We start from the raw sequence: 144,179 nt of genomic DNA on the forward strand, positions 1-144,179 counted from the left end.
CAGGGCAAGTGGCACCATGTGGGAGTGGAAATAAAGGCAAAGGAGGAAGTGACCAAAAAAGGAAAAGCCGGAGGAGAAGATCAAAACCAAACCGAACAGCCAGACTGTGACACCTAGGGACAATTTGGAGCCATCAATTCACCTAAAATGCATGTTTTTGCAATGTGGGAGGAAACCCACGCAGGCACAGGGAGAACATGCAAACTCCCACTAAAGGTTGGGGCGGCTGGAATTGAGCCCTGGGCCTCCACATTCCACCGTAGGGCTGCACGCTAACAACCCTATAAAACAATAAAAATAAAACACTCTACAAAATTGTAAATAAATATATTGGAAATAATATATTTGTGATAGTATATTCTAATGATGACAATAATCATTAAAGTATATTATTAATTTTAACAAGTTATTTTGGCTTTAAATGCAGCAAAAAGGACAATAAAATATTACATTTATGACAGAATTATAACACTAATAAATATATAAAATAAAACAAATTTAACTTACATCCATCCATCATCTGCACTTTTCATCCTCAATAGGGTCGCGGGGGTGCTCAAGCCCACCCCAGCTGTCTTCGAGCAGTGGGCAGGGGACACCCGGAACTGGGTGGCAGCCAGTTGCAGGGCATTAATGTGACTTGACTTAATAACAACTATTTTACCTGTAGATGCTACAAAGGAGAATTACACTTCATTTGTTTATTTTCCAGTTGCTTATCCTCATGAGGGTTGTGCAATTATGTTACATATATACAAATGTAACACATATTTTTGAAAAAATATGATAATTATAATTAGATTATTAAGTTATTTTAACTGTAGATGCAACAGAAAAATGATGATATAATGACAGTTGCACTCACCCACTTACTCTACTTGACCAGCTCACATCACATTACACCAAAGGTAAATAACAGTTCACTTTTCCTTTATGTTTATTTATAATCTCATTCATTCAGACACAGATACAGCACATATATGTAGAACTTACTATATACTATTTTATTATTAATGTTCAATATGTCTACTGTTTACTATTGTAATGATGTGTTGGGGGTCCAGAACACATTAGCTAATTACGATAGATTTCTGCCTCCCACCGTATGACAATTTCATCTCACCATCCCACTTCATAAAATGATTAATGTCGTATTCCGCGTACTACTGTACACCACAGCTGGAAAAGGGTTTGCATTCTACGTACATGTTTGATCTGCCCTGGATCAAGAATTTCAATAATCCCCTTGCTTTCACATTCATGTAAATCAAAATACGATACTTCTAATCCTCGCGTGGACTCCAGCAGACTGCATTTGTAACGACGTGTCCTTGAGACATCCAATGAATGGAACGCTAACACAATTAGCAAAGTGTCGCATCCTAATCCGGCTAGCGGAACAATTAGTAAGTGCTGCAATGTGTTGAGTTTCGTTTTGAAGGCAAACAGCTCTGGAGCATAAAAGCGCTTGGGCGGTCGGTCGGAATTCCAAAAAAGGCTCCAACTTTTCCTTGCCTTTTCAGTTTCTGAAAATTTATTTAACTGTATGTTAAAAGGAGTGTCACGGGATGTAAGACAGACCCAAATGCAGGACAAAAGGAGATGTGGTCAAACCCCAATAGCCGTGTCACGATTGCCAAAGTGAAGTCACCTGGGGGTAATCCTTTGGCACGCTCTCTGATTGGCTGACATTCTCCTCTTAAGTGGTCAGCGTTCAGAGGAGGACGTCAGACCGTACTTCTGTATTCCTGCGTGTTTTGCCAGATTACCAGGTACCAATGACTACTCTTGCATGATTCATGCCTGCCTTCTGATTTTGACCTGTTTCCGTTCCACGTTTTCGACCTGCTCTCCCGCCCTGGCCATCGACCTGCCCGCTAAGCTGTACCGATTCCACCTACCTGTCACGGAACTGCCATTCCGTCCGAAACGGCTGATGACCGACAGACGCCGGCGTCCAAAGCCAGTTCCGACAACTCTTGCTAATAAAGATTCCTTTGAAACAAACGCAATTGGGTCCGAGGTTCCGTCCTGGTTTATGACAAACCCGTGTTTAATTCATTAAAAAAAACAGGAATTTATCAATGATAAGGGAGAGCGGAGCCAAGACTGCCGAGGGGGGGAAACTTGAGAGGAAGACTAGAAAGGGAAACTTGAGCGTAGAACTTGGGATGGCGAGAATCTTGAAAAGGAGATTTGGGTATACATTTAAGACTTTGTCGTTTGGAGTGGCAGATCTGGGGATGAGGAGGAGACCGAAGAAGAGAGTCTAAACCATGACAAGGGGTCTCAAACTCGCAGCACGCGTGCCATTTGCCACCCTCAAGACGATAGTTTAGGGCACTTGCCATAATATGAAAGCTTAATATTAGTAAGGCCCGTGAGAGGTTGAATTGGACTTGTGTGAGCCAGAGATCAGAATTCAAATCTGAGTGTTTGAGATCAATGTGCGTCTGCACTTCACTGATTGGCTAGCTAATGCTTAGTTTGACCCATGACAGTGCGTACACATCCCAGACTATAAGCTTCAAAAAATTATCTTATTTGATTACCCCAAATTTTAGCAAACTTATGATCAAATATTGTGTTCAAATTGAAATCTTCCTTGTGCGTTGTCGCACTTGTTTTCAGTTGCTCCACCCAATCCAGCTATGTACACTCACCGGCCACTTTATTAGGTACACCTATCCAACTATTCGTTAACACTTGTTTTCTAAACGGCCAATCACATGGCAGACATTCAGTGCATTTAGGTATGCAGACATGGTCAAGACAATCTCCTGCAGTTCAAACTGAGCATCAGTATGAGGAATAAAAGTGTTTTGAGTAACTTTGAACCTGGCATGGTTTTTGGTGCCAGTAGGGCTGGTCTGAGTATCTCAGTAACTGCTGATCTAAATGGATTTTCACGTACAACCATCTTTGAGGTTTACAGAGAATGGTCTGAAAAAGAAAAAAATATCCAGTGAGCGGCAGTTCTGTGGGCGGAAATTCTTTGTTAATGCTAGATAAAGATCAGAGGAGAATGGCCAGACTAGTTTAAGCTGATAGAAAGAGAACAGTGACTCAAATATCACCTGTTACAACCAAGGTAGGTGGAAGCGTGTCCCTGAACGCGTAAGTCGTACTTTGAGGCAGACGGGCTACAGCAGCAAAAGACTTTGCTGGGTGCCACTCCTTTCAGCTAAGAACAGGAAACTGAGGCTACAATTTGCACAAGCTTATCAAAATTGGACAATAGAAAATTGGAAAAACTTTGCCTGGTCTGATGAGTCTCAAACTCTGCTGCGACATTTGGATGGTCAGGTCAGTGTTTGGTGTCAACAACATGAACCCATGGATCCATCTTGCCTTGTACCAACGCTTTGGGCTGGTGGTATAATGGTGTGGGGAATATTTTCTCGGCACGCTTTGGGCCCCTTGGTACCAACTGAGCAACGTTGCAATGCCCCAACCAACCTGAGTATTGTTGCTGAACATGTCCATCCCTTTATGACCACAATGTACCAAACTGTACAGAAATCTCTGGCGCTGTTGGACGTTTTGAGACCGTCATATAGACGAGATACAGCAGTGGTTTACTCGCGGTCGGAAATTCACACGCGGTTGGCCGCGCGAAAAAGTTTTGAGCTGCTCAAAAGTTTGAGCACGTGTTAAACCGCGTGCCGCACACGTGGTCAACACGAGGTAATGACGCGGAAATGACGCGCAACGACGTGCTCTGGCCGCGGCCAGGGCGTGGTTACACATGGGTAGGACGGGAAATTTCAGCGGGTAATCGTGGGTGGAGCATGGTAATAGCATGTGCTGCGCCTGTATCGCGGTGTTATTATGTGAAATTAGCATGTTACGCGTGTGACAGTCAAACACCCTTTCTCCGCGTATATACAGCGCGATTTGCCGGCACACGTCAGTTGTGCTCGAGACGTCAAGGGGGTGAACATGGATCCCCGTCAGCGTAGTGACCTCGTCTTAATCCATTTTTATTTCTTGACATTTCTTTTTAAGATAATAAAATAAAAAAGATGCCATAGCTTGAAATCTTGATCTTCACGGGACTGTGTCTTGAGGGGTTATGATTTCTACAGCCCGGTGTTATGCCGAGAAATCCATCCCTGCCGAGATTTGCATCCCCTCGCTACTACAACCACTTTTACCTCGCTTTATCTCACTTTTAGGGAATGTAATGCCGAACATATAACCAAAACCACTTCGTCTTGCATTTGTTGGGAATGTAATACAACTTAAACCATTCCGTCTTTGTTTTTGTTGTGAACGTAATCGAACGGTAAATCCTCTCGCCCTCGCGTGAACGCGCATTCTGCTGCGCTTCCAACAAAAGCGATCGTATTCTATATAAAACGCTTATTAAAACAATAAAGCGAGCTAATTATAACAATTGGGAGATCCTAGTCTATATAACGCGTTTATTTAAACAATAAAGTGCGATCGTATTCTACAAAATGCGTTTGTCAACGCGGATGAAAAAGTCACCAACGTCAATGCACGCTTCCAACAAAAGCGATCGCAGCAGAATGCGCGTTCACGCGAGGGGGTGGGGGGTGTTGCGTAGGAGTCGGATTTGGGCACAACACCGGCTCGGGAGCTTTTATACCCGTGGTCCACACGAGAAAATGACGCAGAAATGACGCGATGAGGAAGCGGAACAGTCGCCGGCGTCTGTTTTGCGGGCATACCACCGATGAACAGCGGGTTGGCCAATTTTGCGCATTTTCCATCGCGGGCAACCACAGGCAAAAAAAACCCGCAAAATTTTAGCCGTGATTCAGCCGCAAACGGCTGTGTGACCGGCCCCTATGCTAGGAATAATTAATGCCGTTCTGAAGGCAAAAGGGGGTCCAACCCCTTACTAGAGTGGTGTATGTAATAGAGTGGGCAGTGAATGTATAGTGGTCAAATGTTACACAGTGTCCCTTTAAAGGGCAATGGAGGCATATGTAACTTTTGGTAAGTCTCTGCCTTTGAAAACCTGACGGGCCCAAACCTCCGTCTAACACTTGTTCCAGCCACCCCCAAGTAAATTGAGTTTGAGAGTCCTGCTGTATGGAAAGATGCCATTCTGGCATCCACTATAAATGGATGGATTCAACTGTGGCATTTTCACTTTGCGAGCAAAAAAAAAAGTGGAAATGTCCTGGAAAAAACAACCAATACACATGTGGCTTTTTTAGCAAATAAATTGGAGTTAGCATGTATAATTCTTTGTTCATTAAGTCCTAGATGAGGGAAAACTGCCGAAGCAATCGGACTGTTCAGAAGAGTTAACATGCACAAGTAATTGGAAAACAAGGACTACCCCCACAATTTTTAATTTAGATATTCACAGTCAAACCTTATTTAGATTTCTGTGAATATTTACATGCCTTCAGATAATCGAGATACTGGCTATAGAACGATTCCAATTGGATTATTGCCTGAATGTAGACATAATTCTGTTTTTTTTCTTTTTAATCCAAAAGAAAAACAACATACACATTTTACCCTTTTATCCTGACAAAAACAACACTTTTGGAACTAAAAAACCCAAATTAAACACAAACAGTTTAACATGCAAGACCGAGGATTAAATCGTGCACGACGAAAGAATTTTCAATCCACAACACGTCACTTTTATTGTTGAGCGTAACCAATGAGCCATGGTTTCCACGGCAAAGGGACATTTCTTTGGTGATGTCATTGTTACTGTGATATTTCTTTAGCGGCATTTTACTTTTATAAATCTATAACACATCGAACATTTTGTTAAAAGACATGACAAAATCATCTTTAAAACATATTTTTTTTGTAACATGTTTTGACAACTCAAATGATGACAAAGATCAAATCTTTTGAAGCACTGTTGTTTTTGTGATAGTATTTGTGGTTTTGCTTATTATTGAAATGAAATTTTTTTTCAAGGAATGATAATTATTATATATTTTAATAGGGTTTTAAGGCTTCAAATTTTAATGTAAAATGTTTTAAGACAAAATGTCAAAATAAAAAAACAGTGACATGTGTTTTTTTACTTCTTTTACTAACACATATTTTTTCTCCTAATATATTTTCTTATTTTAAAATGTATAATAATCATTCGTTTTGTGAAATAATGCAAATAAATGCCATCTGCCATATTCCATAATTTTGCTACCTGTGAGGGTTAATAGTCTGAAAAAACAAGAAATGCTTATTTAATAATTACAATTATTACACAATTTTCAACTTGTTTTGGGGAAAATAATAAATAAAGTAAGCAAAAATATAGGTTATGACCTGACGTGTTTTTATCATCTTTAAGAAAAACAAATTATATTTTAAAAACAAGGAAAATTGTCTGCCACTGAAAGAAGTAAAACACACGGAAAGATAATTTATTTCTCTATATTTTTGTGACTTTATTTTTTTGCATCGTAACTAATGACTGTGTTTCTTATTTTTATCTTTATTTGTATTTTATTGTTATGTTTTTATATCATCCTTTAGAATAGTAACTATGACTTTTTATGATATTTTAATCTGTGTTATATTTTTTAATGTTTTATAGAAATTATTAAGTACTGTTTTACATAAAACAATTTCTTAAAATAATATTTTAGGTAAGAAAAAAATGATTTCAAAAGGAGAAAAAAGTAAAATGTTCTTTAAAATATGATTTGTTTTTACCACATTTCTGTCACATTATAACTTGAATTTAAAGAATGTGTGTGGTGTTTTTTTTTTTTTTTTTGTACGTCTTAAGAGAAGAATCCAGAATTCATTTAGTTACAGCAATCTAACATATCTGGCACTCAAGAACGCCCTAAAAGTGTATTAGCTCGCTACACGTCTTATTAATTTTAACGTGCGTTAGCATTGTCGTCCGCGCTTGCCATTAAAATGATATTCCTCTTAGTAAACGCTGAGGTGTGTTTTATTCAAAGGATCATAAAGCAAGACCTGCAAGAGGAAGGTAGCACATCATTACGAAGCATGCTCTCTATTGATCAGATTCTGTTCTAAGGAGAATAGACATGACAGTCCAGGCCCCACAAAAAAAAATCAGAGTTTAATCCGTTTTTATTATTTTGATAAACTTTAAATCTCTTCCATCGTCTATTTTAAACCGACCTTTAAAGGACTATGTGTATAATTCAGCACCTACTAGTGCTAAAAAACCGTCATTCATTAAAAAAAACAATAGTCATTTGAATGGTTGGTTGTTTCCCTTAACAGCTAGGGTCGTAGGGGCACCGTTTCCTGTGGTGTGTCTTGGGCAAATACAGCCTGGTGACCCCCTTCCCTCTAACAAATGAGACTAACAAATGTCCTCATAAAGGAGAAATTTGCATTTATTGTACATCACATGAGGCTCACCTAGAAGGAGCTGACATTATTTTCCGCAATCTTGCTGCTGAGGGTACTCCAAAAAAACAAAAACCTTGTTAAAGCTTGTGAAAAATTAAATTAAAAAAATTGCTGTTTGGTCATTTTGAGTATTCATAGTTTGCTTTTGTGCTTTGTAGCACTCGTTTTTTTAGTTGCACCACATGATACAGCGACATAAAGTAGTCAAATAATATGCAGTGTTCCTTTGAGGTAAACAAAAAAATGTATACATTTTATTTTTGTTTTTTATTTTTTTGATACTGCAAAAAAAACGGGCTTTATAAACTATACATTTTTATTAGCGCTTTCAAAAAATATTATGGTAAACAAAGTAGACTAGTTATTGTTTGTGTGTTTAAATTTCTTTTATGCTGACTATTTTAATCTTAAATTATCAGTTATCATTTTCTGTCTGAGTTTTACAACAATATTGTCGAAGATTAAAGCAAATACAACAATTATCAATGTTAATTTTCCTATGTGCTTTTTAGCTTTTCAGTTGCACTACACAATACAGTGACATCTAGTGGTAAAACATTACAGTGTCCCTTAAAAATGTTGGGTCAGGATCTTGTTGTTGGATTCACCATGCCAATGGTCCACCAAAGTGCGCCAACTGACAGATCACACACCTATTCCATGTCAACTTACAAGGAAATGGGTACTTAAAGGACTGTGTCAACAGCAAAAGCTGTCACATCATTGTTTGCCCTTCCTCCTGATCTCCTGACTGAGTAAACCTGGTGTCAGTCTATTCTGGACCTCCCTTGCTTTGCCAGCTGTGAGTGTTTTCCGGACTGTGTATTTTGTTACAATTTTTCCCCCTCCCATCTGTGTGACATACGGCTTGTGTGCCTGCGTTTGGTTCAGCAGAAAATAACAATGTTTGTGGAGAAAATAAGGACTTTATTAACATAATTCATAACCTTTTATTTGAGCCCTAATCAAAAATTCCTCAGGCCAAAATTCTCAGTGAAAAAAGTAGCCCTCCCCCACAGGTCTCAGTTTGCGGCAAACCCGACAACGGCTGATGATGCTTTCTCTCGAAGGACCTTTTACCGTCTGGGGCAGCGGTTTACTGGAACAACAAATAAGCCAAAACATATATGAGGTGTGAAATTTAAAATGTGACTTTGATCCTCAATCTAAGGTACCTGAACATGTCCACTTGGTTAAGGGACGCCAGCCAGTAGCTGTAGGAATCGGGGTAGTAGTTACACGTCCCCCTGCCGTGGCACTCGATGAATGGAACTTGGCGGAAATGTTCGAGGCACGAACCGGGGGACACCAGTGGCTGGGAAGAGCCGTCTGCCCCGGCACCTGTTTGCTGGTTTGCAAAAAGGAAAATTGCTTTGATACAAAAAAAAACAAAAACAAAAAAAAACAAACACTGGGGATACAGTGTATGTAGCCTACAATATTTTTACATTATGATAAGGCATTCAATGTTTTTTTGGACGCTATAGCTTTTTCTCAATATAGTACATTAACTACAAAATATTTTGCATACCCATAAAACTTGTTCGTATGTATGTAAACAGTGTTTGTGTGTATGTAGTTATTTCTATAATATGCCTGTCTGTTATTGGTCAAGGTCATAAGATGCTTGTCTTCTATTGGGTTGTGTCACGACATCATGGAAAGGCCGATATATAACTCCCTCTAACAATGCCTTACTGTTAGTGTGGTACAATACTGTATTTTTTGGTGCTCTATTCATTCCAAAGCAGTGATGCCGAAGAGAGAAGCAAATATCTGATAAGCAGTGGCAGTTCTACACTAAATTACTCTATGGGTGGGAACCTCTCCAAGAGTGGAAGTTTTATAATCAGTTCCAATTATGATCTGCAACCACTCGCTACTCCACTGTGCCAGCTCGTCACTTGACACATTAGATATAAACAATTTCATTTTTTCTTTACATGGATATCTATTTGCATTTATATTTTACATAAGTAGTATTTACTATATGTTATTTACTTTTCATTGTTTAGATATAGGATACCAGGGCTTCTGAAGGCATTAACCAACTATCATAAGTTTCTATCCCCCAGTATTCATCAATTTCACTTCAGTCCCAGAGGTCTTCTGTACCAAAAATTAGGATTTCTTACCATGACAAAGGAATAGCCTCTCCAGAGGGACTCCCAGCCACTGGGACATTCCGGAGTCCGAGTTGTTTGACTGTGTACTGCGATGATATTAGAGGTAGTTTCACACACAGAGCATCTAGGAGGAAAGTAACCATGTTAGAAAATTCCGTTTTACTTGGTCATGATGACAATAGGAAAAACACTTGCCAGAAATTGAACTCAAGACTGAGGTCATAACATAAGACACAATCCATTGACAGGAACTGGAAGATCTTTACCTAAAATGTTAAGCCAATGCTCATTCTTACCTGCTGATGTGAGAAGACAGTTTCTCCCCAGTCAAGGCAACCATCGAAGGAAGCATCGGCGCATCGGTGGAAAGCCAGTAGGAATAATCGTTACGAGAAGCGTAGCGGCAATTGGTCTCTGTGTCGCAGAAGAGGAATGGCATGGGGGAGAATCGAGGTAGGCAGCTTCCCGAGGTGCCTGAGGAGTGGTCAGCAGATGTTCGAACAAAAGATCGATCGGGATGTCGATAAAAGGCTCGAAGGGTTTTCTTACCGAGGTCCTGACCATGAGCTCTCTCATTTCCGTTGATGAAAAGGAAAGAATAGCCGTGGTAAATAAGGTTGGTGCCGGCGGGGCACTCGGGCAAACGGGTACTTTGACTGTGTCGTGCTATCATGAAACTGGACACAAAGCCATCTATACTGTCTCCTGGTAATCCCTTTTGGCCTTTGTTTCCTGGATGGCCGGGGCCACCTGGTTGACCTGAAAAACGTTTGAATAAAAAAAATTTCAGTTCACCAAGCCTTTCTTGAGCTTAATCCATAGGGGTTGTGGAGGATTCCGAAAGTTTACCCTTTAAAAGGGTGAAGGGTTAAGGATGCACAAAATGTAAAAAAAAAAAAAAAAAGAAGACTTTTCTGACAATGACTGTCCGTAGTGACAGACCACAATACTGTAATCTCTCGTTTATCTGGGTTAATTGTGAACAAAACGCAATAAGTAAAAATCCGTTAAGTAGCCCCCAATCTATTTTTAGCATTTTATTTCCCGGCAATAGTCGTATAAAGATAATGAATCGAGGCTAAAATGATGTAGTTAATATTTGGCACACTTTAGCGGCCCCCCAAAAAAGTGGGAAAATGGATTGCACCCACATGTATGCTGTTTATTTTAGGTGGAATAAGAGTAGCCACGCATGACACTTATCTGCTCTCTTAGCCACCTCTCTCAGCAAATACTGATTGGGGATAACAGATTACAGCCAAACAGTGCCTCAACTGCATCTTCTTCTCCTTCATCAGCAACCCGAATCAAAAAGAAAGGCGCACTGTCGGCCCCTGTTTTCAACAATGGTCGATCGAGCATAATGGATCACAGCCGCACGGTTTCTGTTCATTTTGGTGTAAAGAACAGAAAAAAAGTGCCACCACACAACACAAATTTCCTCTCTCAACCCACTCTCTCAGCATTAGTCGACTAGGGATGGTAGATCGTGGCCCAAAAAGGTGCCGTTTATTTTTGGTGATCTACAATGGCACACCTTAGTGAAACCAAACTGAAAATTATATATGCGCTGCCGGCCCCCTGATCTCAATAATAGTCCACCATGAAAAACGGAATGCAACCATAACAGTGCATTTCATTTTAGGTTGGCAAGATTGGCATGTGTCCCAACAAAAGTGCCTTCTGTCAGTCCTTGCTGCATATGCAGGGATAAATGGGGATAATGGATCATTGGCAAGCGAGTACAGCTTATTTTAGGCAGAAATAACGTAACAGCAATAAAAGAGCTCCCAGGTCCAACAAAAACGCGCACCGTCGGCGCTCGCTCGCAGTTATATGTGATCAGGGATATGGGATCTCGGAATGTATTTCAAACCGCGATGCACTAAGGCTGGTGTGTCCAAATCTTTGAGAAAGCGGGTCTGATTTGGTAAGGTAAAAATGAGTGAGGGCCAACTATTCAGTCTGGCATTCTTTAAACAGTCTTGAATAATTTCAACCTCCGTGAAAGGTTTCCAGTGCTTTGCGATTAGCGTCGTGACCTCGTAGCTCGCCTTTGAAGCATTTTTATTTGACTTTCAGGGTCTTGTGAAAAAGCGCTGATTTGCCGATAAAAAACTGCACCTTTTCAGTGTTCGTTTCTAGTTAGCTTTTTGTAGTCTGGCAGTGCCTCTTGATAGTATATTCTTTGAAAGAGCCACAGTCTCTTGGCAAATTATTCAGAATCAGTTGTTTTGGATTTTGGTGGAAAATATACTTTCAACATGTCCTGGAAGCGGCAGCCCTCACAATCAAATTTCCTTTTATTTATTTACAGTCGCAATGACGGAAATAGGGTGTGTTGAAATTCTTACAGAAAGCCAAGGGTAAAAAACCAAAGGGCTACTGCCATCATCCAATAAAATGGTGATTTTTTTTTTTTTTTTAATTGTACAAATGAATTCTATATTGCGGTCAACATTACTGGCGGGTTGCATATTTTTATTTTTATGACAAAGGCCAGGGGCAGTAAAACTTCGATCTCGGGTCGTTACTGGCACCCGGGCCGGACTTTGGCCATACCTGAACTAAAGCCACAAAGTACCAAGCAACAAGTAACGAGGGATTACAGTAATGCAACCACTGATTTAAACTTGCACTCCACCTGTACCGAATCCCAAGAAGTAAACCTATAGTCAAAACTGTACAATCAAAATCAAAGTACCGTATTTTCCCAACTACAAGAAACTCTCGGATTTTTGTGCGGGTGCGCCTCCAGTAGTGTTAAATTCTAAAATACAACCATCTACGGAGACTGTGTACTTTCACACGGTGCGCCCTATGGTCACGAAAATACGGTATGATTACAAACCTGGAAACCCTGGTCCTCCTTTATCTCCCTTGGGACCGGTAAATCCAGGTGGTCCCACAGGGCTGGGGCCTATGTCTCCTTTTTTACCTGGGGTACCTTTGAAACACACAAGTGTACAAAAATATTTTACACAGTAGTATGCATTCTGTAGTTGACAGTGTGATTAAACTCCGAACCTGATCTGCCTTGCGGTCCTGGTGGTCCAGTGTTGCCAGGGGGCCCGGGGTTGCCAGGGAGTCCACGGTAGCCTGGGGGTCCTGGTTCATAGATTACTTTGCCGTATCCTGCCTCACCCTTGGCACCTGAAGCAAAAAAGACAATAGTCATGCCGGAAATCTATGTTTAAAATATTGTACTCACCTGGTCGACCTGGAAAACCCTTGACCCCAGGTAAACCAGTTGGGCCGGGTCTATATTCAGGCTCCCCCTTTTCACCTGCACGTACAAAAATACAATTAAAAGAAAGCCAATACGGCCCATTCCTCCAGTGCTTTTTCGAATAACACATAGTTCAAAATCTTACCGGGGTACCCGTTGTTTCCTGGGAAACCAATATCACCTTCTAGTCCTGGCTCTCCGGGTGGGCCTCTTGGACCCTGGGAAAAAAATCGGTAGGGAATTGCTTAGTTATCATGAGTCTAAATCGATGAATGAGCCAACATACAGGTGGACCAGGAGGGCCTTGATCTCCTTGTGGTCCAGGAAAACCTGAGCTCCCATCAGGGCCTGGGTCCCCCCTCTCCCCTTTCAGTCCAGGTCCAGGAGGACCAGGAGGTCCAGGTGGACCAGGATAACCTTTGACCAACACGTTTAAAATTATTGTCTGTGCCATGTGCCACTTCATTTGGGAAGAAGTGTTACCTACCTGGCCTACCGGGATCACCATCATATCCCCGGGATCCCTTTTCCCCGGGTAAACATGTCCCATCTTTTCCCGGTGGTCCTCGTCGACCAGGATCCCCGTTTGGTCCGGGGGGTCCACTGTCTCCTATTTGACCAGGTCTTCCAAAACTGGGCGAGCCAGGCACACCAGGATCACCAAGAGAACCTACAAAGCAGCAACACATTCTGTGAATTCAATAGTCATAGAAAGAAATGAGGGACAGTAAAGTTAAAGATTCACCTGGACGACCAGGGTCACCACGAAGACCAGGTGGTCCCACTTCCCCGGCTGTATATAAATAGGAACATTTCAATTAGATTGCAAATTGACATTCATGTATCTTAAATATTGTCATCGTAACGTCAGGGGTGCTTTGATCAGAAACTGTCCAGGCATTTGGATCGTTGCAAGCCTTCAGGCCACTTTACCAGACCTAGGCTGGTTCTAGGCCCTTGTTCTAGATCCGCACCACTGTCAGCCCCCCCTTTAAGATCTGCACTACCTGCAGCCCCCTTTACTGGACCTGTGCCGCCTCCAGGCCACCGTGATAGATCTTTGCTGCCTCCAGGCCCCTTTACCTGGCCAGCGCTACCTCCAGATCCCTGTTCCAGCTTCCTGTTTTTTAAACGAGGCACCCTGGCAGACACCTGCTCTGCTCCAATGGTGAAGGACCTCTGGCCGTTTAATGTTGTGGTTACTTGTCTGCCGGCAAGACAGGTCCCTGTTCCAGCTTCCTATTTGGCCATGAGGCATCCTGGCAGATTCCTGCTCTGTTCCGGAGATGAGGGTCCTCTCATGTTTTTGTTCCTTGTCCAGCGGCATTGCACCCTCTGCTTCCCTCTCTTCCAGCACCCCCTTTGTTGGGAGACCAAAAGCTAGCTCCTGTTTCTGCTCCCTGTCCATTGGCTAACCCTTGGTCGCTTCCTTATTCCGTGATAATAGACTCTGGACTGCATTCTTTTCTGGCTTTTTCTCACATATGCCATGTTATCAGCATGTCAAGACCTCTTAGCAATTCAGGCACGCCAGCTCTAGATCTTTCGCGGTGTCGGTACCCTGGTTCTGTCTCACTCTAAGAAGTCTCTCATGACATGATTTGCTGTATCCTACTTGTTTCTCCTTTTGGTCCTGGTGGTCCAGGGAAGCCATCTCGTCCTTGATCGCCTTTGGGACCTGGAGGACCCAAAGTTCCTGGCGGGCCTTGCGGACCTATAGCCAATTAAAAACAATAGATAATCATAATAATGTTAACAAAAATAATTAACATAATGTAGACGTAATCAGCTGCCTACTCCGGTATTACAAATTCTCTGAAAATTTACCTAGTGGTCCATTTGGTCCTGGTCGTCCTTTGCCTCCAGGAGGTCCATCTGAACCACTTGGTCCTTGATTTCCAGGTCGACCTTAAACAAAAAGATTGGAATACATCAAACCTTATTAGCCAGAAGAGGACATAAGCCATTTATAAATGGTTACTAATTGACACCGTTTGGTCCAGGGTTTCCTGGTTCTCCTTTGATTCCATAAAATCCTGGTAAACCCAGTCCTCCAGGAACACCAGGCTCGCCTTTTTCACCCTTTCTTGTTCGTCTGTCAGTAAAGCCTGGTTCCCCCTGCGGACATTGAGTATCCATTCTTGCTTATTGACACTTGGTGAGTCATTTCATCCTAGCCTAAGTCAGACTAGTGTCTTTTATGTTTCACCTTTTGTCCAATTGGTCCAGGTGGGCCATATCCATCATAGTCTGGTTCTCCCTTTTGTCCTTTGTACCCGTTTGGACCTGGTCCCCCATTTGGACCGTGTCTTCCTGGGCCTCCTTGATCCCCTTTGAGTCCTTTGGGTCCTATTTAACCATTATATTAATATTAATACAGATTTATGAATTGCATTGACAATGTATTTTATTCTCTCTGATCATACAAATAAATACAAGGTTACAATAAATTTTAAATCAACAACTTTAGGAAATTGAGAAAAACAGAAAAAAAGCCGAAGCTTATCTCAGTTCCGTTCCCTTGACACTTTAAGGGCTATACAAATAATGATGGCTGGAAAGCAAATGTGTAATCTCATCACTGTTGGCAAACATACTCGTATTATATTCACCCTAATACAGCCACTCAACATATTTTAAAGAAAGAAAAACGCAACATAAACAATGATAAGCCTCAACCTTGATTCTCCAACTCGAACGATAACATCTTGTGTATGCTGGTCAATATGACTGAGCGCATATAGTCTGTTCCATGAACGTCTCTTCTAATCATTTTTGCTTTGTGATTGATTTACAAACAAAATAAATACAATGAATGACAAACTATATATATATATATATATATATATATATATATATATATATATATATATATATATATATATATATATATATATATATATATATATATATATATATTAATTAACATAAAAAGCTGACAAAAATTCAAATCTCACCAGGGTTGCCTTCATGTCCCCGATCTCCTGGATTTCCAGGAGGTCCAGGGCTTCCTTTTAAGAATGAAGTGATACCTGGATCTCCTGGGGGACCTGGGCAGAACAAATACCATTTTTAAATATTAAAATTCCGGTTATGTTTATATGCAATAGGAAAGGGAAAGAATAGGTACCTCTCCCACCAGGTCTTCCTGGTACTCCAGTATTTCCCCTTGGTCCTTTCCCCCCAATGTTCCCTGCATCTCCCCATGGACCTTCTAGTCCGGGTTCACCTGATATAATTCAGTTAGCAAAGGATTAGTCAACATGTATGGCAAATGTAGAACAAAGAGAGATTATTTTCAGAAAAACTTTTTTTCAAAATAAAAATAAGGAATAGGATAAGGTTCCTATTTCTTAAGCGGATTATACCTTTGGTAAATGACTTTTATTGGAGATGAATTTGTTCGGAATACGTATTTCTTATTATACCGTGGACCCTCGCGATACAGTGACTCTGCCTTACAATGTTGTCAGTTTACGTGTGGAATACGTTTTTTTTCTGCCCCTCTTTACGGCATCTTACCTGCAATACGACATCAACAACGAATTATTGTGGTGTTCATGCGTTTATAGTTAAATCTTTGATGCCTGTCTACTATTGGTTGATGTGAAAATGCTGGTTTGCTATTGGTTCGTGTCATGGCATCATGAAAATTCTGATACTCCAAAAAAAAGTGAAGGATGTTGCCCTCTATTGAAGAAAAAAAGGAAAATAAAATGCATTTTTCCAGATGTGTAAAAACACTTCTGGTATTTATACATTACCTCTACCGTTTCCTCGATTATCTGCAAATACATTTACTAAGGAAAACACCCAATGTTCTCTGATCTTGCTCAATTCTAATTATTAACAATTTTCAGTAAATAGTAATCAATGACATCAAAGACAATTCCAAATGTAGCTAATGTCTTTTCCGAATCTCCAATTTAAACTAATCGCTTTAAGACATTTTATTTCAACTGTGCCAATTAATAAGACAAGCTTTTTTGTTTTATTGTCACTGTCATGATGACTGATTAGTTTCACCTGTGCCCGCACGTTTGGCGCCAGCCGCTGCGGGCTTCCTGATTGGCTCCCCGTCCTACTTAAGCTCAGTCCTTTCACTCGTCTGTTGTCAGTCCGTCAGCGAACCTCTGTTTCTACAAGTCAAGCACTTTGACTCTGACTCCCGTCGGTCCCGCTTTTTGCACCCGTTTTCCACCCGGCCGTTCCTGATTTCCCCGTTTGTCTCCGGCTACAACCTGTTTTTTGACCCCAACCACGTTTTGCTCTCCCTTCCCGGCTTACGACCCATTTTTGATCCCGACCACGTTTTGCTCTCCTTTCCCGGCAATCGACCTGTTTTTTCTGTCTTCGACACCACGATCTCCCTCTCCGGAAGATCCACTTCCGCATTCGGAACACGATCCGATTCTGTGAGCAGCTTGCTTCCCGCATCCAGCGAGCACTGGATCGCGGGCGCTGCCCTTCCTTTTTCTCTCAATAAACTTGTGGTTAACGTTATGCATCTGGGTCCTAATTCTGTTCTGGTCGTGACAGTCACCAAATTAATATATTGTAGCACAAATCACTTTCAAGCAAGTCACTACGCAAACAAAGGCAAGTATTTCAGTCAGTCATCAATAAAGTGTAACTTTAAGTCGTTGTTGTATGTTGAAACTTAATATAGATTACAGTATAAAATATTAGAAGGCCTTTCTCACAAGGTAATCTACTTCACGGTGCCTTACCTATTTTGTCTTTCCCAATTTAGAATTCAATCAAAGCCAATAATAACAATTCCTCACCTACTCTTAATTAATTTCAGAATCTTGCGTGCTTTGTGAGGAATTTGCAAATTAATATGACACAATACTATATTTTTGTACTGTATTTACCTGCTGTGGATCAAAAATGTTTAGTGTTGCTAAAATGAACAGCAAGAATACAATAACCATTTAAAGGAAATTTGCAAGAAAATACGAAGGAGACACACAAATCGTTGCACTTGCTAAGAAATATGGCCATAACAAATTGACGATCAGGACAACTATAAAGTAATTAGAGGTGATTAAAATAATTAAGTCTTCTAAGGGCATAGCTTTCCATCATCCACTTCACGGTGATTTAAGTTTGCGATCCCTAGAACGGAGTAATGTTGTAATGTTGTATCCCAGGGGTCAACTGGAGTAGAAACCAAGCAATCTTATGGCCAATTTTGTGCCATCCCTTTAAATAATGCGTGACAGCCAATGGTGTTGAATGCTGAGCAAAGGCTGTGAAAGGTTTTCTTTCGCACGGTTAATGAATTAAAATATTGGTTAAGTACGTAACCTGGTGGGCCAGGATCTCCTGGAGGTCCTTTTTCGTCAAGAGGATTTGGAGATGGAGGTCCTCGGGGACCCCTGGGTCCTGGTTCCCCAGGAATTCCTGGAAGACCCCGGGACCCTTTGCTTCCTGGATGACCAGGATCACCTAAAAACAATCCATTAAACTTTGTTTAATTATGAAGCTTACGACACTTCCTGTGAACAAGAAAAGGAAATCAAAATCAGGGTGCATTAGTACCGATTGGGCCTGGTGCTCCTATATGCCCAGGCGGTCCAGGTGGTCCAAATCCTGGTAACCCAGCTGGTCCAGGGTCTCCTCTCTCTCCTGTCGAAGCCAAAAGGAAAAAAATAGTCTGAACGAAGTTCTCACACCATTTTGCATGAAATACAATTTACCTGGTTGTCCCGGTCGTCCATTTTCTCCTTTAAATCCTTTTTGGCCAGCCACCCCTGGAGGACCTGGGAGTGTTTCCCCTGGAGGACCAGGATCACCTCGACGACCACGTTCACCAAACCCAGGTATTCCTCTGTCTCCCGTTTCACCTTTGGACCCGTCGGGTCCTAGGACAAGATATAGAAGTAAAAGGTTAGTCATCAGGTGAACAGAGAAAGATTTTAAAATGGAAGCTAAATTAAGTGCCACATCAATTTGTGAGATGTATATTTTGTAGTACTCTAACCTCTTGGTCCAGGGTCGCCATCTGGTCCTGGTGGCCCCGGTAGTCCAGGAAAAGAGTCACATGAACCTTTAAAACCTGGGGGACCTGGGGGCCCATATTGCCCTTTGGTTCCTAAAAAAATGTAAGCGACACATAACATGTTGTTTATCTATGGATTCACATATTTCCTTTGAATGTGTAACAGTCTAAGAGAACCTTTTTGTCCTGGTGTACCAGGATTTCCTGGCGATCCTGGGATCCCTTGTGATCCGGGGATTCCGGGACCTCCATGAGGCCCTTCATTTCCATCATTTCCTGGCAGGCCTTTTTGGCCTTTTGATCCCGGTTTTCCAAAACCACCATCACCCTTAAAAGACGAAAAAATATATACCTTCTATTTCTATACAATGTTTTCGGTATTTGATCATACAGTATACCCCCGGAAAACGGTGTCCACAACATTTTCACATTAGAGTGTGGAAAAAGATGGGGGATTTTGCTCCTCTTTATGGCATTTTCCTTACTACATGACTCAAATGATTTCATCCACCCCAAAATTTATAAAATTTCTACTTTGAGGCGTTCTTCCATATGAGGTTGACACTCTAAGATGCTTGTCTACCATTGGTTGACATCATATAAATTGCAGATCTGCTGTTGGTTTGTGCCAGGGCATCATGAAAATGCTAATACGCTATAGGCTGAACCTCTTCCCACAATGCCTTTTTCTTCATTGAGTTCAGAATCGTGTGTGCTCTGTAAATAATTTCTGAGTTAGTGATTTTTTCTTGTACTGTAATTATTAATTCTGGATACTAGGCTTGCGAGGATACTAAAGGGAGAAACAAAAATATGCTAACCATGAAAATGAAGATTATGCTTATGAAGAAATACGAAGAGGGCACACGAATTGTAACCCTCACTAAGTTGCATTGCTATAACCAATCGACAATCAGGGCTATCATTAAAAATAATGGAGGTGATCTTCTAAAGGCATAACAATTTTCGAAAGATTAAGTTTTTATCAGTTTCAATTATAATCCGCCATCCTCCCTTCTGCATTCACCCACTAACTCCACTGAACCAGCTTTAGTCACATCACACCAAAGGTAAATACAATCTTATTTTGTATATTATGAGATATTTCAATCATATCTACGTACATTACACATAAGTAATACTTACCATCTCTTATTTTGATAGTTTATTGTTTTTTCTGGATTACCCTGTGGGTTTAATACTAATTACCATAGGTTTATATACCCCACCATACAGCAAAATACTTTCATGAACTCCACCTCAGAATGTTTTAATGTCGTAACCCGGGGGTCTACTGTTTTTGAAATGGGTTCTTATTGACCTTTATCCCAGGAGGACCGGGAGGGCCTTGTGGACCTGGGCGACCGGGGGGACCAATAGATGGACGGCCCGGGGTACCTGGTAAGCCTTTATCACCTGTATGAGACACTTTAGTTCAGTCCTGCTTCATGATTGTAGGGCTGTTGGTAGATTCAAAATGTAAAAGCAACCTTTCTCTCCTGGGAGCCCTGGTCGTCCGGGATACAATTGAGCACCTTTTTCACCTTTTGGCCCATCAAAGCCTGGACGGCCTGCGTAACCTGGACGGCCTGAAATACCTGAAATTTTGTTTGTTTTAGTGAGAATGAACAGCACTCCCATCAGTTAGTAGGTCCACACTTGCAGTTTACCTGGCCTTCCTGGATCTCCTGGTTGACCTTTAAACCCAGGTAGTCCAGGCGAACCTTTTTCTGTTTGTCCCGCTTCTCCTTTCTGGCCTAACAGGGTAGGAATGGACGGAATATGGGATAATATTTACTGTTTCATAAAATATTTTAAATGTATATCCGAAAGTCTACACACCTGGATATCCAGGTTCCCCTGGAAACCCAGGTACCCCCAAATTTCCCTTCATTCCCGGAGGTCCAACAGGCCCATATCCCGCTGTTCCAGGGTATCCGTCTGGTCCCGGTCTTCCCGAATCTCCAGGTGGGCCTGGAAAGCCTTTCTCCCCATCTCTACTAAACTAAAGGGCCGAATAAAGAAAGTTGTGATTGAATTCCCCTAGTTTTCAAATATTTTCATTCCATTCTTACTGAATCCCCGGGTGGGCCTGGGTCCCCTTTGCGCCCTTGCAATCCCGGAGGCCCAGAGAGTCCATCATTTCCATGTCTACCAGGAAACCCTGTGTCTCCTTTCTCCCCCTTTTCCCCTGGTCGGAAATCGGAATATGGCTCTCCCTTTCTCCCCAGGAATCCTGGAACACCTGGTCTACCGAATGGACCCTTGGCACAGGAAGTTCAATGAGATTTACAAACGAGATTCATTTTTTTTAATTTTCCTGGTTAATAGAATCTTTTTTTACCGGTCTTCCTGGCAAGCCTGGGCGTCCTGGGAAACCTGGGTCACCTTTAGGCCCTGGTCCTTGGTCAGCACCTGAGGGAAAAATAGTACAGTGTAAAGAGAAATAAATATGCAGTACTCCAAGATACATGTACTGCAGGTCTATTCTCTTGGACCTCTGGCTGAGACATAGTGACTAGACATATTTACCTGGTAGTCCAGGCGGACCAGGTGGTCCTGGTTGTCCTGGTTCTCCTTTTCCCCCACAGTCTCTACAGACCTCACCCTTATCACCTGCGGGAATCAGCCATCACATCAGTTTTTTTTTCCTTTCACAGTTCTAATTTTTTTTTACCTACCTTTACTTCCATACCGCCCATTATATCCCTTTGGCCCTGGTAGACCCTTGCGACCTTTCTGGCCCGGTGGAGCTTTTATTAAATGCTTTTCTACAAACAAAGATGATCAGTTTTAACTCATGAACATAAGAACATTCAGTTTTAATTACATCAATGCCTAATTTGTAATGTGTGCCATTCGGATTGCAGAATATGGCGATAAGAAACAACATTTTTACTTAAGTACCATTTTTTTTTTATTCACTACATTCAGTTTAGAGAATGCCAGAACCCAAATAAAATAAAGTAGACTCCTGGATATGACATTAATCTCTGGTGCTGTATAGCAGGAGAATGGGAACCTACGGTAATGAATAACCGATGAGTTCCGAACCCCACCGTACTCTAGATTAAAACATGATGATGGTCTGGTCGAGACACAGGTGGATGCAGAGGAGGGGTTCTTTTTTGTAGATGTGTATACTTGCCATGGAATTTTAGCGAGGATAGTGATCCGTGTACTTTCTTTATATTTTTGGATAAATGCAAGGTTCAGCTCAATGGTTATCATGGTTTGGCTTCTCCCATAAGCATCACTGCAATCCTTGGGACCTTTAGCGAATAAATACTGTACAAAAATAATTTGCAAAGTTTTTACAAAGCACATTAGATTCTTAACTGAATCAATAGATATACATTGTGGGTGGTAGTTCAGCCAATAGCGTATCATTTTTTTCACTACACTGTGATGCAAACTAATTGTTGCATTGTTTATGACCAACAATAGAAGCTTGGCATCTTGGAGATGGAACTTGAACAAACTTAAATTTGGTAGATAATTGGCAAAGCGAAATAATTTGTTGTTATTGTCACATGGTGGGGGAAATACCTTTAAGAACGGCTGAAAAGACATAGTATTCCACGTCGTAACGTAAAACCAATCTAAGCTGGGGACGCCGTAACCTGGGAGTTTAGTGTATTACATTTTTAGCGCATACTGGTACTTCTGTGGACACCTTACTGACTTTGCATGCAGTGTAACAGTTCTTGACTACACAGTTCACCGTAGTGTGACAACATGCTAAGGCAGGACTGCTGTATCCCTACTATCGAATGATCCCAATAGATGATACAACAATGTACAATTGACGATACAACAATATACAATATCACAAGTGAAGCACAAGATTTACATTACAGTACCTGACGTATCTGCAGGATCTCCTGGTAAGCCTTGATCTCCTTTGGGTCCTTGATCACCAGTATCCCCATCTGGACCTACTGGTCCTGGAAAACCTTCACCTGGTTCACCCTGATCCCCTTTGAAACCTGGAGGACCGTCAGGACCTCGTGGCCCTTCTTCACCAGACGAATCTCCTAAAATTCATTAGCTGTGATTAGGAACATACAATTAAACACACGCAAGCATTACAAAATTCTTGGAACACATCAGCCTTCGTGAATGACGTTTATAACCGTCATAATTTCTTGAATTAATACTTTCAGGTAGCCATGCATCCCAAATACTTTTAGTTGAACATTGAGCACCTGGAGGACCATCAGGTCCAGGTGGTCCAATTGGGCCTGCAAAAAAACAAAACAAAAAAAAAAAACAGAAATATGTTTGGTTTGCGTTTCATTGTGGTAAACCGCAGCATCTTAGATGGTTCACCTCTGGGTCCAGGTGTTCCATGGCGGCCTGGATCACCTGGATCTCCCATGATTCCTTTTATCAGTCTAACTGGTCCATCAATCTGCACACACAAAAGTTGCAAAGCTCGAATTAGTTCCTGATCAATCTTCTAACAACTCATATACAGTGAACCCTCGCAGGAACGTGATTCTCTCTGTCTCTTTACTTTACTCAAAAGCGCTGTTACGTCTCTGCGACACATGGCTGCCATTGGTCGACGTCATATTAAATGCTGGTCTGCTATTGGCTGAACTCCTTCCCACAATGCTTTGATCTTTATTGAGTTCAAAATCCCGTGTGTCGTATGTCGTTTTCACTTCTCCGTATGTAATAATACGTTTTTTTACACCCCTCTTTACCGCACTTCACCAACAAATTATTTAGCATGGCAAAGAATTTATGAAATTAAGTTTGTGCGAGTTACGTCTCTAGTATGCCTCTCTGGTCTCTCCTGAAAATGCCAGTATGACATTGACTGAAATACCTCCCTCGATGCCTTTCTTTTCAATTAGTTCAGAATTTCGTGTGTTTCGAGATTACTGTGCATATATAGATACTGTATTTTTATTCAATCACTCATGGGTCCAAGGCTTGCCATGATGCTAAAGGGAGAATCAGAAACATGATGACCATGGAAACCAAGCATGCGATTATCAAGAAATATGATGAAGGCACAAAATCAGTTGACAGTCTTGAATACTGTAGAAAATAAGGAGGCATTTAAAGCCAATATGTTTTCTTGGGGCATGACAACTCTCGCTTGTGGAAGATTTAAAATAAGTTTTAATTTCAATCAGCCTTCTCCTCTGCCTTCTACATTCACCTGCTATTCCACTATACCAGCTCAAGGCACGGCACACCAAAGATACATACATTGGAATTGTTTCTATAAAATATTTCTTTATTTTTCATTATTATTGTTATTTAACAATATACATCATTTGCTAGCAGTACCGGGGTTCAGAAGACATTGGCTGATAACCATAGATTTCTATGCCCACAATACAGCAATTTCAAGTCGTTTATTTCACTCCGCAATCCCCACCCCAGAACGAATTAATGTTGTATCCCGGGGATAAAAATGTTTTTCACCTGTCACAGGCTCCTTTTGGAACATAACCTGGTGATACGTAAAGGTTCACTGCGTTTAAAAAGAGAATACATTACTATTATTTTCCCAGGTAGACCCGGTGGACCTGGATCCCCTTTCAGGCCCTATTAAAACAGAGCACAGTCATACATTTCAATAAAAATGGCAACCCTTTAAAAAAACAATTACATGAGGATTATAAGTAACTACTGACCGTCTGTCCTGTTGTTCCTGGGTATCCTGGATCACCTCGAGGACCAGGCCGTCCCTAAACACCACGATAAATTATCATCAAGCTGTTAAGTCTATGCAAACAATAGCAGTGGGCAATGCTGGGAATTTTAGTATAGATCTGATTAAAGTAAAAGCATAGTCGTATCAATCGATACCGAACCAAAACCGATACTGTCACGATGTTTGAACTATGCACCCTTGACCCCTTGAGTTACTTTATAATTGTGATAAAAACGATAAAAAAGGTCATTTTTTAAATTAAATAACTACAATAAAAACTTTACAATATAGAAACTGTATTACAACTGTTTCAGAACAAAAGTCAAGAAAGTGAAAACAAAAAGCAGCAATGTAACATAATAGAGATATAACAAGGTCAACATGACAAGTAAAATACCTTCCATGTAATAATATTTGGAAAATGAAGTCAAAGTGCAAATAAAGTAAACCAGCGTTCCTCAACTGGTGGAGTTCAGGGCCCAAAAGTGGGTCAGGGATCCGTTTTTGGGTTTTGGGCCTTTACCTTGGAAAATAATGCTAAGATGAAGAAAAAAACAAAAGGTCAGTTTAATTCCTTAACATTAGATCACGATGATGGTCTGCTCAATCTCTTCTTTCCTTGCGTTTGAGAGGGACCATATCTAACTTTTTTAGGATTTTGTTGGTTTTATTTGCCTTTTCTCCTCACAGCATTGGGTCCCAAAAATGAGTGATAAGGGGAAGAAAAAGTCAAAAACGATCGAGATGAAGAAGGAAATGATTGCGAAATACAAAAATGATGTACAAGTGTCTGCAGCTAAAGTGCTGCTAGGACGCACAATAAATGGTTTAAAAATGTTACAATTACATTAGAGACCCAAAGTGTAATATTTGTCCACTGGATTGCACTGTGTTGTCTGGTGCGAGCTGGGGCCAGTGCCACAGAGCAGAGCGTGGCGGCAGGATGCTGGACAAAAATGGCGGCGTCCTAAGTGGACAATCCACTGTGTAAAAGAAATACAAATATCTCAACCTGCTTTTTAAAATTATTTTTATAAAAATTAAGATCGGTATGATGGTTCATGTATTCTTGCTTAATATTGAGATCGATTTTTTTCTCATTACTGAATTAAAGTTTTTTTGTACCACTAGCAGGTACTTAATTTTACACTCTTGCCCTTTAAAGTTTATCAACTACATAATTAATTCATTAATGTTTAGGTACAGGCTTTATTCATATTTTCAATGTATTTAGGTATGCAGCTATTGAAACCGTTTTAGAGGGTCGCTTATATGGGATGTAGTTTTATATTCAAGTATATACCAGACTTAAATTTGTTTTGGTTTTGCTAGTCATTCTATTTTGGAAAAAAGGTCAATATATTATACTATCTCTCCTTTAATCTGCACAATCCTTTAATTGACTAAATTTAAGTGCAATTTCTTTCCTTGTCCGGGTCGCAGCTTGTCATTAGGGTGGAATGATGGGTCCTGAAAGACCAGTTGAGTACCACTGATATATGCAATATGATGTACAAACCATTAACAGTATCTCATCTCATCTCATTAGCCGTACCGCTTATCCTCATTAGGGTCGCGGGGGGGCTGGAGCCCATCCCAGCCATCAGTGGGCAGGGGTCACCCTGAACTGGTTGCCAGCCAATCGCAGGGCACACAGGGACAGACAATTCGCTCGCTCATTCACACCTAGGGACAATTTGGACCGGCCAATTCACCTGAAATGCATGTTTTTGGGAACGTGGGAGGAAACCGGAGTGCCCGGAGGAAACCCACGCAAGCACGGGGAGAACATACAAACTCCGCACAGGAAGTCTGGAGCTGGATTTGAACCCACGACAGGTTCCCATGACATGAACCGTGCCGCACAAGCGCTAACCACTGCGCCGCCGTGCTGCCATTAACAGTATTAACAGTTTAAATCTATGAGGACAACTGTTTCAGAGCAAAAGTCAAAAGAGTCATACCCAAAAACCAGCAATGTACCAAAAAATGCAAATACTGTACAATAATCTTAACAAGACAACTCAAATATCACATTTTCTGGACTTTTAGGCATTCCCAAAAAACCCAAATTTACCAAAGATTTGAAAGTGTGCATTACACTGTAGTGTGCCTTTATCAAGCATGATACACGGTAAATACATTAGGAAATGCATCACTTCAACGAAATGCTCATATGCTGCTCATATATGCAGTAACCATTTATGAATTAATCAACTCATTTTACTCGGGAAACCAGATTCTTTAAAACTCATGTTCCATGAAATGCGTTTTTATTTTCTGTTTTAACCTCTTGTGCCTTATAGTTTGATGCACTTTATATACGAACATAATCTTTCACAAGGGGGTATTTCTTATAATCAGGTGCGCCTTATAGTCTGCGATATATGGTACCTTTCATTGCACAATATTTTGAATATAAAATCAGGAATACAAATAAAGTGAAACCACAACTGGATCGATATTGAAAGTTATAATGTATGCATAATCTCACGACACACTAACAACAGTACAATAGTGCTAGTCAAAATGGGAGGCCAGTATCAATTTTAATACAATACTATCGATCCGAGCCAAGTACTCGCTCGGTATTGATAATATCGATATTTGGATCGATCAGCCCACCTTTAGCAGGCAGCATACCTACCGTAAATCCAGCTTGTCCGGGATCGCCATCCTTGCCCGTCTTTCCCTGCAAGGACAATTAGGTGCAGTGAGAACATCGGGCCATGCATTCAATCAGTAGCTCGTGTTTGCCGGAAAGCAAAAGCTCTACCGGCGGCTATTCGTTTATTTTCTCATTAGAGTTTGTTTTACTGCGGATACATTGCACATCAGTCATCATAAATGCAAGAACCGCTTGCGACTGGCCAGGGCAGAACCTCTGTTGCATTATTCACAGGATTTGTCTTGAACGGGCTCGGAAAACAAATGACAAAAACAATCGGCGAAGGTGATACCCTTCAGAGACGTTTAATTCTCAATGAGAATATTTCAGTTTGACGTTCATTCAATGTCATGGGAAATGTTCTGTTAAAGAGATTATTTACTTTTGTGATGCTCATTACTGCCCTCTTCTGTCCACACACGTACACTCGCAGCAATAGTCGACGGGAAATAATGGATCGCAACTTCACGCGTGACTTCATTTTAGCCGCAAAAGAGTGAAAGAGCCACCACGCATGACAAGAATATGCTTTCTTGGACCCCACTCTCAACAATAGTCGACGGGAGATAATGGATTGTGGCCAAACCACTGCAGTTCATTTTAGGCAGGCCACAATGACACGCTTCAACGGCTCAAAAATGTGGTCTGCTGGCTCATGATTCCAGACTTTCGATTGAGGGTAATGGATCGCGACCGCACAGATGCTGTTCATTTTAGGTATGAAAATGGACAAAAAGAGTTGCCATACTTGCACAAATTTGCAGTCATGGCCCTTGCTCTCTGGAATAGTTGCCCAGGGATAGTGCAACAATGCCACACTTTGAGGCCCAAACCCCCCAAAAATGCTGTCTTGCCGGCCCCTGCTCTCTGAAGTGGTCGACCAGGATGATGGTTTATGGCCAAAACTGTGCATTCAATTTTATGTGGGCCAGAATGGCACGCTTCATTACAAAAGTGCCTAATATTAGTCCCTGAACGCAGCAATATGGGATTGGAGATAATGGATGGCGGTAGCATGAATACAGTTGGTTTTAGGGTGAAAATGGTTATGGGAAACAAAGAGCCGCAAGGTGTTTTGCCAGTCCCCACTCTCAGCAATATTCAATTGGGGAGAATGGATCGCTTCTAAACAAGTGCAGTTTACTTTTTGGTGTGCAGAACAGCAAAGAAGAACTGTTATACTGGTAACATCCGAGTCACGACTGGGATTGGACCAACTGGTTGGAAATCCATTACAATGGCGCTATCTACTGCCAAAACGGTATCTGACTATAGAGTTTAGTGGTAGACTTCTGTGCTGGCTAGCTGCTAAAAGTTGTTGAATGTGTTGCCGGGCTGGTCTGTGCTGCAATCCAGATATTGAATTTTAAAAAATGAATATTTGCTTTAAAAAAATGACTGTGGTCGCAATTGTGAGATCAGTCAAGAAGGTCGCTCGCCGGATGTTACTTTATATATAAAAATAAAAATAAAAATACATCCATATACAGTATATGTCACTTACTTCCGGACCGATTTGGCCTTTGTCTCCCTTCTGTCCACTGCCGCCAGGGTCTCCCTGAGATTGATACATTAAACACATACATTTGTTGGTTAAAATAACTCAAGTAATGTCAAACCTGGAAAAAAAGAAGCACAGAAAATAAAGTAGAAACACTTTATTTTGTTTCTGTAAATATAATTTAGTATTATTTTTGTAATTTTTGACTGATTGTTGACTGTTGATTTGCATGATGGTGAAATCACTCTCCTACCCCACATTCCCCCAGGCTCCGTTTTTATAAAGGCTATTGGAACTCGGTTGGGAATTGTTAACACATACTTAGTAGAGAAAATATTCTAATTCCAACTTTTTTAGGAAAAAACAATTGAGGTATTCAAATCTTTTAATAAATAAAAAAATGTATTTTTTGTAAAACTGGAAGGTGTCTATATTTTGTTGACATTAAAGTCACTATGGCATTTTGGTTTTCTACGATTCACAGTTTAGCATATGTGAAACAAAAATTGTCCGATGAAGCAAGTTATTGTCAGGAAGGACCAGAACAGAGCAGGGGACCCCAGAGCGTTCGTTACAAGTCTTTATTTGGGGAAGCATAAGGGTTAGCGGGAAACACGATGACCGTCGAACGTCAGCAGCAACGTCTTGAGGACAACTTCGGAAGACGTAGCTAATCGTAGCGTGGGACGGAAGCAGGTCGAGTTTACCAGGACTGGACAGAAGATCGTAGCGTGGGACGGAAGCAGGTCGGATCGGAGGCAGGCAGGCAGAATCAGGTAAACAAGAAGGCACAGGTAATCGGGAGAGTCTTACGGGGTACAGAAGTAATCCTCCGACAAAGAGTTCTCCGCGTAACGCGTTTAAAAAGGGAGCATTAACCAATCAGGAAGCACATTCCAGCGCGCCACATGATTACCCCAGGTGGCTCCACTTGGGTAATCATGACAGTTATGGGCTTTTTTGCAATTCAACTACGATTTTTGAGCACGTAAAAAAAAAATGTTCACGACCAGAACAGAAGTAGGACCCAGATGCGTAACGTTAATCACAAGTTTATCGAAATAAAGAGGAAGGGCAGCGCCCGCGATCCGATGCTCGCTGGACGCAGGAAGCAAGCCGCTCATGAGATCGGAACGTGTTCCGAATACGGAAGTGGATCTTCTGTAGCGGAAGATACTAGCGTAGTAGATGGAAAAAAAGGGCGTTAGCCGGGAAGGGAGATCAGAACGTGGTCGGGGTCAAAAAACGGGTCGTATCAGGGGACAAACGAGTAAATCAGTAACGGACGAGTGAAAAACGGCTGACAAAACGGGACCGACGGGAGTCAGAGTCAAAAATGCTTGCCTTGTGAGAACAGAGGTTCGCTGACGGACTGACAACAACCGAGTGAAAGGACTGGACTTAAGTAGGATGGGGAACCAATCAGGTAGCCAGCAGCAGCTGGGGCCAAACAAGCGGGCACAGGTGAATGTAACGAGTCATCGTGACTATATATCCAATCAAACATGTTATAGCCTTATTACCCTTCAACTAAGATTTCCTGTATAGCCTATTTAAAGAAAAAAAAGAAAAACTCGATTGAGCGTGTTATAGGGCCATGCCCCTTCTTCTACCATTTACGGAATAGCGTACATTAAAAAAAAAAAAAGCCTGATCAAATAAGTTTTAGGCTTATTTCTCTTCAACTACAATTTCCCATATAATACATTTTAAAATAGTCCGATCATACGTGTTTATATATAAACTCACATACAAAATTTCATATTCAATGAGAACAGCAGTACAATTTTTAGAACCCTCCTCTGATTGAAAAACTGATGTGAACTCCGATTTGTAGACGGTGGAACTTACCTGGTCTCCCTTGCAACCTTTGTCCCCGGTATCCCCTTGGTCCCCTTTGGCACCCTGGAACCCAATTCATTCTCTCACATCAGCAAAAAATATGCCATTGGTGCAGTTTTTTTGTATTTTTTTGTTTTTACGTTTCTCACCTTCAAGGCACTGAACTCAGAGAAATAGTCCCTAATCCGACCCGGAGGTCCGGGTGGTCCTGGTTGGCCTTGTCTTCCCTAAATTGAAAGCAGTTATATTCATTTCTATTTAAGTTATTTTATATGCCTATAAATAAATAACCTTTGGTCCCGCTGGTCCTGGGGTACCCACACCACCTTGACCCTAAAGATGAAACAAATATATTTAAGGGTATCAGGGGTCAAAAACTTTTTTGAAACTGAGAGCTAATTTTTTTTTTTTTGCTACTTAGTAGCAGGGGCTAAAACATGTTGTCATGATGTAACAATGTTATTGTTATCTTATTACCACGTAATTGCTATGTTATTATCAGGTTGTAAGTATAAGAAGCATTGATAAAACAGGCTCTGCCGACCACTAAAAAGATGACATTTGCAGAAATATTGTGCAAAAATAAGAATAGCAAATACAAGGGTATATATTATTTTATAGTATTTTTTTGAGTGATACTATTTAAAAAATGTGTGGCAATTTAGGGTTTCACAACCTTTATTGAGATCAAAGCTACTTTTTTGTTGCTGGTTAGCACGTAGGGTTACCAGTTTGTTATGCATTTCTAAAATAACAACGTATCATGTTACTACTCTGTTATGACTATGTTATTACCATGTTGTAATTATTAAAAGTAGGCTTAAAATAGACCAGATCAACCACTAAACAATGACATTAGCAGCTACATCGATGGTAAATTGCTATGGTTAAATGAAATACTGAATGAAGCATCATTTTGGCATTTATATGCATTCATTTTTTACAGTATCTGGAAAACAGTGTGTTATTAAACATCATTAATATTGGGTACCAAGAATGTCTACTATGATGTTATTAGTATGTTTTAACCATATTATTACCAAACTACATAGGCAACCAGTAAAACATCCTGCCAGTTGGAAATCGAGTTTCCTGGAAAATTACAATGCCCCACTCACTGGTGAGCTATTTATAGGACCAGTCTTCGAGCTACTCAGGTGTTCTGAAAGAATTACATGGTGCCTACGGGCACCACGTGGGCGACACTTGATCGTTTAAAAAGTACTGGGTCTAAAAAAGCCATAGAGGTTCTGTGACAAAAATATATAGTCCCACCTTTGATCCCTGAATACCCCTTGATCCTGGTTGTCCCTGTTAATAAAATAATTATTAATACAGATTTAAATTATGTTTTAACCGCAACATGCGACTACACACATCTTGACCACGTATTCCCGCATCTCCTCGTGGTCCAGGTCTCCCCCTGAAACCTGGGTCCCCCTAAAACGACAGGAGATTAAAACCTATCAGGAGAAATATGGGATGTACGTTTATACCCTTAAACAATTTGTGGGCCATTTACCTGTTTACCGTCTCTTCCTGGAAGTCCTTGCTGTCCTGGAGTTGATCCAACTGATTTTGCAGGCTGACCCTACAGGAGGTCAAAGATTTAAATTATGTTTGGAAAAAAAGGTAAAATTGTATATAATGTACAAGAGAGCGACGGGTCACGGTGTCCCTACTTTTTTTATCTACAGTATATTGTTTTTTTATCATGACTTAAGTGAAGATATTTCAAAGTTCCTCATAGGTGGTAGTGAAAAAAATGGAGCTCAAGTTGACTAGAATAAAAAATACAGTCGACCCCCAGGTTGCAGCGTCCCTATCTTACAATGTTTTTCCGTCCCTTGTTACGGCATTTTCCCCACTATACAACATCAACAACAAATTATTTCGCATACTCATAAACAGATTTTTTTAAATTTGGTGCTTATGACAGTCTGAGTTACCAGAATACACGATAACCATGGAAACAAAGCTTGCAATTATAAAGAAATACAAAGAAGGTACACACATCATTGCCCTCGACAATCCGGACAATTATTAAGAATAGGAAGGTGGTTAAATTATCATGAGGGTTTTGATGTCCTTTTCGCTGAATCGCCTCCCACAATGCTCTCTTTATCTCCGTTCAGTCTAGAATCTTGTATCTTTGTACTGTATGTTTTTTACTAGGGGTCCCAAGACTTCGTAAGTGAGGGGCAAACCATTATAATAGTTGAAATTGAAGCTTGCAGTTATCAAGAAATATGAAAAAATGTCATGATTGCCCTATTTGGAACACCTGTGGCAGCTTGATTGGCGCCAACAGTCCGGACAAGCTGATTCGTGGCCACACCTTTCTTAAGCCCCGACTTCAGTTGAAACTTTGTCAGATCGTTGCGAGCTGTTGTGTTTCACTCAGTAAGCGTTCCCGTCCAACTCCGCCCCTGTTAAAACTTGTTTCCTGCCTGATTCCCGTTTTTTGAACCGTTTCTGAACCTGACTGTTTTGCCTGCCGCCAGCCTGCGACCACTTTCACGAACTTGACATCGCCTCTGATCTCCCACACTGGTCAAACAACTTGCTATTCCCGCCTGTCTTCTTTCGACACGGAAGTGTCAATCCCGCCTTGCTCGTTCCCGCTCTCCGCCAGTCCTCGGATCAAGCAATCAAGCAAGCCTACTCTCACTCTCTTTGAATAAAATCTGAGAAACGCATGTAATTGAGTCCTGTGTCCGTTCTGGTCTGTGACAAAAACTACACCCATCATTTGCCTCGCTAAGGAATATGGGCTTGATCAATCGATGATTGAGACAATTGTTACAAATAGGGGGTAGATTAAAGCAACACAGTCTTCCAGGGCATGACCAAACTCGCAAGTCGAAATTTTATAAACGGTTTTCATCTTAATCTATTGCCTCTTCCTCCATGTGCGCCAACCCTATTTAGCATGCATTTAAAATAAACGATATCTGTCTTCAGAGGCATGATTTCATCGGTTATCTGTATTGTTTAAAAAAAAAAAAAAAACGAAGCGGAAGATCGGGGCATGGTCGATGGGCAAAAACGGGTCAATAGACAAACGGGAAATCAGGAACAGACGAGTAAGATACGGATGAAGACGGGACAGACGGTAGTCAAAGTGCTTGCTTTGCGTATGCGGAGGTTTGCTGACGGTTTGACAAGGAGTGACTGGAGTACTGAGTTTTAGTAGGAGGGGAATCAATCAGGCAATAAGCAGCAACTGGTGCCAAACGAGGGGGCAAATGGGAGGGCAATGAGTAATCATGACAAACAGTGGAGAAAGCTGTTCAGAGTTGCGTCCTCATTGGTGCCCCCACGACCCATGAGCTTAAGGGATCCGTGAACCTTAAATTGTGAAAATGTGTATAAAATTTCAATGTTTGAGGTTCAGAACACATTAGCTAATTACCATTGGTTTCATTCCACAGCTATACGACAATTTCACAGTCCCCACCTCAAGATTGATTAATGTTGTATACTGGCATCTACTGTATCTATATAATATTTTTCTTCAGCATCAGAGTGCAATTGAGTTATAGTATTTGTATCTCATACTGAAGCAAGCTATCGGTCCCTCTTGAATGTGTTCCAAAATGAGCTCGGGGATCTCGGGAATTTTAGCTCGTCATGTTATTATAATTTCCATCTTTTTCTTTTTTTTTTACAGCTCCTGCCAACAAACTTCCAAAAGGGCAGTCTTGAGCACTTTTGCACTTTTGGTTATGCAAACACCCGAATCCCAAAAAGTGCTTAGCAAAGTGACCTCCTCTGGCGCAGCATGTATTTTATTACCTTTTGTCCAGCAGGACCCGGGAGACCCTGTGAATAAAAAATGGGGAGAGCGCTTTAAATATTGAAAACAGGCTGTCGCAGTTGTGTTTAAGGAAATGTAGTGTCATGAAAAATTCAAAATACAGTCAAACCTCTGAAGTAGATTGAACTTGATCGTAATAATTTTTAGGACTGGCCAATACCACTGTTGGCCACTAGAAGCCAATAAACTACAATAAGGTTCTGTCTATTCGAAAGAAAAAAGTGCCAACATTTTACATATAAAAACGTCCTTTTAAAATAAAAATTGAAAAATATATACATATGTATATATATCCATCGATCCATCCATTATCTGCACCGCTTATCCTCAGTAGGGTCGCAGGGGTGCTGAAGCCTCATCCCAGCTATCTTTGGGCAGTGGGCAGGGGACACCCTGAACTGGTTGCCAGCCAGTCGCAGGGCACACAGGGAGAGACAATTCGCTTGCTCATTCACACCTAGGGACAATTTGAACCGGCCAATTAACCTGATATGCATGTTTAATTAACCTGACATGCATGTTTTTGGAATGTGGGAGAAAACCGGAGTCCCCCACGCAAGCAAGGGGAGAACATGCAAACTCCACACAGGAAGTTCGATCTAATGACCTCAGAACTGTGCCGCACACATGCTAACCACTGCCACACCGTGCTGCCCCTATATATATATATATATATATATATATATATATATATATATATATATATATATATATATATATATATATATATATTTATATAAAATCCTTCTAATCTTTAAGAAATGTTTTTATAGATGTAGTATGTATGTAGTATAATATATTTCCCCCATTTAAAAAAAAGTTTTTTTTTATTGTTTAACTTAAAAAACAAAATATTGGGGCGGCAGTAGCTCAGGAGTTAGAGCGATCATTTTAGGATTAAGGGATCCCAGTTCGAATCCCGGCTTGTCCGTGTTACATGTCGAAGTGTCCTTGGGTAAGACATTGAACCCCCAATTACCCCCAATAAGCAGGTTAGCGCCTTACATGGCTGCACAGATCACGTGAAGCACAATGTAAAGCGCTTTGGGAAGTCATTGACTTGAAAAGCGCTATATAAATGCGGATCATTTCATTTCATTTCCTATACGATTCTAAGGGTGTTTTTTTTTGTTGTTGTCATCTTCTGTTTCCAATATTTTGTATCAATTCTTCATTTATTTACTATTTAATATTGTGTTTTCGATTTTTTGTAAAACACTCTTAGGCTTCCGTAGGTTATACGGAAATAGAGCGAAATAATTGAATGCCAGAACGAAACATAATAAATCCTTTATGATCTCGCTTTTTATGTCCACAGACATTTAGACCTGGAGACGAATTTTATAATGTACGTTTTGGGATATTTCATGTATATTGTAAGATTATATGTTAAATTTGTTCCTAAAAATGAAAAGTTACTGTAGATTCGGAATAGTACACTGTTTAGCTATTTTAATACTCTTTATTTTGGTAAATAACGTTTTTAAAGTGTCCAAAATATTGTATTTGCAAAAACATTATTTGTTAATTTAATCATTTTAATTGACCTGAAACAGCAACCTTAAAACAGATTATTCAAGTGTCGTCAGGTTGATATAATATCGCGATGTGAACCTCACGATACGAATGTAATAATTTCACAATAGGAAAATGTAGAACAGAATTAGGTTCTAAAATAAATAATTGAAAGCAGTTTTATGAGACATCCGTTCTCATCCTCGAACCTCCTGTGTGGAGTTTGCATCCCCGTGCTTGCGCGGGTTTCCTCCGTGCACTCCGGTTTCTTCCCACTTTCCAAAAATATGCATGTCAGGTTGATTGGCCGGTCCAAATCGTCCCTAGGTGTGAATGATCGAGTGAGTTGTCTGTCTTTGTGTGCCCTGCGACTGGCTGGCAACCAGTTCAGGGTGTCCCCTGCCCACTGCCCGAAGATAGCTGGGATGGGCTCCAGCGCCCCCGCGACCCTACTGAGGACTGAGGATAAGCAGTGCAGATAATGGATGAATGGATGGACGTTCTCATCCATATTGAAACTGCAAGTAAATTAGCCACTGGAGGGTGCTAAAATACAAACCAGAGTTAAATATTGCCTTTATGGCAACTCTAAATTGTAATTGTAATTTTGTCATCAATTATACATCTGTAATTACTGTTCAGCAGTAGTGGTTTTAGGCACGGTGAAGCGAGCAGCGGCATTATTACTATGACGGGGGCGGCATGAAAACTTCCCAAAAGATGATAAAAATAAATGTGCGCCATAAAGCTGTTTTGTATTATCTAACAACATATGACTTTGTCTCTTGTAAAGTGGGCGAGGGAAGGCGTCTCGCCCAAAGAGTAGTTTAGTGTAGAACCACCACTGCTGTTAGGTAAAAAAATATTTATCAAATTCCACTTCAGAGGTTTCCATCCATCCATTATCCATGCCGCTTATCCTCACTAGGGTCAAGGGGGTGCTGGAGCCCATCCCAGCTATTTTAAGGCAGTGGGCAGAGGACACCCTGAACCGGTTGCAAGCCAGTCGCAGGACACATAGAGACAGACAACTCACCCGCTCATTCACACTTAAGGGACATTTTGGACCGGCCAACGTGGGAGGAAACCGGAGTGCCCGGGGGAAACCCATGCAAACACGGGGAGGATGCGGTAGCAAGAATTTAACCTTCAGAGGTTTCATGACCGTATAAATTCCATTTTTTATCTTACAGGAAGTCCAACAAATCCAGGAAGACCATTAGCACCAGGAAGTCCATCTTCTCCCTAAAACAAAAAACATTTTTAATTTTTTTAAATCCTTTGAAGCCACACGGCGGTCCATACTCAAACATTTAAAAAAACTTTTCTCAAACTCATTTGAGTTTGATTTTCATAGAAACCACTCCATATTGTACTATCCAAACATAAAATCCAATCTTACTTGTGTTCCGTTGCAGCCTGGAGTTCCCGTCGGCCCAGGCGGACCCTGCAGACCCGGAACGCCCTGAGAACCGAAAAGTTCATAAACACACTATCAATTTAGAGAGCAGCAACCAATGAGGTAAATAAACAAAAAAATAAAGTGCACCGGAGCTCCGTGAGCGCCTGCGAATCCTTCTTTGCCTTCGGGACCCTGTTCCACACAAACACAAATTAATGGGACTTATAACTGGTAAACAGACACAATGCTGTGATTTTTTTGATACCAGATCTCCAGGGGGGCCTGTGGGTCCTTCAGGTCCAAGTTGGCCCTAGAAAATTCAGAACACTATCATTCTAAGCGATGATCATAACAGATGATCACAGTATATACTTATTTATTAGCGTGACTCGATTAAGGCTCATGTGTACCTCGGGTCCGATTTGACCAGGTTGACCTTCACTTCCTCTTCGACCTTCTGGCCCGATATAACCAGGTTCTCCTGGAGTACCCCTGTCTCCCTGTGGGAAACATTTTCAGAATAAATCGATGTGTAATCAAATGTATTTGAATGTTTTAGGACTAGCGTGTATTGAAAAGAGGGAATGGATCCACCTGTTAACTCGTATATAAAAATAGAAAACATCAAATATTGTACTTAAATGTTTTGTTTATGGGTACCAGAATCCACCACATTAAGAGTAAATAAATGAATTACCCCCTTCTACATTTTACAATGCACTCTGCCAGTGCCGCTAGCAGCTGTGGTTATCTGGGGATAATGGATCTCTGCTGCATGGGTGCTGTTCAAAAAGCTGCTATAAGACAAATTTGATCTTTTGGCCCTTTGACTGCTGGTAATGGATGCTAATGGATTACAGCCACAAATTTTTAGGTGGACCACAATGCCATGCTTCAGCGGCCCAAACCGTAAAAAATGGTGCTCTGCCTGCTCTAATGGGTATAATGGATTTCGGTGGGCCAGAACGAAATGCCTTCTGACAATAGTCCCCTTGGCCGGTGTCAGCTTGCAGCAATATAGAATAAGGGATCATTGATTGTGGCGACCGGAGTGCAGTTCATTTTGGGCGGAAATAAAGTCACAGCCACTCGGCCCAACAAAAGTGCCCTCTGCTGGTCCATGGTCGCAGCAGTATGCGATTGGGGATTGCAAAATATATTTCAACCAGTTTTGCGCTGTGGCTGCAAATTACAAAGTAGCGAGGGATTACAGTACTTGTACAAGACACACCACAGAAAATGGTGCCCCTACAACTCTAGTGGTTGAGGGAACCAACCAACCAATATGCAGCTACTCAAACACACCATTTCATCATTTCAATGTTTATGCGTGCTTCATTTCAATTAAAAAATATGAAAATTTTACAATGCTATAGTCCATTCGGAAAAGTTGAAAACAGAACAATAAGCAAGTACTTCAATATAATTTAGTATTTTTAGAAACATCAAAATTATATCATAGAAAGTACCTAAAAAATAAGTATTTAAACTGTTTTCTTAATGGTTGGCCAAATGTTATTAATTATTTTTATATAAATATTGTTGCTTTTACATTTTTTTTTCAAGTTTTTAGTTTTATTTTGTAAACCTGCGATAAGGCCATCTTTTACGTAATCATAAAAAGCTGGGGGCAAAAACAGCCAAGCTTTTTCTTTCATATTTTTTTTCGCATGTTGTCATTTTTCTTTTTATACTTAACCAAAGTATCATTATTCATTTAATTGCTTAACTTGTTTGGGTGTTTGTTTTTGTATGTGTTTGTCTTGCTGTTGGTCACCCCTCTCGAGGGATATGACCAAGATAGATAGATAGATAGATAGATAGATAGATAGATAGATAGATAGATAGATAGATAGATAGATAGATAGATAGATAGATAGATAGATAGATAGATAGATAGATAGATAGATAGATAGATAGATAGATAGATGGATGGATGGATGGATGGATGGATGGATGGATGGATGGATGGATGGATGGATGGATGGATGGATGGATAGATAGATAGATAGATAGATAGATAGATAGATAGATAGATAGATAGATAGATAGATAGATAGATAGATAGATAGATAGATAGATAGATAGATAGGCAGGCTTAACGCTATAGCTGGCTGCAATTGTTATTATTATCTGATCCATGTGAAAAGAAGTCTTTCAGGGTGACTCTCCTTCCACAGTTGGTCATCCGTGCAAATGTCGCTAAGTCCCGTAATGCTGGCGTCTGGCGCTTATCATCTTCCACTGTTACTTTCTCTTGTTACTTTCTCCTTGATTCTGGGTCATAACTTATTCTGGTTCGCTCTTGCAATCCTTTTCTAGCCTGCTTAATAGCTTCTCCTTCTAGTTACCACTAGCCCTGGAACTGACCAACTCTAGATATTTTCTCTTTTCAGCCACTTTGGCGTATCGGTCTTTAACAGCTATTTTCATGCCCTTTCAATGACTAAAATTTATATATATCATATATAATATATATATATAATATATATAATATATATTATATATATGGGGCGGCAGTAGCTCAGGAGGTAGAGTGCTCGTCTTGGGATCAAGGGATCCCAGTTCGAATCCCGGCTCGTCTAGGTTACATGTCGAAGTGTCCTTGGGTAAGACACTGAACCCCTAACACCCCCAATAAGCAGGTTAGCGCCTTAGATGGCTGCAAGGCCGCTATTGGGAAATGTGGAGCACATTGTAAAGCGCTTTGGGAAGTCATTGACTTGAAAAGCGCTATATAAAATGCAGATCATTTCATTTCATTCTTGCTCACTCGAGAAAATATGTAAGTAGGCTTCAAAATGTATGCCAATTAGTATCATTTAGGCTTTTGGAGTTTGCATCATTCAAATGCACACTCTTCAGATACATTCTAAACTACAACGACAAATAGTAAAGATTGTTTTTACACACAGTCACTTTAAAAAAAAATGGAACAAAGTTTAGTCTGTACGTGTCCCCATCTGGTCCCTCTTATTTAGGGAAGAAGCAAAAATGTTGAGAAGCAAATTCCTGTTTGCATCTCTGTATATTGCGTCGGATTAAACAAACTTAAAGGAAGATAAAAAAATGCTAAATTGTTATAACAGGTGGCAAAACAGTTGCGTTGACCCAATAGAGAGTAAACAAACAGAATACACTTTTTTAGAATAAATAGACACCCTTAGATTTTCCCCAATGGAAACATTTTCAGAGAGGTTATATACGTCAATGAGTTTATTACCTTATTGCCCCCTTACTTGTTAGGATAAGCACCATGGAAAACAGGTGGCTGGATAAATTGTATATTTGTCCAGATTTCTCTTTCCTTTTCAACCCAAATTGGTTACATCTTCATCAAGCAAGACCCCACGTGTGAGGTCTGAAGTCAATGACTGAGCTCCAGGAAAACATGGTGCAGCAGCTTCACTCAAATTTAATTAGATGCTAAGAGAAATGTAGTAAGCCTAAATTATGAATGTTCTGGAATCCATCTTGTAATTTTAGGTTTTGGCCAATCAATTTGAACTAATTTAATCATTTTCTATTTTAGTTTGTTAATTATTATTCTAGTAATCTCATTGAAGTCATTATTATTCATCAACAGTAGACCCTAGCGATACGGCGGCCTTACACAGTTTTCACTTTACAGTGTGGGATAAATTAGTTGTCCTGCTCCTTTTTTACGGCATTTTTCCCTGTAATGTAATGTTTGTTTTTGTTTACAAGAACTTGAAAGAATTCAAAATTTGTGGGGTTCGCGCGTTCGACTGTGCGTGATATGTTCTTAAAATGCCTGTCTGCTATTAGTCGACATAATATAAGATGCAAGTGTGCTATTGGTTTGCGTCACTGCTTTATGAAGACATGCTATTGGTTGAACTACCTACCACAATGTAAATTTCTTTTTTAATTTAGTTCAGAGTTTGATTCGTAAAGACATTTTGAGTTAGTGCTCAAAGTGTTGTAGTTTCGGTATTGTTTTTATTCGCTATGGGTCAAAGGCTCGTAGTGATACTAAATTGAGAAAAAAAAATCATTGTTTCATTCTTAGAGGAAAATAATGGACCTCAAGTTGACTATGACAAAAATACACTAGACCCCAGGGCTATGGCGTCTTTACGATTCTTTAACTTTACAATGTTAAAAAGGAAGTTTTTTTGGCCCCTTATAAGAGCATTTTCCCCACTATACTACATCAACAACAAATGCCGATTATGCTATTGGCGGTACCACCTCACACAATGCCTTCCTCTCTATTTTTTCAACTCAGAATTTCTTGTAACAAACTTAAAATTGTTTCCTAATATGTCTTAAGACTTGTGTAGCTAAAGGGAGAAGCAATAAGATGATACCCATGGAAACAAAGTTTGAGATGATGAAAAAAGATGAAGAAGGCACACACATTGTTACCCTTGCTAAGGAGTATGGTCGTTGCCAATCGATCATGGGGACTATTATTATGACTATTATTATCTATATGCTACTAACTCAAGTCATGTCATACCAAAAGCAAAAAAAATGTATCCTTCACTTTTCAATATTTTTTTAAAATGTCACCTTATGATCCCCTCCTCACAACAGATCAACACTGTATCCTGAAATCTACTGCGAAGACCCCCAAAACACACACGATCCCTTACTCACCCTGGTCCCTTTGACGCCATCACAGTGACATGGTGACTTTCCTTTGCAGATGCACTGAAACACATCAATCAGTCAAGCATTATTCGCTTTTTTCTCCGAAAAAGCAATCATCATCAATGCATTCGATGGTCTTTTCTTTTTTTGTTTGTGTGGAAGCAGATGTAGGATTTATGCCAACAATATCTTCCAATAAGAGCCAGCCATCAAATTACACAGTGCACTCAATGTTACGAGTCAGAGATGAAAACTGAACGGCACATAATAGAGGCCAGCGAGAAACTATGATGCCGTTTATGATTTTTATTACCATGGGGTAAAAAAGCTCCTGTAGATTTTAAAAACATAGGCATACGCTTCGTTCCATATTTTAAGAACAAAAAAGGAAGAGGAACTATCCAACTAATATTCTTTTCAATATAATTCAAATTTATTTAAAATTGATTACTGTGTGCATATATATACGGTACATACATAAATGGCTTATGGCTTCGGTATATATATATATATATATATATATATATATATATATATATATATATATATATATATATATATATATATATATATATATATATATATATATATACCGAAGCCATAAGCCCCCTAGTGGAGGTGGTCAGTGTCAAGAACACACTTACATTCACCAAATATTTATTCCCTTTCACTCTTCCCAACCTGACACTGAACATTGAGCCAAAAGCACAACAAGGGGTGAGTTGTTGTGCCATGCAAACCATCATTAGCAGAGAGGCCAGACAGCATACACTGGTTCGCCCCCTCTGCATCATATGCGTTGATATCAGCCATTCGTAACTACCCTTCGCCATTCACATCTATCTCTAACCTCTGATCCAGAGCATGTTTCACCCTGTCCATCCAACCATATTTAGGCCTTTCCCTCATTCTAATTCCCACTACTTCTGCTCTACAAACGCCTTCAGCCATTCTTTCCATATGTCCAAACCATTTCAGAACATTTCCATCTATCTTCTCACCAAGCTCTTTCACCACACCAGTTCGTCTCCTTTTTTCATTCCTCAACGTATCCAGTCGTGTCGTTCCACACCGACTACGCAAACATCTAATTTCAAAGACATTTAACCTATTACGCTCATTTACTCTTAAATAATTGTATTTTATAAAATAGAATATCAAAATTAATTTGAACATGATATTTCAATCTTGATTTCAATCTATAAATAAAAAATCCTGAACATATATTCATATTATTTCTATATTTGTATATATTCTTATAATTAACAGCGTTTACATTCTAAAAGACTATAACATTCATAATTTTTAAACTCATAGTAAAATAATATTCAAAAATATTTATAATATATATTCACAATGTACTATATACTTCCATAAATGCACAAGAAAAACATGAATACATATCCCTTTTTCATATGACAGGGTTGATGTATTTGAATATATTTATACTGTACCTGAAAATATGAAAATTATGGAATGTTTAAAATGTAAACACTCCATGAATGCAAAAAACTTCAATTCTAAAATAATCAAATTTATCTACTGGTAGTATCACTGTTTTACTCTTTATTTGCATTGTGTATCAAGTAGTTACATTTTCTGATGCACCTGAACACACCTCATTAATGGGTACATGAGAAGACAAAGACAAACACTCAATATATTTCCAAGTTATTAATCATTCCACATGGCAGTTTATTTTTGTTTTTTTGAATCTGAGAAGTTGATGCAGCACATCTGGCCTTGCGGGCCTCACAGAATGATGCGAGGGGCCAGATTCGGCTCGGCTGCCTCTCGTTTCACACAGTAGCTTTTAAAGTCCTACTCGAAAGTATTTTGTTTAATGGAGCCAAGCGATCTCACACAAAGGCCCACCAACATTGTCCGCCTAACAGTTTTTCTTGCTAGCTACAGTCGCACTAACATACTCTTTGCAAGATGTTGGCCGGCACTTTGATTTACAAACACGGAAAAAGCCCAAATCTTTTCCGCCCGTATAAGGTAAGAAACTTTCAAAACTTTCTTCTCGAGTCATCTCACAAATCTCACCTTTTTCTTGGCAGCCGTGTCCGTCAGCATGGCAGCCATCAAAAGGAGAGGGATCAGCCATCCTCTGCCCTTCATTTTTCCCCCCTATTTCTCGTTCCACCTCCAGTACCTCTCCAGAGGTCAGGAGCGCATCCATGCACGTTCAGCCGGATGCTGCGACTGAGAGGATGCTCGTGTGACACTCAGACGTTCAATTTCACGATCTTCGATGGCGTGACAATCCCGACAAGGGGGCGGGGCTAACGTAAAGTCCCAGCCCCTAATTGACACGCCCACACTCGTCCAACTACAAGACTTTTTTACTTTGGGAACTCACGTCGCATCTTGGTGGACAACTCCACACTCGCAATGACTTTGAGCGTCTGAATTTAGGTAAGATAACGTTTTTTTGTGACTAATGTTAAAGATTGAATAAAAACTCAGAGGATTTTATGAATTTAGTTTGTAATTAGACATTTGTTGAACAGGTGACCTGTTCAAATGGGAGCTAAGATGACCTTTTGTGCAGCTCTGTCATGGTAAGTCATTCATTTAATGGTTGATAAAAGGTACTTTTTAGTATTAAAATGTATAAAGTCCAGTTACAAAAAATCACATTCATAAAACTCATAAAATATTTTTACTCAGTTTTTCCTTTTTTATTTGAAATATTGTATTTTTTGCAAAAAATGTACATATATAAATATATATATATATATATATATATATATATATATATATATATATATCTGTATGTATATACACACCCATTTTTAACTATATTTTCCAGCGTGTTTGCAGAGGTCTGTTCGAAAACTAGGTTGGAAAAAAAATAACAAAATATCAAATAAAATTGTAATTTTTTGTAGTGTGCTTACTTACTTCTTACTTCTTGACCTGTAAAAAGAATATGAGAAATAATACAAATAAATAATACTTAAAATAGGGAGAATTATCGTAGATGCATATATTTTACTTATTTATTAGATTGTTTTCATATGTTTCTTTAAAAAAAATTCTTGATGCTTAATTTTATTTTTTGCCATTTATAATTCTATATCAAAACAGAAATATATTGGTGCGAGTACTGTTATATGCTATGGGTAATAAAAAAAAAAATCTTGATTAGAATTAGACTTTATGTTGGCAGGTACTTATGGCACCACGCTATAATTTACCAAAAAATAAAAAATTAAGCTTATAATTACCGTTATAATCGATAAAATAAATAATAGAAAGTATGATTTCGTGTTTTTATTCTCTGTAGTATTTATTTTTTCCCCATTATTTGGATGTTCTGCAGTATTGTGTACTCGTGTTATGAAAAGAAATAAATATTATTTTGAAATATAAAATAACACTTAAAATGAGGAAGAATATCTGAACATGTAAATCATTTACTAATATTATTTTATTGCTACAATTTTAATCACTTTTTAAATTTGATTATTTGCCGTCTATGCTTACTACAAAATCCTATAATGTCAAAACCCATTTTTTTGCATTTTACTGTGTCACATATCAAAAAATGTAAGCAGTAACAATCAAGTAGCTGTGTAAATGCTGCATCATAACAATTCTAAACACACTTCTTGATTGTTTAGGCTGGACAACAAGACATCTGCACACTTAAAACGTGCAGACTGTATAATTCTGACTTTGACCTACAGCAGTGTTAATACTTTGCCCAAAGGCTAGGAGTCCATTCAGATTTTTCCCGACTTCACTCACCGTACAGGTGACAATGGGAAAGGTGTCCATGTACACGTCCAACAAAACACAAAGTAAAAAAATGTAATTTTTCCTATTTGGGAAAATACCTACAGTTGTCTCAAAGTCTCTGTACACTAATATGCACATTTACTTTAAAAACAACACCGTATTATCTTTTCAGGTGGATCCTCATCCTGTTCGTCACAACACAGCAGCTTCATGCAGTAAGAACTCATTGACTAAGTCATGACTGTTTAATTACGCAACTGAAATGTGAATGCAGTCACTTCACCGAAAAACGGACGGATGAAAAAGCCTGACGGTCCATGTGTAGACCGCAGGCTGTAGTTTGCCCACCCCTGATCTAGCATTTCTGAACACGTGTTTTTAGCCTCTTAACGCTTAAAGTAAACTTGATTGCTTTTCTATGGCTTGATATGACAAACCGTGCAAGGAAGCCGGGGGCAGCTTGTAGGATTAGAGCAAGTATAAACAATGTGAACTAGCCGGAAGTTTATCAACAATGTCTGGCTACTCAGTACAGTGACAGTAGTTCAATGCGTTCATGGCTGCTTACATGCACTCTACAATTGTCAAACAGCTCAAATGGGAACTTTTGAAGTGACCTATTGGCAACATTATGTATTTGTACATTTCTATCACAATGTAAAATATATTGTTTTCTCATTTTATGGGAATTTGTTTTTAACTTTTTCTAGAAAATAAAAAATGCCACAGTAAATGTGAAACCAAATGCTCAACATAACACTTAAAATCAGATAAGAAACATGTTTTAAATATTTTAAGTAAATAAAATAACACATTAAATACTTTAAAAATGCAAATATAGTAAAATTTGAAAATAATACTTCAAATATTACTTAAAATAATAAAAGTAAAAATTGAAATATTTTAAATAAAAATCCTAATACAGTGAAATTTGTAAAATAATGGTTACAATAATAATAAAAATAATAAAAAATGATATTTTTAACATTTTAAAATAGAATCTTCATATAATTAAATGTGAAAAATAATATTTTTAATAATACTTAAAATTGAAAAAATATTTAAAATAATAAAATAAATATAATATTACATAAAAATGTTTTAGGCAAAAATTAAAAATTACTGTAATGTAAAACATAATGCTTTAAATAATACTTGGATAAAATAACACGTAAAAACATTCACAATAAAAAAAATATTTTGTGGGGAAATTTGATAAATTATACGTCAATGATTCATACAAAATATTTCAAAGAGGTTTTAAGATTAATTCAAAAAAATATAATACAAGAAAAAATGTGATACTCCAAGTAAGCAAAACTGTCAAATATGGCAGATTTAAAACACATGTTGCTCCATTTATTTTGTGTGACTTTAATAATCACGTTTAAGCATATTAAACTAACTTTTTAAACAGAATGTTTTTTTAACTGTGCAAAATTATTGTCCAACGGGCTAAGACATCTTTCACATTGTAGTAGGACATAGAAGAGTCAAGTAATGTTCATTTGTATTGCCCTTAATCATAAAGTCTCAAAGGGCTGCACAAACCACAGATTATTGCAAACTTCGAACTATCATTACACTATCTCCTGATCTAAAACCTACACGAATGCAAAGAAAAACTTATTATGTATTCATCTGCTGCTACGATGACTTCGGATCTAAATTGAGTGTATTTTACAAAATATATAGTTTATTTTCTTATTTCTCATTTTTTCAATCCTTTTTTGTTCATTTTAATTATACGCACAATTTTTTAAATGCAAAACATATTTTAAAAAATCCAGTAAAATATATCATTGATCTATCCAAAAATCAAGTAGTTGCTGATTAGTCTAGGAAATATTCTTATATCTATAAGCGTGTCCTTGACCCCAAAGGGAAGACTTGCTTTCAGTTTCATTTTCTCATTTATAAACTCCTTCGAATGTTCTTGTCATGTTTGCAAAAACATCTTTCGATATTAGTAGAAAGATAAAACTCCTGCAGCTCTCTTCCTTATTTGGCCGTTGGAAGGTTTTTTTTTTGCATAAGCTGTTTCTATTCAAGCCTAAACATGACTTGATGTGAGGTCCTGACTTGAGTGGCTGCCACCATGTTGTTTGTCTCACATGCACACAAATATTTCCTCTTTCCTAATCTTGCCAATTTTCAGCCTTTTTGTTAAGATGCGTTTGTGGTTTGCGTTCGCAGGGCTATGTGGACGAACCATGTAACGGCAGAAACTGCTCTTCGTGTCAATGTAATCCTGCTAAAGGCGCTAGGGTAAGATGAATGAAACACAATCAATGAAAATTAGACCAAAAAAATACATATATATTTAATCTGTTCCATACCCAATTGGGAATTTCTGTGTAGTACAAGCTATACATATTTATATATCATAGCATAACACAATCTGATCACAGTAATCCCTTGTTTTTCTCGGGGTTTACGTTCCGAAAAAGTCAAAGCCGGCAAAGTTAAAACTTGTATTTATGTTAAATAAGTTTTTATACATTGAAACCTTAGAACAAATCCAATTTACAAACTCAAATATTTGTTCAACAAATAAAACTACTGTACAGTATGTTTTCTTTTTGTGATAATTTCTGTACTCTCAAATTATAATTTGAAAAATAATCTTGTCGCCCTATTGCACAACAGTATCGATCAAGGACACAATCCACTTTACTTCACATGTGCCGTCTTTTGGACGTTAGGGAAAACTGCATTTACTTTCCGATTGCCATATTGGACCAAAAAAAGAAAAATGTCTGGAGTGGCAAAAAAGAAAAAGGCAAAAAACTAAAAGCCTAACGAAGGAGGAAACACATAGTGTATTTGAACTCAATTATAGAAAAAAAAAAAAAAAGCGTCAGGAAATTTAGCGGGTCGAAATGTCCAACAATAAGAAGCATATTCCTCTGCCTTTTTGCTCCTGCCGAACATTTTGTTGTCATGATGACTCTGAGAGAAACTTGAGGTCGATAAAGATTTGCGCATTCGTAATGTAGCTCGTCGAGGTGTTTATGTACAAAGCAAAATTGAAAGGAACATTGTGTATTCATGTAACTTTTTATAAATCATTTATTTTTTTTAAGAATTTAAAGTCCTTTACGGCACAAATTGACCTTTAATCAGTCACAAAATTTCGGAACGAAATGTTTTCTTTTGGTGACTTAGGATCTCGTATCAGTATTGTCAAACGCCACCGGCCATCAATGCCCTAAGTCTGTCTCATCTCTGAAGAGTGGGATGACACTTTACTCTGAAAAACAATGGTGACCAGATGATCAAGGTGCTGTATTGTGAGTCAAATCAGGAGGCCTTTACTGCTACTTGAAACCATGGAAAATAGTACTATTGTGTCTTATCTGGTGCCACCAGGCTGTATTTGCCCAAGACACACCACAGGAAGTTGTACCCCCTAGAACCCTAGCGGTTGAGAGATTCGTGAATCGAGAACAGCTCAGACTCCAACGCCATTGACGTGCAGGAGGACACAGGCAGAAATGGGGAGCGCCGACTTTTTAGCTAATCAAAATGCAGAACACAACGCACAAGAAAAATCCGCGAAGAAGCGAAACCACGGTTAGTAAACTCCGATACAGCAAGGGATTCCTGTAAGACATTTCCGTTCTAACGCATAATATCCCTGAAATGTTACCCAATAAAGTGATGTACACACTGCACAATGGTATAAAATGTGAAAGACAAAGCAACATATCATTTTGCCATTTTTTTCATTTTTCATTGAACAAAACCGAACCACACTCCTTAACCTTCCACAATTTTGACCCATTCCCCGTTTAGGACCTTCACTGAAGGCTTCACTGTGACAAGTCATTTATTTCTGTGCCATAAAATAATTAGCTGGGATTTTCATCCCCCTTTAAAGGCCAAATAGGTAGTAAGCCCGAGGTAAATGGCAAGCCAGATGGAGATAGACGACGGCCCTGCCAACTGACATGGCAATGGACAATTCTTGGGACACTTCCAAGAACTTTTGTAATTAGAAATAGAGTATTTCCTTTATTTTTGCATTGTGGATTTGCAGGATAGAGACATATGAGCCAAACAAACTGCAGTTTACTCGCAAAAAACCCCAATATGTACTGTAAATTGTTTGATGTTTCCAGGACATTTCCAATGTATTTTTATACCCCATTGCTAAAATGCCATGGTTGTATCCATTTATATATACTGTAAGTCTATGCATGGTACTTCGCTGATTTTGGTATGTGCCAAAAAGGAAATCAAAGTTTAATGTCAAATTTTAAACACAAAAAAAGAATTCTATTTGCGTAATGGCGTATCTTGTGCTGACTTCTCTTTGAGTTTGCGTGCAGTTTAACAAAGCTTGGCCTCCATGTTTGCTTTGAAATCTGTGCTCCATAATTCGACCCACTGCTACAGATATAAGAGCTATTTTAGTTTGCTAATTTAATTAGAATTCTCAAAAATGTCGGCAGTTTCCTTAATAATCTATTCACTTTGATGCTGTGCACTGTACATTTCCTCAAAGAATGAGATGCAAAATTAGCGATCTTTGGTGTCCTCTGCTGGAAGAAACGAGGGCTCATGTGCTTCTTACTCTGAGACCTGATATTTTAATGTTATTTACTTATTTTTGCTTGAATCCCATCATGTTTGAGGTTTGGTAGTTTGTTTATTTAGTTTATTAAATAGAATAGAATAAAAACTATATAGTTATTAAAAAAGTGACAATGGAATCATAATGCCGCACCTGTCAGTGCTGAAGGAAAACTTTTCAAGTCATATATATATATATATATATATATATATATATATACATTGCATCTAAAATAAATAGGTAAAATAACCACTTCATTAACAATTGCACAATTCTCAATGTTAACTGTTTAATTAGTTTAGTTTTTGCCATTGGGGGAAAAAAAAAATCCTGAAATGTTTCTGTTTTATTTTTAATTCATATACTTTTTTATTAGGGGTAAAAAAACATTGTTACAGACTCAATATTTTAAATGCAACATAATGAGGAAAGCAATTGTGTCATGTAACCTGCCTGATGTTTTGAATTTTTTTCATTATATCTATTTTTCGATACCGCTCAGTGTAAATGTGGTCCAATTAGAAGATAAATTGGTTGCATTAGCCGAGATCTTCCTTTTTTTCATTAAAAAAAATAATACAGTACAGTTATAATCCTTGTTTCCAAAAGTCCTCATCAGTAAGTGGTGCACACTTAAAACCCTGATGTGTAATATTTGACCACTAAATGGCACTGTATCGTACTATGCGAACGAAAACTAGTGCCAAGAGCACAGCGTATCAGCAAGATGTCGGACAAACATGGCGGCTACTTCTAAGTAGAGATTCCACTATGTAAAAGAAATACACATTTCTCGACCGATTTTTTAAAAATAAAATTAATATTGGTATGATAGCAGATGTATTTCTGCCTAGTATTCAAATCAATGACAGTTTTTTGTTCCACTAGGACGCACCAAATATTACACACTGTCCCTTGAACTTAACAAACCAGAAAAATATTTACAAAATAACATAAACTGAATGTGCTAACAGGGCAGCACGGCGGCGCAGTGGTTAGCGAATGTGCGGCACAGTTCTGAGGTCATGAGATCAAACCTCTTGTGTGGAGTTTGCATGTTCTTCCTGTGCTTGCGTGGGTTTCCTCCGGGCACTCCGGTTTCCTCCCACATTAATTAATTGGCGGGCCCTAGTTGTCCCTAGGTGTGAATGAGCGAGTGAGTCTTCTGTCTCTGTGTGCCCTGCGACTGGCTGGCCACCAGTTCAGGGTGTCCCCTGCCCACTGCCTGATGATTGCTGGGATGGGCTCCAGCACCCCCGCGACCCTACTGAGGATAAGCGGTGCAGATGATGGATGAATATGGTAACAAAAAATATGCTCATTTTCATTGTAGGGTCAACCAGGTAAAAGAGGCAAGCAAGGACCTCGTGGGCCCCTGGGAACTTGGGGCAGTCAGGGGACACCTGGTGAGAAAGGCAGGCCGGGCTCACAGGGATCACCTGGCCCAGAAGGGCCTAAAGGAGCTCAGGTAAACTCTGCAGCATCTTTATGAATAAAATCGGGATTTTAATACCAAATAAATCCTCACCACATGGACTTTTTAGGGAAATTTGGGCCTCCCTGGTTTCCCCGGTCATGATGGGTCATTTGTAAGTCTAGTTTGTTTCTGGTCTCACTTCTGTAAACTAAATTTGGAACACATTTCTATATATCTAAATGTAAATCTATACGTGTGCGTTTTAGGGTCACCCGGGAGCTGAAGGTGAGCCTGGTTTTCCCGGAAAAGATGGTTGGCCAGGGATTAAAGGTCTACCTGGCGTTCCAGGGATTCCTGGTCTGGATGGGCTGCTCGGAACACCTGTGAGTTGAATATTCGATTTATAAAATAAAACACATTGTAACAGGAGGGAGTCAATCAAAATGAAATATACACAGTTTGGCTTCGATTACGATTTTGTTCTGGTCCTACGTTTATTTTGAGGACTTCATTCAGTTTAGTATTTAGTTTTTCTTCATGAAAATGTCTTCGTCAATAATTCTCTGAATATTTCATGCTAACTTGAATCTCATGTTTGTAGTCAAGGTAAATTATAGATAACAAATTACAGTTTGATAAAATGTTGATGCTCCATTTACAGAAAGACGGTTTAAGAAAGAGGTGGGAAAATTGTCAGGGTTTTTAAATTTCTTCAAAAAATCCTGCTGTTTTTTTTTTTTAATGTAATCATGTATTTATTGATTTTTTTTCAAAATATTTAGCAAATTCCAAAGAAACCTTTATATATATATATATATATATATATATATATATATATATATATATATATATATATATATATATATATATATATATATATATATATATATATATCATGCTTATTGTTAAATTTTGTGCTTAAAAAGGGATATGTTATATTAGTTATTATCAAAGTATTTATTATAATTATTGGATGCGGCCCGCCAGGCTTTTAAATCCGCCTTACTGATTGAAAAGTAGAGAAAACAAATAAAAATAAAATAAAAATTGAGATACATGTTTTTACATGACAGCAACCGTATACCCAAGTGATCATGAGAGACCACTTGTGCTCCTATTGTTTAGACCAGGAATGGGCAGATTACAGCCAGTGGGCCACATACAGCCCATCAGCCTTTTAAATCCAGCCCACCATTGACATTGGTTAAAAATGTAAGACATTCCCTAAATGAAATTAAAAAAAAAAAAAATGCCACGACAATATGCATGATAATCACTGGGTGGTGCTGTAGTTCATGCCTACCAAACCAAAAATATGTCTACTGTTAGCAGAAAATATTTAGATTTGTAGGATCAGGGTTTACCCAAAATGTTGAAGGAGCCATATTGGACCAAAAAACTTCTTATGAGCCTTATCTATATTGATTGGAAAATGTTAAGAATGTTTGTATTGTGTCTTTCCTGCAAAAGAAACCATTATCATTATCATTTTTGGAAAAAAAGAAAAAGAAAAAAAAAACACTACAAAGCCACTAGAGGACGCCAAAGAGCCATGTGCGGCTTCAAAGCCGCCAGCATTCCATCCGACACCCGGGTCGGATGAATTCCTTCTACTGGCCTGCGCGTCTCGTTTTTTTGTAAATCTGAATTACTGCAGTTGAAATCATTTTTTATATACTAAGCAAATGATTCACGATCTTTCTGTGTAATAAATGCAGTAATACTATCCTTTCTCTTCTTAGGGATTCCCTGGTCCAAAAGGTCTTAAAGGGGAACCCTCGTACACTGGTTCTCTTCCTGGACTTCCTGTAAGATTTATTTCTAGATTCCTGTAAACTTATACAATATATTTTTAAAATTTCAGTCAAGTGATTGATTTAATATTTTTTTCTACAGGGGGAACCTGGTCGCCGGGGACTTCCGGGTCTAGTTGTATGTATCAGTTTTCAGTTCTAAGTCTGAGAAGAAAAGATAAATTGATGAATTAAAATACGCCGACTGCTTTCTTGATATTCTATGTCCCTGTCTGCCTCTTATATGAAAATCTTCCCATGTTTTTATGATTACATTAAAACGATACCGATTAATGCGTGGGGGCAAATTGTTATCGATCACGTCGTAATACAGTAGACCCCCGGGATACAACATTAACCGTTCCTTGGTGGGGATCTCAAAGTGAGACAGCTGTATAGCGGGGGATAGAAACCTTTGGTAATTACCCGATTAATAATAACTTTGCTCATTTTTATTTACCAGTAAGTTAATCAATAAGACTTAAAATATGCAAAATTATTGATCACAAGCTAAATAGGACAGTTTTCCTCATGTTCAGTGTATTTTATTCAGAAAAACAAGTTAAAATATGTATTCCTTTATGCTGCTGTCAAGGTTTATGGTACCATGTCTGCACTTTCAATGTTTACATAGGGTTATTTATGGGTTTCGGGTAATTTATGGATATTTATTCTGTGCATTTTGTATATTATTTTGATTATTGGATGAATAGATGCTCCAAATGAAGTTTCATGGTCTTTTTGACAATGACAATAAATATTCTCAATCTTAATTTAAAAAAGCATTATTTTCCATCAATTGGGTAAGAATCGTGTTGCAGTGTAAACTAGGTGAAACGATGTTGTATTCTAAGTGTACAACATTAATCGGTGCAATTGCCATGTGGCGGGGCATAGAGACCCACTGTAATTAGCTAACAAGTTCCAAACTGCTGGTACCCTAGGTTAATATTGTATACACATATTCTAAACAATAGTAACAAAATGGTATTTAGTAAGAACCACTTATATGCAATGTGTGTGTGTATGATTAAATAACAGTACAATGAATATAAAGGACAATATGACATTTTATTCACCTTTGGTGTAAGGTGCCCTAAGCTGGTACAGTGGAGTTCATAGGTGGATGCAGAGGGTGGAAAAGATGGCGGAATATTATTGAAAGTGATATTGAAACATGTACACCTCCAATGCATGTCATAATCTTGTTGCTTAAAGAGCCTAACTCCTATTAATCGTCCTGCCATATTCCTGAGCGAGGGTAACACTGGGTGTGTCTTCTTCAAACATTTTTATTATCTTATATTAAGCTTTGTTTCTATTGTTGGAATGTTTTTGCTTTAACATCACAGCAAGTCTTGGTAGCCATAGCTAAACAAATTCAAGTTCTATACACGAGATTCTGAATCGAATAAAGAGAGCATGGAAGCATTGTGGGATTGAGTTCAGCCAAAAGCATATTGTGCTGAAAGGCAAAATATTTTGTTGTTGATGTTGTATTTTGGAGAAAATTCTGTAACAAAGGGCTGCTAAAACATTTTATTTTACATCAAACGTGAAAACATCGTCAGGTATGATTGCTGTAACCCTGGGAGCTACTGTATATTTTGTTTTAGTCAACATGAAATCCACCAATGTCGAGCTTTGAAATGTCATCATTTCTTCACTGTAACTTGTGATAATAGTTTTAATAAAAAAAAAACCCACAAAGGATTCCATGTTTAAAATATTGCCTCTTCTGACTTTAATAAGGGCCCAGAAGGAGTCACCGGACCCAAAGGCAAACCCGGAGCTCCTGGTCTACCTGGAAATCAGGTAAATATATTTATAACACCATCACACGAAACGCCAAACAATTTAGGGCTCTTTATTGTCACTGTTACTTCACCTAGGGGTCAAGAGGGTCTGAAGGTTTCAGAGGACCACCGGTGAGTTCATAGCGATAGCACAATTCTATGGTGTTACAAGGGGGAATGATAATCTATATTGTATTTGTGCAGGGAGACGCCGGAAGAGCAATTCCAGGCCTTAAGGGAGACGATGTAAGTCACTACCATGACTATTTTGTGTATTGGTTATTCAAACGTTCATGTACCGTTATCAGGGTGAACAAGGCCCACCCGGTGAACAGGGACCAGAACAACTAGTTGAGTTTCCCCCAGAATACCTTGCACCCAAAGGAGACAAGGTGTGTATGTAAATCCTTACAATTCATCGTATTCATTATTATTTAGTGAAATGAATTCCATTCCAACAATATCATTTTTTGTTTCGTTTTCCAGGGAATTAAAGGTTATCCTGGACCATGTGGACCAAAGGGCAGAGCGGTGAGTTAGAAATTTCTGGTACAAAAAGGAAAATGGAACTTCAAAATTGTTTTCTGTTATCTTTTTTTCTAAAAGGGCGATTCAGGTTATTTTTACGGTCAAGGAATGAAAGGAGAAGAAGGAATCCCTGGTTTTCCTGGACCTCGGGCAAGTTATATACTCTACTTAGAGTTATTTTATTAGGCAACAGCAAATTAGCATTTTTTTTCAATTAAATCCAATGTTGATTAGTCAGGAATGGTTATCAATACTCATTTTCTGAATTGATTTGATGTTGATTCATGAGAGTTAATTTGATTTTGTTTGTTTTTTCAGTCCAATTCACTCCAGTTTAATTCAATATTGATTAATATAAATATAATTATGCAAGAAATGTGATGGAAGTGATGGACTTGGCACGGGCTCTCATTGGGTCTCATCGGGTCCTTGTTGCTTGCTACTTTGGTTTAGCTAGTCCTTTCGTATGTCCTAAATTTACCTGTGAAAATGCCTATTTTTACCAATTTTTATGGACTGTAACTGTTGCTAGAGAGTAAGGATGTATGTGAGAAATAAAACAAACCAATTAGAGAAGACCAGGGTTCTTTAATATCAAGGACATGATTAAAAAGGAAAAGGGTTAAATTTAAGTAATTTTCAATTATTATTATTTTTTTTTTTGCAATTGTACTTACTATTTTGGTAATTGCTATTCTATAAAGTCAATCACCATTTTATTTTAAGTTTCACCGATTTACTTCGATTGTATTCAATATTGATTGATATCAATGTAAATATGGAGAATACAGAGCCTGCAATGTCTCCCAAAAACTGGGCAGAGATTTTCTGAGCTGTGATCATGATTCTCTGTGAGGTTCTCCTGTCTGGTTGCTGCCATACACCCAGTACTTAAAAATTCCCAAAATCCATATTCAAGTAATGATTAGCAAGATACCAAAATGGGAAATTAAAAGTATAATTTCTTATCATTTATTAGGGAAAAAAACAAAACTGAACACTGTAATCAATTTGTGATTTTATGAATTGGTATCTGTAAGAAAAAACAACTTTTACAAAATGCATCTTAAAAGAGAACAAGAGAGTGGCATTAAAATACTTCATTTCTTGTGAATAAATTATGTAATATACTGTATATAGTATATTATTCCAAGTAATTTCGTCTCTGTCTTCCTTTTTAGGGTTTTCCGGGGAACCCTGGAATTCTAGGACGTCCAGGATTTCCGGTACAAACAGCGTTATAGGATTTACTGAAACATAATAGTGATGTAATTTTACTGATTTGATATTTAGGGTGAACCAGGGGACAGGGGGCTACCTGGTCTGAATGGAAGACCAGGACCAAAGGTTAGTGTTCTTTCGAGACTCCCATTGTGAAAGTGAAAGTGTGGATACATGAAGAGAGGTGAATTGTAATATGTTTAAAATAAATACAGTAAACCCCGGGATAGGACATTCGTTCTAAGGCGGGCGTCTTATTGTGAAATTGCCGTCTGCAGAGGGATTAAAAACCTATGGTAATTAGCTAATGGGTTCTGTACCCCACGTAAAAACATTAAATAACAAAATAGTACATCATATGTACCTTGTATGTGGTATAAATACATCCATCCATCCATCCATCCATCCATTATCTGCACCGCCTATTCTCAGTAGGGTCGCGGGGGTGATGGAGCCCATCCCAGCTATCTTCGGGCAGTAGGCAGGGGACACCCCGAACTGGTTGCCAGCCAGTCGCAGGGCACACGTAGACATACAACTCACTCATTCATTCACACCTAGGGACATTTTGGACTGGCCAATTAACCTGTCATGCATGTTTTTGGAATGTGGGAGTGCCCGGAGAAAACCCTCGCAAGCACGGGGAGTACATGCAAACTCCACACAAGAAGGTCCGATCTCATGACCTCAGAACTGTGCTGCACATGCGCTAACCACTGCGCTGCAGTGCTGCCCGGTGTAAATACATATTCAATTAAATAATATTGTAGTAAACATACATGTAAATTAAAAATTAAATTCTTTTTCCCTACAGTATGACGGGACTTGAGTTGGTCAAGATGAGTAGCGGGTGGATGCAAAGGAGGGAAGCGACAGCAGATTAGTGTGCCTTCTTTGTATTTCTTGACAATAGCAAGCTTTATCAATTTGCGGAAATGGCCACAGTTCTATTAAAAATATACTGAAGAGCACAAATTCACGCACATATATGCATCCACAAAAGAGTGCCGTTGATTAAATAAATGAAATATGTGGTTCCCTCTTACAATATTTTTAAGTATTTTCATTTCTAGTAAGGTTTAAGTGAATATTGATTTTTTTTCCCCTGCTACTTTATTGTTTGTATGGAAACTCAAGAGTGCAAAAATGCAATAAGAAATATATAATTTTTGGGGGTGGTTAAAAAATGGCAAGCTTTTTTTTGGTCCCAGTCAATAACAAAGTTGAGTAAAGTAAAAAGATTCTAAACCAAACAAAAAAGAGAAAGTCATTGTGGGAGGTAGTTCGACCATTAGCATATCTATTTTCAGCATTCTGTGACACAGAACAAAAACATCCCAGCAATTTAAAATACATCAAAATAAAAAAATAGCAGACAGGCATCTCAGAAACGTAACTGGTCGAACGCAGAAACACAGCAAAGTTGGTAGTTTGTCGTTTTGTGGGGAAAATGCCGTAAAGCGAGGCCGAAATAGATTCTTCATCGTAATGTGAAAACATCGTAAGGATGGGACGCTGTATCCTGGGGGTTTACTCTCGTACAAACAGTAGAAGTGTTGAACTTCTGAATGTGCCTTCTGTTACCTGTAACAGGGCTTCCCAGGAGATCCAGGTCCAATTGGTCCCTCAACGTACATTAATGCATCGGCTGTCATAGGTGAGACTCTCAAGAAAACGAGTAAAAAGAAAACCCTTACTTATGTACCTCACATAAATGTAGTTACAAAGACAAAATCTTTGAATACCAAATAATGATATTCCATTATTTTACAATTATTTTCTACCGTGTGGTGTTTTTTTTAACCAGTGTGCCATAGGACAATCTTGTGCCACGAGACCTTGTCTGGTGTCCCCCAGGAATTTATTCCATTTAATCTAACAGTGACAACAAATTGAACTTTACGTTTGATGTCTGGACCTAAATACACTACACAAGGTTGGGTGAAAGAAATGTCGTCAAACATAAAGTAAAAAGTAACATTCATGAACAATGTAAAAAAATTCTTACAGTTAACAAAATGAATACGTATGATTTTAAAGGAAAGTATGACTTTCTTTCTGATCCTGTTCTTTCATTTCATTAATCCTTTTTTTTTCATTTCCACAAAAAAATCAAATAAATTGTTCAAATGAAAAACAAAAATAAATAAATGTGTACATATATTCAGTATTGTATAGAGAAAAATAGTATTTAAGTAATAAAAGGAAAAATAATGCAGATTTGACCTTTTATTTTTGTTTTTCACTCAAAAAACAAGTCAATCTAAAGTAAAATAAGAACATTGTGCTCCTTTTGCTTTATCTCTTTCATGATATCTTTCCCAAAATAAATACATAATTTTCTTTAAAAAAGTAGTTTTGATGTATTATTATTACTAGAAAAAAGAATGCTAATGGTATTGAAAAGGAATACTAATATATATTTAACTATTGCGTTTCTTTTCAAAAGAAAAACAAGTAAATCAACAGTAAAACAAATGGTACATAAACTGCGTTTTTATAGCACTTTTAACCAGGCACTGATGACCTCCCAAAGCGCTTTTACGATGTACTTCACACTTACCCATTCACACATCGATAGCAGAGTCAACCATGCCATTATCGGGGGCATTAGAGGTTTAGTTTCTTGCCCGGGGACACTTTGACATTTAACTCAGAGGAGCCGGTAATCGAACCTGGAACCTCTTGGTTCCGATACGAGCGCTACTGCTGCTACAAAGAAAACAAGTAAATAGAATGATCTGTATGAAATACTCAGGTAGTAGTCATTCCGTTGATAATCTTTCTCTTTTTTCTGAACTTTTTGTTGGCGTACTTTTGCTTATTTTAGGTATTGTTCTTTTTGTACAACTCTAAAATAAATATTAGAGCGATAGATCCTTTTGCTCATTTTAAATATACATTTTATAATTTACTGACAAATAATTCAGAATTAAGTCAAATTAGAAAAAAACTGACTAAAATAATATTGTGAACTTTAAACGTTAAATTGTAGCCTCATTTAGGATTGAAAATATCAAACTGAAGCTTAATATTTTTCAAATTGTTTCCCACATCTGATGTGCCTCAATATGCTCTGAATAAAAGAAGTAAGCCTAAGCTATTATTTATAGAGGCAAGAATATAAGTAAGAACAGTTGTCCGTTTGTACTGTGCAATCATTTTCAATTTTGAAAGTTTCTTTCAATGTATGTACAGGAATAAAAGGCAACAAAGGCTACCCTGGAAATACTGGATTCCCGGGTGATCCTGGGTTTAGGGGCCAACGTGGACCTCCTGGCCCAAAAGGACGAACGGATCCAGGTTAGAACTTTCTGTCAAGAACTTTCCCCTGAGTATAAATCCAATACAACAAAGAATGATCTTCGTCGAAGAAGACTGGCAAGCTGGGCTTCATGATCACATATATTGATTTAATGACTCAGTGTGAATTATAGAGCGACCCTGTTGGTGTAAAAATACTTAATTCGTCTAACTCAAACACTACTGATTCAAATAATAGGCAGAAACATTAACACCATCTCAAAAACATTATTTAAAATTTTCTTTTTAAAAATTATACTACCGAAAGACAATTCCGATGTCTCCAGACCGAGTATTCGGACTTTGAAAAAAATAGAGCTGGTGAGAAGCAATGCAGTCATGTTTATTTGTATAGCCCTTAATCACAAAGTCTCAAACCACAGACTATTATGACACCATCCCCTGATCTAAAACCTGCATGAGGGGCAGGAAAAACTCAAAAACCTCAACATGAGGAAAATTAAGAAACCTTGAGAAGGGACTGCAAGTCGAGTCATTTATTACAAAGTTTCAAAATAAAGACAAAATCAGAGTGCACACTCTGGTCCAATCAACGGGAAGCGCGTTTCCCACCAAGAAAGACATCAACAAGTGTTCCGGCCCCTCTCTTATAGGAGAAAGGCGTGGATTATGCAAAATGGAACATGAAACAAACTCTCCTTGGATTTCACATTACAAGATAAAGAAAGGATCTCAATGAACAAGAGACTTTTGTTGAAACTGTACACAGCTGGATTTTGAAGGTTGTATGATAAGATAAAGGTCGAAGACCATTGCTGGGAAAGTACGAATACAACAAATAAATAGATCACTCACATATGTGGATAAACATAAGTGCATTTATAACAACTAAAATAAATAAGATGTTATTACTGTAGTAATACTGTGATGATTAAATAATAATCTTAATATAGCTAAAAAACTCAAGCGATAGTTACGACATACCTAGTGACCTATTTTGATTATCTCACACTTCACAACAACAAAAGAACCTGAGATATTCAGTCGCCATCTTACAACTACAGAAGGCCAGATAAAACATTTTCCAAAATAGCTTGTTTGGATGGTATTTTTAGCGCTTAACAATGATTTAGATTCCACGGCTGAACCTTACATGTATTCCCACGATTTAAGCTTCTACCAATTTTATGCCCACTCTTTCCTTCTCTGTCAGCTAGCCATTATTGTTATTGTTAGCTTCTCCACGTAATTGATTCAGGTTTCCAATGCTTAACAAATTTTGCTTTGCCCTTGCAATCTTTTACTGGCCTTTATAAGAGCTTCTCCAGCTTGTGTCGGAAGTTAGCCACCATCACCAGCTCCGACCAACTGCGGCTATTGACTCTTTTCAGCCACTCTGAGTCTTTCAAGCTTGTTTGGCCTTTTGTTGCCCTTAGCTAGCTTTCTTGTCCTGTCGCAATCTGAAATTCCTCCTTGTCCGCACAAGAAAATATGGAAGTAGGCTTCCAAATTTTGGCAAAGTAGTACCCTTTGAGCCTCCATGGTGAGTCTTCTTCCATTACAAATGCTTCAACTCCATTTTAAGTTACAACGACCTCTAGTGGTGAATTACCGTACACTCTAACTCGAAAAATATGTGGAAAGAAGAAGTTGAGTTTGGACTTGGAGATGGTCCCCATCTGGTCGCTCTTATTAAGATAAAGATCAAGAATATTGAGAAGCGAATTCCTGTTTGCATCTCTGTATATTGCATTTCATTAAACACACTTAACAAAAGTGAAAAATGTGAAGCCTGATGCAAAGAAATGCTAAACTGTTATAACAGGTGGCAAAACATTTGGCATTGACTCAATAAAGAATAAATACTCTAGAAACTACAGGCTAGGGCTTGCCACTGTCACAATTTTTTACTGGCCTTTTTAGTAGCTTATCTCGCTAGCTGCTACTTTCAACTCCAGAGATTAGCTCTTTGTAGCTGCTACTGATGTATTTAGCTCAATCCTTTTTTGTTGTTGCTCACAGTGATTAACTACATGCTTTTATTTATTTTTTTGGGGGTCCCGTTTCATCTGGGGGTACAAAAGCATGACCAACTTGGGTGCCGAGGTGCTTAACTTGCTTGGGTGTTTGGCCGTTTGGGTTGCCCATGGTCATTATTTTTTGTTTTTTTTTGCTACGTTTTCCTTTTTTCTTTTCTTTTTTTGTCATGTCTCTCGCTGAATTTTATCTTTGATCATGCAAGAAAAGATGGAAATAGGCTTCAGAATTTCAGACGAAAGGTGGATCCTTTGGTCTAAATCTAGTGAAAGCTAGAGCTCTTGTTGGTGATAGGAATGAGTGGAGAAGTGTTGTAAAAGGATAGTGGGATGTTTGGGCGCGTTCTAAGGGATGGGCAGGGCACCTGTATAATGCGGCAGGGTAAACCAGTGAAAGCTGTCAGGCCCTGCTGTTGAACAAAAGAGTGTGTTGTGTCACCCTGACCCGAGTGACATGGCTGCTTTCTGGTGTCCCGTTTCATCTGGAGGGACGAAAGCATGACCAACTTGGGTGCCGAGGTGCCTAACTTGTTTGGGTGTTTGGGCATTTGGGTTGGCCATGGTCCAAAAAATTTTGTGTGTGTTTTTTTGCTATTTTTCCCTTTTATTTTCTTTGTTATTGTATGTGTTTGTCTTGCTGTCAGTCACCCCTCTAGAGGGATATGACCAAGGTAGATAGATAGATAGATAGATAGTATCCTTTGGGACTGTAGTGCGTTTTCTTCAAATGCACACTCTTCAGTTCCATTCTAAGTTATAACGACCTCTTGTGGTGAATTATTGTGTCCTGTCACTTTTAAGGCAAACAAATGAATTTTAATGTCTGTAAAAAGTTCTTTTAATTCCCTAGATCTGCCCGTACGACCTGGGCCTCCTGGACCCCGAGGTCCCAAGGGCTTTAAAGGAGAGCAAGGGAGGTATAGCGGCATTATCAATCCATTCCCAGGACCAAAGGGAAGAAAGGGAGTCCGTGGGCCCAAAGGTTTCATAGGAATTCCTGGTCGTCCAGGTATAAAACATATCGTTTTGTCAAATTCCTCTTGAGTATGGGATCTAACACTGTGTGGTTTGTTTTTCTGGGATCCATTAAGGATGTGCTGGTGAGTATCATCAACTCCAACATTAATGTGGCTCTCCGGAAATTATAGTGATTTACATTGAAAACTGATTGATTCTATAGACCACGATTGCGTGCCTGGAGACCCAGGTGACCCCGGTGATCCAGGGAACCGAGGAACTCGTGGAGATCCAGGCCCAAAAGGATGTAAAGGTAAAAAATATTCTTGCGCAATACTCACTCATATGTATTATCAGTTATAAGGACTATAAGGTGCATGTTATTGGACTACAATAAAAGCTCCAGTGCTTATTCATGTAGAACTGTTTGGCTCTTTATACACTTACGGCATATAGTAGTGCAAACACTATTATGGATAAAATGCCAAAACATTGTTTGCAATAGGAATCGAACCCGGATCACAACTGAGAGGGCGCCGACACTTACCACTTGACCATGAGAAGAACAGGTGGCATACGAAAAAACATTTGAGCTTATCTAATTATCACACTATTTCTACTCCTAGCGCCTCAAACACTTATTTGCATAGTGCATTCTGATTCCACCTGTGTCCCAATTACCTCTCAATTTAATATTTATACATACGTAAAAAAGCTTGTACAGTATATTTTCGAAAGAGTTTCTGTTTCAATTTTTAGCGACATTATCAGAATGCACTATGCAAATCAGTGTTTCTGGAATCATGCATATAAATAGTGTGATAATGATATAAGATCAAATGCTTTTTTTGTATGTTATCTGCACCAGTGGAGGTTGAGTGGTAAATTGTTAGCGCCCTCACTGCTACAACCCAGGTTCGATTTGTATTGCATGCATTTTATTGCGATTTGGGCTAGCGATTGACCAATCATTGCTCAAATAGATAATTAAACCTTATATTCTGCAGCATATAAGGCGCAGCGGGTTATAAACCTTTTACATTTCTGGCCAATTTGGGATTTTAGGTGTGCGTTATAGTCCGTAAAATATGATGTTTTTGTCATGGCAATCCATTCTAATCCATTTTCCGACGATCCCCGCAGGTTGTGTGGGAGAATGTGAATGCGAATATAGTCCTGGTGATCCTGGTCTCCCCGGTCAACCTGGTTTTCCGGGACCCCCGGGAATACCAGGGTCCCCAGGGATCAAGGGGGACCCAGGACGACACGGAGATGACGGTACCCCAGGGCCACCTGTAAGGACCACCGCAGTATTATTTTCTATTACTGAAATACTTGATAAATTAATTAGCTGGTCAAAAAAGAATTGATGACGATGAGAGGACATGTAGAGTAGGCCCCCGGGATACAACAATCATCTGATCTAAAGTGGGGATTGTTAAGTGAAAGATGTATAACGAGAAAAAGAAATCTTAGAAAATAGCAAATGATTTCCTAACTCCCGGGACCTCTGATAAAAAAAGTTAAATAACAAAAACGTATGTGTTATACATGTGCATATGATTAAACAACATCATAAATAAATATATAAGGAAAGGAAAAATTAAATTGTATTTACATTTGGTGTGACATGACTTGAGCTGGTCCAACGGAGTAGCAGGTTAATGCAGAGAAAGTGACATAACGGTGACTGCAGATCAAAAATGGTACTGATTTTAAAAGTTTGACTTGCGAGGATTATCATGCTCTCAGAAGAGGTCCCTTCCTCCTTATTTGTAATTATAGTCCCGATCATTGATTGATCACAATATTCCTTATACCCTGTAGATGGTAATGATTTGCGTGCCTCATTTTTCTTGACGTTTTTTTTTTCCTTTTTACTCTTTAGAATCACTGCAAGTCTTGGGACCCATAGCGAATAAACCGCAAGCTTTGTTTCCATTGTTATCATGTTTTTGCTTCCAGAGCTGGCATCACTGTAAGCCTTGGCCCAAATAGATTAAATACTGTATCAAAATAACATTTTGCTGACTGGTAAAGTGTAAATGAAGCATTATAGATTCTGAACTGAAAAAATAGTGCCTGACGCAAACCATTAGCAGAAAAACTTCTTATATGATGTCAACCAATAGCAGACAGGCATCTTGGATACAAAACACGTCAGCCGCACAAATACAGCAATGTGTAAATTTTATACATTTCTGGGCACACAAAGTACTTTGTATTGCTTAAGAAAAACCCGTAAAGAATGGCTGAAAAACATCTTATTTCACACTGTTAAGTGAAAACGTCGTAACGCGGGGACGGCGTATACCGGGGGTCTATTGTAGTGTATCCAGACATTGAGTCCTGCTCTGTCAAACAAACAGTCTGAAAATAAATCTACATATTTTAACTTGTATATGTATGTAATTTCAGGGATCTAAAGGATACATCGGTGAAAAAGGACTAAAGGGACAAAAGGGGGAAGGTTTCAATTCAACAGTTAAAGGTGAGTAATAAAAAAAAAAAAAATCATGTGCAGTGCCCCCCTAAACCATCTGACTTGTATCTAAAAGGTGAAAAGGGAAACACAGGAGACACTGGATATCCTGGATCTCCGGGACTAAATGGTGAACCGGGACCTGATGGCCCTCCCGGGTTGATTGGAGAACCCGGATTACGGGTAATAAGCATTTTTTATTACTCCAAATAATTAACGCAATGGTATTTAGGTGCATTATGAAAAATGATACTTAATACTCTTTCTTAGGGTGACAGTTTTCCAGGTAGACGTGGTCCCAAAGGAGACCCCGGCCCAGGTGGTCGTCCAGGTTTTCCAGGGAACCCAGGGCGCCGGAGTCCTGGTTTTCCAGGCCCCTCGGGGCCACCAGGAGCAAAAGGAGGCGATGGCTATCCAGGTCCCCCGGGAATTCCCGGCCGAAAGGGCCAGCCAGGTTGAATATATTTTTCCCATGCCTTCTATTTTTTGTAACAACTATGCCCAAGGGTCTCAAACTCAATTTATTTGGGGTCCGCCAGAGTTGGGGTCAAGGTTATCAGGTTAAATGGATAAAAACTAATACAATTGTATTATGTTTTAAAGTAAAATTGGATAAAAATTGATTAAGATTGTAAACACAAAATAAGGTTGGAAAAAAAAAAACATTAAGAAGTAAAGGCACAATGTGTATTATTTATCACCTTATAGTGATAAATAAAATTCATTCCTTAAAAAAAGAATCTTGATTTGAATAATGGGCAAAAATATATAAACTTTCATTAATTTTTTACATGCACATAGGTTGAGAAATGTTTATTTACTTTACATATCATGAACTTTTCTGTTGCTACGGGGACCAAGAACCAAAACTTTGCAAACGGATTGATAAAAAATTTAGAAGGAAAATAGTGTGGTTTGGTCACTTTGTGTCTCCATAGTTTGTATTCTTGCTACGGCTTTTAGGACTTGTTTTTGGCTGCACAACACAATACTCCAACATCAAGTGGTTGATTGATACACACTGTCCCTTTAATATGAATATCAATCAGTAATATATTAATTCATGATTCCCGTGACGTTAAACCTTTACATTAAGGCTGGGGCTTCAAACGATTATTCCATGGGCTGCAAGTGGCCTGTGGGCAGCGCTTTTGAGACCCTCTGGAAAAAGTCTGTCTATATTCCTTAAACATATTTTATCTCTGCTTGTCATCAGGCGAAGTCTGTTGTCATGGAAATGCAACAGGAGACCCTGGTATTAAAGGAGAGTCAGGTTCACCAGGTTGGACAACCTAATAAACACTGTACAAATTATTTGTCTTCTAGTGATTAAATATTCGTATTTTGATTTATTTAAGGGATTCCAGGTGACCCTGGGACACCTGGAACCCCAGGACCACCAGGACCTTCAGGGTTTAAAGGCCTAAAAGGAGATGATGGAGATAGTGGATTGATTGGACCTCCAGGTCACGAGGAACATTTTTTTTTCTAGTATTGGCGATAAATGTTATATTTTTAATCTAACAAGAATCTTGTGATAGGGCCACGAGGACAAAAAGGAGAAGATGGTGACCCTGGGACACCCGGACGAAGTATCGATGGTCTTCCAGGGCCTCCCGGACAACTCGGACTACCAGGGAGGAAAGGTTCTCCTGGAGATGCACTAAATGCTTTGCGAGGTCCACCTGGGGACCCTGGTGAACCTGGATTTAGAGGGAGAAAAGGATTTCTTGGGAGTCCAGGTGATCCTGGCAGTCCAGGTGAGATGCCAAGATAAGAAATATAAACCCGTTGAGTACTGTAAATCCTCATTCATCGTGGGGGTTCTGTTTCAAAAATAGCCTGTGATAGGCGATAGGTGAATCCACCCACCTACTACACTGTACCAGCAGTCTAGCACTCTATTGACTTAACAATTGGAGCCGGCTCAACCATTCCGCAGTGATAGCCAAATCAAGTACAAGTACAAGTAGTACAACTGAACCGAGAAAAATGCGCGCTGGCATCCCCTGCTCTCAGCAATAGTTGACTGGGGATAATGGATCGCAGACAAAACCATGCATTTCATATTAGGTGGGCCAGAACATCACGCCACCCAACAAAAGTGCCTTCTTGCTGGTTCGCGCCTCGGCCGAGTCATACCTAAGACTTATAACATTGTTAAAATGGCGGCGCCCTCTGTTGGCTGCGGCTGCATCGGCTCGCTACAACGGGTCAGGTGTATCGACATTTCGTTCTTACAAAGAATGACAATACAAAGGAAATTATTATTATTCTTCCCGCTCACAGCAATATGGTTTTGGGGACATTGGATCATTGCCTTATGAGTGCAGTTTATTTTATTCAGAAATACTGCAAAGGCAAAAAAAAAAGCCGCTCTGCACGACAAAAGTCTGTTCTGCAAGTCCCCACTTGCAGCAATATGTGATCGGGGATAACGGATTACAGCCGCGCAATCTCAGTTCATTTTAAGTGGAAATATAGTAAAGGCAATAAAAAACTTGCCAGAACCGACGAAAAGGCGCTCTGCCAGTACTTGTTCGCAGAAATATGCGATTTGGGATAATATATCGCTCCCGCACCGGTGCAGTTCATTTTTTTGGTGGACAGAGCAGCAAATAAGAGCGTTCTGCCGGCTCTTGCTCGAGGCAATATGCGATTGGAGAGTCACGAAGGATTACAGTATATTAAACCGCAATATTTTTTACGCAAAGGTAGAGAAGACGAGGAAAGACTGTTTAACTAAAAAGAATGCAGAACACAACGCATGCTGCAAATCAAGAAAAATCGAACCAGATAATAGTGAGCGTTCACTGTATCTCACACAATTGCAACTATCCACAGGTGGACAAGGCCCACCTGGATGGCCAGGTAGAAAAGGAGATCACGGGGCTGACGGTGATCACGGCCCACCCGGACCTCGAGGCTCAGCATGTACCATATTTGAGTTAATAGGACCTCCGGGACTTCCTGGTCTTCCAGGAAGGCAAGGACCGAGAGTGCCAGGTAAGAAAGCCGGTGAAAAAAATTGTCAATAGTGGAAGTAGTTTGAGTTCTCTGTTGCATTTTGTAGGTTATCCTGGCCCAAAGGGTTCCAGGGGTGATGCAGGGCTACCAGGTCGTGGTCATCCGGGTGAAAAAGGATTCCGTGGTATTCCTGGTGAACCAGGCCCAGCAGGACCAAAGGGCTTTCCTGGTTCTCCTGGGGATCATGGGAGTGACGGATGGCCTGGTGGGAAAGGTAAACCATTCCATATTTACCAAACAAGCAAAAACAAAAGTCCAGTTACAAAGAGGATTTACTTTGTGGAGTAATTGATTTCTTCTGATCTTAAGGTGAGGTGGGGTTTCCTGGCAGGACTGGGCCCATAGGCCCACCAGGACCTCCTGGACCTCCCGGTCCCACAGGCAGGCCAGGGGAAAGAGGTTTTGATGGTCGAAACGGTGGCCCAGGAGATCCAGGGCATCCTGGTATCAAAGGTACATAACCCTTCTGATGGTTTACTTGATTTGTTTTCAATAACAACAAACTTCAAAGTACAGTTGACCCACGCGTTACATCATCCCTACCTTCCAATGTTTTCTGGTTTTTATAAAGATTTATATGTTTTTCCGGCTCCCCTTTACAGCATTTTCCCCACCGTACGACATCAACAACAAATGTACACTTGCAGAGTCATGTGTCTTATACGTCTCTAAGTTTACTGTCTGCTATTGGTCAGCGTCATATAAGATGGTGTTCTTCTATTGGTTTGCATCACGGTTTCATGGAGTTGCTGATATGCTATTGGCTGAACTCCCTCTCTCAATTTCGTTCTCTGTCTTTGTTCTCTTCAGAATCCCATGTGGCAACCCTGAATTTGTTTAGTATCAAGATAGGCATTGATGCCACAAGGAGAAGAAAAGCATGAGAACAATACAAACAAAGTTAGCAAATATCAAGTTAATAAAAAAAAAAGAGGCCACACGCATCGCTAACCTCGCTAAGTGTTATGGCCGTAACCAATCAACGATCGAAATATTATGAAAACTAATGAGGCGATTAATTCATCGTATTAGGTCTTCTAAAGGCATGACAACCCTTGCAAGGGGAAGTTTTACAATCAGTTTTAATTTGAATCTGCCATCTCTTTCCACCACTGCATCCACCTACTAACTCTAGTGTACCAGCTCTAGTCACATTACACCAAAAGTACATACAAATTAAATGTATTTTTACTTTTATACAATCAGATACACGTACATTTCATAAGTAGTAATTACTATATATATATTTTTTTGTCGCTTTAATGTTTTTACCTGGGGTACCGGGGGTTTGGAATTCATAAGCTAAAAACCATAAGTTTTTAGCTCCAGCTATTCAGCGATTTTACTTTACAATCCTCACCTCAGAATTGGTCAACGTCGTATCCTGGGGGTCTACTGTACAGTTGTTGTTGGCCGCTGTTCTTTAAGAACTATACTGTATCTAATTTCCCATAGGGATACGTGGTCCCAAAGGATTGCCTGGAGAAACAAAAATTGTAAATATTGAAAAAGGAGAACCAGGAATTCCAGGCAGAAGAGGAAACCCAGGTCCACAAGGACCAAGAGGTAATTGAGTTTATCATTTACAAACATCTACAGCAGCCACATCAAACATACGGGCCGCGGGCTGGATCAGGCCCGTTGGATGATTTAATCGGGGCGCAATTCATTTCTGTGCACCATAAAATTCTGACAATAAGGCGCACCCAGTACATTTAAAAAAAACAAACATTTTTTACACACATAAGCCGCACCTGACTAGGAGCTGATATGTCCACATTGAAACATGAGATATTTACAAAGTAATACGGTACACAGAAAGAGTTTTGATTATATACGGTACCTTAAGCCATTATCGTTTTGCCGGCCCACCGGTGGGTCGCCAGACTGTTGATACGATGTCACCAGTCACTGAAATACGTCATCCCACATATCTTTGTAAGGCTTAAACTCTTGGTATTCAAGATATGATGACCATTTCAAAATAAATTCATCAGACAAGAAAATACCTGAAAAGTATAAAGCTGATGTAACTCACCATAACGTCCTCTGGCCATCTTCAACTCCCTTAAATGTTCACGAAAATGGTTTTGTCAAATCAAGGACAATGCATAGAATCCAACCGTGTAAGATATTTATTACTGAACACACGATAATGCCGACAGATAGATACAAATCCACCTTAAACATTTCGGCTTTGTTGGACCTTGCTTCTTCTTACTTTTGCCACATTATTTCCGTTTACAAATAAACAAACTCGTAAAATCATTTCCAATATGGTAGTTAGCGCTCCCCTTTCGATTGATACCTTTTCCACGATGAGGGTCTGTTCATGCTAGTTCTATTAATTAAATTTGCCTCTTACACATATTTTACGTGTCTCACTCTCACCTTTACTGCTCGGAAGCCTCCGGCGCCCTTTAGAAAAAATGCATAAATTGGCCGCATCGTTGCATAAGCCGCAGGGTTGACAGCTTGGGGGAAAAGTCACGGCTTATAGTCCGAATTTTACGGTATTTCAAAAAAAAAAAGAAGCGAGTCTCTAGGTCATCTCTAGCAAAAGTTCTCTCCATCCACTAAAGGGCAGTATTCACTTTATTTAGTGTGGTGAGTTTATTCAGGTTTGAAACTGTATTCATATAACTGTTGAAATAAACCAATTCACTCATTAAATACCAAACATTAAGATATTTTCCCCCAAACTTAGTAAATAAATGCATACATGCCAAGCTTTTGATAATAAAAAGTGGTAGATTTAATCACTCTTTCCATATTCATGTGCAAAACACAATCCGTATCCAGAATATTAAAAAGCCAACGACATGTGCTTGTTCATAACCTGAAGTGGCAAACAAAAATGAAATTCTGGTGCAATCGTTGGAGCACTGTATTCGCATGAAAAGACTTAGTGTTGCTTCAAATTTAAGCACCCGTAGACTAAAATACCAGTCTTGAGTTGTTAAAATTTGCAAAAACTGTAAATTTCTTTTTAAAAGTGGTAGGTGTTTTTAAGGGGCGGTACTATTGGCCTCTTGTCATCCGTGATTATAATATGTAGGTTAGGTTACTAATGTAGGATAAATGATAAAGCGTAATACTGTAAAACAAAGCTACAAATTAGGAGTTGACGTTGTTTTACTGTTTTGGCCCGTGCGAGAACAGAAAGTCTGGATCCAGCCCAAGAGCCAAACAGAATTTGACATCCCTGATCTTTATAATGACTCACAATTTTACTGCAAAATACAATGAGGATATTCATCTGAAATTTGAATGGTTTCTTTTAGGTGTTAAGGGTCAAAGAGGAAGGGAAGGCGATCCTGGACCAGATGGGTTCCCTGGTTCACCGGGGTCTAAAGGAGATGATGGTCTACCCGGCAGGAATGGGATACCCGGAGATCCTGGGTACCCTGGAACAAAAGGGTTTCCTGGGGGTCGGGGATACCCTGGGACTGATGGAGATCTGGTATAGATGTCAATTTCAATGTATTTGTTGACATCACCGAAATGAAAATTGGAGGCTGAAACCGACAAACAAAAATGTGAAACGCTTGGCCAAAACTCGAAAATGAAACACTGGTTAAACAAATTTGTACACCTTTTGTTTTGCACTGCTAAAAAAGGTACAAGATAAAATGATAGATAACTTAAAGGCATACATTTATATGATCAAGGGTTTCATTGATTAAATTTGTATGAAAAAATACATTCTAGCGCTTAAAAACACATTCCCTTGGAAAGTAAAGCAGTAAGAGATATCTAAATGTTTATTGTACTTTTGAGTAAAGTAGCTTGGTATAATTAAAAACGAATAGCTCGTAGCCATAGCACCGCACAATCTCGCTTTCTCACATTTGTAAGTACACACGTTTAGGGGTATTTTAGCTTTTTATAGACGGGAGACTGAATAGTGACAAGAAAACATGACTAGGAGAGAATTGATGATGACGGTACGGTAATTGGCGCAGTCTAACGCAACAAAAGAGTTGCATTCGCATATTTACCAAAGTAAAATAAACAAAGTCAAACTCTCGACATACATAGCTTAGTGCTAATCAATGGACTTTGGGGACACATTGAATGTCACACACAACGTACGTGTTTACTAGTTAAAATGACAAAACTTGTTTTAAGTTAGCTCTGTGGAGTTAGCATTTAAACATGAGACAAAGTCTGGATAGCAGAAAATCATGGGTGATGACATTATTTTTTAGAAAATCTTTTTACGGTGAAAGCTTGAAAAAGCTATTTTATTCTTCATTTTTCCCTTTTTGCAATGCACCAACTGGGATCCTTTTTTTCTCCGTTTTTTTCTTTTTTCTTTTGACCAAAACCGAAATTCCGAATTCTGGTCATATTCGGCAAAAAAGGTTTTCTGTGCCGATAATTCTGTGGATCGCTAATATTTATTTGCTATGAGTAAAATGCGGCTGCCTTAACAAGTCATTGATTATTTGACATCACATTCCACTGGAATTGAGGAACTGAGAGGGATGTTGAATGTGGCTGTTCCAAGCATTTGACCTAAACCAGTAAATTAAGAAATGACAACTTTTTTTATAATTGTTTTTAAGTAGTAAATCAATAATAAAAAAATTAAAAAATAAATTTTGCAAGGAAATAAAAATAACAAGAATACATAATAATAACAACAATAAAAACAAAATATAATAAAAAAAGAAAACAGTATTAATTATATTTAATCATAAAAATAAAGTATAAAAAATACCCCACTGTGCCGCTCCAATTTAGCTCATGCCAGATAATCTTCCTCTTTATATCTATTTTATTCTTATTTCACTGATTATTTCTCAAAAAAAATCATAAATTAAGAAAATATTAATTTTCTTTTTTTTATCAAACATTTTATCCAAATTAATCCTAAAATAAGAAAAACTATTTGGACAGAAAATTTCTTTTAAAACAAATCATCAAGTGAGAACTACATATTTTATTTAAAAATATACTTATGAGATCAAGTCATATAAAATATAAAGAACAGAAAATAATAAATAATTGTATTTATTATAGAAAATATCAATACATAAGAATAAAATGAATCTTCTTTACAATGAAATAAATATAACCACAGTAAATTTAAATGTTTAGTTGGAAGAAAAATGGATGGATGGACTTATTTAACAGTGACAGCCACACTTACCTGTCATGTGAATGTCTTTCAAAGGGAGAACCGGGACCACCAGGACGTCAGGGAAATCCAGGCAGACAAGGTTTTATAGGGGACAAAGGTAAAATTCCTAAAAATGTATTTAATCCTATTTATCTGGGTTCAAATAAGCGGTATCAATCATGTGGCCTGCGGGCCGTATCAGGCCAGCCAAGGGTTTTAATCCGGCCTAAAAGACAATGCCAAGAGAAGTGCAAGAGAAAAACTAGTCTCTCTCTCTCTCTCTCTCTCTCTCTCTTTCTCTCTCTCTCTCTCTCTCTAAGTCTGTCTGTCTGTCTGTCTGTCTGTCTCCTTCTCTTTGTCGGTCTGTCTGTCCGTCTGTCTGTCTCTCTATCTTTCTCTCTGTCTCTCTCTTTCTTTCTCTCTCTTTCTTTTTTTTTCTCTTTCATTCATTCTTTCTTTCTTTCTCTTTATTTGACAAATCTGGCCCCGTGAGAATGTTTTTTCTACCATGTGGCCCCTGAGCTAAAATGAGTTTGACAACAGTAGTCTTTACGGATACTTGAACTATCTAAAATGTTTACAATTCCAGGCGATCCCGGAGATTCTTTTGGACGACCTGGAAGACCAGGACCAAAAGGAATTAAAGGGGAGAAGGGATACAGTGGTAAGTTGTCCAAACTATTTACACCGCTCATCAGCATGTACCATTTTTATTCTTCTATAATGCGCATTTTATTTTTTACTTAAAAAAGGAACATAAAGTTTTGGGGTGCACTATAAACTAGGTGTTATATTCCTCTAATTATGCAATGATTGATCAGTCAAACAATATCGCTGAACTCAATTGCATAACATTGACTGCAACAGGAATCAAACCAGGATCGCCCTGTGAGAATGCCAAAAAAGGCATCAGGTTTGAATGGAGAAAATGGAAAGTTGTCCTTAAATATCTAAATAGACGCAAAAAAGCACGACAAGGGAAACATCTCTTATCTGAATGTAAATCACACTTTGAGGGACCTTAAATAAAAACATTGTCAGTTTGTTTTGTGTTTTTAGTGTAGATAGTAAATCAATTGTTTTAACCTTGGCTGGATGTATTCAACAAAGTTTGTCACTTACAATGCTTAGTTTGAGCTGACAATAAGGGAAAACGATTTTAATCAAAAGTTAGGGTTGCCCGTTATACACAAGTGCCTGTTAAACAAGAACAAATACGGTAACAAACATTTTTTTTCTCTCCTTAATTATCTAAATATGCGAATTAACTATTTTGAGTTATTAAAATGGACCACTTTGGCAAAATTGTACTGAAATTGCTGCTTGGTCTGCTTGCTAAAGTACAGAAACCTTTGTTTTTGAATCAATTTTGTTTTAGATCATTTTATTCATTTATTTCTTTTCCAGGCAACTCAATGTTACCAATTCATAATATTTTCTCATAGCATTTCACCTTGGCCCCTTTTTTTTTCATTTGAAATTTCTTATGATCTGTACTTATTTTTATATTATTCCCGCTAGGAGCTCAGTGTATGTAATTCATAATCACTTCTCAAAGCATCAATCGACCAAAATGGTGCTTTCTGTTTCGGCAGAAAGAATAAATAAACTGAAAAAAGGAGGTTGGAAAGTGAGGCGAAGCATGCGAAGCAGGATTTGGCCCAGGGAGCAGTTGATGCATTACTGTAAATGTAAATATTTAAGTGGCCTTTGTGGCCTTTGTGCTCTTAAAGTTTTTCGATGTTGCCCCGAAAAGAAAATGATTGGACACCAAAGTATAATAATCTGAAGGGGCTGATGATTAGAGATTGAAAGGGAAAAATAATGATATATTATTTATCTTTAAAGGAAAAGTGTGTAGTATTTAGTTCCTCCTAGTGGTAACAAAATTTCATGCAGTAAAAAAAAAAACCTGATTTGAATATTGGGCAAAAATACATAAACTATCATACCAATGTAAATTTCAAACCTATAGGTTAAGAAATATGTATTTTTTACTCCATGGAATCCCCATGGTCAAGAAATATGTATTTTTCACACCATGGAATCCCCATTTAGGTCGGCGCCATGTTTGTCTTGCAACCTGCTGCCACACTGTGCTGTGTATCACTGTCCCTCGCTCGAGTGGTCAAATGCTACACATTGGGGCTTTAAAGCTGCTTTTTGTAAATAATCCAATATGCTTTTTTTTCTTTCAGATAAAATGAAAATACATATGAAACTAACATCTATCTCTTATTTCCAGCACCAATCGGGGATCCGGGCGATCCTGGCGATCCTGGCCAAAGGGGGTTCCCGGGACAGCCTGGTCTCCCCGGCACTATTGGGGTACCAGGAAGAGACGGTGGACCTGGTGATTCTTGATTTTTTTTTTTTCTGTGTAGATTTATTGCAGAATAAGCAAAATTTGGCAAGTTTGAGCATCTTATTCATGAGTTGTTTTCCCTAGGTTTCCCTGGCCCAATTGGCCCATCAGGTCGTCCAGGCAATCCAGGTATCAAAGGTGATGAGGGGTACGATGGGCCCCCGGGTCCTCCAGGTCCAACTGGACCTCCAGGTATGGATTTTGTCTTGAAAAGATACCAATGACACATAAAATGTTTGTTTTGTTTTGGTAATTATTATTCTAAGATGTAAATAATACAGTGGTATGAAAAGGTATCCGTAACTTTGGGAAAGGATTTCATTTTTGGTATACATACCAATCAAATATGATCTGATCTTTGTCAAAATCACACACATGAACAAAAACCATCCAATCATTTCTAGACGTCCTTTATTTATTGAGGATAGCATGCAAACAATGAAAGGGGAGTAATAAGTAACCAAATCCTTTGCTTTGGGGAGACTCAAAGTATAACTGAAATCTATTTATACCACGCAAAATTCATAGGGTTCCATTTTTTATGTGGGTGGCATACAAACAATGATGGGGAAGGAATAAGTAAATAAAACGTCTGCCTAAAGAGGCTCAAAGAGCTATTGAAACCTATTTAACTCCCCAAACGTAGATTTCCATTTTATTTGAGGATAACATTCAAAAATGAGGGTGGAGGAATAATTATCCGAATACTCTACTCAAAGAGATTTTCAGCACCTAAACATTTATATGTGTCCATTTTTAAAGAGGATAGCATGTAAACAATGATGGGGGAGGAAAAAGTAAATAGACTTTTTGCCTTAGGAGACTCAAAAAGCAATTGAAACTAAATTTCCTCCCCCATTAACACGTTTAGAATGGCGGATATTATGCAAACAATGACAGGGCGGAGGAACAAGTAATGGCGCTTTTCCAATAAATGACTCGCCTCGCCCACCAATTAATTAATTGTAACCAATTTTTAACTCACCCTAACATTTATATGTTTCAATTTTTAAAATCTAAATCAGATGAAGAAAACCATCTAAACATTTAAAGTTATCCAGTTTTTTAATGAGGGTTCCATTTTAACAATGATAGAAAGGGGATGAATAAGTAACCTTCTGCATAAGAAGACTCATTTACTGAATTTACATTCTTTTTTTTTCATGAGTAAACAAATGAATACATTCAGGTTGTACTTAATCAAGGTAGTAAAGGCTTTCCACGCCTTAAATAATTACATAAACAAACAATCAGTATAGTGCCCACTGTTGGCGAAGAGGACCTCAAGACAGCGATCTGGTTGTGGGTAATTGTGGGGGCAGGAGAGGTTATCTTTCTCTTACTATTACTTATTCCTCCTCCTTCTGTCACTGTTTGCAAGCTTTCCTCAATAAAAATTGGAAACATTGAAATGTTTGGGTTGTCGTCTGATCACATTTGATGGTGATTTTATGTGGAAATCAGGGAATTTCCAAAATGTTCACACACTTTTTCATACCACTGTACAGGATTTGTATAATTAATTGATATCCATGTGAAATTCTTTTTATAAGGATTACCAGGGCCACCTGGTCTTGGCGGATTGGATGGTCTTAAGGGACCGAAAGGGATAAAGGGAGCAAGTGGTAAGACTTAATGCTGTTAAGTTTTTAGTATGCAGTTTTTATTTGGTTAACTCATTTAGTACCAAAACATATAAATACGTTTTCAGAAGTATTGTCCCTGAGTGCCAAAATGTAAAAATATGTTTTTCTTTTTTATATAAAAAAAACTTTTATAGAAGCTTTGGCTCTGCTCATTAGTAGGTATGAAGCCTCTGGGGATGATTTCAGTATTATCAATCACTATTAGATGACAGGAGTGACTTCAAATCTTTGCCCACACATTGAGACAGCCCCCACTTCCCTTTCCCGGTGAATGAGTGTGTGTAGGCAGCACCCTGCAGCAGGTACGCTAACAAAATCAGTGTTGTGAGACTCGTAAGACACAGACGAATGGGCAACAAAGCTTTGAGAGAGCTTTTTGCTTTCCAAAAAGGATGACGAAGTCCCATTGTCATCGTCTGTTCAGAAGGGATGGCGTTTCATGCACGCCCAAGGGCACGCGATCGCCATAGTGACCGAAATCATCACTTCACCGGAAAAGTTCATGCCTACATCCAGTGTTCTTGCAATGAAATATTATTTTACAAGCATAGGGCCCCATGTGTTAATGGAAAGCCTTGTTTAGGTATTGGAAGTATAACAAATTAAAAAAAGCACAAAGGTGAAAGTTCTGCTTGAAATGCATTCTTTCAAGTTATCTTAGAAATGAGTATTTTCAAGAAACATAGCAAAGTCCAACTGTTGTTTCCTAAACAATGGTAGAAGCTAGAAATATATATTTTTTAATGTTAGATGGGGGTACTAGCTCTCTTTGATATGTCCTTTTCCTCTATTTATAGAGACCTACATTTTCTGTAGGCTTTTATAAATGAGTATCAAAGGCAAAAATTGATTGGCACCGGCTCTTCCCATTTGAGAAAAACAACTGCCATTGATTGAGTTAAAAGGCCCCTTATTTTGTTATTTTTAGGAATAGGTATCCCAGGTCCTCCAGGGCCGGATGGCTATCGCGGAGACAAAGGTTCCAGAGGACTGCCTGGACAACCAGGACACTCTTATCCTGGGCCTAAGGGTGACATCGGTGTACCCGGTGGCCCAGGTATTAAAGACACAAGAAATTAACACTACGTCATACCATGCTGAGTCTAATTCCCAACTATCTATTTATTTTTCCATTAGGTCGACCTGGTTCTCCAGGTGGACCAGGTTTCCCTGGGAGAGAATGCGACAAACTTTTGCAAGGTCCTCTTGGAGATCCCGGCTTTGAAGGACCTCCTGGGCAACCAGGTTTGTTTGAATCATTCCTTAAAGGACAGCTCGCCACTTTAGGGCTCTCTAGTGGCTCCCTGGCAAAAAGAAAAATGCTTGATAATGGAAAATGATAAGGTTTCTCTAGGAGAAAGAACATGACACAAACATTCTCAACTTTTATCAGATATACACAGTATCTGTTTGCAGTATGTGTTGCTTTCCTTATAAGGCTTACATAAAGCTTTTTATTTCATGCAGCTCCAAACATGGTTATTTCTTTGTTGTCCAGTACGGCTCTTTCGGCATTTTGTGTTACAGGCCCATGCCTTAAAGCCACATTGTCTATTATGTTGCGACCCTAATGGATTACGTTGAGAAATAATGAGCGATTCCTAGTAGTAAAAAGCTTAATTAAGTAAAAAAAACAATAACCAATAATACATGAACTATGACATAAACATGTGTTTATTAAAATACATAATCATAAATAATCATTAAAAAAGTATTTATTTTACATAACCTGAGCCTCACAAAGAGGAGGCTCAAAACGCCAAAACCTGTTTTTTCTTCATTTCAAAAAATATTTTTATCTATCTTTATTTTACCATTTTCATCCTATTTTTCTTTTTCTCATGTATTCTTTTTCCATTTTTGCTTCTATTTTTCACTTCCTTTATTTCTCTTGTTTCTACTCTTTTTTTCTATCTTTATCTCTTTTTTCCCCTCTTCCTTGTTTTTTTTCACAGTTTTTCTTTTTTTTCAAAATCTTTTCCCTTTTTTTAGTTATCTTCTTTTTTTCTTTTTATTCCCCTTCTCCTCTTTTTTCTTTCTTTGCAAAAGGCCTGGCACAAAAGCGAGGAGAAAAATGTTTCTTTTTGTCTCTTTGAGTCTCTTTATAATCACCTTTGTGATTTGTATTACTAATTTCTGGTTGCACTCCGCAATACTGTGACACAAACACTGAAATAACGACCCTCTATTAGTGTGCAAATATTACACACTGTCCCTTTTAAGATACATCATTCATTTGAATAAAAGTGTGTTGCTTTTATCACGTAACTGCCAGTTACTTTTCACAGCTGAGCCCTACATGTGATATTTGCAGGATGACAAGCACCTTCCCCTTTTTCCACTATTACCTTTTTTAGTCACTCATGTTAGCTACTTGGCTGCAGGCTATGGCCCACTACAAGCTGTATTGCAATATTTTAGTAGATTTTTCAGTAGCTTCTCTCGCTAGCCTCTGAAGCACGGGTCTCCAACGTGCTGCCTTTCATCATGCTTGTGCAAGAAAACATGAAAGTGGGCTCCTTCGGATCCTTCAGGCTTCCATATTGTGTTCCGTATTGTTCTCTTCAAATGTACATGCTTTAGCTGTATTCTAAGCAATAATGGCCTTTATTGGTGAATTATTATACAGTCACTTTAAATATGACGTCCTGTTTAGTTGCATCTATACTTTTTTAAATATAGGGCCTCGTGGAAAGAAAGGTGAACCAGGCGGCAGCATTGCACAGAAAGGAGATACTGGACCACCAGGCCTACCAGGGGTTCCAGGTCGGAAGGGAGACAAGGGCTATCCAGGAACTCCAGGAACATCATCAAATCCAGGATTTCCAGGACGCAAAGGTAAAATCACCTGAAACTGAAATTAAAAACTCAAATCATTTATTTTATACCACACAATTCCAAACTTACATTTACAGGGGAGAGAGGCCGTCCTGGTTCCCAAGGTTTGCCAGGAGGTAAAGGACCAAGAGGTGATCATGGGTCCCTAGGAAGAAAAGGTTTACCTGGACCTCCTGGAGAAAGTGGTGAGTGGCACAAAGGCTAGATTTGAGCTAATCAAAATAATATAAACTAGACCCCTGGTATACGGCCTCCCTGCCCTACGATGCTTTCATTTCATGGTGTGGAATAAGAACAGTTTCGGCCCTTCGTTACGGCATTTTTCCCACCACAAATTATTTTGCGCATCCCAAATTAAACAAAAAGTCTAACTTTGTGGTGTTCGTCTGTTTGATGACTTATTTCTCTAAGACACCTGTGTGCTATTGGGCGACGTCATATAAAATACTGGTCTGCTATTGGTTTAATGAAATTACAAATATGCTATTGGCAGAACTACGTCCCACAATGCTCCCTTCGTTGTCATTCGTTCAGTTCAAAATCTTGTGTAAGATTTGAATTTTTTCTAGTTATGGATTCCAAGACTTGCAGTGATGCTAAATTGAGAAGTAAGGTGTTAAAAATGAAAACTAAGCATAAGATAATGAATAAATATGTAAAAGGCGCATCTATCGTTACCCTCGCTAAAGAATGCCTTTCCCTGTGCTTTGTAAAGACTATGCGAGACAGCGTTACAATACTGCATTTTTTCCAGTTTTCTCTTGGCTGAACTACCTCCTACAATGCCTTTCTCTTTCTTTATTCAGTCCTGTATCTCATGTTCTTCTTAATGACTTTATGAGTTGGCAATACTGTTTTGTTTGTAATGTATCTATTCTCTATGGATCCCAAGACATGGAGTGATGCTAAAGGGAGAAGCAAAAACACATAACCATGGAACGAAGCTTTTAAGAAATATGAATAAGGCACACACCTGCTATGTTGCAGGGCTGTAACCAATCGATGATCAGTGCTATTTTAATTTATTTATTTTAATTTATTTTATTATTTTTATTTTATTTTATTTTAATTGTGCAATTTTGTAATTGTAATCCTGTGCAGTCCTTTGTGATTTTTTTGTGATTAAGGGCTATATAAATAAATGTGACTTGACTTGACTTAAAAAGTAAGAAGGCGTTTAAAGTGAGAACATTTTCTCTGGGCATGACAATCCTTGCTAGTGAAGATGTTATAATCTGTTTTAATTAGATTCCCACGTCAGAATAAACTAATGTAAGAACCTGGGGAATAACTTTGTCTTTTGCAGGTGCTAAGGGTGAGCGTGGTGATTCTATCCGTGAACCCATAGGAGAGGGTCGACCTGGCCCTCCAGGACCACTCGGTTACCCAGGACCCGAAGGTCCACCAGGCCCTCTGGGTTTACCTGGGCGCGACGGACCGAAAGGCAAGAACGTCTCTTATTTAAAATCCCCACATTCCATTCGGATGGGTTATTGATCCGGCTTTGTATTCCACCGTTCCGTTTGTCATCTGTTCATTCTTTTGACCCAGGACCAAAAGGTGCTCTCGGTTTTCGAGGCGGCCCTGGACCACCAGGTCCTCCTGGTCGTGATGGTCCCATTGGCGAGGAAGGAGATTTTGGTCAGCCAGGACGTACTGGGCCTGAAGGCAAGTTTTAAACCCATTTACATGTCATTCAGGCATTCCTCAATTTAACCCAACATTAATAAAACATAGAACATAACTAAAATACATTGAAATAGAAAAAGGAGTGATAAAAGTATCATATTGCTAATACATTACTCTAGGAAAAAAATGTTAAAACATCTTGCATAACCGTGGGGATTAGCATGAGGTTACACTCCACCCCACCTCTGCCGCCCCCCATTTTTCCTACTACATTTGTTCCGACCTGAACAGCTTTGTTAGATGTTAGGTAGGAGCAGATAGGCCTGGTGAAAAATACATGAGGAGGTTTCTCTAAACTCAGTTGGGCATTGTTAACCCATCCTGTACTTAATCAGGGTTGGGTAGGGTTACTTTAACTTGATTACTTTCAATTACTTTTGGATTACTCCAATACCAAAAATGCTAATAAAAGACAAAAGAAACTAAATTTGAATACAATTATGACTCACAACACGTGGTAAGCTTCCTCTCCTGGCTTTGATCTCTTTGATCTCCGGCAAAACTAACATAAAAAAACAAAACAAAATGAAAATCAATCCAAACAGCTTGCCAACATCATTTTTGCCGTTCCATGTATTTTGTTACTCTCCAAGCCTGCACAAAATTTAGTAATTTTATTCATAATGTCAACCCAGTTCTGACCATTCACTATTCGCTAAATATGCAGACGACATCATGGTGTCTGGCTTTATTTCAAAAGGAGACGAAACTGAATACCGAGCAGAAATTGATTCACTTTCCACCTGTTGTCATTAGAGTGTTCTGTTATTGAATGTAGGTAAAACTAAGAAGATGATAATAGATTTCCGTACTAAGCCTCCCCCCACTGTCAATTAATGGTAGTGAGGTCGAACTGGTCTATTCATTCAAGTTTCTAGGTACTTACTTGTCAGCTGACCTCACATGGACTGTCAATGCTATCGATATTCTAAAGTCAGCCAGACAAAGGCTCTACTTCCTTCGTCAACTCAAATCATTCGGAGTCCGCCAATTCATTCTTGTCAATTATTATCGTACTATCATTGAATCTTTTTCAACTAGGTCAATCACAGTTTGGTTTGGTCGCGTCAATCTTTCTGATTGTCAAAGATGGAACCTGTGGTGAGGACGGCAGAGGAAATAATAAGTACTGGCCTTCCGTCCCTGCATAGTGTCTACATCAAACGTTCAAAAAAACGGACACTAAAAATTATGTACGATCCCAGTCACCCTGCTCACAGGTACTTTGATTACCTGCCGTCAGGTCGCTGTCTTCGTTCCATTAGGAGCAAGACTACACGTCTTAAAGAGAGTTTTTACCCTTCCGCTATTCGCATGTTCAACAAGAAATGATTAGGTTAATATGTATAGTATTATGCCAACGACGTTCCTCTGACCTATTCTACTCCAGTCTTGTTATTTAGATATTTTCCTTTTAAACTATTCTCTTTAATTACCTTGTATTATACGCTATAATATCTTTTTCACTCTATTCTTTTTATTCTTTTACATCTATTATGTTATCATTATTGAGAGTTTGCGTGTCAAAGGATTTCTTGTATATATCATGTTTATGGTTTATACTGGCTGAATAAAAATAAATACAATACAATACCATGGGCATTACTTGTTTAAACTGGTGCCTAGAGGTAGGAGATTTAGGACCATCAAGTCTAGAATTAATACATTAAAAAACAACAATAGTCTCAGTGATGGTAGTCCCAATGTTGCAAATGAATAAAAAGCTGGATATTATGCTTAGAGAATGTGCAATAATGACAAGGGATGATTCTGATATGTTTTTATTCATTTTTATTTAATATTACTTATATTTGTACTACTAATAGATCGTTGGTTGCAATATACATGCCGTATATGTCTGGTACTTTATAAATGTTCTGCCACCAGCAAGATGGCACTTTTCGTACTGCATTTGCCATCTTATAATAAGTACATGAATTACAATAAATTGTATTCTTATCATGCATTCTGCAGGCAACCCTGGTGAACGTGGTGATCAGGGCGATCAAGGTTCTAGGAGGGCATGGAGCTCAGGGTTCCTTCTGGTTCTTCATAGCCAGTCTGTTCAGATACCTCGTTGCCCCGACGGCAGCAGCAAGCTTTGGGAGGGATACAGTCTGGCCTACTTGGAAGGACAAGAGAAGGCTCACATACAAGACCTCGGTGGGTAAAACCAGCCACAGTGGTACCTCTTCTTACAAGCTTAATTCATTCCAGGGTGGTGCCCATCGCTTAAATTGCTTATGTTAAGAGCACATTTTTTTGATTTAAAATTTAAAAAGTCAAATTGGTTCACTCCCGTACTTCAAAAAGCATACAAGTGGACTCTAAATGGCTATAAAACATATCTTTCTAATCAGATTGAAATAGTAAATATACGTAAAATAAATTTTGTCATAAGACAAATAAAATGATATTAATGAAATAAAATGCAAGTTTATTATGAGCACATAAAGTGGTTCAGCGTGCGTGGTGTAAATGAAAGGGGGTGGTTGCAAGTAAGAGTCACAGATCTCGCATACCTGTCAACTTATATTTGTTTTCCCTGTATCTTATCTTTTTTTATCATTAGAATTGTGTACACTGTATAAAAGTGTTTTTTAAGACCGATCTCCTCTTATTTTGGCTCTAATCTGGATCGCCACTGTCACTGGTAGCAGACGACAACATCATCGTGGGTTGCTAATTTTGTAACTGTATTCTCTATAGTCTGTCTTGCTATGAGTAATTTGGTGCCGTGTTGTGTTTGTGAGGTTTATTATCGCATAATAAAGATTGGCAGAGGTTGATAGATCGAGACGCTGTTGAAAATATGTAAGCACTGTACACTTATTATTAAAGCTACTGTAACTTTGAATGTACGCCTGTAGAAGTTTCTGGCGGTAAGATACGAGTGGTGAAGGGTCTCCAGTGGTTGCCTCGGGTACTGCCCGTGAACTGGATTTTCCTTCGTATGGCTATGTAGATTTTTGTTGAAAAGAAACAAAAAAAAGTTTTGTACACCAAAATCCTTGTGATGGGAGGTTCTCGTATAAAAAGGTACCACTGTATTTTGAAAAATGCTCACCTCATTTTTTTTTACTTTCTTTTCCTGTAGGTCAAGCTGGCTCTTGCATGCCGGTGTTTTCCAGCATGCCGTTCTCCTACTGCAACAAAGCTGCCTGTCACTACTCGGCTCGGAACGACAAGTCCTATTGGTTGTCCACAACGGCGGCCATACCCATGATGCCACTTTTCGGTTTCGAGATTCGAACGCACATCAGCCGCTGCGTGGTGTGCGAGACGTCGTCGCCCGCTGTTGCCGTTCACAGCCAAGATCCAGCCATTCCTCAATGCCCGTTTGGCTGGAGGAGCCTCTGGACGGGCTTCTCCTTCCTCCTTGTACGTATGATCATTTACTCCAAATGTTTTCAGTATTTCAATCTTTGATGTATGAACAATCGAAAACAGGGTACACGAAGTAATTATTTCTATTTGAAGATTAAAGCTACTTTTTTGTTCCTGATATATTTTTCCAAAATACCTTACTGTGTTTATTACTATGTTGTTACTATGTAATGGTCAGGTGGTTATTGTGAGCAGTAGTGTTAAAATAAGCTCATTCCACTAAAACCACTAAAACATCTGCCCTGTATAAGGGGCATGGGTGATTTACATACATGAATTACTGTAATCCCTCTCTACTTCTCACTTTGTTGCCTCAATGTATCACAGATGAAAGATGTTCCACGATCTATTATCCCAAATTTTATATTGCTGCGAGCTCGGACGACAGAGTGTATTATTGTTAGGCCTTCTACCCACTAAAACGTGAAATGCTTATGCGGCCGCGATCCATTATCCCCGTTTGCATACTTCTGCAAGCGAGGACTGTCAGAGTATTTAAATAGTGCTACATAAAATACACACTGTGATAAAAATAGGGTAATATGCAAATGTGTGGGTGGGGTTTAATGTGGGATTTTACTCCCCCGGGCGGAGGGTAAGAGCCCCATGGCATGAGGAAGAAATGATCTCCTCAGTCTGTCCGTGGAACAAGACTGTGACAGCAGTCTGTCGCTGAAGCTGCTCTTCTTCTTTATGGTGTAAATATAAGGAAATTTCACGTATATGATTATGTTTGTAATTGAAGAGAGTACACTGATTTAGACATGCAAAATACTGGCGTAAGTTGTGGTAGAGGTGCTTCATCAGAGTACAATAATTTAGACGTACAAAAAACAGGTCTATGTTGTGGCACAGGTGTTTTTTACCAGCAGAAATTTTTTTAAAAAAATAAATACTAATGTTAATCTTCAGCACCTCGTTTTTATTTTTTGTCGTCTTCAGCAAACAGGAGCAGGCGACGAGGGCGGCGGCCAGTCTCTGGCGTCCACCGGCAGCTGCCTGAAGGACTTCCGAACTCACCCCATCATCGAGTGTCAGGGGGCGCGGGGTTCTTGTCACTACTTTTCCAACCTGTACAGTTTCTGGCTGACCGCCGTACGCCAACAAGACCAATTCATAAAACCCAGGCCCGGAACCATCAAAGCAGCAGACGAGCAGCGACGCAAGGCCAGTCAGTGTCAAGTCTGCCTCAAGCAGTGACCCGTTAGTTTGAAAAAAATGATCCCTTCTGGTGCTAAGTTTATTTTTAAGAGCAATTAAATTGATTCAAACACTGAAATAACGACCTTCTTTTATTGCAATCATAACTACACCTCTTTCACAACGTGTCCAGAACAGATGTGTTTCAAATTAAATTTATCCAATTTATTTACTGGGCAGCACGGCGACGCAGTGGTTAGCGCATGTGCGGAACAGTTCATGTGATGGGAACCTCCTGCGTGGGTTCAAATCCAGCTCCAGACTTCCTGTGCGGAGTTTGTATGTTCTCCCCGTGCTTGCGTGGGTTTCCTCCGGGCACTACGGTTTCCTCCCACATTCAAAAAACATGCATGTCAGGTGAATTGGCCGGTCCAAATTGTCCCTAGGTGTGAATGAGCGAGTGAGTTGTCTGTCCCCCGTGCCCTGCGATTGGCTGGCAACCAGTTCAGGGTGTCCCCTTCCCACTGCCCGATGATTGCTGGGATGGGCTCCAGCACCCCCGCGACCCTACTGAGGATAAGCGGTGCAGCTAATGAGATGAGATGAGAAATTTATTTACTTTTCAGGCAATAAATTGCCACTCAAAGTGTTGTAAAACATTCAGTCTACAATAAGGCAATAACCTCCTTTATCCCACCCCAACAACCCAACAGACACATAGAGTTGTTAAAATACAATAATACAAATAAATAGGAATAGAAATAAGATATTATGACTAGGCACAGACTAACAATGTGAGAAAAGGGACCTGCTTTTCACAATTATAGTGACGACAGCACATGGCCTCAGGATTTTTAACCATTGAACCTTACCCTCAGTGTGGGCCCCCAAATGAGGAAACACTGAGATAGAAAAATATGAATAAAACAACTGCAGAACAAAACATAAAAATGTGAAATAAAAAGTAAAGTATGATACAGTAAAAGTTTAGAAGTTAAACAAATTGCATCTATCTGCGTGCTAGGGTTAGAGGTAAGGGCTAAGAGTTAACGGTTTAAAGTTTAAGTTAAGGATCAGGGGTAAGGGTGCTTGGGTTTATGGTTTAGGGCTAGGATTAGGGGTCTTTGCATTTAGAGATAAGGGTTAACGGGTCCAGGTTAGTGGACTTGGGTTTAGGGTTAGGTTTTTTGGATAAGGTTTTGGGAGTTACAGTTTTTGGATTAGCGCTTAGATTCATAATACACTTGTTGGATATTATTTCTGGAGATGTCTTTCATCTACCAGAGGTAAGAACGTTTTGCGTTTAAAAGCGTCTATTTTTGCATGTCTAAATTATTATTTCTCGTTTTTTTTTGTTTAGTAGCGGCAAGTGTAGTCATGCAGTAAGGTCACTTAGTACGTGGTTATATTTTGAAATATAACAGCTATAACGCCTGACTTTCTGCCTGCCTATCGTCATTTGTTTAGCTTCATAAGTCTGCAACGCAAAGTCTGCAAAGTCATCTTTACTACCACCTAGTGGAGGAAAATTAAACTGTTTTTCCTGTCACGACATTGCGAGTAAAACTTCCTGGAAAAAAGAGACATTAAACGGAGATATTTGAGTCTTATGGTTTGAACAAATTTATTGACACTAATAACAGCAAACAAACAATGTGAGGTTTGAACAACCCCTCTTGACAATCTCAACAGCAATCAAGCACATTCACAATTTCGTTATATCTGACAATATGACGTTTTAACAATTTTTTTGACCTTTTTAACATCAATTAAACAATTTAATTATATCTTTTTTTTTTTTTTAGTTTGGGGGGGATTCTGTAGAAGTTGATTTTTCTATATTCTTTATCAATTATCCATTATCCGTTATCAGTCAAATCATAATACACTACAAAGCCAATAGGCCGAGACACTTGCTCACAGCCAAGAGGCTGAGTCAAGGTCCTAGCCACAGTGCCAAGAAGCAATCAGTGCGAATGCACCGTTCCCGGAGGTACTGCAATACCGGGCCTATCATTAGTAAAATTTTGCTATTAATGGCATTAGTTTATTTATTTCTTTTTTAATTATCTACCTATATTAAAGTTTCATTCTTCACCTATATACTTAAATAATGATGCCATTCCATGCTAAAACGTCTCACGATTAACAATTTTAACTATTTGATTGCAGGTTAAACATGAGTCATCCTTTTATTCCTGAACATGATAAAACCGTGGCAGCACGGCAGCGCAGTTCTAAGGTCTTGGGATCCTCCTGTGTGGGTTCAATTTCAGCTACCGGACTTATTGTGCAGAGTTTGTATGTTCTCCCCGTGCTTGCGTGGGTTTCCTCCGGGCACTCCGGTTTCCTCCCACATTCCAAACACATGCATTTCAGGTGGATTGGCCGGTCCAAATTGTCCCTAGGTGTGAATGAGCGAGCGAGTTGTCTGTCCCTGTGTGCCCTGCAATTGGCTGGCAACCAGTTCAGGGTGTCCCCTGCCCACTGCCCGATGGTTACTGGGATGAGCTCCAGCACCCCCGTGACCCTACTGAGGATAAGCGGTGCAGCTAATGAGATGAGATGATACAACAGTGTCAACTTTTTTATAAATGACATTGGTTTATTCTGACATCTGCTTATTTGTGGTTTCTTACGGGTATCCCCCCCATACTTTAAAGTTGTCACTTAATAAGTATATTCCTAAATAGTTATGATCATGTTAAATAAATTCATGACATCGATTTGAAACACATTGACCTGTAAAGTCATCCCAATTCACAGCAGGTGAGGCATATATCACCCCACGTGCAACCTGGTACAACCCATGTCACCTTTGCTATAAATAGCGTTGGTTCGAGCGGTTTGTGTGTCACGACAAAAAAGTGTCATCTGGTCTTCAGCATGTGCCAAAGGAATGTCAATTTCTGGTAAGGAAACGTATATATATATATATATATATATATATATATATATATATATATATATATATATATATATATATATATATATATATATATATAATTAATGATGTACTCCTCGTTTGAATCCCTGAAGTATTTTTCGATGAGTGGTTCATGAACCACGGGTGGAAGTGTGTGTTGATGACGTAAGGCTTAATAGTCTTTATACATTTTTGTTCAAATGTCATAAATGCTTTATTTTCAGACTTCATTTTTTGATTTTGTATATTAATCCGACCATTCATCTGAAGTTAGTTTTCATTTAAGTGTATTTCACACACCAAAAAGTTAGCATTTTTACCTAAGCTAACAAGTGTGCTAAGCTAGCACGCGGCTTGGACTACACTAACTGGTGTTTCTTGTAAATTAGCAATAATATTAGACAGTGATGGCAAAATAAAGCCCCATAAAGCAGTGAAGGGCTTTGAAAATAAAGCATTTATGAGATTTGAAAAAAAAGTGTAAAAAGACTAATAATTTTATAAAAAGCAGAAAGGTGGGGCAGATTCAAGTGACGTAATTATTGTTTAATACAAACTTCTGTGTAAAGTGTTGATTTTAAGAGCAGTGCAGTCCACGCCGAAGGTAAATCTGGCAATATCCTTACCATTTACAGTATTTTGCGACATTTTTTGCAAAACAACTTGGCTTGTACCTTGTTTTGAAACAATTATTTAGGACAAAAATGACAGTCAAAATGAGCCTCCACACTCTTAAGCAACCGAGGGAGGGTGACAAATTTTAATTGGTATGTAGATTTTATATTGATATGGGACACAGGCTGTGGTGTACAGATGCTGGCCTACTTACAAATGAGTCAGGTTCCGGACGATCGTTAGAAAGTAGAATTTGTCCGTAAGTTGCTTCAGTGCTACATTTTGTATGTTTATAGTTTATATAATTATGTATAAGGCTTGTAAAGGTAACCTTTATTGTCTCATCTCATCTCATCTCATTAGCCGTACCGCTTTTTCCTCATTAGGGTCGCGGGGGGGCTGGAGCCCATCCCAGCCATCTCCGGGCAGTGGGCAGGGGACACCCTGAACTGGTTGCCAGCCAATCGCAGGGCACACAGGGACAGACAACTCATTCGCACATTCACACCTAGGGACAATTTGGACCGGCCAATTCACCTGAAATGCATGTTTTTGGAACGTGGGAGGAAACCGGAGTGCCCGGAGGAAACCCACGCAAGCACGGGGAGAACATACAAACTCCGCACAGGAAGTCTGGAGCTGGATTTGAACCCACGACAGGTTCCCATGACATGAACTGTGCCGCACAAGCGCTAACCACTGCGCCGCCGTGCTGCTACCTTTATTGTTTTGTACTAAAAACATTTCGTAAAACAATATCCTCTATGAAGATAAATAAAGTTCAGTTTAACTTACTTTTGGAAGATGAGCTTTAAGAGTTGGGCTACTTCCTTCTATGTAGAAGAAAGTGGCAGAAAAAAGCAATGCAACCATTTTCTCAACAGTATCAGACTTCCATATTTCACTATCATTTGAAATGGAATGAAATGATCTGCATTTATATAGCGCTTTTCAAGTCAATGACTTCCCAAAGCGCTTTACATTGTGCTTCACATTTCCCAATAGCGGCCGTGATCTGTGCAGCCATGTGAGGCGCTAACCTGCTTATTGGGGGTATTGGGGGTTCAGTGTCTTACCCAAGGACACTTCGACATGTAACACGGACGAGCCGGGATTCGAACTGGGATCCCATAATCCTAAAACGATCGCTCTACCTCGTGAACTACTGCAGCCCCAAATTTCAAATGAAACGGCTGACCTCTTTACACTTTACACCATATTGACCACTTTACACAACCATATTGAATGGATGCATGAGATATTAAACAATATAAATTTCAAAGTTCTTAGCGCGCTGGGGATACAGTGTAGAATGTTTACACACAAACTACGAAGAGGAAGCGGATTTCTTCTTGGGGTGGATGCTGGGTGACCTCTCGCAGCGCCACACGCCGGTAGCGGCAAAAAGAGGCAGTACAGTACTGTCCCGGATTCGGACAAAGGTGCACACAATACGGAATATAATTTACAGCAAGGTCTAGATATTTTTCGACATCCCGAAAAAAATGTCCGTATCTACCGTTTTGCGTAAGTCGAATGCTCGTAAGTATTGGAGCGTCTGTATTTCATAGATATGATCAAATCTTTAAAAGACACACAGTGAAATAAAATCTACAGAAGAATGAGCTTTTGTCTGGAGAACGGGTTTGGCGATTGTGATGAGTTTTGTGTTAAAATGTCTGGTGTAGATCTTATAGAAAGCAGACATGGGGACTTGAGACTTAGTGACTTGGACTCGAGTCGACTCGAGTCGCTGTTTTTATGACTTGTGACTTGACTTGGACTTGGCAATCTAAGACTCGGGACTTGACTTGTGACTTGACTTGCCCAAGAAAAAAATACTTGGGACTTACTTGGGACTTGAAGGTGAAGACTTGAGACTTACTTGAGACTTGCACATGTGTGACTTGGTCCCATGTCTGATAGAAAGTATTTCAAAATATTTTGGGGTCAAAAATGTTCCTGATCCGTGAACTTGAGTCCTAGACCAATAGCAGATAGGCCTCTTGTTTTGTTTTGTTTTTGGGCCTGTTGTTCATGTCACATGGTCGGAAAAATGTTATAAAGGGGGGGCAAAAATATATCGTATTCCACATCGTAACGTGAAGCCACCATAAGCTAGGGACGCTGTAACCCGGTGGTCTACCGTCAAATTGTTAATGCAGGTCGACAATTCAAACTTCTTTTTTTCCCCTTTATTTCACAGAATATTAAACATTCCATTATTTTCACTCATGGCAGGTTTCAAGTTCATATTTATTAATTTCTCTTAACAAACGCAAGCGACAATCAGAATACAGAACTGTTTTTCCCCCCCTCACACTTTTTATTCCCCTTTTTTATTTTTAAATACGCAAAAACAAGAGAACACTCTCAGTGCAATAGGACAGAGGACTCTGACAGTGCGGTGCTGTCTCTACCTTTTCACAGTGCACATATATACACACAAAAAAGATTGTACATCATCGGTATTACATTTCCCAAACCCCGCCCTAATAATCCGGTGGGCGGGGCCTATTGAACATTTGAAAACAATCACGTTTTTTTTCTTTTTTCGTTTTTAGCTTGCATACAGTGCTGCTAGGCACACACAAACACAGAGCTCACTCCCTTGCACAATAAACGGCGCTGATTTGCACCACGGGAGGGGGCGCTGCACTTGCACATGAGGAGGGGGCTGCAGCACATCCATCAAACTATTTGGCAATGTGGACATTGCATTTTATGTGCAAACGGGGACCAGTTGAGATGAGGAAAAGAGGGGAGTTTGAGGTAGTGGGGAGGACACTTTAAAATGTAATCTTACCCCATTGGCAGAAGATTTTCAGTATAATTGTACTTATTTTAAGATTATTTTGCCTAAAACACAAAATAAAGGCATTGGATAGATCCTTTTGCTCATTTTACTTTTTTTACTAATGTGAATAGGGATTTTTTTCTTAAAATGAGCCAAATTGTCGAACATTTTCCATACAGGGGCAATTTTGGTTCGACCTTTGGTGGTGCTAAGCACCTAGGGTGTCTGCCTGGTTATTATTTTTCTTCATTTCACTTAAAGTGATTTAGGATCATTCAAAGCTGTTCAACAGTGACACTTCCCATTTGTGGGCATCACGGTTCACTTTGTGGTTAGCAGAAACACTATTACAACGCCGTGCCTATTTTTACTCGTTTACAATAGAGTAACCACACACAGACACACACACACAGACACACACACACACACACACACACACACACACAAGAAAGGGGAGAAGGGGAGTAGGATGAGAGTGGTGCTGGGAATCAAATGGACTGAACCATTTCAAGGCAATGAAGTATTTCCAATGCTCCGTTGTTTAAATTTTTCTTTTTGTTTTCATTTTTAAACTCTAGCGTGTTTCAGCCCATGTCCTTTAAGAAAAGTAGAGTTTAAAAAACAATTGTATTTGTTGCAACCTCCAAAACAGGTTTAGTTACACCCATGCTTCCAAATAAGATCATTTTGCTTATTTTGGGATCCTATTTTTCTTTAGCGAGAAATAAGGAAATGTTCTTAAAATAAGCACATTTTTCTGCCAACAGGGTAATATCTTAGTAAACGCAGGGATGGGCAATATGGCAAACATATTATGTCAATGTTTATAATAACAATAATCACGATTCTTTAAAAATATTTTTGCGACTCACCTATCTAATTTCGAGACAGAGTTTATCTTGAAAAAAAAAACTTTTATTTAAAAAATAAGATAAATGTGATCTTGATTTTATCACGATTCTATAAAAATATTTTTTGTGCCTTATTTGCTATTTTTTAACTGTTTTTAGGTTTTATGATAATTTATATAAAATGATATTTTAATAAAAGTATTTAAAGTCTGGACACAGTTATCTTTTAGACAGTGTGTTTATCACAATTATTTAAACATATTTTTTGTATTTAATTAGAAAATGTCTGACCATTTTTGCCTTGTGCTTTAAGGAAAAACATCTGGAATGTTAGTAAATGTATGTACTTTCCTTACAGAGTTTATTTTGAGTAGTGCAATTTGTTTAATAATGAATTGTTTTGTTTGGATTATTACGGTTTCAAAACCATTTTGCTGAAATGAGCCCATTTTGAAACAAATATAAAATGTAACATGTAAATCTAGGCCAGGGACTGCTAGAACTGAAGGGAAAAGGCCCGAGAAACTTCTTTCTTCTTTTGATTTTTTTTGAGATCGTGATTTAATATCGTCACATCGCCCACCCAGGGGGGAATATTGTTCCGAGCCTGATTGGATGTGATGAGCCATGAATGGGCAGTGCAGCTTTCTTGGCAAATACCCCGAGTCTTTTGTGCAACCCCCGTCCTTAGTTTTCGTTTTTGTTGGGAGCTGTAGCCATGACATAGGTCCTTGATGATCTCCGTAAAAGTTTTCCAGCCAACAGTGATCCACGCAGGGACAACCAATCAATCCCGGAAAGGAGCTTTTACTTCCCTGCCAAATAAAACGCACATGGCACAGCTCGCTACTTGTCACCTTTCCAAAAATATATACTGTATATAAGCATCCTCTTGAAGGGTTATTTCTTAAGCAAGTGCATATGGCTATTATAATCTTCAGTAAAATCAAGACGTGGTCTAAAAGCTCAGGTGTTGATTGTACAGGCTGGTCGTTGGCGTCAAATATTTACACAGGTTCTGGTGCTCGTAAGTGTGCGTGGCAAAAGTCAAAGCGGCAGCGTTCAGTTCGACGGCTGTTGCCACAGAGCCCATTTCTAATAACCGAGCTATCCAAGGTGCAACCAGACAGTTTCTCGCTTCAGGCTTTGGGTGGTTTTAAGGATTCAACTGTTTATAATGTATCTTCTACTTTTGCTACCTCTCCTACGCACCCGTATCAATGTCTCGGAACGGGTACAAAAATAAGCGTACAGTATTCCCTCGCCGTTTGGTGGTTCGACTTTTGCCTACTTGTGCATTGTGGATATTCTTCTACGAATATATATGTTCTACGGGCAAATATGTACTTTGCGAAATTGAGGCGTCACTTTACAAGCGCTTTTACACATAAAACCAATCTGAGAACTTCGTTCCGTTTTCAGGGTGCCGATCGGAGCAATCTGAACGATAACAAATGACAAAAGAATAATCCCGTAGGCATGCTGTGTGAGCAATCCACATGGGCGAAGTCATTACGAAATAGTCGTTTTCGTGTTTGATTTTGACATTATATAAAGGCTGATTTCTTTTATGTCTCCTGCCAAAATCAAGTGCTGTGCTGATTTGCTCTCGCTTCAAAAATTTGGTCCATTGTTGCGTCTTGCGTCTGTATGCAAGTTGTGCTCGTACGCAATTTTACAGAAGCTTAGACTTTCACTATATATGGATGGATACAACTGTGGCATCTTTTATAAAGTGATACCTTGCTATTCGAACGACTTTATACTGAAACAAATCAGTGTTTGACATTAACATTCGAGTAACTTTTGCTGTGGTATTCAAACAAGATATCAGAACTTGGACAAACCCGATTACAGCCTAACGCGTGGCCAAATGAGGTATGCGACTGTCTTGGCTACTCAAGCCTGGTTTCGGAGAGAGAGCTTGTTATTCCCACAACACGTATTGATAATTTGTTGGGATTTACTATTTTTCTTTCTGCTAATAATAATGGGTGCCTAGAAAGTTAGTGATAAGGTAAACGTGACAATAGGGATTGGGGTGGGAAAGTAAATGATTGCAAAATACGTGAATAGTGTACAAATGTCTGCCATTGAACCGCTTTTAAAAGTACAGAAAACGGTTGTATTTTTAATCTTGCCTTTAATTTTATTTACACTTTTTAATCATTATTGTTTTCAAGGTACATCTTTTCTCCAGATTTGGGGTAATTGTTGTTATTTAGGTACATGTTTTATCATTATTTGGGGTATTTTGGAATCCATTTGAATGTATGGGAAAAAACGTTTCAGTATTCGAACAATTCAGTCTTCAAACACTTATCCCGATTGTTTCTATAGTCGAATACCGAGGTATCATTGTACTTATTGCAAAAATTCACTCAATATGTTTGGTAATGCAAATGTTTCACTTAGAAAAGCGAAGGAATACTGTCATTTTTCTGCCGTGCCTTCTTCACACCACCTACGATTATTCCCTTTGAAAAGCTTTAACAGATAGACTTCTTACTGTGATATACAAAAGAGAGTTAATATTTCTGCTTCGGTTTGTGACTGTTGTATTTGGAATAAGCTGAAGTGGATAGAAAATGTAAAATGTCCATTAGGGATGGGAATTTGACATAATTGGATAGCTGTATTTTTTCCAGTGGTATGATTGTTCTAAACTGGTTTTACAGTCTGAAATGTTGAAAAATGTTTGTCACAAAGCCTCCTATAGCTGCCATGTTGCGCACGAGTTATGATTCATTGGTGGCGCCAAGTGCTTTTAAATGCTTTCTAACACGATGAATCAACAATCCGCAGGACACTTAACAATCGATTCAACCCATCCCTAATGTCAACACAACTCTCCAAGCAACAATACAACAGTGAAAATGTCATTTTGATGTAGACAAAAATGAAAAAAATTCATTGTTACCCCATTGGCAGAACATTTCCCAAATTGTATGTGTTTTTTCCCTTATTTTAAGATTTTTGTTGAATAAAATACTTCTAAATTCTGTAGAAAGTTTGGTGTGTTTTATGAAATACTTGCAAGATTAGAAAAAGGTACATGCAAATTTTAAACTATTATTCCGACCAAGATTTTGATAAAAATACTAAAATATTTTCTTTTAAATAAATACATATCCACACACATCAGAGAAAAAATACTTAAGAGTGAAACAATCTACCAAATGCTACAAAAGACATGTTTTCTTATTATAAATATAAAATGTGTCTAGGTTACTAAAAAAAAAACAAGATACTGTATAATATTTTAAACTAAAGAAAAACTCATGACACTAAACCCCTAATGCCCTTGATAAACAGGTAGGCGCCTTACATGGCTGTCGCTGCTATCGGTGTCTGAGTGTGTGTGTGAATCGGTAAGTGTCAAGCACATTTTAAAGTGCTTTGGGAGGTCTTCAGTGACTTGAAACCTGCTATATAAAATGCAAACCATTTAAAAGTTCTTCAATTGAGTAATTATCTAGTTTTTTCGAGTTTACTCAATTGGCACAAAATGTAGTTACTTTTAAGTATTCAATTTCTTATTCTGAAACTATTTGTTTCTTGTACGAAACAAGAATCTCTTACTTAAAAAAAATTGGAAAACATAGCCATGATATAAGAGAAGAAGAAGAAGAGGAATATGCTTATCAATTGAAATAAGCAGACATGGCTAATTTTTCTTATTTTGAAATATACTTTTCTCCGAAGATTTTGGAAACTAAATTTAAATGTACATTGAGTAATGGTTGACCACTACATGGGAAAGTATATTCTTATAAGAACGAAAACCAGTGCCAAATGAGCACAGCTAAGCAGCAAGATGCCAAACAAGCTTGGCAGTACTAAGTATGGATTCCGCTATGTTAAAGTAATACACATTTTTCAACCCATGAATATTTAAAAAGAAAATTAACATAGGCATGATAGTTCATGTATGATTTAAATCACTGTTCTTTTTACTAAATTTAGGTTTTTTGTACCCATGGAAGGCATTGAATATTACACACAATTCAAACTAACATTATGATAATATAAAATATACAACAAAATAAGGAGCTATCAAGTTTGCTTATTTTAAGTATAAATGTTATTACCTCTTTCCCAAAAAAAGAGAAAACATCTGGAAACAAAACAAATATATAATAATAATAATAATAATAATTTCCTTTGTATTGTCATTCTTTATGTAACAATGTACACAGAACGAAATGTCGATACACCTGACCCGTTGTAGCGAGCCGATGCAGCCGCAGCCAACAGAGGGCGCCGCCATTTTACCAATGTTATAAGTCTTAGGTATGACTCGGCCGAGGCGCGAACCAGCGACCTCCCAGTTTCAAAGCGGGCGCCCTACCATCTAGGCTACTTCAGTTTTCTGCCAATGGGGTAAGAGTCAATTTTTTTGCAATGTACTTAAGTGCTATTTTAGCATCAACGAAGTGGTATCAAACGAAAACAAATTATTTTACCACCGGACAAGTAATCATTAATTATTCAAGACGAACAAAACATGGAAAAGTAAAAATAATAAAAAACAAAAAGTTAGATGGCATCTAAATCTGCTATACATCCTTTTCGATGCTCTTTTAAATCTGATTTCGAAAATATCTATTCGTCAAATATCTACTCTACTCGTTATATTACAAGAATCCAGCCACGTGAAATAGAAAAATATCAAATATCACCAGCGATGATGAGAAAACATGACAACCTGAACAAGCAGAAATATTGCTATGGTAACACCGTTGTCCTTTGACATGGACGTGCCTCGGTCCTCAGATAGCGGTGTCCCAGAAAACGGTGGTCTGTGTGGGATAAGGTGGGGGTCGGATCTTTTTGGCCCCGCTGCTCTTCCCGCAAGGGGGAAGGACCGAGGACCCGTCTTGCTTGTGGTGCCGGTCATCGGTTTTGTCGGTGGGAGGCTTCTCCAGGTATCGTTGCAGTTTGGGGTGTTGTCGGGAGCGGATTTCTTTGCAGAGCGTCCGCTTCCTTTCAATTTGCTCCAGCATGGTGGTGTCGCCGCACATCCAGGGCATCTGCGGCATCTGGGGGGAGTAACATTGTGTTGACTTCATACAGCTATGTATGTATCGGCTTTGTAGATTTGTACTTGAATTGTCTTCATTTTATTGATATCAACGTATTGTCGTAAGAAAGAGTACACAGCAAATACGATCTTAGGGCAGATTGCAAGAGTGTGTATTGAGCGTGACTGCCTGTGTGCACAGCTGTAATAGGCGGGTGTACTCTGTCAGTCAAACAGCTGGGGTGGGCGGGCGTACAAGACGATGTCTCTGAACCCAAACAAACAGGGAAGCATGGCGAACACTATTTTACCGGCTCGTTGCATCGAAAAGAAATTCATAAAATTCAAGTGAATCAGACTCAGAAAAGCGAAAAAAAAAACATCGACAGTGAGTGCTCCATGTGATTGTAATTGAGTTGGTAAAGCGACTGAGGTGGCGTCGGGAGAGAACCCAATAGCAACGCTGCAAGTCCAAACCGCTGCTACTGCTAGGTTGACAACCCTCTTAAGCTACCCCTGCCGAGCCGGATCCGTTACCCAAGAAATGGATGACGTGGCGCTACAACCCAAGTGCGAACACTATGTTCCGGACTGTTTTATTTTAGTCATCTGGGCTCAATTTGATAACCATGCTAGCGTGCAGCTAGCCAGCTGCCCTCTAAATTGCTTTATGCACTGAAAGAGAAGTCCTCCTTTTTTCTTGTACTTTGGTAGGACAATAAAGGCCATTCGTTCAATTGCAAGTCAGTGTGATGTGCTTTTTATTTGTAGATCTATAGTTGTTATTTTGTGACAGTTGTATACTCTCAGTCGGTAATGACGTCATTTCGAGGTAGAGTAAGTTTGACCCTTGAAAGCTTGAAAGAAGTTTGTGGCTTTTCACTTTTCTCAGGGGGTTCTGGCCCCAATTAACCGCAATAACTGAGGGATCTTTGTATTACTTCTATTACTGCCACCAAATGGGAAAGTAAAAGTTTTGATAGGGCTTAAAGCCCTCAGCACAACTCTGGTGCCAGCCGCATGCATTTTGCTTCTGTGCAGGAAAAGCTTTGGGAGGAAAACAGCAGGTGCCTAATGTTTCGAGCATCGAGCATGGTTGATAATGTTGGAGCTTGTTCGGCAAAATCCTCTGATGTACGGGGCACAGGGGAAATGGCGAGGATCTCTTTTGCACAATGCAGGTGCCCTAATCACATGACATTCTAGTGATGTCTGAAAACATTTACTGCATCAGTAAAACTTAAAAAAAAATGAAAATATATCTTTTATAACAGGAGTAAAATAGGAAGATACTTTATCAAATATTTAAAATGCACTCTTTATATTTCAACCTTTTTACCGACAAATCAAGCAAAGGCCTCGGTTTATAGATCAAAATTGACAATCAGGGGAAGTTATATATCAAACATGCTACAATTCCCTTTTCCTACCATCCAAGTCCACTCCCCGGAGTTCCCTTTAATCCTAAACTCTGCCACCCTGTCTACCTTCCAATAACATTAAAAGCCCACCTTTTAAAAGTAGCCTATCCATCCACCTAATCCAAACTTGCTGCACATGGTCCCCCATTTTTACTGTATTTGTTTCATCTGTTTTTATCTATTAGTTTATTTATTGGAAAACTTTAAGAATGCACCATATTTTTCTCCTACAGAAAAAATATCATTTTCTATTATCAAACATTTCTGAAAAAGTGCCAGGGAGCCACTAGAGAGAGCCAACGAGCCGCCTATTGCTAACCCCCAGTAAAGCCCGTATTGATAAAGAGTCTCAAGGGCTGCACGGACCCACATTACAAGTAACACATTGTGTCGTAATTCAGACACTCGTTTGCAGACTTTGTTGGGCACCTATAAATCTTAATCAATAAGCTGTCAATATTAAAATATGCAACGTTCTTACCTGGCTCTGTTGAGCTTCTGCTGCTCTCCTTTGCGGCGTCCCGATTGGAGAAGGGTTAGCGGACATGGAAGGTGAGCGGGCATATTTTGGCGCCGTTTTTGTATCTGAAAAGAAAACGGCATCCTATTTTCAAATGTTTTTATGGAGGTATCTGATTTCACTATGCACGACATATCTACAAAATATAGTCCTGTTTGTGAAATGCCAGTATGTTTTCGTTTTGAAGCCATGCCTGGGTATTTAATGCAGCAAGAGCCAAGTTTAAAAACAAGTGTAGTTACTTTGTAAAATATTTGATTTGGGATTTACACAGGATCACAAAATCCATACTATTTCTGATATGGTGCAGTTGTTGTTGACTATTAGGTAGCTTAGAAGCTGTGACACCTAAGACTGAGACACCACTTTTATTCCAGTACCTTTCTATGTGCAATCAAGCAAGATGATAGAGTAGACCCCCGAGTTAAGGTGTCCCTACCTTATGATCATTTCAGATTACAATGTGGAATAAAGTTTTTTTTTGGTATCTATTCATAGCTTTTTCTCCATTGGACGAAATCAACATCAACATTTTTTGGTGAGTGTGGTTTACGTCTCCATGCCATCTCGATGCCATTCTGCCATTGAGTGGCGTTATATAACATGCTGGTCTATTTGTTTGCATCAAGGCATAGAAATACAGATGTGCTATAGACTGAATTCTCTCCCACAATGGCTTTCACTCACTTTGTTCAGTTTACAGTCACATGTGCTTCCAAAGACTTTGCGAATTGGGGTTAGGTGTAACACAAAACTGTATTTATTAGCTTTGGTCCCTAAGACTTGTACGGATGCTAAAAGGCGACGAAAAACATGACTCCATGAAAACAATGCTTGTTATAATGAATAAATATGAGAAGATAAGATTCATAACCTAAAGTTGCACAGCCATAACCATTAAACGAAACTAAGGAATCATTGAAAAATGATAAGGCGATTAAACCAACACAGTTGGCATGGCCGTTCTTGTAAATGGAACTCTTAATCAGTTTTGAGTTCAATCTCCCTCTGCATACACCCACCACCTCCACTTGACCAGCTTAAGTCAGCACCAAAGATAAATATTTTTCCTTTCTGACATGTATATATATTTCTAGTTTTTTCAACTATATACTATTTTGTCATGTGATAGTTTTTACTTTAGGTACCGGGGGTTTGGAAAAAGTAGGATATTACCATAGGTTTTTATCCCCCACATTGTTATTTTGGCTTTCTAATCCCAGCTCATAAGTATAAATCTTGTATCCCGAGGGTCTACCTGATGGGTTTTTTTTTTGTCGTGCAGGAGTATTTACTGCAGGAACAGCAAACTTTAAAAGATAAGTGATTATTAGTAACTTGATTATTAAAACTGTAAAACTTCGTAACGAGGAAAATATCATTTTTTTTCTCTTGATGTTCACTCACCATTTCCGGCGCCAACTGTCATAGGGGGGCTCCTGGTCGATCTGCCGTGGTGAGTAGGCGTGGTGGTGGATGAATTCTGACCCGACACGGTGCTTCCGTTCCTCTCTTGTACTTTGGATGGCTCCATACTCTGATTTCTGTTCTCCCGTCGCGGCGTTCCGTCGGATCTGTATCCCCTCTCTTTGCTGTCGTACCTGTGCTCCATCACCGTCGGACTCTTGGCGATTTTACCGTCGTATTGTTGCTGATCAGAGCCGTTAAGACACCTGTCCTTACTGTCCCGCCTCACTTCGAGGCCCGTCCGGCTCAGATCTTTACTGTCCTGCCTCGGGAGTAGAGGAGGTGGCAGGTCCCCTCCATTGTGGATGTGCCTCTCTCTCCCTTCGTGCTTGGATTCTGAGACATACCCCGCCCTGTCTTTGCAGATACTGGCCCTGGATGTCTCTTGCCTGGGGAGAATCTCAGGCGGCTGGTCTATCCTTCCCTCGTGTTTGTGCTCCATGTCGCTCCATGCCCTTTCCTGGCTGTCCTGCCTGGGTAACAAATCAGGACGAAAGTCTTTATATTCCGAACCGGTCCTGAATCTGTCTTTGCTTTCCTGTCGGGGTAAAAGCTCAGGTGGCTTGGAGTCCACTCCGTTCCGGATTCGTTCTCTGCTGTCTTGTCGGGGCGCAAGTTCCGGTGGCTGGTCCAGAGGTCTTTCGTGTCTGCAGTCCAAACCGTTCCTAGCACCGTCTTTGCTGTCTTGTCGAGGTAACAACTCTGGTGCCTGATCCAGGAGTCTCTCTCGGTCTTTGTTTTCCTGTTTAAGCAAAGACTCCATCCCGTGTCCCGCACCCCTGTCCTTACTGTCCCGTCTCTGCATGAGCTCTCCGTTGATGATTCCTCGGTCCTTTGAGTCCCTTCTCATTAGTGCGGCGGGCTCGACGGAACTGCAGTTACGGTCTTTGGAATCCCACCTACCTGGAAGCGGCTCCACAGGACCGAACCCTTGGTCTCTGCCATCCCTGCCATCTCTGCTGTCCCTCCGAACGAGCGGTGCTTCCATGCCGCTTCGTTCTTTGCTGTTGCGCCTGTGAGACTGTGACTCCACTTTGCCGGACCGATCCCTGTCTTTGTCCTTGTCTTTGTCTCTGTCTTTGTCTCTGCGATGAGACGACTCTTTGCTGTGGCGCTCCTTGGATTCTCGCTTGGATTCTTTGCCGTGACCGTGTCGTTCCTTGCTTTCCCGTTTGGACTCGCTGTGGGACTTGCTTTTGGACTCCGCTGTCAAACAGAAGGACATTTTTAAACTATTTGTAATGATGTTAATTGCATAAATTATTTCATCAAGCGAATGTTTGTTAATCAATATCACATGCCACACAAAACATCTCAATTATCTGTCCATCTGGACAATTATGTCCTTATACACTTTAAACTAATAAACTCGTATCTATACACATTATCTTATTGCATAAATACAGCCTGTACAAAGTGTATTCCTTCCTTCCCATTGTTCTGTTTCTCTTGTTTTCCCAAGTCCCTCTTTTTGTGTCTCTCCTGTATTTGTCTTACTCTGTCTTTCTCCCTCTTTTCCTCTCTATCTTGTTGTATCTTTGTCTGTCTGTGTCTTTCGCGCACTCTTTCCTTTTTTTTACAGTACATTGCTTTTGTATGGTTATAGAAAACGTTTTTAATTCCTTGCTAGAAGATTGCTTAGCTCTCATTGCAGTGGACAAAATAAATTCCTATCCAATCGGCCGAAAATATTGTTCAATTGAATTATATTTTGTCTTTGCTTTAGAAAAAATATATCGTTAAAACAGACAAAACTGTCTTTTTTCGCCAATGTTAGATTGTTTAGATGATTTTAATACTCTCAACTACGATTTAAAAAAGACATAAAATAAGTAACAATATCTCGCAGCTACTAGAACATTTTGTATGGTTTAAGTATAAATCATATTCCTTTTAATTGAAAAACAAGGTAAAATAACTTAGAGAAAATACACTTACATGTATTGCAATACTATAAATTGTCCTCTAGATGGCATTGACAGTGTACAGAAAACCCCAAACAGGTCACAAATAGTATGAACATATTATGATCTACATTTGATTGAATTTTGATCATGTTAATGATGATGATTGATAGTAGTAGCGTTAGAAGTAGTGCTGCATTATGCATTCCACAGATGGCCTAAATTTAAAAACTCCTTATTGGCTGAAAGCTGATTTTGATGTTCCTTTGATTTTCTCTGATCCTCAACACGACAGTTGGTTATATTTTCGAATATGCATTTGTAGAAAAAACACAATACGTGCATTATAGCTCACTCTGTAGTTGTATATGCGTTCTTGCATAGTATTATCACGCATGTGTCATACATGCAATCTGTGTGTGTGCAGGCGGGGAGGTGGGCGAATAGCGATTAACCATTGGAAATGTGGGTCAAACCAGTTGTTGATGCTTGGAGGTGAGAGAACCATGAACCTTCTGCATGTGATCAAATCTACTAGTCCAGCCCTGATGAGAGTTTTTATTCTTTTATTTTAGTAATCTATTTGTAAAGGGCTTTTCAGACAACGATTTGCAACGCAAAGTGCTGCGATAAAGCATTTAATGTTTGATAAGAAAATAAAATCACCCCTTTTTCTCCAGCAACAGCCCAAAACACAAAAACGACCTGTACGCAATGGTTGAAATAGAGTAATAAAAAATAAACAATACCTAAACGAATAAAAAGTAATTAAATCTAACTTGCTTCCCCCCTTACAAGTTATTTTAGTCTGGCAGAAATAACATCTTTCATTACATGTCAGGACTCTTCTTCTTTGACTATTTATAAACATATTTTGCATAAATTGTTTGGTTTCCTGTGTTTTCACTTCCAAATCCATACTACATTAAATGAAGACTGAACTGCCATGTGGCGTTATTCAAAATGGATGGGGGATGTTGCTGATATAAAGTGTAGAGAAACACTCTTTTTATTGCTTATGAAACGTCACAACTTTAGGGGACACTGAACCGCTAACGCCCCTGATAAGCAGGTTATTGTTGAAGCTCTGGGTGTGTTAGTGTGTGTGTGAATGGGTAAGTGTGAAGCACATTGTAAAGTGCTTTGGGAGGCCAGTGACTTGAAAAGCGTGATATAAATTTTTATAAATAAAAATAGTATTTTTTGTATTTGATTTTGCTCTTGTTAGAACATTTTTCCTTTTTTCACTACCTCTTATAACCCTAAGCCTAACCCTAACCCTAACTTTTTAGTGAGATAAAAATGCAATTTTAAGCATTATTTTCCTTGGGAAAAATGTCTGATTTGCAAAACATATTAATAACATAGTCCTCAACAGGAGGACACCGTATTTTAGTAGAGCACATGTGACAATATTGCAAACAAAAACTCCTTATGAGTGTTTTGTTTCACCCCCCATACATAAATGTAAAATAATTAAATAATTAAATATTGTGAAAGTAAATATAAATAAATATATATCATATATAAAATATATATATATATATATATATATATATATATATATATATATATATATATATATATTTAGCAACATTATCTGCTAATTGGGCATTTTTTTTTGGTCCCGGTGTTCAAATTATAATCACACACTGGCCAGGGGATTGTTTGGCCGAAAAAAATATTTTGCTAGGGTAAATCAATGAAACAAACATTTCTCTAGACTATAGACCAAGGATCAACAACATTTTTGAAGCTAAGAGTTACTTTTTTGTTACTGATTAGTGTTAAAGCCTGCTACTTATTATGGTATGCATTATTAAAATAAGTTAAATGTTATTAATGTTTGTACTATGTTATTACCAGGTTGTAGTCTTTGAAAACAGTGTTAAAATCATCTGTTAACCACTAAAACATCCACATTAAACAAGTGCACTAAGTGATTTATATGTATATTTCAATTCTACCCTAATTTGAAACGGCCTTCCAAGAATTTAACATGCATTCCTAGACACTGATCATGTTAATGATTTCTTATGCCAGTTCAAGATACAATTTATTAGAAAATTACAATGACCCATCTCCTCTAATTACAATAAGCAGATAAATCTTACTGTCAAAGATCTAGTAAAATCAAATGACTTTAACAGCACCATAAAGACCTCCCAAATTGCCTGCAGAGTGTGGAAACTGCAGCTCCATTCCCATTGGTCGGAACTTTAGGTAAACCGTACAGGGATTGGATAGACGGCAGCGTGTGTGACGTGCCGATGAGGTGTTAGATTGCAGTTGAACGCCTTCGCTCTCCGCACATCAGGAGCGTGTTGCTCGGTGGAGAAACCGGTGTTTCCTTAACAGTGATTGGCTGCTCTAGCTGCAGAGAGGGAAGCTGCAAATAAACGGACTTCTCCTTCCTCTGTTGCTATGTCGCCGTTGCTAAGAGTGTGGAGTCAGAATGGATGGGGATTTGAATTCAATTGCATGGCAAAGAAACCTGAGTTCATGTTAGATTTCATCTTGGAAATACATTTAATGCCTCCAGTTGATCAGTTATCTGGATTGGAGTAAACTCACTGCTTATCCCTAGTGTATGATGTTTTAACCTTATGATGTGGACTACGTTTTTTCCTCCCCTTGTTATGGCATTTTCCCACTATACTACATAAACAACAAATTATTTCTTGTACCCCAAAACTTCCAGAGGTTTGCGTTGTTCATGTTATGGCTGTGTGAGTGTAACTATTCATTACGTCTCTAAGATGCCTGTTAGCTATTAGTCGAAGTCATAGAATGCTGGTTTTCCAATTGTTTGCATCACGAAAATGTCGATATGCTACTGGATGAACTCCCAATTTGCAAGTAATTGCGATAAAATACTGTGCTTTTTTCTTTTAGTAGATTAGCTAGAGTCCCAAGACTTGCATTGATGCTAAAAGGAGAAGCAAAAAAAAAAAAAGCAAACCATGAAAACAAAGCTTGAAATTATCAAGAAATGTGCAGCGTTACCTTCACTAAGGACGGCGTTTGGGTCACCCAAGAATGAAGCTTATTTTTAGTGTCCTTTTTCAAATTTTTGATTCCTTTATCTCAAAATAAAAACATTAATACCTCAAGTAAGAAAAATCATTTTTCCCATTTTAGGTGTTTTGATAACATAGGTAGAAAATGAGCAAAATTACATATTCATGCAAAAAAAACAACAAATAATGTTGCAAAAGTATAGAAACGACACTTAAAAAACACCCAATAAAAATATGTGTTTTTATTCAAGAAACAAGGTTAATTATCTCAAAACAAGACCAAATATAAATACATTTAGTTAAATTTTGTGCCGCATCGGTCGAGATTTTGTGGCAGTAAGATGTCGACTTGACATTCTGTTCAGATCAGATAATGTGCTGTCTGTGCAGCCCTTAAAGCAGGGATGTCACACTCAGTTTGGAAACTCTGATTTTTGAGTTTTGTTTTCAGTATTATGCTTTATTAAGCCAACATTAGTAACCTGTATTCTACATATTGTAATTGCGAATGACAAGGGATCTCTTCTAAACAATACAGTTACATAGCTGTCAACACTATCACATGATAGACTACTGATTTTTGCTCCTAAAACACCTACCACTTTTTTTTAATCCACAGACTTTTTTAACAAGATAAAAATCTTACCTCAAGACTACTATTTTAGTCTACCGATGCTTTATTTGATATTTGATATTTGATTTGATTTGATTAGAGCTCTTGTTGGTGATAGGAAGGAGAGCAGAGGTGTTGTGAAAGGATAGTGGGATTGTGGACGCGTTCTTAAGAATGGGCAGGGCACCCGTATGATGCAGCAGGGGTAAACCAGTGAAAGCTGTCGGGCCCTGCTGTTGAACAAAAAAGTGTGTCGTGTCACCCTGACCCGAGTGACATGGCCGCTTTCTTGTGTCCCGTTTCATCTGGAGGGACGAAAGTATGACCAACTTAGGTGTCAAGGTGCCTAACTTGTTTGGGTGTTTGGGCAATTGGGTTGGTCATGGTCCAAAAATTTTTGTGTGTGTTTTTTTTTTTTGCTTTTTTTCCCTTTTATTTTCTTGTTATTGTATGTGTTTGTCTTGCTGTCGATCACCCCTCTTGAGGGATATGACCAAGGTAGATAGTAAATAGATAGATAAATTGTTTCATGTGTAGAAATTAAGTGCCTGATAAAATCTACCACCTTTTAATTTCACAACATTGGCATGTATGCATCTCTTCTTTTTCGCATTGAATGTGTCAACTGCTTTATTTTACCAGTTGGGTGAATGCAGTTTTACACCTAAATCCTTTCACCACACCATACAAATTCAACACTGCCATCTAGCCGGAGGGAGCATTTTGTTTGCATTCATTCAAAAGGTCATAACTTTTGTTAGAGATCACCTAGCGACCTGCTTCTTTTTGTTGACATACTCAGAAATTCGTGGTGGGCTGGACTGAATCATCCAACAGGTTGTGAAATCCACCCCTGCGGGCCATATGTTTGACATATCCACCTAAGATACTTCTTGTCAATAACAAGTCTTTGACTATATATTACTTGCAAATGGGGTAAGTTTTTTTTTTTGGCAGGAAGAAAGTTTTCAGAAAATAACTTACTTTCCCCGGGCTCTTTGGATTTCCTCCCACTGGCATTTTTCTTCAGCATGTTCCTACCGGTGGTAAACAAGTTGGTCAGCTCATCTAACGGGCTGGTGGGTGTCCTGGAACGCCCCGTGGACACGTTCTGCATGGATCCGTGCAATCGCCCACCGCCGTCCTGGGGTGGCGACCCTTTCCCGTGGGGGGTGGCCGAAGCACTCCTGGGAAGGCCCCCCGGGAAGGGCACCGGGGCATCGAACGGCGGCGTCCGCATGAGGCTGAGCGGCGTGAGGCAGCGACCCATGCTAACCGGGGACGGGCAAGCCGAGTGGCTGCGTTGGTATGAGGCTGACGATTTGTAGAGGGTGCACGGTAGCGGGGGTGCAGATGAGCGCCCCGACACGGTGAGGGTGGGGGTCGCTGTCAACTCCCGGCGTAGGTGTGCAGTGGAAGGCGGCTCACCTGAGGATGTGGGGGATTTACTGTAGGACTGGTTTTCCATCATGGGCAGTTTTGTCACATCGAGCGGTGTGAGGGGCGACTCGTCCGAGTTGGGCGAGCATTGGGCCGGTGCCGGGGGGAACACCAGCAATGGGGGTCGGTGGGTGAGTAAATTGGGAAATGGGGCGGGGATGTCGCAAAAAGGAATGTTTCTGGGCGTGGAGCATCGGCTGAGAGGTTCTGGCTCGTATGGGGCCGGAGTAGGACACGCCGAGCGACACCCCACCGGGTCTGTTCGGTACTCCATATCGTCCAACATGGGGTACTTCATCTCCTCGTATACCGACTCTCCCGGTTCGTCGTCCTCGCTTTTGGGGTATTCCCGAGCCCCCACGTCAATGCCGCCCATTTCGATGTACACGGGCTCGTCCTCGCAGTCGTCCACCGGGCTGTCGTCGCTTTGTGGAGACGAGCCGTTTCGTTCACAAGGTGAGCAGGTGCGGTTAAGCGCTTTGTTGGGGCAGGCCCCCCCATGGGTTTTTATGTAGGACTCGTCGAAAGAGACGCTCAGTTGAGTGTTTGGGTTCCTCTTGGGTTTTGGAGGCGGAACCCGACGGCAGTCTTCGCTGCAGCCTTGAGCTGAGAGAAAGAGGAAGATAGGTGTTCAATCGTGACGGGACTGTTCAGGTGTATTTGCTCTATCCGTACTATATTCAGTAGACGAGGGGTGTCAAACTCATTTGAGCTTGTCGGCCTCGTGGTAGAATAAAAACTCTCATGAGGGCCGGACTAGTAGATTAAAAAGAGAGGGACAGAGAGAGAAAAGAGAAAGGGGAAAAAAAAAGCAAGATAAAGAGAATGAGAAAGGGAGGAACGTAAAAAGAAAGAAACTTTAAAAGAGAGAGAGAATGAGAATGAGAGAGAAAAAGAGAAAGGGAGAAAAAAAAAGTAAGAGAAAGATACAAGGAAAGGGAGAAAAAGTGAGAGAAAGATGAAGACGAGGAAACAGACAAAGGAGAAAGACAAATAAAAATAAATACATAAAGACATAGACGGACAGACAGACAGACAGTGAGAGAGAGAGAGATGCAAAGAGACAAAAACAAAAGAAAAAGTGTTTGAGTGAGAAAAAATGATTGGAAGAAGAGAACAGGAGAGAGACAGATGGACAAAGAGGGAATAGAGAAAGAAGGTATGAAAAATAAAATAAAACGGGACAGACAAGATCAAGATAGAAAGAATGAGAAAGGTAGAGAAAGGGAGAAACAGAAAAAGAAAGACATCAAGAGGAAAGAAAGAGAGAGAGAGAGAGATAGAGAGAGAGTGGGCATATTCCAAACTTTAAGACGCTTGTCTGCTATTGGTCGACGTCAAATAAGATTGCTGTCTGAAATTGGGTTGTGTCACGGTGCCATAAAGATCACACTACACCATTTTACTTGTTTTTCCAGTAAAGTATTCTTTTCTTACATAGCGATGTACCACTGCTTGGCTAACATGAGTGGCTAGAAAATAAAAAAGTGGAAAAAAGTGCCAGATGCTTGGGAAGAGGGGATTCAGTGATAATCACATGCAGGGCGCGGCTGTGTGGTGACTGGTTAAGTGGTTAAAGCACCACCAAACCAAAGAACCTTCGCAAAAATAGTACTAAAATGGCAACCAAAATTGTCACCCTATTTGAGTTTTGCAATATAATTACCCATCCAGTGGCACGACAGCTGAGTGGTTAGCGAGTCCGCGGCAGAGTTCTAAGGCCAAATGGGTTCAAATCGAGCTACCAGCCTTTCTGTGAGGAGTTTGCATGTTCTCCCTGTGCTTGTGTTGGTTTCCCCCTCACATTTGGGCCAAAATTGTCCCAAGGTGTGAATGAGCGAGTGACTTGTCTGTCTCTGTGTGCCCTGCGCTTGGTTGGCAACCAGTTTAGGGTGTCCCCTGCCCATTGCCTGAGAACAGCTGGGACGGGCTCCAGCACCCCTGCGGACCTACTGAGGATAAGGGTTGCAGATAATGGATGGATAGATAGTACATATGTTTTGCTTATTAATTGAATCAACAGTGTTTCATTAAAACGAATGAAATATTTTGAAACCATGAAGAGATGGCTAGTGATAAAGTCTGTATCCTTTTTTACAGAAAACGTTGCTATAGCATAGTAGCAGGTTTTGATTTTCCTCCCATTAATATTTCTCCCTTTTTTTTTTCTTTTTTGAATGATTCATTGAATGAATCTTGAGCGGAAATGCAGGGCAACTTGTTGTGCGGTGGAGTGGGTCAGATGTAGGTCAATGTGTACGGCTACTAGCGCTATCTTGAGTCAGAAATGCGGGAAGGGTTGAGGCATATGCGTGTTTCTAGGTCACGTATATCACAACGGAAGCGCTAACTGGGTCACGCGCAAACATGCCGCTCCGATGGGACGGCGGTGACGCGGCGAGATTCGGTGGAGAACGTTCGCCGTTGTCGTAGCCCGATTGTCGAGGGATTGAGGTTTTTTGATCGTTTCATGGTTGGAATATTGTGACCGAGAAGCCATTTTTTCCCCTTGAATAATTCAGAAAGCAGATGGCTCAGACACACGTATATAGTTCCCATAACCGTATGACTCACCCGCATACCGACATACGCACGTCTGTACAACTGCTCACACGTTTTCAATTGGAAATTAGAACAGGTATCGTGTATCGTTCAGATGGAATGTTGTTGCTTATTTGCAACTCTGACGGATAGATACTATAATCCTTTGCTACATCGCGGTTTGTGAAGCGCGATCCATTATCCCCAGGGAAGACCGGCAGCGTGCACTTTTGCCAAGCCTGGCCTGGCCCCTCTTTTCTAGCTTGTGTTTTCGCCTATAATAAACTGCAGTCATGCGGCCATGATCCGTTATCACCAATTCCATATTGTTGCAAGTGGTAACTCGCAGAAGGCACTTTAGTCGCAGGCATTCGGTTCTGACCCGCCTAAAATCAAATGCACTGTTGTGGCTGAGATTAATCATCCCTGGTCGACTATTGCTGAGAGCAATGTTCAAAAAACATTTCTTTTTTTCTGGTTCGGGCTGCTGAAGCCTGCCATTGATGTCCACCTAAAATGAACTGTTGTTTTGGCCGCGACCCATTATCCCAAGTAGACAGTTGCAGAGAACAGGGAGAGAGAGCAAATTTGCGTCTTGCTTGGTGGCTTTTTTCCTGATCTTTCCACCGAAAATGAACAGCACCTGTGTGGGGGTGATCCATTATGTCACGTTTAACTATTGCTTTTTCATAAATTTCTGCACATCACAGTGGGTTCTGAGCACCATTGAAAACTATTGGATTTTTTTATGTACAGAGCATTGATTAAAAGAATTGTGATTTTTTTTTAATATATTTTTCTTCACATGATCGGGACAATTTGTATAAATTGGTAAGTTTTAGTTAGTTATTGATTGAACTGATGTCTCCATGAAGCTTTGCGTAACACTACTGCAAAAATGTTTGCTGTTCATGGCCATATTCCTATAATCCGTTTCCAAAACAAATCTCTCAGGTCGCTGCTAGTGTCAAGGCGCTAGTTATTATAAGAAAAATGCAGTAATTAAGATGCCCATTGATCAACTCTGGTGCAATGTGTCATAGATGATGAAATCCACGCACAACTTCTTGTCTCCTGATTGCCTCATGCAGCTGTTTTGCGTCAGGCGGGTCGCCTTAAAATAAAGATACAGTGGAAATTATGGGCCCAGAAATATTCAGCTTATTTCAACAACATTCAGTGGATCCTTGGTTTTCACTTTACCGTGTTAAATAATGTTTTTTTTCAGCCCATTTTTAAGGCATTTTCTCCACCATATGACATCTACAACAAATTTACATGTCCAAAGTCTTTGCAGTGTCCGCGTACATCCCAATATTTCCATATTAATGCCAATGGGTGAAATTTGGAATTAACTAATGATCCGTTATCCTCATGCTTATTCTCAGTAGGGTTGTGGGGGTGCCGGAGCCCATCCCACCTGACTTCGGGCAGGGGACACCCTGAACTGGTTGCAGGGCACACAGACAACTTACTCTCTCAGTCACACCTAGCGACTATTTGGACCAGCTAATTAATGATATGCATGTTTTTGGAACAGGGAAAAACATGCAAACTCCACACAGGAGTCTGCGGTTGCTGGAATTGAACCCTAGACTTCCGCACTGAGGGGATACACGTTAACCGCCGTCCAACCCATTAAGAAATAAATGATCCTAAAAAAGACTACCAATTTGTTATAGTTAGTGTTCAACACAGGGGTTTCAAAAAGGCGGCCCGCAAAGGGATTGAATCCGGCCCGCGAGACCGCACAGAGAAGCGCAAGAGAAAAATGAGCTGCAGGTTGAAATATGTCCACTTGATGTTGCCAAAGCCAGGAGCCACTCACAAAGACACTGTACTTGAATTTCTTTCTTTCTCTCTTCCTCCCTCTTTTCTTCCCTCTTTTCCCTTCCTTTATTCTCTGTGTCTCTCTTTTTCTTTTTCTCTGTTCATCTTTGTCTCTTTCTCTCTCTATGTCTTTTTAACTTTTACCCTCCCTTTGTTTTTTCTTTTTCTCTCTTTCTCTTTCTTTTTACCCTTCTTTCTTTCTCTTCCCTGATTTTATCTCCTTCTCTCCTCTCTTTCTATCTTTCTACTTCTCTTTGGATTTCTTTCTTTCTCTTTCTTTCTCCCTTTCAATATTTTTCTTATCTATTTTGTTTCTCACGTTCTCGCACGCTCTTTTCTCTCTCTCGCTCTCTCTTTCCCTTTCTCTCTTTCTTTGTCCCACGCTTACTCTTTTTCTCTCCCTCTCTTTCACTTATTTCTTTCTTTTTCTTTTTCTTCCTCTCTAATCTACTTGTCCGGCCCCCAGGATAATGTTTGTTCTATCCTGTGGCACCCGAGTTAAAATGTGCTTGACACGCCTGGTTTAACACATAGAGTGACATGTTTTCAATACATGGTTACTGATTTAAATAAATATTACATTTAACATTAAGGAGTAAATATTAAATGGACTGCATTTCTATAGCCCTTTAACCAGTCAGTGAGGACCTCCAAAGTGCTTTACAATGCACTTCACACTATACCCATTCACTCACTGTTAGCAGAATCAGCCATGCAAGGTGCCTGCCTGCTCATTGAGGACATTAGGTGTTCAGTGTTTTGCCCACGGACCCTTCGACATTTAACTCCGAGGAGCCAGGAATCAAAACTGCGATCTCTTAGGTCCTAAGACGACCGCTCTACCTCCTAAGTATTAGTTACATTTATTTTACATACCATTCATATACTTACATACATTAGGCCCTTTAAGGACAGCCATTATGCTTATGTGGCCCTCGGTAATAATGAGTTTGACACCCCGGCAGTAATCCCTCATTTTTCGCAGGGGTTGCATTCCAAAAATGTCGAGCAAGAATCGAAACCCGCAAAGTAGGAGCCTTTAATGTTTTTAATTATTTAGTAATTTATTTATTACACCAAAGACCTGCCTGTGGTTCCAGAGGAAGTTTATTGGGTGGAGAGGTCCAAATTTGTTGGCCATAGAAAGCATTTTCCTCTGTTGAGTCAATTAGAATGCAGAACAGAATGTTCAATGAAAATCTGCAAAGTAGCGAAACAGCGGTAAGTAAACCGTGATCTATTACATATCGTAATGCTTACTTAGGTGCCGAGGTGCTTAAATTGTTTGGGTGTTTGGGCATTTGGGTTGGCCATGGTCAAATTTCTTTTGTTTTTTTGCTACTTTTTCCTTTTGTCTTTTCTTTGTTTTTGTGTTTGTCTTGCTTTCGGTCACCCCTCTCGAGGGTTATTGCCGAGGGTAGATGGATAGATAGAATGCTTACTATATGCTATTTGGTGATTTTAATTCTATAATCCGGGGTACTGGGGGTTTAGATTGCATACAGCAATTTCACTTTGTGATCCTCACCTTGGAAGGGTTTTATGTCGTATCCCGGGGGTCTGCTGCATGTAATTTGATTGCATGAATAGAGAATTCACAAAAACTATTTTTTGAAGTGAGATTAGGCACAGTCGTGGTTTCCGTGGGATGTACAGTATCTGATATTATAGCATATTCATGGAGGGGGCGGGGCGTGCGCATGTGTTTGATCCTTCATCGACAGCTGCATTCCCGCATAAACAGGTTTTCGCGTGGCGGATCGGTTTCCAGCAAAGCTCGTGACATCGCCCTCCCTCCCGCGATTTCTTCTTCTAACCCCCCCCTCCCCCTGTCATGTTTACCCGCAAACCCTGTACCCCCATCCTGCGGGAAGCTCAAAATCTAGGTCAGGCGCTCCTCCTGAATGAATCCTACTCCGTCAAGCTCCTCCCACTTCCCCTCTTCAACGCACGCGACCCTCCCCCCATTTCAACCAGGGACACCCCCACAGCCGCGTCGCCATTGGCCACACCGAGGAAGACTCCACATGATTGGACGACATCCTTGCGGGGATGTCGCGATTGGGCGAGTGACGGGGGTTCTCGTTTCCGTGGGACGGTTGCCGTGGTGCCCAGGAAGATCTGTATGTGACGTCCCCCGCCAATCTCAGCCTTTCGCATCCGGACTCCAATGGACTCGGAGAGAAAAAAAAACCTCAGCAACCTGTTATGGGTTCACGCCTCAGCAATGTCGGAGAGGATCCCTCGATGCAAAACACATTTTGTTCCGCTCGTTTTATTTTCCATTAGTGGATGTGGAGCTTCTTTTAATGAGGCTTTTGTTTTGATCCATGGCCAAATGAGCATGCTGTGTTTATTCTGCTCAAACAGACAGACTTTCTAGATCTCAATGATGCCCCCTCAGTTTCCCCCCAAAATATGTAGGGTTTAATTAGTGGTTTGCCTCAAACTATCCAATGTCGAAAAAATGTCAAGACTCTTATGCCGGCTTGACAGATGACTGGCTGGGCCCCCCCCAAACATCCACCATCTGTTAGCACAAAGCTAGCCAATGTAGCCCCCACTAAACAGGATATATCTAAATATTGACAAGAAATCTATTTACCACCAGTCCAGTTCTTGATTTAAACTTCAAGCATTCATTTGGTGGAAAAAATCACAATTTTGCTGTCATTTTTGAGCAAGATCATTTTTCATACCGATCCATGTTTTAATTAATTCTCATTAATATTGGTAACTGGAGGGCAGCACGGCGGCGCAGTGGTTAGCGCGTGTGCGGCACAGTTCTGGGGTCTTGAGATCAAACCTCCTGTGTGGAGTTTGCATGTTCTCCCCGTGCTTGCGTGTGTTTCCTCCGGGCACTCCGGTTTCCTCCCGCATTCCAAAAACATGCATGTTGAGTTAATTGGCGGGTTCAAATTGTCCCTAGGTGTGTATGAGCAAGTGAGTTGTCGGTCTTTGTGTGTGTGCCCTGCGACTGGCTGGCAACCAGTTCAGGGTGTCCCCTGCCCACTGGCTGATGATTGCTGGGATGGGCTCAAGCACCCCCGCGACCCTACTGAGGATAAGCGGTGCAGATAATGCATGGATGGATGGGTGGATTTGGAACTAGATTGATATAATTATGAATGGAATGGAAAATGTTAGTGGCATCTACAAAAGTAACCAATTATAAGTCTTGAAACATGAAATATCTCGTTAAGAAATAAATTGCTCTGGACCTCATCCAAGTGTTCAATCTCGAAAGATTTTTAAGGTCATGACTGGTCACATAGTCTTATTTTAGTAATTGGAGTAAAGACCGAGGAGTTCAGATATATCCAGGTTTTCATGTGTTCCTCTTTCACCTTTTTGAGTTTTTCCTTGCCCTCTTGTAGGTTACAGATCAGGGGATTGTCAGGTTTTCAATGTAAATCTCTTGAGTTTCCGTCTCAAGGTAATCAGCTTGTTTTTATATTACTAAATATAAAAACAATGTTTCTCATACACACACACACATAAAGTAACGTTTCAACAATGAGTGTAATTATATCTCTTGTACGTTTATCAATCTTGTATTCTTTTATTTTGAAGTCGTGTTCTTGTCTGTACTGATTTCTCTGACGCAAAATAGACCTCTCTGTTTGGGACCTCAGCCAGGAAGGACGTAAGTTCTTTGCTTCCACCATCATGTAGAATTAAACTATATACATGTATTTTATCTGTGCAAATGTAGCCACTCAAAAGTCTTAATAATGTCAATCTCTGACAGGGATGCTTGCCTGTGCAGCCCTTCGAGACTTTTTGTGATTAAGGGCTATGTAAATGAATATGGCTCGACTTGGTACTTTGATTCTGATTTTAGTATTGAACAAATGCAAAGGAGATTGCCTGAGAGCTACTATCTGTTACTAATTAGCGCGAAGGGCTACCAGTTTGATATGTATTTCTAAAATAACATGTAAACTATGTTATTACTGTAATACTATGTTAATATCAGGTTGTCATTATTAGAGGTATGGGTTCAACATTATACCAGTTAGAGGTCACATTCTCCCTACAATCACATGATACATTTTGGTCCGCAGACTACCCAGTGGTGGTCTTGGGAACTACTACGTTAGAGACCCCTGGTTTTCGTCATTGTTACTATCGGCCCATCCTGTTGGTGTTTCTTGATATCCTTATCCTTTAGGGTGGATTTGCTTTTAGGAGATTTTAAAAAATGGCTCAGGGGGGTGGGCGGTCTGCTCTTAGTACAGGTTTGAATTTCTTGTCAGAGCTTTGGACCCTCTTCTGTTCTCCTTGCAAGTTCCAAATCAAATGCTGTCTTCTTTTCTTATTTTGAGTGTCTACTATACTATTAACAGTGTCGCGTTGGCAGATAATTTCAAGTACTGTAATCCTTTGGTTTTGGTGCCCATTAAACCTAATAAACATTCTCAATATGTGAAAATACGCTAATTAGCGCTTTGTACTTAGCGGCCTCAGTGCCTTGTTTGTTGAAAAAAATATTCTGCAATCAATTATCACCGATCACATATTGCTCCAATCAGGAGATGTCACATTGCATTTGTTTATCAAGCCTTTTTTGCGGTTCTCTGCATTAAAAAGTGTACTCCACTTATGCATGGATCCACAATCTATTATCCCTGACCACATATTGATGAGAATGAGGACTGGCAGAGTGTACTTTTGTCGGGCCTGGTGGTCTCTTTTTTTTATTTGTTTTTTTTGCTGTTACTGTATTTCCACCAAAATGTGAACTGCACTTGGGCGGCTAAGATCCATTATTTATAATCGCAATAATACTGTTTTGAGCGGGGTTCAAAAGAAGGCTCTTTTGTCGGGGTTGCCTGTTCTGTCCTGACATACATGAAATGCAGAGTTGTGCATTTTGTTCCTGTTCGGGCTGCTGAAGCATTCCATTGTTTTTCGCTTTAAATGAACTGAGCTGTTTTGCCTACGATCCATTATCCGCCGTCAACTATTGCTAAGAGTTGTGGCTGTGAGCAAATTTGTGTCATATGTGTTGGCATTCTGGTATTCTTTTCCGTTTCTTTCCACCTAAAATGAATATACCTATGCTGCCGCGATCCTTTATTCCAGCTTAACCATTGATTTGAGCATGACCAGCAGAGGACATGATGAAGATGGGGAAGGGCGGTGCTACTTCACAGATTTGTGCATATCGTGGGGGATTCTGGTCCCCATTGACCATAATGAACAAGGGCGTTATTTTTTTTATATGTTTGACTGATATTCTTTGAATATATGTCATATTTATCTCATGGGAGATAAATTTAAGGTCACAAAGTATTGTGTAATGAAGTATTCTGCAACTTGAAAACGGCTATTGATTTTCCATCAATAGATAAAGACAATTTTCTAATTTAAAATTGCAAGATGTTGTCTAAATTTCTCTTTTGTAACAGGAATTGTGCTATGTTATATATTAGCTCAGGAGGTAGAGCACTCGTCTTGGGATCAAGAGGTCGCAGGTTTAATTCCCGGCTCGTCCGTGTTATATGTCGAAGTGTCCTTGGGCAAGACACTGAACCCCTAATGCCCCCAATAAGCTGGTAGGCGCCTTGGATGGCTGCATAGCCGCTATTGGTGTGTGAGTGTGTGTGTGTGTGAATGGATAAGTGTGAAGCACATTGTAAAGCGCTTTGGGAGGTCTTGATTGACTTGGTAAAGCGCTATATAAATGCAGACCATTTACCATTTAGTTTTGCACCCTAATTTTTAACTTTTACTAAGTGACAATAATATTTACGTATGTTCGGTACCGCAAATCTACACAGACTGATACCAACATTTTAATCTTGATGCTGATACCACATACCAATACCAATAATATAATAAATGTCCTTCCCTCTGCCAAAGAGTAATATTTTCAACGATATCAATCTGAATTACAGCATATGTTTTATTCATTTTGCTCCAAACGAGACTTTTTATCTAATGGTGTGTTTTTCCAACTGACTGTCCGGCTAGATGTAATGTCATTGTGGAGGAGTTGAAGAGGGCACCTCAGAGGGGATCTAAAAATAGCAATGCTTGGGTGTCAAGTGCCACCCCCACTCACCATCACATTTGTCCCCCCGGCAGGCGGACGAGGGGCTGTGGTCCACCGCCTCGGACGACATGCTCAGCTTGGTGGCTGGGTCCCTCCTGGGCTTGGGTGGGGGCTGCTTCCTGGAGGTGGGACTCCCTACTTCATCGTCACCTCCGTTGCCACCCACCGAGTGCAGGGACTGGGAGCGCACAGAGAAGCCCTGCCCGCAGGCCAGAGTGTGCGGGTGGGGAGCCGGCGTGCGGTCCCCAGGGTCCGGCATGCTAATGGAGCCCATACGTAAGTGCTTGCCTTCGCTGGCGATCCCTTCGCCCGTCCTGTGTGGAAGTGCAGAAGTTTTAGTAGTGTACATGCAAAGGTCATCAAAAGTTCACATGTTTAAATTTACGGTGGATATAATAATAATTTATAATAATAATACATGTCCAGTCCCCTATTAAAGTTTACTAGAAAGCCCTCCGACCACCCAGATGATGACTGGAAGAATGTTTGTATTTGCATTTCCCGTTTATTTATTTTCAATCACTTTGTATCAAATGTCACATCACAAAATGAGCTAATCACCTGAAAAGAAAAAAGGTTGACAGGTTAAAGCCAAAGGCTTAGAAGAGCCCCATCACCCAAATAACTTTGGACGCGTTTTACATAAATCATATGAACAAATTATCATCTTACATCTTGACAATAAGTTGTTAATCAATTTAAAAACGATCACAGTGTTTGAATCACTAATATATAATATATTTATAGAAATACATGTATGTATATATATATATATATATATATATATAATATATATATATATATATATATATATATATATATATATATATATATATATATAACACATTATATTTCAGCTGTCTCCAACCTTTTTCAAGCTAAGGGCTACTTTTTGTTACTAATTAGCGCAAAGAACACCCAGTTGTATATGCATTTTATTTAAAAAAAAAACATATGTTATTACTATGTTGTTACTACGTAATAACCAGGTTGATTACCGGAACTAGGGTTAAATAGACTCAGTCAGCCACTAAAAAATATATTTTACAACAAAATTAAAATCTTCCAGCACTGGTGAGCTATTTTCAGAAACATTTTCACAGGTACCCCAGCTGCCCCTAGGAGGCACCATGCTCAGTATTTTACATTTTCATAGAACCTTTCTCATCCTTCACCTCCTTACTCTTTTATAGAGGTAAGATATTAAGCCTGAGCTCAAACCCGATTTGAGCCCAGACCGAAACTCGGGTCGGGCCCAAAATGTCAATCATTAGTCCGGGTTTGGCTGTGGTCAGGGGTGTTTTTCTGTATATATATATATATATATATATATATATATATATATATATATATATATATATATATATATATATATATATATATATATATCCATCCATCCATCCATCCATTGTCTTCCGCTTATCCGAGATCGGGTCGCGGGGGCAGCAGCGTTAAAAGGGAAGCCCAGACGTCCCTATCCCCAGCCACTTCCTCCAGCTCATCCGACGGGACCCCGAGGCGTTCCCAAGCCAGCCGAGAGACATAGTCTCTCCAACGTGTCCTGGGCCGCCCCCGGGGCCTCCTGCCGGTGGGACATGCCTGGAACACCTCCCGAGGGAGGCGTCCAGGAGGCATCCTTATTAGATGCCCGAGCCACCTCAACTGGCTCCTCTCAACGCGGAGGAGCAGTGGCTCTACTCCGAGTCCCTCCCGGATGACTGAGCTTCTCACCCTATCTCTAAGGGAGAACCCAGCCACCCTGCGGAGGAAACTCATTTCGGCCGCTTGTATCCGGGATCGAGTTCTTTCGGTCATGACCCAAAGTTCATGACCATAGGTGAGGGTAGGAACGTAGATGGACTGGTAGATCGAGAGCTTTGCCTTTCGGCTCAGCTCCCTCTTCACCACGACAGACCGGTACAGGGTATATATATATATATATATATATATATATATATATATATATATATGTATATATATATGTATATATGTATATATATATGTATATATGTATATATATATGTATATATATATATATATATATATATGTATATATATATATATATATATGTATATGTATATATATATATATATATATATGTGTGTGTGTGTGTGTGTGTGTTGCTCGGTCTCTCTCCCTCGCTGTCTGTCTCTCTTTCCATCTTTCTGTCTTTATCCCGGTCTCTTTATTTCTTTGTCGCTTTCTCTCTGTCTGTCTTGCTTTCTATCTCTCCCTCTGTTTTGCTCTCTTGCACGCTCATTCTCCTTATTTTTCTTTATGTTCTCTTTCTCCCTATTACTGTCTATCCCTATTTATCCCCATCTCCTTCTTTCCTCTCCCTCTGTCTTTCTGCCTCTATCTTGTCCTTCCCCTATATTTCTATTTCACCTCATTTGTACCCCTCTCTCCCTACTTCAGTCTCTCCCATCTTTCCCCATTTATTTGTTCTGCATTTATCTCTATTCAGTCTCTCTTTCTCTTTTTCTTTCTATATCTCTCACCCCCACCCCCACCTTCCCCCCTTCTGTCTGCACAGAATGTTACATCAATGTTAAAAGCTGCGCAATTGCCGCCTAAAAAACGGAGTGTTCTTTCAGGGCATCACATCGATTAGTCTTTAACTTCTGGAAAGGACCCACAACGCTCGCATTATGGTCGCCATGGCAGCGTGTACACAATCAACCATTAATAATGCGCCACTGGTCTAATGACTTCTGAGCGGAGCCCGCTAATTAATGTCATTCACGAGAGGAACTTGGAGGTAAACATAATGGAAATTGCATTTATGATAATTGATTTGACGTAATTAAAAATAGAAAGCAGGTGAAACAAAAAGAAAGAATGATCAAAATACAAAAAATGGTTAATTAAAAAATGCAATGAATCAGATTTCAAATGTTTCACATGTATGTTTTCTGACTTTGCTTACTACTATCCCCCAGGCCAGCTGCTGCACTGAAGGTGCACGGTGGGCTTTGGTCCAAAGTGTAATCTGCCTGGCAACACTGTACCCATAGTAACAGGATACAAGAGGCAGACACAATAATAAAGTGCACGTGCACGGAGAGAGGAGGCGGAGCCTGGAGAACACATTGCGCTTATGTCAGGTTCATGTGTTGCAATGTTTGTTTTTTCTCTCACGATTCTTAACATTTTTTTAGCACATTTCTGCCCTGGAAACCGAGATTTTAGGAAATGCATTTGTTTTCCGGCCAAGGTTTAATTTTGATACCATCTGTCCTTGTTATTAGTTCAATTGCAACTACCGGTACTTTACAAATATTTGCAAGGCATCAATTATTTGCATATTCATTATTTGCAAAGACACTAGCATTTGTGGCTATTCTCAACACTACTAGCAGTAATAGTTAGTAAGTAAAAGTGCCATCAGGTCTGTCGTTCTGTCTCTCGCTCTTTTTCTTTCTCTTTTTCTATTTTGTGCTCTTTTCATTTTTGTTTCACTCTCTTTGTATATCTCTTTGTCTTTCCAGATCTATTTTTATATTGCTTTTTTCTTTTCTCTCATTCTATCTCTCATTCTCTCTCTCATTCTCTCTCTCTTACTCTCTTTCTCTCTCTCTCTCGCTGTCTTTCTGTGTCTCTCTCTTTGTGTCTCTGTCTCTCTCTGTCTGTTGCTCTCGCTCTCTCGCTCGTCTTTTACTCAGTCTCTCTCGCTCTCTCGCTCGTCTTTTACTCAGTCTCTTTTTTTCTTTGTTTTTTTTCCCTCCAAAGGCATTATCAGGGGGAGCAGACATACTCTGCCCACCCAAAGAAAATTGGATGTGGTAATGAGGGCAGTCTGTGCAGCGCATGCAATCCTGTTCATATATCGCTATATTGCGTGCATTTTGGAATAACATGAATTAATCTGTGGGATAGAGTGAGTGTTTTTGCTAGCTTCCATTTGTTTGAAACAATGGATATATGTAAGTTGCTTAAAGAAACATTTTCAGACTTGGTCACAAGCCCAGATGTTGTCGGTTGAACAAGAGAAGGAAGAAAAGTGTCCGAACCGGAGGACAGGGCTGCCCCAACTCAGAGTAGGTGCCGCCTGTTGTAGTGATGGTAATTTTGTTCTCTTTTTAGAGAAGTGTCTCTTTCTGCCCGGCTTACTAAATGAGCAGGATCTTTCGGCCAGGAAAAAAGAAACAAAAATAAGAAAAAAAGATGAATAATAAGGACGGAAAAAGCAAGGAATGAAGAAGAAACGAGGTTTTGGGGGTCACTTTGAAGAGTATATTATATATGTGAAAACAAAGCTCAACCCCCCAAATCAAACTCATTGACATTATTGTGTTTGTATGACTGTGCATTAAAAAAAAGATGATATGGCATCCATAAAAAACGGCAGGAGTGGTTTCACTCGGGGTCGACGTGTTGATCCGATTGGCCGTGGGCTGTTCCAGCTGTCACCAGGCAGAAACACTTCTCCTGCATTGGTGCTCACATTTAATAGCTAACCGTTTCCTCCCCTCCACTCTCGCCCGCATACTTCTTCGAAACCCGTTTTTGTTTTTTTTCTCAAATGCTTTCTATCTTTTTCTCTCGGTTTGCCAAACGCATCATTTTCCCCTCACACGTGCGTTTGCATGTGTGAACACGCTCATTCATTGTCAGTCCCCCCAAAAAACAACAGGATTTATGGAGGGTGAGGGCGCGAGGGTCATTTAATCGACCTACATACGCCTCATGAAAAATCCATTTCATATTTTGGACTCCGCCTCTCGTGACTGCTGAATATTTTATTAGGGGGGCAACAGTTGAAAGTCGGGCAGCGGGACGGGCATCGTCTCGTCCCGGGAAAAGTCACCCAATTGATTCGCTGTCCTCCACCACTTGAGTAAATGGATGCAAGACTTTACAGTTGTTGATGAGACTATTAATGTCAGATGCTAAGGGGCATTATCTGGATCATCGCATGATCTCACAAACTGTCGTCTATGGCACATTAAACACGAATGTGAAAAAACATTGTTTTGAATGAATGAATTTAAAGGGGCCGTGTATTAGTAGTATTTAGTATTTAGTGCCTCCTACTGGTACAAATACACTTTTGTCCAGTAAAAAAAAACGTTGATTTGAATACTGGACATAAATACAATATTATATGTATTAGCCCTCACTCATACCAGCAACACAGTTGCATTGAGATGTCAGATTTGATTTACAGTATATCTATCTTACTCTGTTTCACTATTGTTGTCTTTATCTATCTTTCCGTAGTTAGTTATATCCAGGGTTTGGTAGGGTTACTTTAACTGGATTACTTTCAATTACTTTTGGATTACTCCAATACCAAATATGCTAATAAAAGACAAAAGAAACTAAATATGAATAAAATCACTAAATTTTTTGCAGGCTTAGGGAGTAACGGAATACATGGAACGGCAAAAATGATGTAGGCAAGCTGTTTGGATGGATTTTCATTTTGTTTCTGTCGCATTTTATGTTAGTTTTGCCGGAGATCAAAGCGATCAAAGCCAGGAGAGAAAGCTTACCACGTGTTGTGAGTCATCGTTTTATTCATATTTAGTTTCTTTTGTCTTTTATTAGCATATTTGGTATTGGAGTAATCCAAAAGTAATTGAAAGTATTCAAGTTAAAGTAACCCTACCCAACACTGGTTATATCTATATCTCTTTTATCGCCATATCATTTTCTATACTTTTCTATCCCTATCTTCCTGTCTTTCATCCCTTTTTTATAGATTTATATCTTCCCTAAATATTTCTATTTTTTACCATACTTTGCTATCTTATTTGCTTATTTCTATATTTTCATGTTACTCTCCCTCCTATTATATCTCATTTTATTTTTATTGATCTTTCTAAATCTATATTTCTCTCTCTCTCGCTCTTATACAGTATATCTCTAATCCTTCAGTGTCTCATATTTTTCTTTAAATCATTTTTTCTATTCTCTATCCAATATTGTTGACCTCATGCGAAAATGTTTTTTTTTGAGAAAAAAATGATAAAAACTGTTATATATTAAAAACAATACTCACACTTAGTCTTATTCTTTTAATCAATCACATAATTAATTGCTGAAACAATCGCTAATTGGCAAATGATCAATTAAAACATGTTTCCATGTGATAGTGGCCTTACTGTTTACAGAGTTCTCATGCAATAACGGCCTTACCACAGGGGTCAGCAACCCAAAATGTTCAAAGAGCCATATAGGACGGAAAAAAAAAGTTGGTCTGCAAAAATGATATAAGCCTTGAATGCAACACCTCCTGCATGTATCTATATTACCCATATTAGCCTACTATCTTTAAGACTCAGTTGGACAAGGTGACTACTCTTTTGTGGGATATTACCTCAAGTTTAACATTACAATATACATTATTTACAGTATTTTACATTGCTTTGATCCATTTAGAGAACTGCAATGAAAAAATCCCATTTTTTTATGTCATTTCTATTTTGAGGATTCAAAAAAGAAAAAAATTAAACGTGCATTATGTGCTGCTTATCTTGGCAACAAAAAGAGTGCAATAAACTGCAGCATGCATTCATAAAAATAAAACAGCAGCCCTTTGAAAGGCTAAATAAAAAAAAATAATTCAAGTTTGATTCTTGTGCAAATGTCAGAAGTCAGTGGATAGGTAAAACACAGCAGCATCCTTTCCTTCTTATATCTAATCAACCCAACCATCCTTGGGCCTGACCAACAAAACAAAAATAAAATCCCAAACTGTCATTCAAAATATATCCTGACAAATATCAGAAACCATAATAAAAACATACTTTGTTACTAAAAAGTGCCTATGTCAAGATGTTATTCTTAACTGTTTAGTATAACTTCTCTGTTGAAATTGGGGGTGTAGCGAGAGGTTGAGTTATATTGTGATACTGCGCCTTTAAAAGGGGTGGAGCTTGCGCTACATTCGGCTCCAACACTGGCAACACAGGAGAGAAGAAAACAAGCAGAGGAGAAATGCGGCAAAGTACCGGTAGTGCGAATGTAATATTAATTCTACACATTTTTACAGCATTGAACAAGTTTTTGTGTCAAGTTTGTTCTACAAAAAGCATATGAAAAGAATAATATATTTCCTCCCGCATCTTTTTCAATTTGTAAACATTCTTGGAGCCACAGGTTGCCGATGCTGGCCTAACTGATATCTGATGAATATGTAGTAAACATTAACGAAAAAATACTGGATTCCAAAATATCGTATGCGATAATGGCCTTACAGTACAGTACCACAGTACAGACCTAATCACATTCTGGGTATGTAAGTAGTTAAGGCCCTTATCACAGGCCAACAGTTAAATCTCGCAACTTAGAATATAAAACATTCCAATATCAAAATGTTAATCAAAATATGAATACGTGAGATGGGTTTTCTACATCTCGGTATAAAAAACAAAAACAAAAATATTCTGTAGTGCCATTTTCATACGTGGTTAACTCTATCTTTCATCTTTATCTTATGGTATCTTTCCATCTTCATCTCTATATCTATCCTACCTCTTTCTATCTTTCTCATTTCCTTTCTGCATTTATCTTTCTATCTGTAAAATTCTGTAGTTCTATCTCTCTGTCCTTATTCATTTCTATCATTTTTAGCACTTCTATGTTTCCCTCTATTTCTAAATGTATCTTTCCATCTCTCTCGATCTGTCTTTATCCATTTCTATCTTTTTTGCATGTCTATGTTTCCCTCCATTTCTAAATTTTTCTATCTCTTTCCAAATGTGTCTTTATCTCACGCTACCTTTATATCTCTATTTCTGTCTATCTCCCTCTATAAATCTATTTCTCTTTTTTTCCTATCCGTGTCTTTGTCTCTTTGTGTCTATCCCTCTCTCTTGCCTCTATATATCTCTCACTCAAAATCTTACTCGCCTCCCAACATAGCCCAACCCATGCACCAAATCTTGACCTGATTTCACCTGGTCTAGATTCCCATCTATTTTCTCTCACAGAATTGAGGGGCGCCTCTGAGGACGTGTACTATCCTCCATCGCCTGGAATGGACGATGTAGTTTAACAAGGGAATGAAAACTGTTTCCTTTTTCTGTTTCTTTTTTGGAATAAGAGTACAATTGCAAGGTAGAGGCAACCCTCTTCTCTTAATTTTGTTTGACCTCCAACTGATTGCATCTTAGACTTCCCTTCCTTTCTTAATTCTAAAAGATCCCCCACCCCCAAAAATGGAGGACCACTGACCTCAATCCAAGTCCTAAATAAATCTAAAAGGGTGAAATGAATTATCCTCCTAGAAGATGGGTGAGCCTAGTCCTCCAAATGTGGCAAACTGCCTCCGGCACAGGGACCCTGCAGCCACTTGGCTCAATTTTTACAAGCTCTTCTGAATTTCTGGGAACCCATTGACGTTTCACCAGGACAATGGCTAGCATTTCATTCATACCATCACCCAACATATATAAGAATGCATTTCATGGTTTAATCTGCTATTTTCCCCCTTTTTTGTGGCAGTAAAAGTAAATCGGGTAGAAATAAACACAAAATGGGATTTAAGAATCCTTTTTTTTTTCACAGACAATTTTGTACAGAAACCGAAAACAAAATTTACTAAGAACATACTAAGCTACAAAAACACAGGCTTGACCATACAGCTCTGTGACATGTTGAAACACTAATTAGATCCAACTGAACAAAACAAGAAATATAGATTCCATAAATATTCCCATTTTTGAACAGGCCAACAACAAGGGTGCCATGATGACAATAACAAGAAATACAATGCTGGAACACTTACGAGCTCTAACATAACAAAACACAAATAAAAGAAAACAAAATAAAAAAAATAATGGAAAACTGACTAACTGAACGAAACATGAAAGTAGGACAGCGCAATATATGTACTCACACATGGGTAGACCAATATCGGTAGTGCCAAGGAGACAGACCATGAATCATAATGTTTGAAGAAAAACTGGGTCTAACTGGAAAAAACGTGTAAGACGCAGGATATGTGGGAGCGCAAGCTAGATCTAACTGAAGAAAATTGTAAATACTGATATTTTGGAACACACTCACTGAATAAAAATATGAAAGGAAGATGACAAGAAGGATTTACGCTTCTGTACAGATCATTGAGAGTGCCATGACGAGGAAACCATAAAATACAATCTAGGCACACTAACTTGCTGTGACTGAACTAAAAATGAAAGGAAGACAACACAGGGTATGTTAGAACACTAACTCTAAACAAACATGAATGTGGATGATGTAGAATATGTTGAAACACCAGCTCTAACTGGGACACAACCTTTCAATGAACAAAACATGACAGAATATTTCAAGATATTCTGCGTTTTCTAGTTTTAACTGAGCAAAACACAAATGAGAATACAGGGAAATGTTCGCATTAGAAGCACAATTATCTCTAACAGGACAAAATATTAAAGAGCAACACAGGATATGTTGGTACAACAACTAGTTCTAACTAAACAAAACACGAAAGGAGGACAATACAGAATATGGAGGGACACTGCCTCAAACTGAGCAAAACATTAAGGGAGAACAACATTTTATGCGTTGGAACACTAATGAGTTTTAACTGAACAAAACATTAAATCAAGAGGGTACAGGGAACATACATGTCAAGAGAACAACTACCACGAGATCTAACGTACCAAAACAAGATGGTAAGAATATGTTTGGCCACTAACTTACTGAACAAGTCATGAAAGAAGGACTATGAAGAATATATAAGGACAGAACTAAACACGATAATAATGGGGTTAGAGGCGATACACTCACACATGAAAACTACAATCAGCTCAAATAAGAGAAAAAAAAACAAGTTTTGGGACACACTAGCTGCAACGGAACAAACCATGAAAGTAAGATGATGAAGGCTGTACACCCTCGTGTTGATTGTTCAATAACAGGAGTTCCATGTCGGAAATACCACAAATCTGGCATACGAAAGGCATGATGGCGACGAGCAATCAGGAGAGATATATTGACCGTGAGGAAACAAGATGAAGAAAGAAACAATAATCCGACAGAGTTAAAGAAGATTGGAGTGCCCTTAAATACTCCCAATAAGACATCAAAGAGCAAAACCCCACTAAATGAACTAAAACACAGAGCATGACAGTAGAGAAAGTAAGGAACATCAAATCCTCACCACCTTCTTATGGCTTCCTCCTGTTTTCTCTTCTTGTCGTTTTTCTCCTGCAGGTATATCCTGTTCTTCTCATTCCTGGCGTGGTCCAGGTTCTGGGCCAGGAGGCCCTTGTAGGCCCTCAGACCGTTCTCCTCGACGTAGTGGAAGAAGCGGAGGGTTTCTTCCTCCTTGGCGCTCATCATCCTTCAAGCGAATCCGCTGCAAACGCAAAATCCCAAGATCCTTCTGTCAGGCGAGCTTTTTCAAGGTCAAAGTCGGTCAAAAGTCAAACAAGGATAGCTGTGTTATTTATAGATTTGTCTTTTTTTATTTTTACAGTTGCCTTTGAAATTTCGTGCTAGTACGAGTAAGTCCTCTGAGTTCGTGTGACAATTCATTCATATGCATTAGCCATAAGTAGAATAGAGCCCCAGGTTACAGCGTCCCTGCCTTACATCATTTTCACGTTATGATGCGGATTAAATGATTCGCCTTTCTTGTTTTCATTCATTCCAGGATCTCATGTGCTTCCGAAAGACTTAGCGAATTGGAGTTGCAATAATGTATACACGGACTATTGCAAACTACGGACTATTATTACACCATCCCCTGATCTAAAACCTACACGATGAAAAGGAAAAACTCAAAAACCTCAAAATGAGGAAAATGAAGAAACCTTGAGAAGGGACCGCACATGAGGTAATCCCCCCTTCCAGGATGAAAAGGCTGCAACGGATGTTGCAATAACAAATAACATATTCTAGTATGACTTTATGTTTTTAAATTGTGTTTTATCATTAAGATTTGTGTACTATCCATACAAACATTTTATTGACCTAGTTTAATCCTTCCTAATTCCTAATACTTCCTTTTTAAACACATTTCTTGCACATTTTTAAAATCATTAAATTTCTTTGAATTTAATTTCCATGTTTAAAAAAGACAAATTCAGAATTCAAGTTTTTAATACCAATAAAATGTTTCATGATTTTTTCTAACAACATAATGCTAATTTTTAATAGTATTTTTAATTTAATTTCCATTGAATGTAATTTCCATGTAAAACATAAATAATTATACTTTAAAATCAATTACAATTTTTATCCAAATATTTTTTTTCTGAATTTTTATTAACAATTGATATTTGCTCATGTTATTTGATTTAATTCCCATCTTTAAAAAAAACCCACTCACAAAAATGTACTCTGAATTGTAACTCTATTGCACAAATTCATCAGAATGTATTAAATTTCCGTGATTGAAAAAACACAAAAAATAATACTTTTTTATTAATTCAATTTTGTATCCCAATCAAGTATTTCATGACTTATTTCTAAGAGCATCATATGCTTTTAAACAAGGTATATTTGAACTAAATTATTTTTTTTTAAATAATGTATTTTAATTTAATTTCCATCCTTTTATTTAACAAAAGTTTAACTTTTAAAGACAATATTTTCAATTCTCATCAAACTTTTTATTATATTTTTAAGAACGTCATCATGTATTAAACTTTAATTTCAATTTTTTTTTAATGAAAAATATACTTTAAAATCAAAGTTCATATCTAATTAAATATTAAATTTTTTACTAAGAACATCTTAATTTTTGTATTCTCTTTAACAAAAACCCTATACTTACAAATCAATTTAAATTATTATCACAATTCCACATTCTGTTATATTATTTTTAAGTACGTCATGAATATTTTTAAACTTTAAAATATTCTACTTGCTGACACCATCTTCTGGCTGGAATCATCATTGCAGACTGTCAATCTGCTTGTCTGGCATGTGCACGTACGTTGCTATCTTAGATGTGCCCGAATAAACTCTTCATGTTTTTCGGAATTTGGGTTGGCTTTTCGACTGCATTTGAAGTCCTTTTCTTACTTTCACCATTTTACTGCCGGAAACAGGAAACCACAACCACTCGTGTGATATCACTATCCATCCCCCTAATCACCCTTACCACTCCTCCAGCATAATATGCAGCGTGGCCGGAACACTAAAAATAAAAGTAAGATGTGAGCAGATAAGCGTGGTGAAAACAAATTCTAAAGGCTCTTTGAACTCAGTCGTGCATTGTTTACACATCCTTAATAGGGAGAATATTTAGTTTTAGACTTTGTAAGGAGACTTCAAACTGCATACAGTACCCCACTTTAAAAATAAATCAAACAAATATATGTTTTTGAGAAAGTCAGATTTCATTTCAACATGACCGGGCCTTACTGCAATTGCAACCGAAAAAAACCCAAAACGTCATTGATTCCGATGAGAGAACGTAATACTCTCGGGAGCAACCCGCCCCGATTAATTTTTACTCGACTGCAGTGCGCGTTTTGTGCAACGTCTGGCTTTTGATGTCTAAAAAAAGCGTCTGAGCCGTTTCTTGCTATAAAAGACAATTACTGACAGTGTCAGCATCACACCAGAGGGGAAAAAAATAAAACGGACAACGTCTTGCATTTTTGACGATTCGCGTAGCTGCTAACGTTTAGAGTTCAGAGTACGACGCGAATGAGGTGGCTCGTGCTTTTATTATGTAGGTCAGCGTTTTCAGATGGCTCTTGGAATCGTAGTTGTTTATGTGAGAGGGAATCTGTGAGTGTGGAGGGGGCGGGGTCATGATAACTATGTACTACGTGCGTGGGGGCGTTGTGTGGGTATGCGGGGGGTATCGGGAGGGCAGCCAGATGGAGATTGCGGGCCAATTGGGAGAACGGCCATTGTCTGGTCTACCTTGTGTCTGTCTATGAATCAAATCCAGTGTGGCCACAAGGTCGCCAAGTTCATCTGTTTGGCGCTACGTTTTTTTGGCTGGCGTTCCAGAACAGCGAAGCAGTGCAAACCAGGTCACCCAAGCCCTAAAGATGTGGTGGGTTTTTATAGGGATGCATGAAAATTGGTTTTCCCCTACTGATAGCTGATAGAATGCTGCTTTTGGAGACTGATACCATTTACCAAAGGTTTTTTTTAAAAAATGCATGCCATATTATTTCTTTATTGAGTGTTTATTATCATATGCACAGTAAAGAACTAGGTGTCCATGGAATTCTTACTTTGCTGTCCAGACAGTTGCCAGTGTAAAAATAGGAACTTAAAAAATGATATACCTGTATACATAAAACAATATTCTGAAAATTAAAAGATAAAAATTCAAGATTAACTCGAGATGAGTTAAGGCAATAAAGATAAAAATAAAGATAAAACACACAATTAACTTAAGTGTGCGTGAGTAACTAAGTGTAGTCCAGTTGAAAGTGACTGTAGTTACTTAGAGAGTAAATAGTATTCTCTCCCTCTCTCCATCCACTCTTCATCTTCATCTCTCCCTATCCCTGTATCTCTCTCCTTCTTCCTGTCTTACATCTATCCATCTCCCTTGCTATATTTCTCCATCGTTATCCCTCTAACTCTCTCTAATATTCACATACAAAGACACTCAGGAGTGCACCAAAAAGAAAACCAAAACTCAAAAAACTCGTCAAAGTTTAGAAGTCTTTACAATCCCAACAGCTTTAGCCATGTGACATAATAGCCAAGCTTTCCAGTGCCTCACCCACATTACAGAGAGGTAGAGAGGAGAAAAGATCAAGTCATGCTTCAAAACTTCAGAAGCAATCTGCTAAACTCAATGTACTTGCTAAAGTTTAGAGGCCTAGATAAGTACACTTAGACACATCTCGAGCCATGCATCTGATTATGGCCAAGCTCTCCAGTGCCTCACCCATATTACAGAGAGGTAGAGAGGTGACACAACCGAGTTGTGCTACCACTCGTATGGAAAATCAAAATAAAATCTCACAATGAAAATAAATGCTTTGAACCCTTCTAACAAATAGTGCCCAATGACTGAATATTATAGCGTGGCAGAAAGCAACTATTATTTTCTTTTGTTCCTATCAGTACAATAACTGTGATATTTAGCCATTACCGGTTTGACAACTTATCGCCTGATATATTTTGTGCATTCCTAATATTTTCTATTCAAATGTTATAATTCACTTGTTAATGTCTATGGTTTGAAAATCAGCACCAGCTTAGGTATTCGAAATGAACCCTTAATTGCTAACTCATCACATTTGTATATTCAAGTGTTTTTTGTTTTTTTAGCATAAGAGATGGCTGAAGATGGTCTTTGGCGTCAGTTCCCTCTTCTGGATACTCCACCAATGAAGTCGTCTTATTGGAAAGGTAGAGGGGGGATATTGCCAACTTTTGCTACTACTGCTATGAAAAAAATTATCTACTCTACTAAATGTATTTGCTTGGAGTTCAGATCACATCTCAAGCCATTTTACTGATTATTCGCTCCCCAGTGCCCCACTGAAAATAAAGGGAGGTAGAAAGGAGACATGACCAAGTTGTGCTTCTACTAAATGAAATCTAAATATATCCTAATGAGGAACACATTTGCTCAGAATATTTCTTAAGTAGTGTCAGCTATTTGAGTATTAAAGCTTGGCCCAAGCCGAGGAGATTTTAGGTTCACAGCTTTGGGGGTGCTGAGCCTATAGTGTCAACATTGTTTTCATATTAACTTAAGTGATTTAGGATCATTCAACTCTTTCTCTTCAGGAGTATCACACCCCATTTGTGAACATCACATTACACTTTATGGTTAACAGAAACACTATCACTGCGCCATACCCAGTTTTTACTTGTTTCTTTCTACTTCGAGTGCACATACAGAAGAATAATTATGGAACTTATTAGACAATGATGAATTCTATTCAAAGCTTTATAATTCAACCCTGTTTAACATAACCACTTTATAACAAACGCTCACCATAATACACCCTAGCCTCTGCAGGCTCTGCCGCTATGCCGCAAGTGACGCTAGCCAGGAAAAAGAGGAGCGGGGAGGGAGAGTGGTGCTAGGACTGAACCATTTCAATGTAGTGTAATATTTCCGACACTGCGTTCTTCACATTTTTGTTCTGTTTCACTTCTTTTTTTAATCTAGTGTTTTTCCACCATATTTAAGCCTATCCGGTCCTTTATGAAGGAAAAGAGAGTTTTCAAAATGCTATCATTTGTGGGGTGGGCTTTGCCGCAAGTGACATTATTCGGGCGAAAGAGGAGCAGTTAGGTAGATGAGAACGGTGCTAAGAATCAAATGGACTGAACCATTTCAAGGCATTGGAGTATTGAATCGTTTCTTGTACATGATTCAATTGTTTGTTTGTACATGATTCAAATTGAATCGTTTCTCTGGCGCCGTCACGAATGGCAGCCACTCCAGCAGCTCCCGTGTTATTTTCGATTGTTCTCAGCTCAGGGATGCTGCTGGAAAAGTGAATTTCCCTTCGGGGATGAATAAAGTATCTATCTATCTATCTATCTATCTATCTATCTATTTCCGACGTTGCGTTGTTCACATATTTGTTTTGTTTTACTTTAAAAAAAATGTTTTTTAAGTCAAGCGTTTTACATCATTTTTAAGCCAATCCTGGGAAAAGGCCATCATTTTGGGGGGTGCTTGGGTTGAGCTTGGGGATACTTAAGTACCCCCAAAATCCGCTGGTGACGCCTATGGCCCCAAGTAAATGATGTTAGGGTATTATTTTTTTTATCAGGATGATAACGGTGACGTCATATTTGCCTGTTGTTGGTTTGATAACTTAGCCCAATTATTATCGTGCATCCCTAGTTTTTTATCAATATATTCCACCTTCATCTTATCATTGTCGCGCAGGCGCGTGGTTACATCCCAAAAAAAAAAGGATAGGTCCAATTCGCGAAGGGCACGAGTTCAATGTGTGAAGGATGCGTCGCAAGTTCAAACAGCCGAATTAAGCCCGTTTAATCCCCGTAAACCCGCGCCGATGCATCGCACCACAGTCAGCGTGTTTCCATCACGCCGGATTGTCCGCGTGCCGGAGCTCATCAATGTAAAATGCTCTCGTGATTTGCTCATCTCGATAAAACCTGCCCATTCGCCAACTCATTTACCTCGCTGCAACCTTATTCCATCCCCCACACTTCTCTCTCTCTTGTTCGGGGATTCGTAATAATTATTGGAACGATATTTATCGGACTGAAAATGGGGGTACCATGTTGCAATTATGAATCCAATAGTGGAAAATAATATACATATAATTGCTCGCTTAAATCCACAATGAGATACAAAAAGACACTTATTAACAAAGTTATGAACACGTATAAAATCTAAATTAAAATGTTTTCAGGCAATGAATCGAACCTCAAAGTCCTATATGAAATCATTCAGTGTACAGTAATGAAATAAAACATCCTTTTTTAATATGACTAATTGTCTTTATATATGAGTGTTCATTTATACATTTTGATAATTTTAAAGATCTAAAAGGTGGTGTCCATAATCTACTTGCTGATGCCATTCTCTAGCTGAAATCATCATTTTGTTGTTGCGCGTGAAAGTCTACGAAATTCTTAGACTGGCTCAAATTAACTATTCTTTTTAAAATTTTTTGGGGTGTGGGTTGCCTTTTGAACTGTATTTGAAACAGGTCTTTTCTTACTTTCACCATTTTCATCCTAGAATAAAAGAAAACCATGACTATGCCTGTGAAATCAATTTGGACCAGCTAATTAACCTAACATGCATGCTTTTTGAAATGTGGGAGGAAGCCAGAGTGCCCGGAGAAAACCCACGCAAGCATGGGTAGAACATGCAAACTCCACACAGAAAGGCTGGTTGCTGGAATTGAACCCATGACCTCAGAACTGTGCCGCGTACACGCTAACCACTGCTCTGCCATGCCGCCAATAATATATATATATATATATATATATATATATATATATATATATATATATATATATATATATATATATATATATATATATATATATATATATATATATATATATATATATATATATATATATATATATATATATATATATAATGACTGCCCCCAAAAAGGTCCATTTTTAGTTTGATTATTAACATTTTTTATATCTATATACTGCAAACAATATCTTTTTTCGGTATCGGTTTGAGGCAGGACGTTATTGATGGAAAAAGAAAGTTACCTTACATCCTCCAGCAAAAATGTAATATTCAGCAATTATATTTATATCCATGCCCAGCCCACAATATCAGATATTGATGTTAATCTTAGAAACCAGATAGTATAAATAGATAAAGTTGCTGTAAATCCCCAAATTACTTTAATCTTCTCATGATTCATAGATAGTGGCAGCAACAGTTTTAGCACAGATGTGTACTTGTATGTGCACTTTGCTGGAGATGTAAATGAAAGTGGCACGAGCTTTCTGTTTCCAGGCAACCGGGTGACAGGAGAGGGCCGGCGTGCAGATTTGGCAGACGCAACGTCAAAAAGATTGCAGGCCCGATAGCGGCGGATGCTCGCCGAAGCTCTCGGGCGTGCACCTGGCAGCCCGATTCAGTTGAGATGCTTTGCATTTATTGAAATTTGCTTCATGCAAACTTTTGTGGTTTTTAATAGGGACGTTTGAAACCACTGGATCACAGCACAATAAACCAACTTTTAGTCACTAATACTAAAGCCAATTTTATATTCTTATTTTTTATACAATAGAAACTCAGGTTAAGAGGTCCCTGACTTACGATATATTCATGTCACGATGCGTAATACACTGTTTTTCGGCCCTTTGTTAAAGCATTTTACTCAATATATAACATGGAAAACCAATGATTTTTGGTGTTTGGGCATATGACTGTACAAATTAAGTCTCATTCGTCTCTATAATACCTCTCTGCTGTAGGTTGGTGTCACATAAGATGCTGGTTTGCTATTGGGTCGCGGTGTCATGCCAATACACTGTTAGCTTAACTTTCTCTTACAATGCTTTTCTCTCTCTTGGTTCAGCTCAGAATCTCATACAAAAAAACTTTAATTTTCTTAGCTATGGGTCCCAAGACCTGCAGTGATGCTCAAGGGCGAAGCAAAAACATGATATCTATCGAAACAAAGCTTAGGATAATTAAAAAAATGGAAAGAAGGCACAAGCCTCCTTTCTCTCGCTTAGGAATTTGCCCGAACCATTTGACGATGTGGACAGTTAATAAGAAAAAGAGGCAATAGAAGCAGGGAAGTCTAGTAAGGGCATGCCAATCCTTGCAGATGGAACTTTTAATCTGCCTATCGTGAGACAAGGACATGACGCCACATAAAACTTCTAGGCATCAGTTACTTAGCCCATGTGACAAACAAAACAGTGCACAACACCATCAACTTTGAGCAGACTCTCTAGGGCATAGTCCAATGGGGTCAGGAGGAGAAGAAGACTGAAAAAGAACTGGGCCCAACTTTGCCACACCCCAAGAACAGGCCAGAAACCGTCAACAGTGGAAAAAGCTGTCCAGAGTTACATCCTCATTGATGCCACGACGACCAAGGTGGTTAAGGGTGAACTGTGATTCACAGTTTGACTTTTGCGTCCTTGGTGCATCGTGATGTCCTTTTTTTTTTTAGTTCTGGATTTTTGCGTATATGCGCTAATATGTTGTGTCCGCTTTTAGTTTTTGACATTAATTAAAGGATGATTTCATTTGTCACTTATAGTAAACGAAATACCATGCTATATCGCTCTTCAAAAGTGGGCTCCGTTGCTGCATCTTCTCTCTTAACATCTTGTGCTTGTACATGGTTTGCCCGAAGCATGGACTTACACTATATATCTATGTGTACAACGGTTGCATTTTTCCACGGAGGCAGAAAAATGGAAATGTATACTTTGCGTTATATACATATATATGAAAAGAACATTGTTATGTTAATTGATTCTATTTTTATAGATGAGTTAATTGAAAAAAACATATTTTTTACCCCATTGATGCTTTTGAATATCACCCCAATTACTCTGTAGCTTTTTATATATTATTTTTTGGGTTTAGGTTTTTCAACCTTTTTCAGCAAGTCTGAGTTAATGTGGCTTGAGTCTGGAAGTATCACATCGCTGTATCTGCCTTTAACCTTTGCTGGTTTCTAACCACTTGAGTCAGCTACAAGTGGAAAACATGCAGTGATGGCCAAATTTCCTATTGAGATTTAAACCAAAGAGCACAGAAAAAATTACACATATGGAAAAAAAAAATCAAATTTTTACAACTATCGCCCACCTCATTTCTAGATTTGAAATTTTATCCTAATTCTTTTTGTAGCTTTTATATATATAATATATATATAATTATTTTTTTTAGTTTAGCTTTTTTTCTTCAGAAGGCTGGGTGAACTAAGATGAAGTCTGGGTGTATCACACCTCTAAATCTGCCTTTCACCCCTGTTGGTTTCCTGACTAATTGTGTCAGCCAGGAGAGAATAAAACAGGGGAATGGCCAAAGATTTATACTTAAAAGCAAATAAAAAACACACATGCACGTCCCCGCCCTCGAAAAAACACAACATATTATTACAGTTATTGCCTACCCCATCTCCCATTTGAATATTACCCCAATTATTTTGTGCTTCAGAATGCTGAGTTGATGGATATGGATTGTGGAAATACCAAACTGCTTCATCAGCCTCTCACTTCTGCTGGTTTCCTGACTACTTGACTCAGCTAGGAGTGCAAAATACAGGGAAATGCCCAAAGTTGAATTGAGATTGATGCTTAAAAGCAAAAACACTTGCACACATGGGGAAAAAATAAGCAAAGATGGTATGAGAAATTATCTTGGACAAGATACACTGATCCCACAGAAACAAAAACATTTACATTTGTACTCACAGTGGCCCTGTGCCCTTGCCGGCGTTTTTCTCGGCGTATCTTCCGCCTTCACCCGGCGCCTCCAGCCCACGCTCTGACGTCTTCTGGAGCACCACTGCACGATTCCCCTTAAATCCCAAAACAAATCCATCCATGGTACGCTCCCTAGACGCCGTCCCCAAGGCTCAAGAGGAATTGGGCCATCGGGTACCGGGCCCGGCAAATTCCCCCGCCAGGTGCCGGCTTTTCTGATCGGTACATCGGTGGCGCGCTAGAGAAGCAAAGATGCGCCGGCGCTGCAGACCGCACCCGCCGTTGCCGCCGAAATCATCACACAAACACTCTCGCCTCCCTCAACTCTTCAAATCCTTTGATCCAAAACGGTACAAATTTCCTCCATCTGAATATTTTTTTCCCAGGCCAGAAATCCCGATGCACCGGTCGGTTCCTGGCAGGTCCGGATTGTGCGGGAAACGGATGACAGCGGGCTTCCCTTAGCGCTAGATCAAAACAAGGACACGCCCACCGTTTACCGTCGCCACCTTCCTCCACCGCGTCATGCTCGCCGGCGCCCCCTCCCTCGGTAACACTGTTTCCCTGTTGTTTTCTCCACGATACTGTATGTGTTTTTTTCTTGCCTTCAGCACCATGGAGAGATATCTTTCAGGAAAGGCGGGGTGAGGAAGGGGAGGTTTGCATCCTCCTCTGAGTGGAGGGAAGGGAAGCAGAGTGGGAGGAGCCAATTGGGTTGCCAGGGCGTGACCTCATTAGACTCAACCTCCTCTTCCCCCTGGCAACCACCGTTCAAACCCCCCCTTTTTCTTATTCCGCTGCCCCCCTTCTCCTTTACAACTGGTAAACAAGCCCCAGACACAAAAATACTTGCCAATGTGCCTGGTGCATTTGTTACATTCACCCTCCCAAAAAACAGCCCCCCCACCTCCCCGGCAAAAGATGCACGGAAAACACGTTCGTATTCCAATATTTTTGCATATGCAAACTAAACGAGACCAATAGGATTAAAGTAGGCATGCAGTTGAACCTGAGTTGCATGAACTATCTGGGGCCTGTCTGGGATGGAGGATGTGGGGTGGGGGGATCCATTTTTTTTGGCAGGGGGTAGTACAATATTTTGTTTGTTTACGTGGTGGGAATGCATGCTGCACAAGAGTGCAGGATGGGAGTGGAAAGGGGGCTGCACGAGGAGGGGGTCCTCGATGGGGTGGGCTGTACTGGGTCGGATTAACACAGTGGCCACAAAAGGATTAAGCAGAGATCTGTTGTTTTCATCAACCCTTGCCTCCATCTCCTTTTAACCTGGCCCTCTTTACTTTCCCACTAAGGTACTGCAATGCAAAAAAAAAAAAAATCTAAAAAATTGCATCAATTTGTAAGCACAGTGGCTCGATGGTTAGCACGCAGCCCCGTCGCGTGGAGGTGGAGTGTTCAATTCCAGCTACCAGCCTCCCGTGCCTGTGTGGCTTTACTCTGGGTACTCCGGTTTCCTCCCACATTCCAAAAACATGCATGGCAGGTTGACTGGAGAGTCCAAATTGTCGCTAGGTATGAATGAGCGTGTGAATGGTTGTATGTCTCTGTTCACAACCAGTTTATGGTGTCCCCTGTAAATGGCTCAAAGATAGATGGAGAGCTCCAGCCCCCCCGTGACCCTACTGTGAATAAACGGTGCAAATAATAAATGGATGGATGGCATTAATTTGTAATGGCCAAGGACTGTGCAATTGTCGTATATATTTTTTTACATTGAAGCCCTAGTGAGTATTATATTGCGACCACTAGTGGTGAAAAATATTACATTTTATAAAATAAACTATTGATTCAAATAATAAGTAAAAATAAATGCACTTTCTCATAAACATTATTTTAAGGTTTGGAGTTTGTTATCATACGACACAACTTTAAGAGGCGGACATGTTAAGCAGCCATTTTACCACTACAGAAGCCGGGAAAACCATTTCTCAAAGTTAGCTTGTCCAGGTGGTGCTTTTAGCACTTACCACACACAACTGATTCAACAAATCCCTTAATTCAGGCATATTACACTTTTCCCCCAATGCTTCTTTCTCTAGGTACTCATGCTAGCCACTTGGCCGCAGGCTCATCTCTAGCCACTATCATTCCTAAGACTTAAAAAGTGGTCGGCGGCGCCCTCTGTTGGCTGCGGCTGCATCGGCTCGCTACAACGGGTCAGGTGCAATCGACATTTCGTTCTGTGTACATTGTTACACAGAATGACAATACAAGGAAATTATTATTATTATTATTATCATTATTGTTAGGTGGTCTGCGTAAATGACGCCTGCTTCGTCCTTGAGTATCACTCGCCTTCCACAGTTAAAGTTCTGTGATTTAGGCGTATTACACTTTTTTCCCCATTGCTTCTTTAACTAATTTTAGCCAATCGGCTTAAGGCCATGGCTCGTCGCTTGTTGTTATTGTTCGTTGCTCAATGTAAATGAATACAACTTCATTCTTGAGTGTTACTCGCCTTCCACAGCGGATTTCTGTGCTTTAGGCATCTTCCACTTTTTTCCTCTGTTTCCTTCTTCTGCTACTCAATTTAACTGCAGGCTATGGCTCAATGCTAACTGTTACTGTTTCCTTCTCTTTGTAAATTAAGCTTGCTCCCTGCATCAATGTCATTTACCTTCCACATCTGAGGAGTGAATACGACATTTTCATTTTTTTTCCCTCTATTTCCTTCCCCAGCCATTTAGGTTAGACATTTGACAGCAGGTTATAGCTTGCCGTTAGCCCTTATTGTTCACTACTCCGTGTAAATAAAGCTTAATTCATCTTTTAGTGTCACTTGCCTTCCACAGCTGAGTTCTGTGATTCAGGCTATATTTGCTTGACCAATTCTAGTTCACTTTTGACACCTTTTCCGGGCCTTTTTATTAGCTTTTTCCACTAGCTGCTAAAGTTAGCCACTTATACACCAGTTTTGACCAACTACAACTGTTGGATCTTTTCAGCTGCTGCGGGTTTATCCAGCTTGCTATGTCTTTTGTTGTCACTAACAAAGACAGTGCATCATTTGCTGATGAGTTGTCCCTATCAAGCGTGTGAAAGAGAACCTTTGAGGACAAGAATTTGTATTCCTGACCTAGGTAAGTTGGTGTACTGGACTGGAGACTACAGAGAATAAATAACAAATGCCTGTGTTCATAACTAGTTTCTTATTGAATAGCTAGCTGATTTAAATGATTATGTAGTGCATAGGTCTCCAATATGGTGCGTGTGGGCTAAGGACAGCTGAAAATAGCTCACCCTTGTCGGGTCATTGCTTTACTGGTTTAGTGATTTTAGTGGTTGATAGTCTGTTTAACCCTACTTCCAATAACTAACCTGGTAATAACACAATAACAACATATTGATAACATAAGTTATTTTAGAAATGCATCTCAAACTGAGTGCCTTTGCGCTAATTGGTAACAAGTAGTAGCTTGGATACCCCTCCTGTAGTGGTTCAGACATAAAACATTCAGAAAAAAAACGTTTTTTCAAAGCTAATATTTAACAGGGCCGCCTTATAAAAGTTGCAGAAGCTGTGCTGTACATCCCAACGGCGGCAACTAATTGATTGCCTTAATGGCCTTTATGGACTTTTCATTAGGCTGCAACAGAAGCAGATCGATCAGTGCAACATCATTGTAAGCGTGAGTGAACTTGACACAATGCCGGCCGCACATTAACAACTGTCAAACCACTCTGTGGTTTATCGTCTAGTTAAGAATAACAACACCGTGTATTTATTGATCAGGTACAGTTCTTTTTAGATTGTTTTTTTCTACATTTTTGATGGTTGTTTCATCTCATCTCATCTCATTAGCTGCACCGCTTATCCTCAGTAGGGTCGCGGGGGTGCTGGAGCCCATCCCAGCAATCATCGGGCAGTGGGCAGGGGACACCCTGAACTGGTTGCCAGCCAATCGCAGGGCACACAGGGACAGACAACTCACTCGCTCAGTCACACCTAGGGACAATTTGGACCGGCCAATTCACCTGAAATGCATGTTTTTGGAATGTGGGAGGAAACCGGAGTGCCCGGAGGAAACCCACGCAAGCACGGGGAGAACATACAAACTCCGCACAGGAAGTCTGGAGCCGGATTTGAACCGCTAACAGCTCGCTCGACTTACGCTAACCACTGCGCCACCGTGCTGCCCTGTTGTTTCATCTAATATTGTTAAATTATGGTTTATTTAGTATATGTTTAGTCATTTTTAATATACAAATCTTGCTTCGAAAGAAGTCAGCTTGCAATGCTAGCTCGGCTCATACTCTAGATGTGTTGATAGCTTAACTACCACTATTAGGTTCCCTGGCAGTTGACATTTTGCTGCTCGCTCAACCCCTGCTGTGGGTATGACTTGGACAGTTAGCTCAGCTTTATATGCTAGCAGGACTTCGACACTTTGCTTATATCGGTCAGCTCGCTCGACTTACGCTGTTTGCATGAGGTGGCCATTCAGCTCAGCTCCGTCTTCTGTTGCTGGCTCTGCTCTGTCTACTAGTTCACACTCTGCTGCTAGCTTAATTCCCTTTTGGA

At 39.3% G+C, this 144,179-nt stretch overlaps 3 protein-coding genes across 4 annotated transcripts; 1 reads left to right on the forward strand and 2 right to left on the reverse strand.

The window, feature by feature from the left end:
- Positions 1-7,995: 7,995 nt before the first annotated feature.
- Positions 7,996-43,949, reverse strand: LOC148376332 (uncharacterized). The gene is made up of 52 exons (XM_088319637.1): positions 43,801-43,949; positions 41,758-41,811; positions 37,542-37,631; positions 37,397-37,441; positions 37,279-37,323; positions 37,132-37,194; positions 36,921-36,974; positions 34,193-34,219; positions 31,917-31,985; positions 31,772-31,834; positions 31,670-31,705; positions 30,686-30,727; positions 30,544-30,621; positions 30,404-30,457; positions 28,556-28,609; positions 27,031-27,075; positions 24,364-24,417; positions 24,227-24,274; positions 23,039-23,120; positions 22,915-22,950; positions 22,570-22,743; positions 21,388-21,477; positions 21,239-21,322; positions 21,051-21,121; positions 20,782-20,970; positions 20,549-20,711; positions 20,377-20,463; positions 20,197-20,304; positions 20,028-20,122; positions 18,884-19,034; positions 18,689-18,799; positions 18,405-18,569; positions 18,247-18,333; positions 18,013-18,153; positions 15,830-15,928; positions 15,657-15,749; positions 14,909-15,048; positions 14,691-14,817; positions 14,527-14,607; positions 14,315-14,413; positions 13,445-13,492; positions 13,187-13,369; positions 12,986-13,116; positions 12,845-12,917; positions 12,682-12,756; positions 12,498-12,623; positions 12,322-12,417; positions 10,020-10,229; positions 9,767-9,944; positions 9,480-9,594; positions 8,520-8,692; positions 7,996-8,443 (listed from the first exon to the last, which is right to left on the reverse strand). Exons 1-52 carry the CDS (start codon positions 43,873-43,875, stop codon positions 8,335-8,337), a joined length of 4,986 nt encoding a protein of 1,661 aa, XP_088175763.1. The 5' UTR covers positions 43,876-43,949; the 3' UTR covers positions 7,996-8,334.
- Positions 43,950-44,112: 163 nt separating this feature from the next.
- LOC148376333 (uncharacterized) lies at positions 44,113-86,898 on the forward strand. The gene is made up of 48 exons (XM_088325800.1): positions 44,113-44,172; positions 44,268-44,318; positions 45,674-45,716; positions 47,698-47,769; positions 51,414-51,548; positions 51,625-51,669; positions 51,764-51,880; positions 53,240-53,305; positions 53,394-53,429; positions 55,043-55,105; positions 55,183-55,218; positions 55,291-55,332; positions 55,395-55,478; positions 55,573-55,617; positions 55,693-55,764; positions 56,796-56,840; positions 56,908-56,961; positions 58,429-58,492; positions 60,034-60,138; positions 62,986-63,144; positions 63,227-63,235; positions 63,316-63,405; positions 64,236-64,387; positions 65,511-65,583; positions 65,651-65,757; positions 65,845-66,028; positions 66,791-66,856; positions 66,933-67,040; positions 67,116-67,334; positions 68,419-68,580; positions 68,648-68,815; positions 68,911-69,054; positions 70,057-70,167; positions 71,886-72,064; positions 73,784-73,847; positions 74,319-74,393; positions 75,975-76,082; positions 76,179-76,286; positions 77,648-77,719; positions 78,669-78,797; positions 78,878-78,985; positions 80,423-80,578; positions 80,656-80,763; positions 81,885-82,022; positions 82,130-82,246; positions 84,242-84,430; positions 85,365-85,648; positions 86,597-86,898. The coding sequence occupies exons 2-48, from the start codon at positions 44,281-44,283 to the stop codon at positions 86,852-86,854; spliced, it is 5,007 nt and encodes a 1,668-aa protein (XP_088181926.1). The 5' UTR covers positions 44,113-44,172; positions 44,268-44,280; the 3' UTR covers positions 86,855-86,898.
- A 7,744-nt stretch (positions 86,899-94,642) lies between these two features.
- nyap2b (neuronal tyrosine-phosphorylated phosphoinositide-3-kinase adaptor 2b) lies at positions 94,643-140,198 on the reverse strand. 2 transcript variants are annotated; one of them, XM_088346398.1, is made up of 7 exons: positions 139,628-140,198; positions 129,945-130,139; positions 119,833-120,137; positions 108,936-109,997; positions 102,355-103,620; positions 100,909-101,012; positions 94,643-99,025 (listed from the first exon to the last, which is right to left on the reverse strand). In XM_088346398.1, exons 2-7 carry the CDS (start codon positions 130,121-130,123, stop codon positions 98,756-98,758), a joined length of 3,186 nt encoding a protein of 1,061 aa, XP_088202524.1. In that variant the 5' UTR covers positions 130,124-130,139; positions 139,628-140,198; the 3' UTR covers positions 94,643-98,755. The 2 variants fall into 2 exon arrangements, with proteins under 2 accessions (XP_088202524.1, XP_088202515.1); XM_088346389.1 differs by having other exon boundaries at positions 129,942-130,139.
- Positions 140,199-144,179: the final 3,981 nt, after the last annotated feature.

This window comes from Urocampus carinirostris, chromosome 1, assembly GCF_059441175.1.
Source record: "Urocampus carinirostris isolate Australia breed hairy pipefish chromosome 1, RoL_Ucar_1.0, whole genome shotgun sequence".
Classification (NCBI taxonomy): domain Eukaryota; kingdom Metazoa; phylum Chordata; class Actinopteri; order Syngnathiformes; family Syngnathidae; genus Urocampus; species Urocampus carinirostris.

Bases quoted from the DNA above. Each gene is read 5' to 3' on its own strand.
- LOC148376332 (XM_088319637.1), bottom strand. From the start codon at position 43,875: ATGAAGGGCAGAGGATGGCTGATCCCTCTCCTTTTGATGGCTGCCATG. The intron at 15,929-18,012 runs GTTACGTACTTA...GAATTATATCAG, and splicing joins AGGAGATCCTGGCCCACCAG to GTGAACCCGGACTAGAAGGT. The intron at 14,608-14,690 runs GTGTCAATTAGT...TTTTTGTTTAAG, and splicing joins AGGAAACCCTGGACCAAACG to GTCGACCTGGAAATCAAGGA.
- LOC148376333 (XM_088325800.1), top strand. From the start codon at position 44,281: ATGGGAGCTAAGATGACCTTTTGTGCAGCTCTGTCATG. The intron at 63,406-64,235 runs GTAAAAAATATT...CGATCCCCGCAG, and splicing joins AGGCCCAAAAGGATGTAAAG to GTTGTGTGGGAGAATGTGAA. The intron at 68,581-68,647 runs GTAAGAAAGCCG...TGCATTTTGTAG, and splicing joins GCAAGGACCGAGAGTGCCAG to GTTATCCTGGCCCAAAGGGT.
- nyap2b (XM_088346389.1), bottom strand. From the start codon at position 130,123: ATGATGAGCGCCAAGGAGGAAGAAACCCTCCGCTTCTTCCACTACGTC. The intron at 103,621-108,935 runs GTAAGTTATTTT...TCTGTTTGACAG, and splicing joins ATCCAAAGAGCCCGGGGAAA to CGGAGTCCAAAAGCAAGTCC. The intron at 101,013-102,354 runs GTGAGTGAACAT...TTTTCTTTTCAG, and splicing joins GACAGTTGGCGCCGGAAATG to ATACAAAAACGGCGCCAAAA.